The sequence below is a fragment of the Hyperolius riggenbachi genome, chromosome 8, assembly GCF_040937935.1.
Source record: "Hyperolius riggenbachi isolate aHypRig1 chromosome 8, aHypRig1.pri, whole genome shotgun sequence".
NCBI classification, from domain to species: domain Eukaryota; kingdom Metazoa; phylum Chordata; class Amphibia; order Anura; family Hyperoliidae; genus Hyperolius; species Hyperolius riggenbachi.
Window position 1 is genome coordinate 104408495 of NC_090653.1, and position 107723 is coordinate 104516217.

General features: G+C 45.3%; 1 protein-coding gene across 1 annotated transcript; it reads left to right on the forward strand.

The window, feature by feature from the left end:
- Positions 1–20644: 20644 nt before the first annotated feature.
- HPRT1 (hypoxanthine phosphoribosyltransferase 1) lies at positions 20645–80931 on the forward strand. Its single transcript, XM_068250952.1, has 9 exons — positions 20645–20784; positions 49106–49212; positions 68205–68388; positions 70320–70385; positions 73336–73353; positions 75865–75947; positions 77302–77348; positions 78708–78784; positions 80085–80931. The coding sequence occupies exons 1-9, from the start codon at positions 20764–20766 to the stop codon at positions 80130–80132; spliced, it is 651 nt and encodes a 216-aa protein (XP_068107053.1). The 5' UTR covers positions 20645–20763; the 3' UTR covers positions 80133–80931.
- The last annotated feature ends 26792 nt before the right edge of the window (positions 80932–107723 follow it).

A 107723-nucleotide genomic window follows, 5' to 3' on the forward strand; every position in this document is an offset into this window, starting at 1 on the left:
GACCAGGTCGGTCAGCTGATCTCAAAACAAGTGGCTATTGGTTGATTGGTGATGGGTGGCGCCGGGGAGCGCCGCTCTATGTATAGTTACTGCTGGTCAGTCTCAAGTTGTCTGCCGTTGCGAACACTTACGTGAAAGCACTCAGACCATAGTCAGATCCCACAGTGTGTTAGAACCAGGAGGACCTGGGAATTCACACTGAGCCAGATTACTTCTGTATTATCATTGTGTTGTACTTCAGATTAGTTCCAGGGTGTTGAGACCACGGACCTCACACCCAAGACTAGTGATACTGTGTTATCATTGTGTTATACCTCAGACTAGTTCCAGGGTGTTGAGACCACGGACCTCACACCCAAGACTAGGGATACTGTGTTATCATTGTGTTATACTTCAGACTAGTTCCAGGGTGTTGAGTACACGGACATCACACCCAAGACTAGGCATTGTTTGATATCTGTTATGACCTATTGCATTCCTGACTATCCCTCTGCTTTCTGATTCGGTACCTTCGCATATCTGATTACCTGTTGCCAACCCTGCCTGCCCCTGGTTACCGAATCAGCCTTCTGTCTCTGTACCTTATCTGCCCGTGTGTTGCCGACCTGGCCTGCCCGATCTTGAGAGCTATCTCTCTCCATTGAGAGATTGGTTTCCAGACCTACTTGTGACGCCCACCTTCTAGGTGTCACTCAGCCACAGGGCCTTCCTGCTATTCAGCCTGGGGCTTCACCCCTTTGGATGTCTCAGGCTGCTGAAAGGTCTTTGCACTTCCCAGAGGGAGGTATTTCCTATACTGCCAAGGACCACCTGCTCCTCGGGTGGTCCCACTCAAAGTCATTACTGTTGCACCAAACACTCACACTTTATAGGTGTCCAGAGGTTAGTTATACTTGTATTATTGGTGATTCTGCAGATCATCAATAATCAGGTATATATCTGTATTCTTGGTGATACTGCAGATCACCAATAATCAGATTATCTCTGTGTGCTGACACCGATCGTTACAGAACGGCAGACCAAAACCAAATCGACGCACTTAACAGCCGTCTTGATGCACTCACCATCTCGGTGGAAAATTACATCCGAGTGCTGGACAGTCATCAGACCCAGATCAACGCTTTGTCTGGGTCTGCACAAGTCCTTCAGACGGCTGTGGATACAGTGCAATCTCCTCCAGATACAGACTTACGTATGCCTGTGCCCGAAAGGTTTTCTGGTCACAGATCTGACTTTCAGAATTTTAGCAATCGAGTGTTGTCATACTTTGGGTTGAGGCCTAATTCATCAGGAACCGTGGCACAGAGAATTACGTTTATTAAGACTCTGTTGTCAGGGGATTCTCAGACCTGGGCATATAGACTCCAGACAGGGCATGAGGCCCTAACCTCAGTTGAGGAATTTTTTTAAGCAATGGCTATAATGTATGATGATCCGGACATTGCTTCTACCGGTGAGCCGAAGCTCAAGACTTTGTGGCAAGGCAAGGATCCGGTTGAAATTTACACAGCTGAGTTCAGGAAATGGGCAGTATCAGCTAAATGGGGGTCATTTGCACTTCTGGACTGTTTTCTGTCAGGGTTGTCAGACGCGGTCTCTGATCTAATGTTGGGACATCCTGAGCCGAAGTCTGTTGATGAGGCCATTTCATTAGCAGTCAGGGTTGATCGCCGCCTACAGTACCGGAAACAGACTAGGAGTAGGAACAATGTGAGATATGTTTCCTACGCCTCTCCTCCACCCGCTTCACCTCCGCCGGAGCTAATGCAGATTGGTCAGTCAAAATTGTCCCGGGTGGAGCAGAATCGCAGAAAAACAGAACAGCTCTGTGTATACTGTGCAGAGGAGGGTCACAGAGTGCAGAATTGTCCCAAGAAGTCGGGAAACGCTGCCGCCTAGGTGTAGTCGGAGGTAATACCCTAGGCGCGCAGTCTTTACCTCTAAACGATAAACGTTTGCTCCTCCCTTGTTCTATATCATGGGAGGATCAAACAGTTGCTACTGAGGCCTTCCTAGACTCTGGCTCAGCAGCCAACTTTATGGATTACGAATTTGCGAAGAAATTGGGGATTCCTATTTTCCCTTTGAATCAACAGATTCTGGTCACTGCAGTGGACGACTCTCCTCTGCAGAGTAAATACCCTCTGTCTCAGACTCCAGAGTTAAGGGTCACGGTGGGGGTGTTACATAGAGAGAGTCTAGAATTTCTGGTTTTGCGGATGACAACTTCCACGATCATTCTTGGCATGCCATGGTTACAACTTCACTCCCCGAAGATCAATTGGGCTTCAGGTCAGCTAACGAGCTGGTCTACCCATTGCCATCATCATTGTTTAGCGAAGGTAACCTTGGGTAACACCAAGATTCAGGTGGAAGGTTTGCCAAGCCAGTATTCAGAATTTGCTGACGTGTTTTGTCCCAAATCAGCGGATAAACTTCCTCCCCACCGTCCCTTTGATTGTCCCATCGATCTCAGGTCTGGTTGTATGCCCCCTAGACGTCATCTCTATAATTTGTCTGGGCCAGAGAAATTGGCTATGCAAGAATACATCAGAGAAAATTTGGCTAAAGGTTTTAGTCGTCCCTCTCAGTCACCAGCAGGGGCAGGATTCTTTTTCGTGAAAAAGAAGGATGGAGGCCTCTGTCCCTGCATTGATGGCTTAAATAAGATTACGGTAAAAAATTGTTATCCTTTGCCTTGAATTGATGATTTGTTTACCCAGGTCACCAATGCAAAAATTTTCTCGAAGCTGGATTTGAGGGGTGCATACAACCTTGTGCGTATCAGGGACGGTGAGGAATAAAAGACGGCCTTTAACACACCCGACGGGTATTACGAGTACCTGGTGATGCCCTTCGGGTTGTGTAACACCCCGCCGTCTTCCAGGAGCTGATTAACGAGGTGTTCAGGGAGGTGTTGGGCAGGTTCGTCTTGGTGTATCTGGACGATATACTGATTTTTTCGTCCAACCTCGCAGAACATAGGAAACATGTTAGGTTTGTGTTACGGAAGTTGAGACAGAATCTGCTGTATGCTAAATTGGAAAAATGCATTTTCGAAGTGACCTCTGTCGCCTTTCTGGGGTACATAATCTTGACCTCTGGCCTCTCTATGGACCCTGGAAAAGTTTCTGCTGTCTTGGAGTGGCCTCAGTCTGTGGGTCTGAAGGCACTCCAGAGGTTTCTGGGGTTCGCCAACTACTACAGGAGGTTCATAAAGGGGTACTCTACGGTGATCTCGCCTCTCACCAGTCTCACTAAGAAAGGGGCAGATACTCACCACTGGTCCGCAGAAGCCCATGCTGCTTTTTCCACTCTAAAGAAACTGTTCTGTTCTGCACCCATATTGAGACATGTAGATGTCACCTTTCCCTTTATCGTGGAGGTTGATGCCTCAGAGGTAGGGGTGGGGGCTGTATTGTCTCAGCGTTCTGGTTTGCAGGGGAAACTCCACCCATGTGCCTATTTTTCCTGTAGGTTTTCACCCGCAGATAAAAACTACGATATCGGCAACCGGGAACTTCTAGCCATCAAGTTGGCCTTTGAGGAATGGCGACATTGGCTAGAGGGGGCAGAACACACCATTACAGTTTACACGGACCACAAAAATTTAGAGTACATTGAGGGCGCTAAGATACTTAGCCCCCCACAGGCCCGGTGGTCGTTATTCTTTTCGAGATTCAGATTTGTAATTACGTATACCCCTGGTAGTAAGAACATCAAGGCCGATGCCTTATCCAGGTGTTTTGAGCCTGAGACAGCACAGCCCTCAGCCCCTGAGACCATTCTACCTTAGAAGGTGGTTCTGGCAGCCACTGAGACCTGGAAAGACTGGACTGTCACTCTGAGTCCATTCCAACAGGATGTTCCAGAGGGAAAGCCTGAGGGGGTCCTGTTTGTACCATTGCCTTTTCGCCTACAACTGTTGCAGCTGTTTCATTCCCACAAGAATGCTGGGCATCCTGGGGCCACCAGAACTCAGGATCTGCTTGCTAGATGTGCTTGTTGGCCGTCATTGGCAACAGACTGTAAGGAGTTTGTAAGAGAGTGTGCAGTGTGTGCTAGGAGCAAACCCTCCCGTCAGGCACCTGTTGGAACATTGCAGCCGTTACCAGTTCCGAGTGAACCTTGGACCCATTTGTCCATGGATTTTGTGGGTGAACTCCCCAGGTCTGAGGGCATGACGGTCATTTGGGTGGTAGTCGATCGATTCAGTCAGATGGCTCATTTTGTCCCCCTGAAAGGACTCCCCTCGGCCCAGGAATTGGCTGATCTCTTTATCCAGCACATTTTCCGGCTGCATGGCATTCCGGAAAATGTAGTGTCAGATCGGGGAGTCCAATTCGTATCTAAGTTTTGGAGGGCATTCTGCCATCAGTTAGACATGGATCTTTCCTTTTCATCAGGCTACCACCCACAGGCCAATGGCCAGACCGAAAGAGTCAACCAGTCCCTAGAACAGTTTCTGAGATGTTATGTTGCAGATGCACAAATAGACTGGGTAAAGTTTTTGCCATTTGCAGAATTTGCACACAACAATCTGAGAAGTTAATCTTCAGGATTTTCCCCATTTCAGGTGGTGTTGGGAAGGTCACCTAAGTTTGCCCCATTGCCAGTGGCTTCTACTCCGTTTCCAGCCCTGGAGGATTGGCAGAGGGCCTTGAAGCAAATTTGGGGAGTGGTGAAAAGAAATTTGGGGAAGGCTTTTCAGAACCAGAAGAAACAGGCTGACAAGAGACATTCCATAGAATGGGAATTCTCTCCAGGGGATTTGGTCTGGGTGTCCACACGACATTTGGCTCTGAAACAACTGTCACCCAAACTGGGCCCTAGATTCATAGGTCCCTTTCCAGTGACCAGAAAAATTAATAATGTCACTTATGCTATTGATCTCCCTACCAGCATGCGAGGTGTAAGATCATTCCATGTGTCCTTGCTCAAGCCGGCGGTGCACGTGGATTCCGCTCCCCCCCCCCCCCCCATCAGATTCTCTCTGTGTGCTGACACCGATCGTTACACTGCCATATTTATTTCCTTTAGGCTACTTTCACACCAAGACTTTGCGTTTTAGGGGACGTTAAGGTCGCATATTGTGCCCCTAACGCAACGCATGGTGGTGTTGAAGTTGGACGTCAGATTGAGCTGCGTTATGGCTCTCAAAGCAGCCGCTCCAGGATAGTGATGGGAAGTCCGGATCTTTTTAAGGATTCCGATCATTCAAATTGGATCATTGAAAAGATCCGGATCTTTGAACCGAATCATTTGAATCATTTTGCTAGGGAAGCAGACTGGGTGAAATGACTAGCAGGACAGGACTTTCCCTGCACTGTACATTCTGTATGTTCCTGTTTCTTCCAGACAGACATCCACTGTGAACCGAATCTTTCATTGTGATGCCCTGGATGAATCGACTCCCAAAAAAGATCCGGATCAAATGAACAATTCGTTCATGATCCGGACGATACTACGAGTCCCACTACAATTAATTAGCCATGTGGCTAGTCACTGAGCATGTGCAAACAATCTAACGCAGCTCTATAGGGGTATAACGTACAGCATGCTGCACTTTCATTTAACGTGCAGCGTTATACCCTAATGCAACGTGTGCACTGTGGACAGCACATTGATTTTACAGTGCTGTGAGTTAGGCTGCGTTATTGGCTGCTGTAACGTGGGACTTTAATGTCCCACTGTGAAACCAGCCTAAAGGATCAGGCTTTTCATACCTAAACTAAGAATTACTTTTTTTTTTCTGGGCGCCTCCAGCAATTGGATCTAGAGAAGGTTGTTTTTCTCTTTAGCAAAGGTGGAATTTAATTTTCAAGTATGTGGACACACCTTTATGCTGGACATACACGGTTCGTTTCTGACGCTCAATTCTCCCATTCGATGGCTTCGCCGCTCGATTCCACAGTCAATTCTCTTATCTTCCGCTCGTTTTTCTTATCTTTTTTCATTCACTTCTATCAGTAATTGAGTGGCGAAACAATCAGAGAACGGACATGTCGGAAATTATCTATCAAGCCACCTATCTGGCTCAAAAACGAACCACATAGTCCCAGCATAAGGCTTCTGTATTGTGATCATCTTGACAACTTAATTTAATGACACGTTCTTTTGATGTCACATAAAGAGATGTTTCACATAATGTTTCATTTACTTTTTCATTTTACTATGTGAAGTACGTGAAGCATGTGCAGTAATAAATGTGGCACATGCGATAGGTGGTAAGGCATGGGCTTGCAATACATGGAAGCACTAGTAGGATCATATTTGAGATTTTATTATTTTATCAATGGGAAACTGAATATGAGTTTTCAGTGTAATAGTGCATGCATTAGCAGGGGCGCCGCCAGCACAGGCAGGCCACGCTTGGGGTCTCACACAAAGGGGGGGCCTCCACCTGCTGCTGGCGGCGGAGCAGCAGGAGGGTATGCACAGCGCGGGGGGGGGGGGGGGGGGGGGGTTGGGGAGAGGAGGGGGGGTTGTGGCGGGCAGAGCAAAGTTTCAACTCACCTGCCTCGATCCTGCACCCCATCTTCATCCTGTCCCGGCGTCTGTCGCTATGGGGTAACAGCGCCCCGGTGATGTCGTAACCGCATGTCATCACAGGGCAAGCTCTTACCGATGTGACAGACGCCGGGACAGGAAGAAGATAGAGGCTGCGTGCAGGATCAAGGCAGGTGAGTTGAAACTTCGCTCTGCCCGCTCTCCCCGTCCCTATTGCTGGAGACACCTACCTATCTAGCCTAAACTGCATGCACCTACCTATCTAACCTATACTGGGGGCACCTACCTATCTAGCCTATACTGCGGGCACCTACCTATCTCACCTACACTGGGGGCACCTACCTATCTAGCCTATACTGGGGGCAACTTCACGGGCTACTTATACTGGGGCACCTATACCTGTCTCCACGTGGAGGGGCGCATTTTACGCCCTCGCCCTGGGTGCAATTTAGCCTACAAACTGCTAGTATTTGGCTCCTCCCACATCATGTTTTGGCTATGCCCAATCTTCGCCGCGTTTTGTGGTGGGGCTTCCCATTTTTTCACCTTTCATGGATGGGGCCTCAAGTTATGGACTGCTTGGGGCCACCAAAACCTTAGCTGCGCCCCTGTGCATAACATTTTGAAAAATTAGACCATCCTTCCCCTGAAATCCACCAAACAGTCCAGCAAACATATTTGATGAAAGCAAAATCCTAATACAGTACATATCTTTCCTGGTTTCTGATGTTTGCAGTCATGTGACTAGGTACTGCTTCAGCCTGCACTGCTAGACAAACTAATGCACCTTTTGTCAGCCTGGCATAATAGGCTACATTCACTCGCATAGCTGAAGGGAAGTGACCTGGCAGTTTTGGCCACGCCTCCACCCATAAGGGAATTTGGGGCACAATGTCATGGACGTGGGATTCAGTATCTTTTCTTTTATAAGAACGGGATACAAGGCGCAGCTGACCCACAGGTGCCCAATTAAATCACCAGTTTAAAGATACTAAGGAGAAAGCAACAAACTGGGAAGCACACTAGGAGTAAAGAGGCGCAGAGGTGTGTATAAAACTAAGTTAAAAACAACAATAAAATTTAATGAAGGGGTTTGGTGGCTTACCTCAAAAGCGACAGTCTCATAAGACAAAGTTATTTATTATACCAGAGGCAAAACGTTTCACGGGTCCAAGCCCGCTTCCTCAGGCCAATAACAGTACCAGAATATCCATTAACCAGATGAACATCGAGTGCCTCTCTGGAACACTGGGAAGCAATCAGTTTGAGAGAGAAAAAAATCTACATTTTTATTTTACAAGTCCTCAAAAAATAATTGAAACCAGATGTGCATCAATATGCACCACTGAATAGCATGCAAATATTTATCCATAACAATTCCATATGAACAAGCAAATAGAAATCACACATCTATCCTATTCATTCACGGAGTTCCTAAAAACAGAGAGCTGTATCTCCAAGAAATAAGGGCGGCGTGTGTCACACACAATTGGATTTCACAGTCCATTCAATTAGCCTTCTGCAAACAAAATACAATGTGTGTCATGAACGTTCACAATCTCTGCAACAAGGAAAATATAATTGCAAATTCCAATTGCTGATACAAATAACTTATGGGTATATAGTATTTGGCAGCAAGCAGATGATGAAAAGGACTTAGGACCACTAGAGACGTCACGTTATGCCTAGTACACACCATACAATTTTCTGTAAGATTTTCTGTTAAGGTGGCCATACACTGGTCGATTTGCCATCAGATCGACCAACAGATAGATCCCTCTCTGATCGAATCTGATCAGAGAGGGATCGTATGGCTGCCTTTACTGCAAAAAGATTGTGAATCGATTTCAGCATGAAATCGATTCACCATCTGTGAAGCTGCCACTGCCGCCGCCCCCCTGCATACATTACCTAATCCGGCCAGCGCGAGTCCCCCGGTGTCCGCTGTCTTCTTCTCTGCTCTGGGCTCCAGGGCTACAGCTTCACTGTACTTCCTGTCCGGGGAAGTTTAAACAGTAGAGGGCGCTCTACTGTTTAAACTTCCTGTCGGGACAGGAAGACGTGGAGCCTGCCAGAGCCCAGCAGAGAAGGAGCAGCGGTGACAGTGGGGATACGCACCGGCCGGATCAGGTAATGTATTGCCGCTAGCGTCGGTCATCAGACATTCGAACACCGCTATCGACGCACTCCCGACCCGCCGGCGATCGAGCAAAATCTTCCGCACGGACGGATCAACGGGAACTATCGATTTCGGTCGGAAATCGATTGTTCGGTCAGCATTTGCGCAACGATTTCACAGCAGATTCGATCAAGGTGATCAAATCTGCTGTTTATCGGGGGGAAAACTAGGCCCATTTAGATTTACCTGCCAGATAGATAATTTCCAACAGAAAGTATCTATGTAACCGTCTATCCGCTTAGCAATTAAGCATTGTACTACTCAGCAGGAGATAACCAGAAGACAATGCACCAAAGATAATGACCAGTTTCTACAGGCTCGTACACACGTCATACTGAAGCCAACGACGGGTCCGTCGGCACCTTCCGCTGGGCAGATTTTCAGCAGACAGTACAGCGTGTGTACAGTCTGTTGGCGGACTGATAAGGCTGTACACACGCTGTACTGTCTGCTGAAAACCCGTCCAGCGGGAGGTGCCGATGGACCCGTCGTTGGCTTCAGTATGACGTGTGTACGAGCCTTACCAGTACTTTACAGAAAATAATCTAATTACAGAAAATCTAACAGAAAATTGTATGGTGTGTACTAGGCATTATGCTAGGAATACACAACGCGATCCGGCAGCTCGATTAGCCACCGGATCGACTCCTGCCGCGTCCCCGCTCGTCCCCGCGGGCGCCCGGATCGATTCCCGCTCGTCCCCGCGGGCACTCTTCATTTCTCACCCCCGCGGTCTCTTCATTTCTCTTTCATTGTCCGCCTGCGGGGATCAAGCGTGGAATCGATCCGCCGCGCGATCGGACACGTGGGAAATTATCAATCGAGCCATCAGCGGCTCGATTGATAAGAAAAAAAATGCCGTGTATGCCCATCATTAGACTAATGCTGGATACACACGGTGCGTTCCCGCACTCGATTTCCCGCTCGATTCCTGGCCGCTCAATTATTTCCGAGCATTTCCGATCACGTTTCGATGATTGATAGGTCGATTCTCATGTAAAGTATGCTGAATCGACCTAACAATCCATCGAAATGTGAATCGGACATGTCGGAAATAATCGAGCGGCCGGGAATCGAGGGGGAAATCGAGTGCGGGAACGCACCGTGTGTATCCAGCATTATGCCTGATACACACGATGAGATTTTCTGGCAGATTTACTGCCATATCGATTATTTGCAACATCTCTGATCTGATTTTTCCATCGATTTTCTGATTGATTTTCCATAGAAGTGATTGAATAATCAATCTGAGAATCGATTGGAAATCAGATCGGACATGTTGGAAATACTGTAATCGATCCAGCAATAAATATGCCAGAAAATCTCATTATGTGTACCAGGCATTAGATCAGCTGAATACAAGAGTCTATCACCTGGTTTGTACAGAGGAGAACTTCTTATGAATAGCATTATGGAGCCCCCAGCTGGCAGCTAAGACACCCTCAATACTCCGTCTCTGGGGTAAGTGCATTAATGGATCAAAGCATGTCCTGAAGAAGATGGCGGCAGCCATAGAAATGCACTGATGGTAGATGCCACTATTGAGAGACAGGTGGACTTTTGATATACAGCGTGGCAATAAAAATCACACTATGCAACCATGCTCATACGGGTGAGCTGAAGTCAAGAAAGATGACCCCCCCAATGCAGACACAAAACTAAAAACTGGGAGCCTAGAATGATATGTTTGTTTACTGTATTTTGTTTTAAATAGATACCATTCCTTGATTGAAAGGGATGGAGCCAGATTATCCACAAGGCAGCCTAGATTGTTTGCTAGAGCGTAATGTCTATCCAGGGGCCTGGCTGCCACCTCTCTGATTCTCAATTCACACTCCTTTCCTCACCAAACCAAAGTCTGGTAGCAAGCAGAGTGCAACAAACACAATTGCTAACTTCCAGCTAGAACAATATCCTGCCTCTATCTGGCCAGCAGACGCCAGTCAGCCAATCAGATGTACTGTCATACACCCTTTGTCTGCTGTACCAAATGTAGCAGGAATTACCGTACATAAATTAGCATTCAGGTGGGAGGCTTTGGTTGGATGCAATCGTGAATTGCATCGTTTACAGGGACGCCCCGTGTAGGCACATCTCCCACGCGGTCCCCTCCCTAACCACTCACCTGTCAACCGCATCCTGGAAGCTGAAAAAAATAAATTTAAAATCACAAACACTGGTCCGCATGACAGCCGGGGGGCCCCAGGTCTCTCTCACTAGCTGGGGCCCCCAAACCACCCTGCGATACCCAAAGGGAAGTGTGAGCAAGCCCTGGACCTAGCAAGCAGAGTGTGATGAAGCTGGTGCTTTGACCGAGGCAATATTTCTGGTTTGGGAAGGTAGACAATCCAATTTTTTGTAAAAGGTGTGAAACAAAAAAAAGCTATATTAAAGCACAATTCTTAGAAAATTGTAAAAAACCAACCCAGAGGTAGTGAAGATGATCCTCCACTTATTCCACAGCACCAACCCTCCAGTATTCGATTGTAAGATCCTTTGGCCGCTCATGGTGGTGGAACACCGAGACCCACGTTGAGGCGCAAGCCTCTGGGTCTCGGCAGGCATCTGATGTCACTGAAGCGCATGGCTCCCATTGGATAAGTGGCGGACGCGTTCTCAGTACGCAATCCGCCACTGTAAACAATGACCATGTGTGCACATTGTGTGTCAGCCTTTCTGCTGGATTGGTTACTTTGGATTCCTTTGTTTTCTAATTGGTTAGTCCTTGTATAAAGCTAAGGTGAGCGCCCTCAGTTATCGCCCGTGATAGTTTATGCTGTGGCTTGTTGCTGAGATTACGCTCACACTCTGATTGATCTTGTTGCCGACTTTGCCTGTATCCTGACTAAGCTGAACTCTAGATTGATTCCTGCTGCCGACCACTGCTTGTTCCTGACCACGCCTTCCGATTGGATTACCTGTTGCCGACTCTGCTTGTACCTGGATTTGCCTGATTGCCGCCTGGATCGACCCATGCTTGTTAAAGGACTTCCATGAACTCTGCCTGGACCGACATTGGCTTGAACTGACCACGTTACCTGTAAAGTGTTTGAACTGCCTAAACCTATCTTCTCCATCCTGCAGTTACCTGGCTATTATTTGGACTGCCTTAGTCATCAGGCCTCAGGTGACTATATTACTTGTGAATACTGTACCTTGTGTTACTCATACTGCTTTGTTTAGTGAATACTATCTGTCAGTCTGTATGCTACATCTACCTGCAGGGTTATTGTGGTTCTATTTTAGGTAGGAGTTTGTGCAGTTGTTACGGGTTGGGGTATAGGTCAGTCATACAGTGACTTGCAAAAGTATTCGGCCCCCTTGAAGTTTTCCACATTTTGTCACATTACTGCCACAAACATGCATCAATTTTATTGGAATTCCACATGAAAGACCAATACAAAGTGCTGTACACGTGAGAAGTGGATCAAAAATCATACATCATTCCAAACATTTTTTACAAATAAATAACTGCAAAGTGGGGTGTGCGTAATTATTCAGCCCCGTGAGTCAATACTTTGTAGAACCACCTTTTGCTGCAATTACAGCTGCCAGTCTGTTAGGGTATGTCTCTACCAGCTTTGCACATCTAGAGACTGAAATCCTTGCCCATTCTTCTTTTGCAAAACAGCTCCAGCTCAGTCAGATTAGATGGACAGCGTTTGTGAACAGCAGTTTTCAGATCTTGCCACAGATTCTCGATTGGATTTAGATCTGGACTTTGACTGGGCCATTCTAACACATAGATATGTTTTGTTTTAAGCCATTCCATTGTTGCCCTGGCTTTATGTTTAGGGTCATTGTCCTGCTGGAAGGTGAACCTCCGCCCCAGTCTCAAGTCTTTTGCAGTCTCCAAGAGGTTTTCTTCCAAGTTTGCACTGTATTTGGCTCCATCCATCTTTCCATCAACTCTGACCAGCTTCCCTGTCCCTGCTGAAGAGATGCACCCTCCGAACATGATGCTGCCACCACCATATTTGACAGTGGGGATGGTGTGTTCAAAGTGATGTGCAGTGTTAGTTTTCCGCCACACATAGCATTTTGGCCAAAAAGTTCCATTTTGGTCTCATCTGACCAGAGCACCTTCTTCCACATGGTTGCTGTGTCCCCCACATGGCTTGTGGCAAACTGCAAACGGGACTTCTTATGCTTTCTGTTAACAATGCCTTTCTTCTTTCCACTCTTCCATAAAGTCCAACTTTGTACAGTGCATGACTAATAGTTGTCCTATGGACAGAGTCTCCCACCTGAGCTGTAGATCTCTGCAGCTCGTCCAGAGTCACCATGGGCCTCTTGACTGCATTTCTGATCAGCGCTCTCCTTGTTCGACCTGTGAGTTTAGGTGGATGGCCTTGTCTTGGTAGGTTTACAGTTGTGCCATACTCCTTCCATTTCTGAATGATCGCTTGAAGAGTGCTCCGTGGGATGTTCAAGGCTTTGGAAATCTTTTTGTAGCCTAAGCCTGCTTTAAATTCCTCAATAACTTGATCCCTGACCTGTCTTGTGTGTTCTTTGGACTTCACGGTGTTGTTGCTCCCAATATTCTCTTAAACAACCTCTGAGGCCCTCATAGAGCAACTGTATTTGTACTGACATTAGATTACACACAGGTGCACACTATTTAGTCATTAGCCCTTATCAGGCAATGTCTATAGGCAACTGACTGCACTCAGATCAAAGTGGGCCGAATAATTATGCACACACCGCTTTGCAGTTATTTATTTGTAACAAATGTTTGGAATCATGTATGATTTTCGTTCCACTTCTCATGTGTACGCCGCTTTGTGTTGGTCTTTCATGTGGAATTCCAATAAAATTGATTCATGTTTGCGGCAGTAATATGACAAAATGTGGAAAACTTTAAGGGGGCTGAATACTTTTGCAACCCACTGTATGGGCATACAGCCTGACCTATAGTCATTGACCAGACAAGCCGGACATCGATTTAATCGGGCATCTTTAAATAGCATTACAGCTATTTTATCCCCAGAAAGGAAACTGAAGGAAAGAAGAAAAATGGACATCGCTGGATAAGGACACTCACTCAGACATCACTAATGGACTGGGGGAAGATGGATCTGGAAGAGGAAGACTGAGGACCAGAGGCAGTCAATCTAGAAAACGTTTTTTTCCTCCACAAGTTAGTTATATTTATATATATCCAGAAATTCTGCTGTAAAGAAAAAGAAAAAAAATAAGACCTGTAGAAAAACATGCAAAGAAATCCACAGGTGTAAAAACTGGTATCACTGGGTTACACCACGTGCAACTGCTCATTTTCACTAGACAGGATTATATGTACATTTTCTGGTACAGAAGGGGCCAATTAGTGACTATGCCTGAACTTTAGACAGGTATATCAGTCAGAGCTTTTTTTCAACATTTCTGAATTTAAGGAAGCAGAATCGAGAAGGATGAAAATTCTTACTACTTGACAAACAAACAAAAAAAACAGAATCCAGTCATCTCCTCAAGTTAGGACATTTAAATAAATTATAGTTATAAGGGAGGTGCCAAAGGTGGTGTGGCCAACAAAACAGAGGTGTGGCCAGAGTTACGACACATTCTAATAATGGGGAGCCTCTATGCAGCGTATTTGACTACACAAGAGAATGTATTCTTTGGTCAAAAAGACCCGGTTCTGATCCAAATCTGAAACATGCCTGAAACTTAAAGTTTTGAAAGCTTGCAAAGAAATCTTGTACAGTTAGTCATTAAAGGTATCACTTACTGTAAACAACTTTTGTTGTTATGTGTTCGTTCGGATTCTCTCCATGACTAATACCACAACTGGCCCGACTTATAGTAAGCTGTAGGGAGAGCAGTTGTTCCTGGATGACTGATTGGCATGTAAGCATTTGCATGTGAATGTACAAAAGGTTAACTGATTTTGCTATTACCACTAGAGAGCAGGGCCATCCCGCCTATGACGCCAAGTGACCTGCTTCCTCAGGTGGTGTCCCGCCTAACCCCCCCTTGCTCCTGGCGCCCTCCTCGGCCGCCGCTTACCTTCTTGAAGTAAGCGGCGGCTGCCTCCTGCAGCAGGACAGGCTCACTGGGTCCCCCTCGCCTGTACTGCTTCTAGTAGACTTTAGATCATGGGACCCGCAGGGACTCCTAAAGCCGTGCGTATACCGGAAATAATTACTTCTGGCATACACGCGGCTATGGGAGAAACTGGTAGCTTGCACCGGATTGTGTATAACTCAGCTACTCAGCTAGGGAACAGCAGTCACTCCCCAGCACAGAGCTATCACCAGATCCTGCCTACCTCCTCCCTGTGCTGCTGACAGTTTAACACTTGGTGAACAGCACTGCAGCTATAACTGAGCAAAAATATCTTCCTGTGTTGACACACGCACGCACGCACGCACGCACGCACGCACGCACGCACACACACACACACACACACACACACACACACACACACACACACAATTTTCTCTACTAGCTACTATGCTACCCAAATAGTTTCAGGAGCCCCCTCCATTGGCCACGACTGGAGGAAGTAACGGGTAGAGATGTCGCGAACCTCCGATTTTAGTTTCGCGAACCCGTTTGCGAAGTTCCGCAGAAGGTTCGGTTCGCGCGAATGTTCGCAGACCGCAATAGACTTCAATAGGGAGGCGAACTTTGAAAAATAGAAACACTTATGCTGGCCAGAAAAGTGATGCAAAACATGTTTCAAGGGGTCTAACACCTGGAGGGGGGCATGGCGGAGTGGGATAGATAAAAATAAACAACAAGTGTCAGCGCCAAGGCAGAAGGCGACCGCAGCCGAGAAGGACAATGTCCAAAAGTCCACACAAGCAATGAATATATAAAGTCAGCGCAGGTCTATAGTAATACAGCTTTCATCATTTTTTGGTATACAGGATCTTCGAACAAAAGGGTAAAGAAGCAAGGCTTACCAGATTCCAACAACCCACATTATAAGGTTGTAAACGAGTTTGATAGGTGGTCCGCAGAACTTTTAAATGGTGTCGTTTCACCAGCGATGTTGCACACTACAGATTCCTCCGGAATATAGTAGATATCCTGAGATCGCAGAGACTCACCAAAGGGGAGTCCAATAGGATAGTGACATGAAAGAGATGTACGGCACATCTAAGTGTAAACCGTCTTTATTACATAACAAGTAAAACAATTAAAAACAAGGATAAAGGAAAACTCACATACGGGGCCCGTGCACTGGGAACCCCGAAAAAGTAGCGCGCATAAAATGGTCAATGGAAGACCTCAAATAAAATGGTGCCGCCTGTCGCCTTCCCGACCGGTTTTGCAATCTTGCGTCATCAGGGGAGATTTACTCCTCACGGTTTAGGGCCCCTAAAATGCCAGGGCAGTATAGGAACCCCACTAATGACCCCATTTTACAAAGAAGACACCCCAAGGTATTCCGTTAGGAGTATGGTGAGTTCATAGAAGATTTTATTTTTTGCCACAAGTTAGCGGAAATTGATTTGAATTGTTTTTCTTCACAAAGTGTCATATTCCGCTAACTTGTGACAAAAAATAAAATCTTCTATGAACTCACCATACTCCTAACGGAATACCTTTGGGTGTCTCCTTTCTAGAATGGGGTCATTTGTGGGGTTCCTATACTGCCCTGGCATTTTAGGGGCCCTAAACCGCGAGGAGTAGTCTTGAAACTAAATGTCGCAAAATGACCTGTGAAATCCTAAAGGTACTCATTGGACTTTGGGCCCCTTAGCGCACTTAGGGTGTAAAAAAGTGCCACACATGTGGTACCGCCGTACTCAGGAGAAGTAGTATAATGTGTTCTGTGGTGTATTTTTACACATACCCATGCTGGGTGGTAGAAATATCTCTGTACATGACAATTGTTTGATTTTTTTTTACACACAATTGTCCATTTACAGAGAGATTTCTCCCACCCAGCATGGGTATGTGTAAAAATACACCCCAAAACACATTATACTACTTCTCCTGAGTACGGCGATACCACATGTGTGACACTTTTTTTGCAGCCTAGGTGCGCTAAGGGGCCCAACGTCCTATTCACAGGTCATTTTGAGGCATTTGTTTTCTAGACTACTCCTCACGGTTTAGGGCCCCTAAAATGCCAGGGCAGTATAGGAACCCCACAAGTGACCCCATTTTAGAAAGAAGACACCCCAAGGTATTCCATTAGGTGTATGGCGAGGTCATCGAAGATTTTATTTTTAGTCACAAGTTAGTGAAAAATGACACTTTGTGAAAAAAACCCAATAAAAATCAATTTCCGCTAACTTTTGACAAAAAATAAAATCTTCTATGAACTCGTCATACACCTAACAGAATACCTTGGGGTGTCTTTTTTCTAAAATGGGGTCACTTGTGGGGTTCCTATACCGCCCTGGCATTTTACGGGCCCAAAACCGTGAGTAGTCTGGAAACCAAATGTCTCAAAATGACTGTTCAGGGGTATAAGCATCTGCAAATTTTGATGACAGGTGGTCTATGAGGGGCCGAATTTTGTGGAATCGGTCATAAGCAGGGTGGCCTTTTAGATGACAGGTTGTATTGGGCCTGATCTGATGGATAGGAGTGCTAGGGGGGTGACAGGAGGTGATTGATGGGTGTCTCAGGGGGTGATTAGAGGGGAAAATAGATGCACTCAATGCACTGGGGAGGTGATCAGAAGGGGGTCTGAGGGGGATCTGAGGGTTTGGCCGAGTGATCAGGAGCCCACACGGGGCAAATTAGGGCCTGATCTGATGGGTAGGTGTGCTAGGGGGTGACAGGTAGTGACAGGAGGTGATTGATGGGTGTCTCAAGGTGTGATTAGTGGGGGGAATAGATGCAAGTAATGCAATGGCGAGGTGATCAGGGCTGGGGTCTGAGGGTGTGGGCGGGTGATTGGGTGCCCTAGGGGCAGATGGGGGTCTAATCTGATGGGTAGCAGTGACAGGGGGTGATTGATGGGTAATTAGTGGGTGTTTAGAGGAGAGAACAGATGCAATGCACTTGGGAGGTGATCTGACTGCGGGTCTGCAGGCGATCGGATGGTGTGGGTGGGTGATCAGATTGCCCGCAAGGGGCAGGTTAGGGGCTGATTGATGGGTGGCAGTGACAGGGGGTGACAGGGGGTGATTGATGGGTGATAGGTGATTGGCAGGTGATTGACAGGTGATCAGTGGGTTATTACAGGGAAGAACAGATGTAATTAATGCACTGGCGAATTGATAAGGGGGGGGTCAGAGGGCAATCTGAGCGTGTTGGCGGGTGATTGGGTGCCCGCAAGGGGCAGATTAGGGTCTGATCTGATAGGTAAAAGTGACAGGTGGTGATAGGGGGTGATTGATGGGTAATTAGTGGGTGTTTAGAGGAGAGAATAGATGTAAACAATGGATTTGGGAGGTGATCTGATGTCGGATCTGCGGGCGATCTATTGGTGTGGGTGGGTGATCAAATTGCCCGCAAGGGGCAGGTTAGGGGCTGATTGATGGGTGGCAGTGACAGGGGGTGACAGGGGGTGATTGATGGGTGATAGGTGATTGGCAGGTGATTGACAGGTGATCAGTGGGTTATTACAGGGAAGAACAGATGTAATTAATGCACTGGCAAATTGATAAGGGGGGGTCAGAGGGCAATCTGAGCGTGTTGGCGGGTGATTGGGTGCCCGCAAGGGGCAGATTAGGGTCTGATCTGATAGGTAAAAGTGACAGGTGGTGATAGGGGGTGATTGATGGGTAATTAGTGGGTGTTTAGAGGAGAGAATAGATGTAAACAATAGATTTGGGAGGTGATCTGATGTCGGATCTGCGGGCGATCTATTGGTGTGGGTGGGTGATCAGATTGCCCGCAAGGGGCAGGTTAGGGGCTGATTGATGGGTGGCAGTGACAGGGGGTGACAGGGGGTGATTGATGGGTGATAAGTGATTGGCAGGTGATTGACAGGTGATCAGTGGGTTATTACAGGGAAGAACAGATGTAATTAATGCACTGGCGAATTGATAAGGGGGGGTCAGAGGGCAATCTGAGCGTGTTGGCGGGTGATTGGGTGCCCGCAAGGGGCAGATTAGGGTCTGATCTGATAGGTAAAAGTGACAGGTGGTGATAGGGGGTGATTGATGGGTGATTGATGGGTAATTAGTGGGTGTTTAGAGGAGAGAATAGATGTAAACAATGGATTTGGGAGGTGATCTGATGTCGGATCTGCGGGCGATCTATTGGTGTGGGTGGGTGATCAGATTGCCCGCAAGGGGCAGGTTAGGGGCTGATTGTTGGGTGGCAGTGACAGGGGGTGATTGATGGGTGATTGATGGGTGATTGATGGGTGATTGACAGGTGATTGACAGGTTATCAGGGGGGATAGATGCATACAGTACACAGGGGGGGGGGGGGTCTGGGGGGGTCCTGGGGAGAATCTGAGGGGTGGGGGGGGGGTGATCAGGAGGGGGCAGGGGGCAGGGGGGGAGATAAAAAAAAAATAGCGTTGATAGATAGTGACAGGGAGTGATTGATGGGTTATTAGGGGGGTGATTGGGTGCAAACAGGGGTCTGGGGGGTGTGCAGGGGGGGTCTGAGGGGTGCTGTGGGCGATCAGTGGGCGGGGGGGGGGGCCGATCAGTGTGTTTGGGTGCAGACTAGGGTGGCTGCAGCCTGCCCTGGTGGTCCCTCCGACATTGGGACCACCAGGGCAGGAGGCAGCCTGTATAATACACTTTGTATACATTACAAAGTGTATTATACACTTTGTAGCGGCGATCGCGGGGTTAACATCCCGCCGGCGCTTCCGTATGGCCGGCGGGATGTTACGGCGGGTGGGCGGAGCCAGTTGCCGGGGGAAGCGCGCGTCATCAATGACGCGATCGCTCCCCCGGCATAGGAAAAGGACGCAACGCCCTAAGGCGTATTGCGGTCCTTAAGGCATCCACTTTGCCGCCGCCCATGGGCGGTCGGCAAGTGGTTAAGAAGGTTTTACATTCTGATTTGATTATAAAATCCAACTTTTGGATTGATATTTTTTTCCTTTACTAATCAACCAAAGAATTGTTTCACATTGATTTGCGCCACACACGGTGAAATTTTCTATACAATTCGATCATAGAGGTTGCATTGAAAGATGGAATCTGAAGGAAAAATTGTACCGTTAATGGGCATCTTTATAATTGATTGGGTCAATTTCTAAGGCCTTGTTGCCATTGCGTTGCGTTGTTATTTTTGACGCAATTTTTATTTTCCTCTCCCAGCGCTTGGGTGGGCGATGCGGTTTTGTTAAAGCACTTTTCCCGAGCGTTTTTTTTTTCTTTTTAAATTTACTCCCTGACGCAAGTAAGGAAGTGAAATCTTTGACCCGTAAAATAATAAATACAATGTATTTATACTTAAAAAAGCAAACACTGCACAAAGCAATTTTGTGAGCGTTTGGGTTTTTCCTATACCTTCCATTGAGGCGGAATCACCTCAAATATGGTACAGGCATCGCTTTGCTGAGTGGATCAGAAACAAACCGCTCAGATGTGAATTTTGTCATAGAGAATCATTGCACAAGCGCTTTCAGGGCGAAATTGAAAATCGCCAGCACTTAAAAAAATCTCAAAATGCCCCTAGTGTGAACGAGCCCTAACAGAGTCTATTATTATTATTATTGTATTTATAAAGCGCCAACATATTACGCAGCTATCAAACTGTCTGGAATTTGATGAGAAAAATCAATGAGTATTGCCACCATCCCAGCAGCATGCTTTTTGCACGTATTCACAGTATTTGTATGTCACTGATCCTCTCTTCCTGTGGCCAGGTCACCACAGCTGGGTGAGAGGCAGTGCTGGATGGACATGCAGCCAGCCAGGCACCAGCACAGGATGTGTACGGTCCTGAGGCATGCTGACACGTGAGAGACTCATCACTATACATACAACATGGGGTGATGCTGCTGCTGTTGTGCTTCTCCTCCCTTTCAGAGGTGAGTGGGCGGGGCTCCGGCGAACGGGAGGGCGGGCCCGGGGAGGCCATGTGTGTGAGCTGAGCTTCGGCCTGCAGTAGTGCAGCCCTCAGAGAGGTGCCCCCGGCAAAGGACACGGATAGTCTCCTGCAGTGCTCCTGCCTCTGCCTGCACGTCAGACATGGCGAGTCCCTGTGTGGTGGTGAGTAACACACCGGCCCGGCGCTGCCAGACGCCCATCTCATGGAAAGGAAGGTGACACAGCCGCGCACACCGGAGACTTCCAGCCAGTGCATTGGGGTGTGATCAGGCGCCATGGCAACAACAAGCAGCGGCAGAGGTGTGCCTGTGCTGGGGATGGCGGGAGAGGGGCTGCAGGAAGTCACGAGGCGCCTGGCACGCACGCACTCTCGCCGCATGGAGGGGGTGTCAGGGGTTCTGAGGAAGAGGTGCATAGGGGGGCGTGGGAGGAGACGGGGAGATCAGGTGTCCTGTGGCAGAGCGTCAGGGGCTACACTTGTGCATAGATCCCAGTTCTGTGAGGAAAGCCCTGGGTGCTCTGAAGAAGCAGGTGTGTTCTTGTTCCTGTACAGTACAGGCGCCACATTGTGCAGCACAGCTGGGAAGGCACTTGTGGAGTGGCGATTGCTGTCCTCTCCTGTAGCTGAGCTGCTAGTGAAAGGGGTTCACATGGTACATTATAAAGATCATCTTAGGGCCGGTGTTCCAACATTTTAGCATACCCGACAAAATAGCATACAAATGCAACTGGGCATGTGCAAAGTCATGCAGGTCATACATTAACCCCATAATGCCCATCAGCAGCAACACCGGTTCACGTGGAAGGCAGGCGGCGTTGGGGGTGGCTGGGAAGCCGCCTCTTCCTGTGATGTCTTGTTTGGGGGCGGCGGTATGGCGATCGTTGGCCTCCTGCCACGATTGGCATTTCTCGTTGCCGCAAGGGGACATGAAGCTGTGGTGGCAAGCCAACCCTGGACGTCGCATGAGACTTCTAGGGCCGGTGTAGTTAAATTTTTTGCAACTTTATCAGATTTTGCAACTGGTTGCACTTATTTATAGTTATAACTATCAGAAAGTGCAACCTAACCATTGACTTCAACCTATCTGTATCAGGAAATGCATCCCAAGCAAACCCTGTTCTCACAGAGAACCCCCCCCCCATACCCCCCGGAGGGAACAATTCCTCCCCCTCCTCTTGCTCAACTAATAACCTTCCCTGCAGGGAACAATTCCCCCCCCCCTCCCCTCTTGCTCAACTAATAACCTTCCCTGGATGAAACAATTCCCCCCCTCTTGCTCAACTAATAACCCCCCCCCACTGGAGGGAACAATCCCCCCTCTTGCTCAATAACCCCCCTGGAGGGAACAATCCCCCCCCTCTTGTTCAACTAATAACCCCCCTGGAGGGAACAATCCCCCCTCTTGCTCAACTAATAACCCCCCCCCCTGGAGGGACCAATCTACCCTCTTGCTCAACTAATAACCCCCCCCCCCCCCCCCCCTGGAGGGAACAATCCCCCCTCTTGCTCAACTAGTGGTGGCTGGATAGAGTACTGGTTAAGGGCTCTGCCTTTGACATGGGAGACCAGGGTTCGAATCCTGGCTAGGTCAAGTACCTATTCAGTAAGGAGTTCAAGGCAAGACTCCCTAACACTGCAGGGTGGCCTCTTGAGCGTGTCCCAGTGGCTGCAGCTCTTGAGCGCTTTGAGTCCGACAGGAGAAAAGCGCTATACAAATGTTCGGATTATTATTATATTAACTAATAACCCTCCCTGGAGGGAACAATTCCCCCTCTTGCTCAACTGATAACCCCCCCTGGAGGGAACAATTCCCCCCCCCCCTTGCTCAATAACCCCCCCTGGAGGGAACAATCGCTCCTCTTGCTCAACTGATAACAATCCCCCCCTTTCTTGCTCAACTAACAATCCCCCCCCCCCTCTTGCTCAATTAATACCCCCCCCCCCCCCCCCCCCCGGAGGGAACAATCCCCCTTCTAGCTCAACTAATAATCCCCCGTCCCAGAGGGAACAATCCCCTTTCTAGCTCAATGGGATCCGTGGTTGCAAAAAATTACAGGTGTGTTAACTGAGAAGCCATGCCTATGCAGTTATACACTGTCCTCTATGGCAAGTTGCAAAATATAATGGGTTGCAAAATTTCTCATTACACCTTCCGAAACGACAAATTAAATCAGGATCGGAACGCTGCGTTTGCGTAATCGCTGGTACCCGCGTAATGCTAAACGCTCCCATTTACTTGAATGGGAGCATTTAGCCGATGAGTCCTGAACACTTGGAGGTAAACGCCGCCCTTACTGGGATACCCCATATTCTGACGAGCTCTGGACTGACTCTGCTGAAGGTAGAGAGAGGAAGCCAGAGAGTCCAGTGTTCAATTCCTGGCTACTGTTCTCCCTTTTGTTTGCTTGGCTCTTCTTTGGACACTGAGGTTACCTCCAACAACCTAAGAGCATGCTGTTTGGTCCTGAATTGACTAGACTGTGGTAGGGATTATTATTGATTTTTGTGTTTAAATAGTTTTTATTGGGGTTTTTAAAAAAAAAAAAAGATTTTTAAAGCGCCAACATATGCCGTGGTGCTGTACAAAGTAAGAAACAAACATGGGGTACATAATACAGACAATGGTGTACACCAATATACAAGATACATAATTAGAGACAAAATACAAAAATGATATAACATATAAAATACAGAAGTAGTAATGACAGTGATAAAAGTAACATTATGAATAGAAAGGGGGGATGTGAAATAATGAGTTCATTTCACCTTTACTCTCCAAGGCATCGTTCCCTCACTATAGGTTGAGTTGTGCAGTGAAACAGCATGTCAGGGCACACAACCGTTTTGCTGTTCAACTGTGTGGGCATGTTTATATCTGTGTCATAATGGATTGTGTTATCCTAGTACATTAACAAGGTCTGATAGGATAATGGGTATGAAAATGTGCGCACGCCATAGAAATTGACCAGGCTTTGAAATAAAGCCTGTGTACGCGTGGTGTTATGCAATGCACATAGTGTGAAGGAGGCTAATTAAGTTTACTGTGTAAAGTGCTTAAAAAAAGTAGAACTACATAACTGTAAATGCATAGTCCTACCTTAATCATTTCCCTAGGCATCTGTGTCCATGCCAGCTAATTGTGCATGAGTGGAGCTGTGGGTATGCGTGGTGGGTTGCTGCTGCGCTTGTGAGTTGCGCTAAAGATGGAAATGGAGTACTAGTTCTATATAAAAGTTTATTTTTTTTCTCTTTACATGAGCTTTTATCATAAGTAGGCTTTTATTAGGTATATATACTATCAAATGGCATACTGAAGTGAAACTAAAAACAAACTGTTGAATTTATAAAGCTTGTTTAACTACTTACATACCAGCAGTCTCTGGCCCCTAAAAGTGTACCAGAGCTGTGGATAAAAGATTTGATACTCACCCGCAGCCTCCTCCTGCATAAACATGTCTGTGATCCATGCCATCCTCCAGCGGTCTGATCAGCCCCAGTAACCGGATCAGTCTGGTCCAGTCTGGGGCTTCTGCGCATGGGCAGTAGACCCAGATTGACACCACTGAGCATGTTACCAGGGCTGAATGGCAGAAAGCGGGAGGACGGTGTGGGACACAGATGTATTTATGCAGCAGGAAGAAGCCGCAGGTGAGTATCAAATCTTTTATCCACAGCTCTGGTTTACTTTAAGGACCAGAGACTGCTGGTACTGCAAAACAGCATAAACCGGTGCTTACTCATTTGCTGCGCTGATTCGCCGGTTACGGCACTCTTCCATCGCCACAGGTCCCTCTCTCTGCCACCTATAATGGCAGAGCTCTGTGTGCCGGGCAGCGAACGCTTTCATTGGCTTCTGACCAGGGCTGTGGCGTCGTAATTGGAGTAGAAGTCAGAGGAATTTTGGGTATCTGGAGTCAGAGGTTTCATGAACTGAGGAGACAGTCAGATGATTTTTGTACCAAATCCATAGCCCTGGTAAGTATTAGACTAAGGCGTGGGATTCGAGGAGTCCAAACTAATTTAGGTACCTGCAGTTGTAGTGGTGGTTTCATAAACTGAGGAGTCGGATGATTTTTGTACAGACTCCACAGCCCTGCTACTGACCGTGTCCATTAGTGTAAGTCAATGGAACTGGCTTACAGTGATGACCAGTTCAGGAGCCAATGAAATCTGCTCCTGACTGGCTCAGAGTGCTGATGGCAGGGTGAGTGGGTTGCGACTGGGGCAGAGTGTTGCAATCGGCTGGACAGCGCAGTGACGATTGTTGAAATCTATGTCCTGTCAGAGCAGCACAGCCACAAACAGGACATGTATTTCAACCGCACTAGTCTGGAAGCGGTTATTCTAGCCCTATAAACAAGCCTAAGGTCATGATGGGAACAGTCCAAAATATTGCTTATTCATGAGCAGCTCCATGCTACTGCGCAGTTATGGCAGAGCTCACTCTGGTGCAGAGCTTGTGCAGGAGACGATTGTGGTCATAATGTTCCAGAGGGTCCTGGGCAGTGGTAGAGATCTGGAGGGCAGTGTGAGAAGTTTCTGGAAGATCCAGAGGCTTTCCTCTACTTAGGTAAGCATTTGGGCACTAGTCTATTTTAGGAGACCCAGCAGGAAATTTCCTCCATAAGGAAATTCTGCTAAAGTGATTGGGTGGATGGCACCCTCTCGAACTGCTAGGTTTTCAATAGGTTGTTGTGATGGGCAAAATAGTGTGAGCGTAGTTTACACCGCTTTGCAGGGCTGTTGAGTCGGTACAAAAATCCTCAGTCCAACTCCTCAGTTTCTGATTCCCCCAACTCCTCAAATTTGCATGTAACAATTTTGTTGATTGAAAGTATATAACATAAAAGACATTTCATCGCTGCCAAAGCTTAGGAATTTTAATGTTATATTAAAATGGAATCTGCTTTTGGGAACCAAAAGCTCTTAGCCAGGAAGCTGACACTCTACCCATTTCAGCCATCTCGGCCTGTCATTGCCAATGTGAATGCCCCAGCAAGTCATCTGTATAAGATTCACTGGAGCCCCATATCAGCCGGGTTTCAGCGTGTAGCCTTGCCACTTTGCAGAAAGAGGCCTCTGCCTTTTCTGTATCTGGTATAGAAAAGGCCAGGGCCATTTTCTGCAATGGGGCAGATTGATTCACCAGAACCCACCTGATACAGGGTTCCAGTTAATCTTACAATGTGTTAAGACAATGTATTTGGACATTCTAACTTTTAAGCATTAGTTTAAAGGTAGCCATACATCTAGCGATGATGGGCCGATTTGAGCAAGAGACAAATCTCTCTCTAATCAAATCTGAATAGAGAGATCTGTTGGATGCCCATACACCACAGGCCGATTTCCGTTCAATTTCATACTAAAACCTTGCATTGCCGCTGTCGCCCCCCCCCCCCCCCTGCAACGTGTGATGTGCCTCCCAGTGCACTATACATTACCTGTCCGCAGTTCTTCATTCATCCTTGCGCCCAGCATGCATGCGTCCTGTACCTGGGTAAGACAACATTTCTTGTTCACACTTGGGCCAATTGTGTTACTGCTCTCCAAAATGCAGCCAATCATGCAGTCCAATTCGGGCTAAGTTCCACCAGCGAAATGCTCTGATACCTCTGCGGGCGGGACTTAGCATGGGTTAGCCTGCATTCTGATTGGCTGCATTCTAGAGTGAGGCTGCATGATTGGCCCAAGTGTGAACAGTAAGTTCAGGACGCATGGTGAGATTCATTTTGCCTGGCTATGCAGCTCTAAGGTATTCTAGACCTTGTAGTCCATCCACCAAATGTGCATCCTTGCTAAAGAGTAACAGTGGCGCTATCCACTATTGTATGCTACAAGTAATGGAAAGGCGGCCCCCTTTGCCAGCCCAAAATGTCCAAGTGCGGCCGCTGGATGCTCCGGCCAGCTGCCACCCGTGTATCAATGTGTGTGATTTGACTGAGTCTGTGGTGCCAATTGCTGGTGGTGCATTTTTGCCGCTAAAAAAAAAGTTTGGAAAACAGTTTAAAGTGGACCTGAACTCTTGCACAGGACAGAAGGAAAACATAGACAAATGCACCCTGTATGTATTTAGAGAGTTTAGCCTGTTTAATTCCCCCTCATTTGTGTCTAATCACAAGTTGAAATCTGATCTCTCCCCTGTGTCACATGACCGAGATGGCAAATCAGCTCATTTGAAAGCAAATGCTGTAAACAATATGTCTGCTCCATGAATCAGGAAGTAGAAACAGTGCAGATTTTAGTATTTGGATCAGCTGTAATAAACTATTTTTGCTTAAAGGTTTTTTTATGCTGTTATGTATCTTTTAGAGCAGAGAGAACGCTCTGAGTTCAGGTCCGCTTTAAAGGAAACCTGAAGACTCAAAAAAAGACTGTGGTCGCATTCACAGTGGGACGTTGCGGTTTTTAATGCGTCATTAAAGTCGCAAAGCGTCTGTGCTAAGAGGTAACGCACTGCAAGCAGCGAGTTACAACGCAACATTTTCAACACGACTTTAAAGAGAGTCTGAAGCGAGAATAAATCTTGCTTCAGAGCTCATAGTTAGCAGGGGCATGTGTGCCACTGCTAAACCGCCGCTATCGCATCGCTAAACGGGGGTCCCTGACCCCCCCCCTAAATCCCCTCGGTGCAGCGGGGAAGCGCTTCCTGGTTGGAGCAGGGCTAACCGCAGCAGCCCTGCCCCACGCGCGTCTGTCAGCGCGTATCTCCGCCTCTCCCCCGCCCCTCTCAGTCTTCCTTCACTGAGAGGGGCAGGGGAGAGGCGGCGATGCGCCGCTGATAGACGCGACTGGAGGCAGGGCTGCAGCCGTTAGCTCTGCCTCCCAGGAACGACCAAGTCTTGCGGGGGTGGGTTTGGGGGTGAAGGGACCCCCGTTTAGCGGCGCAATAGCGGCGGTTTAGCAGGGGCACACATGCCCCTGCTAACTATGAGCTCTGAAGCGAGATTTTTTCTCGCTTCAGAGTCTCTTTTAACGTCGCACTGTGAATGGCACATAGGATTAGCATTGCAGTGCGGCCAGCTGCGTTTATAAGACTTCAGAACGCAGCTCCACAACGTGGCACTGTGAATGCGACCTCTCGCTTACCTGCAGCCACCCTGTGCGTCCTCTGCCGCGGCTTACTTTCACTTTCCAGTCTAGAGGCAGGTACATTTAGTGGAAGATCGGTGTACAGACAATGCAGTTCTGCTCTATGGGGAGTGGGAAGAACACCAAAGAGGCACCACATTGTGGCAACTCCCTTTGGAGTTCTTGCTGAGAACAAGTGACATTAGGTGAGGTTATTTGTCCTAGTGGAATGGAGGCACAGTGATATTGAGATTACTTTTAGGACCGAGACACGTGAAGTTTCTAGTCAAAATGATCAGTATCACCGCTGACTGAGGACTATGTGCTCTGTTGGAGCGAGAATTGCAGTGCAGCATGTTGAGCAGAAGTCAGAATTTAACATGTACATGGGGAAAGTTCAGATCATGTTTCATTTATGTAAATATAGGCATGGAAAACAGAGGTTGAGGCCCCTTCCTCTTTCGAAGTTTTACATTCTATACATATATGGTTATCAGTACTACAGATTTCTCTTGTATGCAACCTTGCAGAAAGTGTGTTTGTGACAAAGAGGAACTTTGCTGCGGTTCCCTCTTCACTGACTTGTTTGTACCTTCCTGCGTCTTTCAGTGTGTTCATATTCTTTGCCTGACAGAAGCTGGCAAATCAGAAGTACAGCTTTATCTTACCATATTGCCTGTGTATTCACCTGTGTGCAGTGAGGATAAAATGTGGTGCTAGAAGGTATTTTAGATGTTTTTATCGCAGTTTTTTTTTTTTTTTTTTTTTTTTTTTTTTTTTTTTTTGCCTCAAGTCAAATGAAGAGAAAGATGGGCACCGCTGCATAAAATACCCTTTATTGTGACCGGGTTGACACAATGATTACAGCAGTGGGGACACTGTCTCTGATGAAGCAAGGTTAATCCTTGTGAAACAGCTGTCAGACATCTTTCCTCCCCCCCACTGCTGTAATCAGTGTGTCAACCCGGTCACAATAAAGGGTATTTTATGCAGCGGTGCCCATCTTTCTCTTCATTTGACTTGGATCGTGTACTGCATTGGAGCACGCTGCAGGTAAGCCCAGTGTGACCTGGGATCCATCCTTGCCGCATTTAGTGCCAGTTTTCGCTCTTTCTTTAATTTTGAATTTTTTTTTTTTCCTCATACAATTTTATGACTATTGCTCGGCAGGGATCGTTACACGACCTTTCGGAGACGGTGTGTGGCTGTAGGGATGCGTTGCAAGCCGCTAGACTAGCAATGCATCTGGTGGTATGCAAGGGGGTTGGAGGGCTGATGGAGTGGCGCATAAGGAGCATCACAGTAGGTGGGGTGAGTAGGGAGAGCAAAGTTCTTGGCCTGAGTCGATCAGCCAGATCACCAACGTGCTAATGGTTTTTAGGTGCTGCCATATACACACTAGATCAGGCATGGGCAAGCTTGGCTCCCCAGCTGTTAAAGAGAACCCGAGGTCGGTTTGAAGAATGTGATCTGCATACAGAGGCTGGATCTGCCTATACAGCCCAGCCTCTGTTGGTCTCCCAAACCCCCCTAAGGTCCCCCTGCACTCTGCAATCACTCATAAATCACAGCCTCACACAGTGTCGCAGCTGGCTGTGTTTTTCTCTATAGTGTCAGTCTGCTGCTCTCCCCACCTCCTGCAGAACTCTGGTCCCTGCCTGCCTCCCTTCCCTCCCCGCTGATTAGAAAGAAGGGAGGGGGGCAGGGACCAGACCTCTGCAGGAGGCGGGGGAGCAGCCGAGACTGACACTACAGATGTAAACACAGCCAGCACAGCGCGGCTGTGATTTGTCTGATTGCAGAGTGCAGGGGGACCTTAGGGGGGTTTGGGAGACCAACAGAGGCTGGGCTGTATAGGCAGATCCAGCCTCAGTATGCAGATAACATTCTTCAAACCCACCTCGGGTTCTCTTTAAGGAACTACAAGTTCCACAATGCATTTGCCTTTGAGTCATGAATGTGGCTGTAAGACTCCTGCAATGCATTGTGGGACTTGTAGTTCCTTAACAGCTGGAGGGCCAAGTTTGCCCATGCCTCAACTAGATTCTCAGCAGAGGGTAGTTATTGCTCACCTTGGCCGAGTTTTTAAAGGGAACCAGAGAGGACGAAGAAAAGCTTGTATACATACCTGGGGCTTCCTCCAGCCCCATACGCCTGGATCGCTCCCACGCCGCCGTCCTCCACTTGTTGGAACCGCCGGTACCGGGTTCCGTCATTGCCGCAAGTCGGCCGGCGGACGCGGCCAATTCTCCGCATCACGGGGCTCCCTCCATACAGGTACGCGTGCGGCCGCCTACTGCGCAGCCGCATGCGTACGGGTATGGAGGGAGCCCCTGTGATGCGGACAATTGGCCGCGTCCGCCGGAAATGACGGGCCCGGTACCGGCGGATCCAGGAAGTGGAGGATGGCGGCGTGGGAGCGATTCAGGCTTATGGGGCTGGAGGAAGCCCCAGGTAAGTATACAAGCTTTTTTCTATTTAAACGTAGCATTCCTCTCTGGTTCCCTTTAATGCTATCTTGTGCGTGCTTTATGTGTATGCTTTACGTGCATGCACTTGCGCTCAGATGGTCACACCAGGCTAAAGGTTCATACACACTCGATTAAACGCTGCCAAAGAGTCTGCCAAAAATATGGGAGCCACCCGACTGTCCCCTTGCGTCAGCGAGAGATCCAGCCTGCTATATCATCTCAGCCAAACAATGCTGACACTGGGGTTCTCCTTCCCTACCTTTCCCCCTGTTGCACCCTGCTCATCCCTCCTATGCCTCTTCAGCCTACAGTCTGTACAGCATCAGGCCCTGAACTGCTGCTTGAGTGATCCACTCCCTTCACAAAGTGTTAGACCAAGCTCTTCCGTGGAGATACTGTAGAAGTGTGCTAAAGCTGATATGACCCTGATGCCCAAGGGTCACAACCCAAAAAACAAGAACAGCACCGCTCAGATTGTTTGTTTGATCCATTCCCTTTTGCAGATCTCTTCAGTGGAGGTGTTCACACAATAAAGATTATGTAAAACCATACAAACAACCTCTCAACAGAGGTAACTAAGGCTGGAAATGATGGGATGTGTCCAATAGGAAATAAAATATTTAAGGCTAGGTTCACAGTAGGATGTTGTAAAGTTGCAACAAAAAAGTGGTAACCTAGATTACCGCTGCGTTACTGTGGCATAAAGTAGGTACAGTAAAGCATGCAGTCAATGAAGTGTGGTTTCCTGTACCTGGTAACGTGCTTTTAGAGGTAATGCACTGCAGCAGTTCATTATTATACTACACGTTACAATGCAATGCTAATATCACACTGTGAACGTCGCATAGTTTTAATTGCAGTGCGGTAAGCTGTGTTACAAGACTTTATAACGCAGCACCGCAATGTCCTACTGGGAACCTAGCCTAAAGGCTGTTTAAAAAAGGAGTTAAGTGTTGGCTTGCCTACATAATAAAGATGATGATGGATTCAACAAGATGTATTGATGAAGCACAGATGACAGGCAACCTGTTCTTCAGATCAATAAGATGTGCTTGGAGCACCTCAAAAGATTTCAGAGTTTTTCAGTGTGTGTGAAGCATGGAGTGTTCTAGCAGTGATGCTGTAAACTGAACAATTAAAATTGTTAAACAAACCTGTTTTGAAAATAAACCATTGTAAGTAGCCCTACTCCTAAACTGGACCTTCCAGAAATCCCCGTCTTGATCTAGATATATGTGCCCATTCATTTATGGATTGCCACAGAGTGATCAGTTCCTTCTACATCGAACTGCTAGATGCAGCGCAATGCAATATTTCGGCGACTTAGCGCCACTCCAGTCCCTGTCCCACTGATATCTTATCGAGATTTTCTCTCTGGTCAGATCAATCCTGTTTTTTGTTTTTATTTTATTTATTTATTTATTAATTTTTTTTTTATTTTTTTTTTTGCAAGTCAATCAAATTATGAACTGTGTGCTTGCTGGTGCAATTTAAATGCAGCCACATTGCAGCAGTAATAACCAAGGGGTGACACGTGGTGGTGTTGCCTGGTGGCAGTGGACTGTGACATGTAGAGTCTTGAGCATGGTTGGGGTGCCTATCTAGCGCTGGTACCCAGTGTCCGTACGGTGCACGAGAAGAGGCCTTTTAAATAGCCACCCAATGTGGCAAGATGATCGATTCCTCTGATAGGAATTCTTACTATACACAGAACCTCAATGTTCTATAAATCTATAGTATTTCAGCATTTTATTGTTCAACACAGTGCAATGCTATGGCCTAAAGATCAGCTATTACACTCACACCCAGTCAACCTAGATATTCTGACCTGTCTGATCGATGCTTTTATTTTATTTTTTTTGGGGGGGGGGGGGTCCAAGATCGATTTGAAATGTGATCAGACTTTTTGTGTGAATCAATTATCAGCAGATTTTATTACATCTGCAGGCAATTCTATGGAAAAATTGGTGAGTGAATAGGCAAAATTTACACTAGTCATTAAAGCCATAGATTCTTAACTTTCTACAGTGAGAAAAAAGAAACACAGGCTAGTGCTATGTAGTCTTGTGGCTGTACATGCATGATTATCTCATCATGTCACATGTGCTTTCAAATGCCCTTTAACCTGCTCTTTTTAAATATAATAGTTCAATTATGTGCCACAGCACATACTCTGTCCAAGCGTTAAGTATTTGCTCTATAAAAATCTCTTCCCAAGGCCTATCCAGGGCTGCCTGTCAAATACCTCAAACAAGATAATCACTCCAGTTTGAAGGGCCCATTTCTACTCCATGCCAATTCGCATTGTTTATTTGCATCAGTACCTAAAGATATGCAATTTCAATTGAATTGTTTTTCAATGGAATAGTTTCTATTGAATGTCCTTTAATATCCCTGTGGAAACGGGCCTTAACCACTTTGTCCACTGCTACAGTATATCTACGGCATCTGTGGCACCCTCCAAGCCACCATGACGTGAATATACTGATTAGCTTGCAGCCCTACTGGCACTGACAACTGCAATGCTAATTGGTGAAAGGGAACAGGTTTCCTTGTAGCCAGAGAGCCCCCCCCCCCCCCCCCCCCCCCGCGGATAAACGATCACCGCTTATCAGTCCATCGACAGACTGTACACACGCTGTACTGTCTGCTGAAAACCCGCCCAGCAGGAGGCGACGACGGACCCGTCGTTGCCTTCCGTCAAACGTGTGTACTAGCATTTACTGTTACAAATTTTTGCCTTGATTTTGACTGCTCTCTGCCTGCACCAACGTCTGCCTGGATTTTAACAACTCTCTGCCAGCCGCCTGCACCGACGTCTGCCTGGATTTTGATTACTCTCAAGCTGGCCACTAACGGTCCAATTTCTAGCAAAAAATCGTTAGAGCGATCAGAAATTCTAATCGGAAGTGGAATATTGTAGTACATCGTTCACTACACCATCAACGAACCAATCTTTGCTTCCTATCTATCACCACCAACAAAAAATCCATTTTTTTTTCACTCGTTATTAATCGATTGTGTCCACCAATGGAGACTATTTACAACCAATCCGATCAGAATTTCTGATCGCTCGAACGATTTTTTTTTTTTTTTTTGCTAGAAATTGGACCATTAGTGGCCACCTTCAGCTGCCTTATTTGTACAGTTTCACAATATCTTAAGTTTATTCATAAACTTAATTCAACAAATGTGTGTTCTAGTCTTTTTATTTATATGAAGAATGTTTACCAGGTTTTTTACCTGATATATTTAGGAGGCCTAAAATTCTTGGGTGTGGGGAAAAAAAAAAGGTACCGCTTTGGACAGAAATGCACCACCAGGGATGTTAAAGGGGAACTGAAGAGCGGTATATGGAGGCTGCCATGTTTATTTCCTTTAAAGCAATACCAGTTGCCTGGCAGCCCTGCTGATCCTCTTCCTCTAACACTATTAGCCATAGCCCCCGAACAAACATGCAGCAGATCAGGTGTTTCAGACTTTAAAGTCAGATCTGACAAGACTAGCTGCATGCTTGTTTCTGGTGTTATTCAGATACTACTGCAGAGAACTAGACCAGCAGGGATGCCAGGAAACTGGTATTGATTAAAAGGAAATAAATATTGCAGCCTCTGTATACCTCTTCAATTCCCCTTTAATAGCAGGGCTGTGGAGTCGGTACAAAAATCTTCCAACTCCAGTTTATGAAACCGCGGCTCCGACTCCTTAGTCTAATACTTAACAGGGCTGTGGATTTTGTACAAAAATCATCCAACTCCCACTCCCAACTCCTCAGTTTATTAAATCAATGACTCCAACTCCGGGTGCCCAAAATTGCTCTGACTCCACAGCCCTGGTTAATAGGAAATAAATATGGCAGCCTCTATAGCCTTCTTGCAACAGGATTGGTAGTGACAGATGAAGTCACTACTGAAGGAGACCTGGAATGAGTGGTGGGATGGATAAGAGAATCAGACAAGGACAAGAATACTGAGATTGAAGAGACTAGAATAGAGGAGGATCAATAGCATCTAATGCAGAGAAAAGGTGAAGGCAGGAGGGGAAGATGCCTTGTGATTTCATATACGGGTCCCGTGTGCTTAGAAGTTTTTCCTCCAGTTCAGCAATAACACACATTAAACTGGAAAAGTCACATTAATAAGGAAAATTAACAGAAGCCTCTTGAACTGAATGCCATATACGCTAGCCACATGACAGCCTGACATCAAGCTTAATTAACATCACCATGCTTCAAAAAGCGAAACAGTTACATCATTCAATGCTTGCATTACTCAATGTACTCATCCTAGTTGCTCATCCGCTCCTGTAAAAAGTTCACTCTTACTATGAATAGTCTATTCTATTCTATGCATCTTCAAAACCACATTCAAAGCACCCCCATAATGGCCAGCCAGATGGCCCACCCTCCACCTAGGCAGCCCCCTCGGTGGCCAGATCGCTATAAAAAATGATCAGAAAGCAGCCTGACTCACCTTATCTCGTTCCAGCGATCAGCCTGCAGCCCGAGCATCCGATCCCCTGCTCTGCACGCAGCCCTGTGATGCTAAAAAGCCGGGTCCCGGCTTGACGTCATCAAGCCGGGACCCGGGTAACCGGCATTACACGGCTGAGTTCAGAGTGGGGATCGGAGGCTCGGGCTGCAGGCTGATCGCTGGAACGAGATAAGGTGAGTCAGGCTGCTTGTTAATCACCTTTTTTAGCCGATCTGGCCACCGAGGGGAGAGATGAAGGATCGCTCATAAACAGCCTTATCAGTCCACCGACAGACTGTACACACGCTGTACTGTCTGCTGAAAACCCGCCCAGCAGGAGGTGACGACGGACCCGTCGTTGCCTCCCGTCAGACGTGTGTACGAGCCTTATGGCAGAAGCATTAAGCTCAGAAGCAATTGGGAATCAAATGACTAACAGAGCAGTCTGCCGTAGGGAACAAAGTGCAGGTAATGGTGTGAGGTGCTGCGGTAGGCTCATATGCTGCACACCAATCGCACCACTCAATAGCCAATAGATAACATCCTGTATTTTTCAAAATGAGTTTATCCACCATGGCAGTCAGGCGACACAGGGGAGAGATCACATTACAACTGCTAAACTTTGTATACATCCAGGCTGCATTTCTGTTTACCTTCTGTCCTGTGCCGATTGGTGTGTGTGATATAATATATATTCTATATATAATTTTTTTTTTTTTTTGTGTCCATTCAGTCGTATCTGACTCTGTGGGTTAGCTCTCCATGCTGTCCAATCTTGGACCATTTCTGCCAGTTGCCTTAAACTCAAGGCAACCCACAGCGCCGGGGAGGGGGCCGCCCGCACCCACCTCCCAATATTAAAAACAGGCACTTACCTTTAAAGAACAAGCGACACCCATGCTAACCTAGAAATAAAAACACGTATTTAAGTTGATAAATACTACTACTACTACTTACATAACAGATGTGTTGTGCTATCCACGTAATGATTCCTGTTGATTTTATAAAGGAAAAGCAGAAAATCCTATTCTAGGCAGTGGCCATCTTGCCAAGCTAATGCTGACATCATGTCCTCCCTGACTCTGGTTTTCTCCCCTCCCCTCCCTTCTCTTGCTCATTGTGTATTCATTAGCTGCCCTCCTCCCAGAGTCTTCAGACACTCCCACTGAGGTGTATTACTAGGAACTGATCTGTCTTTTTTATTTACACATCCAATCACTGAGGCTCCTCAGCCTTGCTTGTAAACACAGGTGATCAGAGGGTGTTTCTGATAAACAGCTAGATAGGGAAATAAAAGGAAGAGGAGGAATATATCATAGATAAAATGAACTCACAGCATTCAACTCTTTGGCACTAGGGCCAGTGCTCCTAAAGTATGTGATAACTACAAACCATAAGAGCAGAAAGTTTTGAATGCAGGATTAGCATCTTTATCAGTTAATACACTCAGACCAGTTGCTGTTGAAATTTAGATTTTTATGGTGACAATACCGCTTTAACGTCCATTACGTTCTGCTACATGTGCATTAACTTGGGGGCACCACATGGGAAAGGAGTAAAGTATGGGTCACCCCAAGCTTCGGAGCTCAGGGCTGGCTTACACACAACACTCCGGGGGGGGGGGGGAGGGGGGGTTTAGGAGGAAAGGCTCACCCCAGGGCTCACACCACCTAGTGCAAGCCATCCACGACCTGCCTCCATGCTTCACTCCTTTCTCATGTGGTGCTCCCAAGTTATGTGCATGTAGCAGAACGCAATGGACATTAAGGTGAGTGCCTGTTTTTAAATTTTGGGAGGTGGGTGCGTACGGCTCTTCCCAGCGCTGGCCACGCTGGGGGGGGGGGGGGGTTTGCCTGCACCTCCATGCCTCTCCCTCTGGGGTGCTATTGAGCTCTCCAGGCAGTGGGAGAGCTTTGGGGCATTGCGGCCTCCTGGTTGTATGGGGGCACTGGGAAGCCTCCCGGTGGCTAATGCAGCATGAACTAATTCCCGCAGGGCAACTGCTTTGCGGTATTTGTTTTTGACCCTGAATTATTTGGCGTGCGAAAGCAAATGCATATTTGCATGAGCAATGCTTCATAAGCCAATTAGGCCAAATTTGCAAAGCCAGATTTGTTAGGGTTAAACTTGATGTTTGATGTGTGCATTAATTTCTTGTGGTAAGTAATTATATAAATACATGGTACACTTCTGTTTTTCGCCTGCCCTGTGAAATATCACTTTAAAAATTTGTCCTGCCTCCACCACATGACGTCAGTGAGGTCACACCTACAGCGCGCACTGATTGGCCGCCGGGTCCCTGGAAGAATAGCAGGGATATGGGGATCCTGGCGGCCGAGGACAAACAAGGCAGCCTGGGGGAGAAGCCTGGGTCCAGCTGTGCAGCGCTGATCGCACGTGGGACCCAGGAATACAGAGCGTGCGGCAGGAGAAGCCAGCCTGAACTGAGCTCTGGCTTACCGCTTCTAGCTCCCAAAGCTCAGCCTGAGCTCAGTTTGGGATTAACCCTCCTGGCGGTTAATAAATTCTGCCAAATAGGCAGAAATACTTTTTTTTGTTTTTTTTGTTACATGTAAAGCTACCAGAGTGGTAGCTGCATGAAACACTAGAGGGGGCATGTGTCCCTCTAGTGCGATCGTCGCTGGCATCAATAGCAAACGGGGGAAAGTGTATATAACGCATTCCCCTGTTTGGCTTTTCCTGCCGCCATGGTGACGCTTGGAATGACGTCATGGACGTCAGACGCCTCCGATCCAGCCCTTAGCGCTGCCCGAAAGTCATTGGTCCGGGCATCGCAGGGCTCTGGCGGGGGGGCCTCTTCTGCCACTGCGTGCGGGTGATCGCTGTGATCAAGCTGTACGCACGGCTAGCAAAGTCCTCGCTGCGCGTACAGCACTTTAAATGGGGCGAATCGCCCCACCAGGGGCTGAGATATCCTCCTGCGCGGCATAGCCCGAGCTCAGCTTGGGCTTACCGCCAGGATGGTTAACGTCGGGGGGGTTAAACCATACTAGTTGCCTGGCAGTCCTGCTGATCTCTTTGGCTGCAGTAGTGTGAGAATCACTCCAGAAACAAGCATGAAGCTAATCGTTTTGGATCTGACAATTTCAGAAACACCTGATCTGCTGCATGCTTGTTCTGGTTCTGTCTAAAAGTAATAGAGGCAGAGAAATCAGCAAGCCGGTGGTATTTCTTAAATGGAAATAAATATGGCAACCTTCATATCCCCCTCACCAGAGCTGTGGATTTGGTTCAAAAATAATCTGACTTCCGACTCCTCAGTTTATGAAACCACCAACTCTGAGTTACAGCAGTTTTGGGTACCTGTAGTCTTGAGTCCACAGCCCTCTCTCTCACTTTAGTTGTACTTAACATGCTCAATCCTTTTTTCCCTGTACTATTTCTTTTTATGCGTATTCCTGTAGCAAATGCCTTTCCACTTTCGACCTACAGAACCACTTGAATAAAGATGCTAACCAGATTTACCTGTCCTCTCCTGACTTGTCTCCCACTATTCTAAAAAATGTTTTCACTTTATTGTGTTATTCACTTTGCTGTGGGTAAAGCTGTACTGTCATTACTTTTGGTAGCCTGAGGCCTCTTTCATACTTATCACATCACAGTGCTCTCCCCCGCTGCAACTCACAGGGGCAATTAAAGTAGTTGGAACCTTTTTTTCACCTTGTGTGATGGGATAGGATGGAAGTGGTCTGGCCGGTGCAGAGGCTGTAGCGTGTTGTTGTGCAGTGCGCATGGCACCACAATGAATCAATCGGAGTCATTGGCAACACAATCTTTACAGATGTCCGCAGTAGCAGTGCGGTGCCCAGGCGCAGATTGGGGGAGTTCAGGTTACTTACCTCCTGTCTGGCAGTTTGCACATCACTGAGGGCAGGCTCACGCTGATTTCCTGGTCAGAGCAGTCTGCCGTAGGGAACAAAGTGCATGTAATGGTGTGAGGTGCTGCGGTAGGCTCATATGCTGTACACCAATCGCACCACACAATATGTGTGAGAAAGTAGCCTCGATTGTTTCAGCTGATGATTTGTCTGTACGGGAATCTCCCAGCCAATGCAGCTGTCGCAGTTTTGGAGAGCAGGAATTTACGTCTTCTCTGGGCTCTACTCTCCATCTACTTTTTGGGCAAAGTGTGCATGACAAATCAATGCCTTGTCCGTTTGGAACTTCTTTATGGTTCAAAAACTTGTAAGATGGAGGTTTGTATTACTGGCCTTTCCTCTAATGGTATCGATACACTATACAATACTTTTTGCCCAGGTAGACTTAGGATACAACAAAAATCTATAATTGGGCAGAAATTGTAGTTATCCATGGTATTGCAATTGACATCCTGTGATGTGGTTTTTTTTTTAATTTTTTACCAAGGGATCTTGGTCGAAATGTCGATTGTGGGACAATCAGCGACACGATCAAATAGTGTATTAGTAGCTAGTACTAATATTAGTAGCTTCGTTTATGTGCAGTCTTCTATTTTTTTTCTACTTTTCTCCCCCCCCACCATTGGTTTGGATAATTATTACAGTAGAATCACTTTATAGTAAACTCCAAAGGACCATTAAGGCTACTTTCACAGTGGGACGTTGCGTTTTGATGCAACGTTAAAGTCGCAACTCTAACAACGCAACGTCCCAAAAATGTCACAACGCAACTCTATGCCCTCTTATCGTCGCATACAGGCAATGCAAAGTATGCTTCCAGGTCATTCCTGAGCATGTGTAAACACTCAACGCAGATAATTACGTGTATAACGCACAGCATGCAGCACTTTCTACTAACGCTACACGTTACACACAAACAACGTGTGCACTGTGAATGGTGCACAGACTTAGTATTGCTGTGCGTTAGTCCACGTTAAAACATTTTCTAACGTGCGACTTTAACGTCACACTGAAAGAGGCCTAAAAGTAGTTTACTATATCAGGATTGGTCATACATTGTATACAAACGCATTTGCTGGGACTGAGTTTACAATCTCCAGAGGTATAATATATTCTACTGTTTTTGTAGGTGTGGTTTTATCCAAGTTTTGTAAAGCCATTGCAGGCTATTTCATCATGTGTGTTCCTAAAGGAATTGAAGCATCTTGACATCGCTTTAGTTATTTTGCTATTTAGTTATTTTGCCTTCCTTTTATGCTTCTGTTAGCTGGTGATGCTGCAAGGGCTTTAATGCATTACATATCTTCTGATTGCAGCCACTGTTTAATATTAAGGACAAGCCAATCAAAGCTGAAACCCACTAAGAGCGCTTTGCTGAGCACTCTGTGATTTGAAAAGCTCTTGCTAATGTAATGCTGTGGATGTGACCCCACTAGAGCGGTGTGATATTTTTTTTTTTTTTTTTTTATAAAAATCCCCCATAGCATTGGATTAGCAAGAGCTTTTTCAAATCACTAGCACTTAGAAATTGCTCCTAATGGGTTTCTGGCCTTACAGCGTGTTAATTATTGTAGTGCAGTAGTCTCTAATCACTTACCACTGAAGAGCGAGGACATACCTTGCGAAACACATCCGATTCTTTTAGTTTGAAAAGTTTTTATGAAACAAATATGGGTGTAAAATAAAAATTACTTGTATCAAGTTTGGTACAGTAATCGGTTTAAAGAGTCTGAAGCGAGTTTAAATTCCTGTTTTTATCTTTTATTTATGTTCAGCATTATAGTGAGTGCTAAAACGCTGCTTCCTCAGAGGCAGAGCTTTGGGCTGTAGCTCTGCCTCTATAGGTGTCAATCCCCGCTGATCGCTGCCTCTCCCCGCCCCTCTCAATCTTCTTTCACAGAGAGGGGAGGGGCGGAGATATGCGAGGATTGACGCAAATGGAAATAGAGCTGCAGCTCAAAGCTCTGGCCCCCCGGGCAGCAAAATCCACGACTTTGAAAGTCGTGGATTTTTGACCTGGTATTTGGGGGGTAAAAAAAACACGTTCTGCCGCGGGATGCAGCGTTTTATCGCTCACTATGATGCTGAACATAAAAGATAAAAACAGGAATTTAAACTCGCTTCAGAGTCTCTTTAACCACTTGAGGACCGCAGTGTTAAACCCCCTTAAAGACCAGGCCATTTTTCATGAAATAGGCCACTGCATTTAACCATTTCAGCCCGCGGGGATTTTTCACCTTATGCATCGGAGCAATTTTCACCTCCCATTCATTCGCTAATAGCTTTATCACTACTTATCACAATTTATTGATCTATATCTTGTTTTTTCCGCCACTAATTAGGCTTTCTGTGGGTGGTAAATTTTGCTAAGAGCCACTTTACCGTAAATGCATTTTAACAGGATTAATAAGAAAAAAATGGAAAAAATTCATTATTTCTCAGTTTTCGGCCTTTATAGCTTTAAAATAATCCACGCTACCATAATTAAAACCTATGTATTTTATTTGCCTGTATGTCTCGGTTATTATACCATTTAAATTTTGTCCCTATCACAATGTATGGCGACAATATTTTATTTGGAAATAAAGGTGCATTGTTTCCGTTTTACGTTCATCGCTATTTACAAGCTTATAATTTAAAAAATGTTTGTAGTATACCCCCTTCAAATGCATATTTAAAAAGTTCAGACCCTTTGGTAACTATTTATGTCTTTTTTTTTTTTTTTTTTTTTTTTTTTTTTATTGTAATGTTTTTGTTTTTTTTCCATTAAAATTTTTATTTGGGGAATATTTTGGTGTGGGCATAAACAGTTAATTTTTAATGTTGTTATCTGTGTAAATTGTGATGTAAAATATGTGTAGCTGTAGTTTTACTATTTGGCCACAAGATGGCCACCTTCATTTTTTTTCCCCATCCTTGTACTTCCTGCTAAGCGGAAGTACAAGGGCGATGCAGAACTCTCTCCGGGCAGAAGAACTGAAGCCTCACAGGTGAGCGCTTCGGTTTTTCTGCGGGGGAAAGGGATCGGTGATCGGGAACCATGTTCCCTTTCACTGATCCCAGGGCTACCGGGCGGCACAGCGGGGATGCGGGGGCGCGCCCGCGATCGCGGGCGGGAGCGCGCCCAAGCGCGGGAGCGCTGCAGAGCTGCCGCCCGGACGTGAGCTTCACGTCCGGGCGGCGGAAATGGTTAAGGCCTGCATGTTTCTGTTGGTGGGGTCAGATCACCCCCATAATGTTTGATTGTGTGTTTTTTTTTTTCCTATCTTTCTTTCTCCCTCCCGCCGTCAAACAATTACAGCGATCGGCTGTGATACGCTTCAGCCTATAACAGCGGATCGCTTCTGTGTGCCCCGGGGGGACAGTCGTGTCACATGGCTGTCCCCAGTACATCGCTGCCGTCGATTGCAGCGCTGTACTATATAAATAGACAGTTTCGCCGTCTAACAGTCTCTGAGCGGTGATTGCGGCTGGGAGACTGAAGGCGCTCCGCTCATATCGCCGCTCAGAGTGTTAGATGGCGAAACCTCCGTCTATTTAAATAGTACAGCGCTGCGAAAAGGCCTTCTATGGGGCTAGCAGAAGATCGCGCACGCATCCTTGCTTGGAAGGCGGAGGGATGCGTGTGATCTGCTAGCCCCATAGAAGGCTGTTCACCGGGTGGAGCAGTCCTGGGGCTGCTGCCGCGTTCACGCCAATTGGTGTGGAGCGGTCGGCAAAGGGTTAAAGAGAATCTGAAGCTAATATGCTATTTATAAAAAACAAAAAAAACATAGGTCAGTAGCTCTAATAATTGCAAATAAATTGTGCCCATTACCGCTGCTCTGCCGCTTCCTGTTCGTCCGCAAATCCACACTGAATATCCGCTACTTCCTGTGTAAAGATGGCCGCGACCTCAGAATAATTTCCGCGTCACGGCATCCAGTTCTGTGTGACTGCGCAGCCACGCGACACGACCTAGCATGCCACCCTGCTCTCTTTTGATGTGCACAGCAAGAGAGTGGTTGCGCTCATGCAGGCGCATGTGTAGACTAACATCTGTGCCTTGCATTGGATGGGTGGACCCACAATTGGAAGGGGCAGAGAAGTCTGCAATTGACATTTTAAGAGGCAGAGCCATGGAGAACAGCTCTGCCTCTTCCTGTTAGCTAATTCTCTGACCAAATCGGTCAGAGAGAGAAAAAAACTTTCTTAGCAAGGGGGTCTCGTTTTAGCCACAGGAATACCGGGAGACAGGAAATTAACAAGCATACTCAATGCAGAAAACAAGGAAAAAAGGTGCTTCAGATTCTCTTAAAGATTAGTGAACACCCCAGTGGGTCCCAGCTGCCCGTTTCGTCTGCCCAAGGAGATCTGGAGAGCAGTGATGGAGGTGCTGAGGATTGTGGCCACTTTATTCTACACAGTGCGTTGCACTGTAAAGCGTTTAATGCTGATGAGCACTGTATGACATTTTTTAGCCACCGCATGAGGTGGCTGACCAGGCAATCCAAAAGTTAAAGAGAACCCGAGGTGGGTTTGAAGAATATTATTTGCATACAGAGGATGGATCTGCCTATACAGCCCAGCCTCTGTTGCTATCCCAAACCCCCCTAAGATCCCCCTGCACTCTGCAATCAATCATAAATCACAGCCACGCTGCTGACAAACAGCTTGTCAGAGCTGGCTGTGTTTATCTCTATAGTGTCAGTCTGCTGCTCTCCCCGCCTCCTGCAGAACTCCAGTCCCCGCCTGCATCCCTTCCCTCCCTGCTGATTGGAGGGAAGGGACGGGGGCAGGGACTGGAGCTATGGAGGAGGCGGGGGAGCAGCTGAGACTGACACTACAGATGTAAACACAGCCTCACAGCACGTCTGTGATTTATGAGGGATTGCAGAGTGCAGGGGGACCTTAGTGGGGTTTGGAATAGCAACAGAGGCTGGGCTGTATAGGCAGATCCAGCCTCTGTATGCAGATAACATTCTTTAAACACACCTCACGTTCTCTTTAAGTCACTGTTGTTTTTTTTTTTTTTTCCTCTGTAAAACATTCCCCAGTTTCCCTGGCTCTTATTTGGTACCTCCAAATATCTGCCGTACAAAGGAAGTTGCAGGGAATGCTGGCTCCCCGCCCTCTGCCTTCCTCGTCATTTACCTTCCCCTCAGACCTAACTAATGCAGCCTGAATGGCTGAAGCCTCTTTCCCTCTTGTATCACACACACACACTCACACACTCTCTGTTCCTCTCTGATTGGTCAATATGTATCAATGCACTTTCAAGATCGACAGCTGACAGCTTCACTTTAAAGGACACCTGAATTAAGTTATATGGAGGCTGCCATATTAATTTCCTCTTAAAAATACCAGCTGCCTGGCATCCTGCTGATCTTTCATGCCTCAGTTAAGTCCAAATCGCCCACCTGAAACAAGCATACGGCACATCCAGTCAGAAATATTTGATCAGCATGTTTGTTCAGGGTCTATGGCTAATCGTAAAAGCGGAGATTAGGACAGTCAGACAGTATGCATGGTTTAAGAGGAAATATGATAACCTCCATATCAATTTCATTTCAGGTGTCCTTTAAAATAAACCTTTGAGGAAAATTGCTCCTGGGGGGTACTTACCTCGGGAGGGGGAAGCCTCAGGAACCATGAGAGATGTCAGTGACATGTTATTAATTCTGTGCTGATGCAAATGTATGCAGCTTGGCAATGGACCAGCTGCTGCAGTGTGACATTTGCCTCATCGGTCCGTACCTAAGGAGAAAAACTTGCCATAAAACACTGACTAAGCCACTTTCAGCTGGGAGCATGTCATAAAACATTGCTTTTAGGTAGTCGGCTGACAGTGTTCTGTGTTAATGTTTTTGTTTTCTTTCAGGTGTTGGCAGTCGTAAGCATAACAATACAGAGAACCCCTCATTAGGTAACCTCAGTAACTGTAAAAGGATTCCTTTCCCGGGCTTGAGAAGTGGCCATGTGTTTGGCTGCTGTACACTAGAGCTTGTCATCCACTAAGCCCTCGTATTTGTAAATGTCCTCAGGGGTGTTTAGTTTTCTGTGCTTGTAATCTCTGAGATACGGGCTGGGTGTAGGTGTTTTACTGTAGGTAGGGAAACATTTGAAGGTTACATATTTCACATAGTTTATCACCATGCCCTTTCCAGTCCTAGGTTTAAAAAAAAGAATTCCTGCAAAAAAATAAAATAAAAAAATATTGCAGACTAGAGAGGAGGTTCTAACAGACAGGTAAAAGTAGTTTATTAATAGTTCTGTGTATATAATGGAGCAATCTCTTGCACTGACAGCAATTGCAGTAAAATCCCTTTATAGTGAGCTTCAAGGGACCCGGAAAAAAGTTTACTATATCATAAGTCATCATACATCATTTATACAGGTGAAGGGCTGGGGACAGAGTCTACTATATAACAAGGTTTTACTGTACTTCATATCTGTGTAGTCTGATTGCTGTGGAGCAGTAGGCAGTCCAATGCATTTATACATATTATAAAAAGGTACCGTACGTATTATTATAAAAAGGTACCATCTTTCTTGGTCACCTTGCCATAATGGCCCTTATTCAGTTCACTTTTAATTCACTTTTTCTCCATGGTTTTCTACTTGGAGATGATTTTTCATCTTCTATTTATTTAAAAATAGCTTTTCAGCACTCTGCAACTGAAATAGTACCAACAAGTATGTGAAAAAGTTTTGTCAAAATTCGGAGTATTTTGCTTCATTGCTGGCGGCTTAAAATACATTTATTGATAGTGTGTGAAGGTTCGCCTAGGAGAAAACATAGGAGACAAAGTTAATTGCATAGGTGCCCATGTGTTTATTTTTATACCAGAAGCCTGTAGGCAATACCAGATTCTGGGAGTGCAGCCATAATTTCTGCCCTCATGTTACCCAGCTGAGTATGCAGCAGGAATCTGTGAGATAGTCTTTGTGGATGCTATGTCTATGCAAAGTATGACTCTGAAAATAGCTGCTATTTGCATATTACCTTGAAAGAGCTACAGTGAAATAGTGCAGACCCAGCAAGTTATCATAAACGTGTCATAACAACGTCCGTGTTCGCCCCAGAATTTTTTTTCCAGCTGGGTGGCATGAAAAAGTAGGCGGGTGGGGCATGATGCTGAAAAAGCAGGACTGGCAGTTCTCTGCTCAGCTCTGCTTACAGCATTGGAGGAGGTGAGCGATGACAACTGGGAGCTCACCAAAACTAGCCAAGTGGAGCACCCAGCTAAAAGACCCTGTGGAGAACACTGAACGTATGGTTGTACTTGTGATTTTGCCCAATTCCTTGATTGCCTTACTTAAAAGGATGGGCTTGTGCAAATAGTTGTATCATACTTGTGGCTTTGATATCAAAAAAGCTCTCCTGAGCTCAACAGGTTAATGTCAGTTGCTGTTCTTCACAAATATGTCTTACCATTCTGGCATATAGAATTGAAGTATAGTGGTCACCTCCTCTGTCGGTAATGTTCAAAAGGTACTTTCCTCCAATGTGTGTCTTCCAAACAAAGCACAAAGGTCCGTTCGCGTGGGGTCCCAGACTGGGTTCCTGCCAGCTGGCCTCCTCTCCGTGCAAAAGAGCTCCCGACGTCACTCCTGACTACTTCCACCGCCCTTACGCCTTTGATGCAATTCCAAGTGGTTCTGCGACAATGTCAGTCACAGCAGCTTGATGAGCACTTGGCACCTGGGCAGAAGGTCCAGCAGCATGCATCACCCTCAGGAATCTGGCCAGAGCTAGAGGTTGTTTTACCTTGGCCTCAGCTCTGGGATCATGACTAAACAAAGTCCTCAGGGAGAGAGCGGGGACACTCAAGTACTCAATCCTAGGGACCAATAATCCCCTCTATACACAGCAGGGAGAGACACAAGACACCACCTCTTACTCTGAGGGGCCTGGCCACAGCCCAGGGGGACCATCCGCATTGCTGCAAGGTTATGCATGTCCCGGGAGTGACCTCTCAAAATGTGAGGGGGGGGGGGGGGGGGTGCAAGGGAAGGTGCAGACAGGTGCTGCCATCGCTGCAGATACCATCCACACCTCTTGCCCCCCCATGAAGGAAGAATTGCAATGTGCAAACTGAAGAGAAGGAAAGGTGTGTGTGCTTTGTCCAGGTTCACCTGACTATATACTGGCTGCCTGATAATCTTTTGACTAATTAAGATGGCATAGTATTTGCTTGCCAGAATATGCAGACTGCTGGTACGGAAAGAGTGAACAATGAAAATAGATCGGAAAAGCGCTTTGCAGTTCAGTGTAGCTTAACACACTCACTTACTCTTTTGCATTAGTTTTCAGAGCAGTGTGTGTTGTAAAGTCAGGTGAGATGATCTCAGCAGCAGACAGGATATGTCTACATGGAAGTATTCTGAGGTTGAGTCACCTTTTGAAAACTGCTGGGAATAAATCTAGTTTTCTGACTCAGAAGAATGGGCTGTGTTACTGTGCTCAGTCACAATAGTTGTGGCAGTGGAATGGGCTGTGTTACTGTGCTCAGATTCACAATAGTTGTGGCAGTGGAATGGGCTGTGTTACTGTGCTCAGATTCACAATAGTTGTGGCAGTGGAATGGGCTGTTACTGTGCTCAGTCACAATAGTTGTGGCAGTGGAATGGGCTGTTACTGTGCTCAGTCACAATAGTTGTGGCAGTGGAATGGGCTGTTACTGTGCTCAGATTCACAATAGTTGTGGCAGTGGAATGGGCTGTGTTACTGTACTCAGTCACAATAGTTGTGGCAGTGGAATGGGCTGTGTTACTGTGCTCAGTCACAATAGTTGTGGCAGTGGAATGGGCTGTGTTACTGTACTCAGTCACAATAGTTGTGGCAGTGGAATGGGCTGTGTTACTGTGCTCAGATTCACAATAGTTGTGGCAGTGGAATGGGCTGTGTTGCTGTGCTCAGTCACAATAGTTGTGGCAGTGGAATGAGGGCTGTGTTGCTGTGCTCAGTCACAATAGTTGTGGCAGTGGAATGGGCTGTGTTGCTGTGCTCAGTCACAATAGTTGTGGCAGTGGAATGGGCTGTGTTGCTGTGCTCAGTCACAATAGTTGTGGCAGTGGAATGAGGGCTGTGTTGCTGTGCTCAGTCACAATAGTTGTGGCAGTCTGCACTAGCTTTACTTCTGGTACCCTTGAAAGGACTTGGTCCCCATTCACTCTACAGACAAATACGCAGTATTTTCCAGAGCGCAGGAAACTGCAAAATCTGGCAGTGAGCATATCCTGTGATGTAAATGGGATGTGTTAACAGTGTAAATTGGAAGGCAAACGCGCACTGACTGGACCACACTTTTTTTTAAACGCAATCCTGCAAATCAGTCACAATGCATCCGCTGCGTTTGCGTCGCAGTGTAGACAAGCCTATCTGAGTTTCAAAATGCTCTCATTCTATGTTTGTTCTTTTCAGCTCTAGAAGAAATCTAGAACATGGGTTCCCAGTGTGCATGCAATAAAGGTTAAATTGACATGAGCGGCAGTGGAGTCTCCACCTGTCAACTGCTCATGTGTACAGTGCTTAAAGGGAACCTAAAGCGAGAGGTATATGGAGGCTGCCATATTTTTTCCTTTTTAAGCAATACCAGTCGCCTGGCAGTCCTGTTGAACAATCATGGAGCAGATCAGGTGTTTCTGACATTCTTGTCAAATCTGACGAGATTAGCTGCATGCTTGTTTCTGGTGTTATTCAGACACTACTGCAGCCGCATAGGTCAGCGCGATAGCCTGGCAACTGTTATTGTTTAAAAAAAATTAATATGGCAGCCTCCATATACTTCTCGCTTCAGGTTCCTTTTAAGCAGCACTGTTCCAATATCAGCATTATCTTAGCAGAAGTGACAGTTTCGAACTGCACAGTTGACCTGTTAACGACTACCCCTAAATGCTCACATGGATTGTAACCTTTGATTACATAAACCTCAAACAAATGTCAGTTGATCTCAAGCTGCTGGGAACTGCACAGTTCATCCACTTCTTTGCCTAAAGTGCCTGGATTTTTAGAAGCCATTTTCAGTTGACAAGAGTGGCTCTTGTCTTTTAGGGCTGATGGGATTACTATTCCTTTTACTTCCACTACCGCAATCTGTCAGGAGTACGGCGCAATTTTGGTGCGTTTATGATATCCGGGAAAACACGAATTGCACTAGTGGAAAAATAGCACTGCGATTTACATGTTAATCATGGTGCTGTTGTGATCACCGCTAGTAGAAAATGGTCTTAAGTTGTGGTTTGTTTTTTTTGTTTTGTTGTTGTTCAGTTGGCTTGCTGGTTTCTGAAGCCTTGTAATAGTTTGTCATTGTCCATAATGATATAGCAAGAAAAATTAGATCATGTAATGAGTTAACCCCATCATGCCGAAATTTGTTTCAATCTCTTGTGGTCAATTAAAGCTATGATAAGCGACCACACCAGTTTTAGTTTACTCAATCTATGCTGCAAGTAACATGCTTTGCATGTATTGCAGATGCTAATTCATTGTACTGTATTTGAATGTTCCAAAACACCAACTATCTATTCTTATATCTAAGAATTTGCTTATGCAAACTTTGTTTTTTTGTTTTTGTTTTTCTGTTCCAGCTTGCTGATGATGAACAAGGATATGACCTTGACCTGTTCTGTATTCCAAAGCACTATGCAGCTGACCTAGAAAAGGTATACATTCCTCATGGACTGATCATGGACAGGTAGGTTACCACGCTGAGGACCAGACCCCCTCTTACTTAAAGCTGATTTAAAGTTGTGAAACTAAAGTACAAACTACAAGACCTCTATTTGAGGGTACCAGGTTTGTGTGTCTGTCCACAGTGAGCTTTTCTGTGGCTATATAAGGATTGAAAAATAACGTTTTGCAGTTTCTGGCACAGATGAATTAATAGAAATCTGTATTGGAACCTGTGTGAGAAAGGGGAGACCTTGCCCCACCCTCCCATACCAAAGCAGATGAAAAGTGTGCAAGTCACGCCAGGGGGATGCCTGCTATGTGATTTGCGGATATGTACAGCGGGCGACCCTGGCACCTGCTATGATGGCCGGTGCAGATTGTCAGTGGTTACGGTTGGGAGTAAGGGGTTAAAGTGTACCAGAGACATCACTACCTAAAGATTTGATACTTACCCAGGTCTTCCTCCAGCCCCATAAGCACGTCCAAGTCCCTCGCCGTCCTCCCGCCGTCTGCCGTTCAGCCGTGATCAGCCCTGGTAACTGGCTCAGTCGCGTCCAGTCTGGGTCTTGTGTGCGGGAGGTAGCCCCGGTAAGTATCAAATCTTTAGGTTGCGATGTCTCTGGTTTCCTTTAAAGGATACCCGGGGTGACCTATGGCATGATATAGACGTGTATGTACAGTGCCTAGCACACAAATAATTAAGCTGTCCTTTTTTTTTTTTTTTTCTCTGCCTGAAAGAGTTAAATATCAGGTATGTAAGGGTCAATAGTTCATAGATTTCAACTCTGGCGTTCTTCAATGAATGCCATTGAGCAAAGAGACTAATAACTTAAAAAGTAGATTTAAGTATAAAATAAAACTGAAATATCTTAAAAATGAATTTTAAGGAAAATTATATACAGTTTTTCATTTGTTTATTTTCGCCTCGAGTGTCCTTTAAGGATAGTTGGCCACGAGTTGGGTGGTCTAAGGTAAGGTGGGGGCATTTAAGGGTTAGGCACCACAAGGGAAAGGGGGGGGGGGGGGGGTTTAAAGTGGACCTGAACTCTTGCGCAGGTCAGAAGGAAAACATAGAGAAATGCACCCTGTATGTATTTGGAGAGTTTAGCCTGTTTAATTCCCCCTCATTTGTGTTTAATCACAAGTAATTTGATCTCTCCCTGTGTCACATGACTGCCTTGTCTCAGATGGCAGATAAGCTCATTTGAAAGCACAGGAAGTTTATATGTCTGCTTCCGTGAATCAGTTTATTTTCAGTTATATGGCTTTATTTTTATAACATTGCATCATTTTCTATTTGCAGTTTAAAAACTACACTCTGTATTTTAAGCAATGAAACAGAGCAGTGCTACTGACCCTTTGAACTTTCCTGAAGTAAGACCTTAAGGCTGGTTTCACAGTAGGACGTTAAAGTCCCACGTTGACTGTAGTGTTGTCCGGATCATGAAAGAATCGTTCATTCGATCCGGATCTTTTTTGTGAGTCGAATCTTCCGGATCATCACAATGAAAGATTCGGTTCACAGTGGATGTCTGGAAGAAACAGGAACATATAGAATGTACAGTGCAGGGAAAGTCCTGCCCTGCTAATCATTTCACGCAGTCTGCTTCCCTAGTAAAATGATTCAAATGATTCGGTTCAAAGATCCGGATCTTTTCAATGATCCGATTCAAATGATCCAAATCCTTAAAAAGATCCGGACTTCCTATCACTAACCTGGAGCGGCTGCTTTGGGAGCTGTATATCGCAGCTCAATCTGACGTCCAACTTTAACACCACCATGTGTTGCGTTAGGGGCACGTTATGCGACCATAACGTCCCCTAAAACGCAACGTCTTGGTGGGAAAGTAGCCTAAAGGGAACCTAAACTGAGAGGGAAATGGATGTTTCCTTTTAAACTATACCAGTTGCCTGGTTTTCCTGCTGATCTCTTTGGCTGCTATTGTGGTTAAATCACACACCTGAAACAAGCATGCAGCTAATCCAGTCTGACTTCAGTCAGAGCACCTGATCTGCATGCTTGTTGAGGGGCTGTGGCTGAAAGTATTAGAGACACAGGATCAGCAGGAGAGTCCAGCAACTGGTATTTTAAAAGGAAAAATCCATATCCTTCTCAGTTTAGGTTCCCTTTAACCAAGAAACCGTGAGAGACAGGTTGAGATGAGTGCTTCAGAAAACCGCACTGTAGCCAACCAAATGGGGTCTGAGCGCTCAGAGAAGCTCTTTTGCATAGATAACTGAAGTTTCTGTACTCTACCTGTACTGGAACTAATGTTAAATTTCTTAGCTGGACTACACATACAAATCATTATCTCATAAGTTTATTTTCACTTGAAGTGTTCAGTTTAAAAATAATGAACATGAGTGTGCAATATGTGCATGTTGTCACCTGTTTGGCATTGTATTGCTTTATTTTTCTTACAGTTAAATTGGATTTTGATCAGTAGAATTCGACTTAGTACACCAAGGCAGGGATGATTGCCCGGCACTCAGTAGCGGGGGAAGAAAAGGTCTGCTGCACCTATAGTGATAAACAATCCCGTCCCTTTAAGATTCCCTGCTGCAACCTGGATCCTTTATATGCGGAAGCGTGCAAACAGGCTTAGAGATCAACACATTAAGAACAGTACATAAAGAGCAGTCCGTGCACCGCTTCCTAAAACACATTTATTCCTCCAGTGTTGGAAAATCAGCAAATGGATAGACGCATGTACATCACCGCTTTATGCTCTTTAGACATAGTCGTGGATACATCAAACCTGTGCCATGGACGGGTGCGGGAGGGTGACCAGGGGAAGATAGGACTGCGCGACAGCCGTTTCGCGCCGATGCGGCGCTTGCTCACGTGCAGTAGTCCTTGGGCAAATGGCGGCGTGTACGGGCTTCCGTGATGTTGCTCGGAAGCCCCGCCCACCACGCACGCCATTGGTCCCTAGGTGCTGGAAGGTGATTGTGCAGAGGAGTGAGTGGGAGGAGTCCGGCCTATGACGTCTCCTGTATCTATGGTTGCCATGCCAGTCGGGCACGCGTGAATAAGTGCGTCAGGTCGCCACAGCTTGGCGAATGCACGTCACTTGTATTCGCCAAGCTGTGGCGACCTGACACACTTATTCACGCGTGCCCGACTGGCATGGCAACCATAGATACAGGAGACGTCATAGGCCGGACTCCTCCCACTCACTCCTCTGCACAATCACCTTCCAGCACCTAGGGACCAATGGCGTGCGTGGTGGGCGGGGCTTCCGAGCAACATCACGGAAGCCCGTACACGCCGCCATTTGCCCAAGGACTACTGCACGTGAGCAAGCGCCGCATCGGCGTGAAACGGCTGTCGCGCAGTCCTATCTTCCCCTGGTCACCCTCCCGCACCCGTCCATGGCACAGGTTTGATGTATCCACGACTATGTCTAAAGAGCATAAAGCGGTGATGTACATGTGTCTATCCATTTGCTGATTTTCCAACACTGGAGGAATAAATGTGTTTTAGGAAGCGGTGCACGGACTGCTCTTTATGTACTGTTCAGAATTCGACTTAGTCCTGGAACCCACTACAAAACGCTAATCGCAATCGCTAGCCTTTTGTATGAACGGTTTGCAAGCTATTTCATGAGCATTTTCAGGAGCCATTTTAAAAAGTGTATTTGGTTTGCCAGCGGTTGTGTAGCGATTAGCGTTTTAATTCTGATTGTAACAAAATTAAAAATAATTGAAAGGACCAGTGTGCAGTAACTTCAAAACGCTAGCAAAATCGCTCTGTGTAGGTTTTGATGAGCGATTATGCCAGCGTTTATATACTTTACATTGCAGTAACGCTAAATGCCAAAAATGCTGCATGTCCTGCATTTGCGAATTGGTAATCACAATCGCTCCAGTGGAATTTGGCCCATCCATTAACATTAGCTGAGCGTTTAGGGAAATCGCTAGCGGTTTGAATCGCTCCCTAAACGCTCATAAAATCCCTCTAGTGGGTTCCAGGCCTTAGGAATGGTTTACACAGTTCCATGCTGGCTTCAGTAATCTAAAAAAAAACCCTGCCTTTTCATAGTTTGTGGAACCAGACTCAGCCAGCAGTTGTCTCTCAGAGCCATTGAGGTTTGTTTTAGAAGTCTGTTTTATAGACGTTATGATAAACAAAAAGCAATGTAAAATTATATTGTCAGTGGTCCGGTTCACATTGTAAATTAGGCCTGGGAACCACTGTGCTTTGAAATCGTGCTAGCACTTTGTGCAGCGATTGCCACTGTGATTCCGATGCGAGTGAAGTAATCTAGTTACCAATGTCTGGCTTCTGGCCCTTGCCCCGCCCCCTAGCAGAAGTCATGGGTGCTTCTCTAGCTCCAATTAGAGAAGATCCTTTGACATCTTGTGCTAAGGAGCGGGTCTACGGGTGGAAGCCAGACATCGGAACACTCGGTGAGTATATTAAACTTAAAGGAAAAAAAAATTTTAAAGCGATTTTGCAGCACTATCTTTTTGTATTGCAAAGCAAACACTCCAAAAATACTGCTGGACCCATGATTGCAATTTGAAATTGATAGCAATAGCTCCAGTGGGCTGCACTCCACTTGCTTTAATTGGCAAAGCACCTTTTGGAATTGCCGGCGAGCTCAAAAGAGCTATAGTGGGTCTCGGGCTTAAAGAGACTCCGTAACAAAAATTGCATCCTGTTTTTTATCATCCTACAAGTTCAAAAAGCTATTCAAATGTGTTCTAGCTTACTGCAGTACTTTATACTATCACTGTCTCTGTAATAAATCAATGTATCTTTCCCCTGTCTGACTTGTCAGCCTGTGTCTGGAAGGCTGCCAAGTTCTTCAGTGTTGTGGTTCTGCTATGAACTCCCCCTTCCAGGCCCCTCTATGCACACTGCCTGTGTGTTATTTAGGATTAGAGCAGCTTCTCTCTGCTCTCGTATCTTTTACAAGCTGGATAAATCGTCCTCTGAGCTGGCTGGGCTTTCACATACTGAAGAATTACAGACAAGGGCAAAGCTGTTTGCAGGAATGAGAAGAGCAGCCTGAAACTTCAGTGCTTGAGAACAGGGGGAAAGAAATACACAAATGATCTCTTGAGATTCAAAAGGAAGGCTGTATACAGCCTGCTTGTGTATGGATGTATTTTCTATGTGTGGACATACTGTACATCAACCTACTTCCTGTTTTGGTGGCCATTTTGTTTGTTTATAAACTTTTTAAAACTGTTTTTAACCACTTTTAATGCGACGAGGAGCGGCGAAATTGTGTCAGAGGGTAATAGGAGTGTCCCCTAACACACTGGTATGTTTACTTTTGTGCGATTTTAACAATACAGATTCTCTTTAAAGCCCCCTCCCCTTCTCCTAAGGAGTAAACTTTGGCCCACAGCAGTGATGTGATCAGCTCAGTTACTAGAGGCCTGGTTGTGGCAGTGACACAGGCACTTTGTTATAGTTGCTTTTAGGGCTCGTTTCCACTAGTGCGGCGTGCGTCTCGTAGACGCACGCCGGCACTGAGCGGGTGGGCGGGATCGCAGGCGATTCCCATCAGCCGTGCCATGCACGGCTATGGGAATCGCAGCCCCTGCCGCGAATTCTGTGGGGGTTTCCGGCCGAATCGCTACTGCAAGCGATTCGGCCGGCGGCGCCGTTGTCCCCTATGGCAGAGTTTCCCCGCGCGATTTGCCTGCGGGGAAACTCTGCGGATTCGCGGCCGTTTCCGCGAGAGTGGAAACGGGCCCTGATAGTTAAGAAAAAAGAAAAAGTGAAGTAGAGCTTCACTATATTTACTTAAAGCAGGAGGATTAGCCATACTATGCCAGGGGAAAAAAAACACATATATAAGTAGATAAATACTTGATCTACTTACGTAACACATGTATTGTACTGTCCACATTTTAATTTCAGTCAATTTTATATAGTAAATGAAGAGAATGCTGTTCCTGGTGGGGGTCATGTCTTTTGCCTACAGTTTAGCTAAATCCTGATGTCATTTCTGCCCTTTACTTTTTTTTCTTTTCTCCTCCAATTGATTGAAAAACATAAGTGAGCAGGGAAATAAAGGGAAGAGGAGGAATATATTATAGATAAAAAGAACCCCCAGCATGCAACTGTTTGGCACTGACTACTAAAGGGCCAGTGCTTTTTAAGTATGTAAAAAAACTCCAAATCGTAACTGCAGAAAAAGTTTTGAAAGTTTTTTTTTTTTTTTTTTTTTTTTTTTTTTTTTTTTTTGAATGCAGGATTAGCATCTGTATCATTTAATACACTCCAGACCAGTTGCTGTTGAAATTAAATTTGTATGGTGACAATCCCGCTTTTAAAGGTATACTCACTGTAGTTTCTGTGAAATAGTATCACAGCCATGGACTGTATTCTGCTGAGGCACTGAGGATTTATTTCCGTGTTCCATGATATTTTTAGTATCCAGTACTTGGAATTCTCACAACTGACAAAAACAGATGTGAATATCTATCATGTGCTGTATCTGTTTATACCTGTATAGAGTTTTTTGTTTGGAGCGTTTCTTCTCCTGTGAAGTAAAGGGAGCTGTAGGTGGAAACTGAACAAGCTTGTTCTGATCTATCACCACTTAATCCTGCAGGATTTAGAAGTTGTGTATTATTACTGATGACAATACTAACCAAAAGCTAGCTTCAGGCATCCTACTATAGTTAGATGTAGGGGTGTGGTCTGACTGCTAAACAAATTGCTTTCCAGATAAATCCTGGAAACTCCTTCATAAGATTACTGGATCCTTTGATACAGGTGTGGGGGAGGGGGGGGGATAGCTTTTGTTGGAGAGAAGTGTGAAGGCTTTCTGGTATTGGGTGACATGTGAACTGTTATTATCTTCAAAAGGTGGTGCTTTGGAGTGTGTAGTTTTGGCACATGTATGAACATTTGCCAGTTTGTGCGTGGTAAAGAGTTGCTAGCCATGGATTGTGTACACTGCTGTTTTATTATGCTTTTTATACATGTGCATGCAGCTGGCTGTCCTAATGCAAGATTCTGCACTTTCCCTCAGAATGGTTATGGTTGCCTCAAACAGTGGTGTAGAGATCACCATAGTGGCTGCAATGAGGCCTGGTGCTTTTGGCTGCTGTTATGGGGGACCGTCCCCACCACCTCTGTGACATGGCTTTTATCCCAAGCACACACCACAAGCATAGTAATATGTACTGCATGGGGAATCAAGGGACAGTGGCATGATAACTCCCCACCCCCTCGACTTGGTCTAATTTTTTTAATTTTGACCTTCTGTCTATTTGTTTGGGCTTAGGATTTATCTCAGCTCTGCTCCGCATCCTTTGCGCAGACAAATAGGCACATGCTTAAGCTCGATTTTGAAGAAAATCGTGAATCGAATCGAAATCGCAATTTCTGACAGAAATCGTGCGATTCAATCTTTTCTCAAAATCGTTCAGGCCTAGTAGCTAGAACAACAACTGACGATAGCGTCTGTTTATTAAAAGCAATATAAATAATTAATATATACAGACAGTTATTAAAATCAACAATTAAAACAGTAATAGCCAGTATGAAAAATAAAAGGGAGAAAATACTTAGGGTTTGTGGAAATGTGTCCTTTTGTGGGAAAATCATCAAGTCCAAGCAAAACGGTTTCAAGTTCGCAAAGTTCTTTGTTCCAGAGATGAACTCAAAGTTCAGCAAGATTTAAAATCCAAACAAAATGGAGGATGTCCTTTGTTTCAATTCAGACAAGATGGCCGCTAGCCATGTGCCCTTTGTTTCAGCTCCGGCAAGATGGCCACCACTTGTTCCTCACAGTGGCCGTGTGTTCATGAAGATGTAAAATGGAGGAATGAATAGCCCGGGCAGCTCATGTACTTTTAATGGAGCTGCTTTCAGAGGCGGGCTTCCAGAGTCGGCCCCCGGGCCGGACTATGGTAATCACATCTGGGCAGGGGCTTCCACAAGCCACATAATCCTGACCTTTCTCTAGACCGACCTACGCGGCCGGCACACAAATAATATTACATATTCTCGATCCCCAGAACCTCCCGATTAATATGATACCTTGGATGCGGGTGTTAGGGCGTATGGTTACCGAGGGGTCCATAACTCCTTAACCAACCGGACCATCACAATGAATTTCATATCAGCACGATGGCCAGATTTTACCGAACAAGACTATATGAATTTTATAGCTGTGCGATATACGGTCTCCATTTAATAGGTAAGAAACCCTATCCCCCAGGTTTTCCTATCTGCCTGGTCGGTGCCGTTCAGGCTGCTTTGTCATGGCCCCCTGGAGAGCCAGTTTCCTTTCTCTTTTCATGGGGCCATATGGCTGTGGGGGAAAGGAGCTGGTCCCTGCAGGGAATCCAGCCACGTGCGACATTCCTGAGGGGAATTGGCAGCACGGTGGCGTAGTGGTTAGCTCTCTCGCCTTGCAGCGCTGGGTCCCTGGTTCGAATCCCAGCCAGGGCACTATCTGCAAAGAGTTTGTATGTTCTCTCTGTGTCTGCGTGGGTTTCCTCCGGGCACTCCGGTTTCCTCCCACATTCCAAAAAACATACAGATAAGTTGATTGGCTGCCCCTAAAAAAATTGGCCCTAGACTACAGTACTTACACTAGATAATATAGACATATGGCAATGGTAGGGATGAGATTGTGAGCTCCTTTGAGGGACAGTTAGTGACAAGACAAAATATATATATATATATATATATATATATATATATATACTGTACAGCGCTGCGTAATATGTCGGCGCTATGTAAATACTAAATAATAATAAACAATAATAATGCTTTGCTCACAGGGGAACAGGTCTCTGGATTAAAACACAAAAGTGTTGTTTTCTGATCGCTTGCACGACTGCACAGATCCAACAGGGAGCGAACAGGAAAGCGACTGAATTCCCTAGATTCACCTGCGTTTCTCATGGCTATTCCGTGACAGGCCCCATGATTTTTTATTTTTTTTTTAACTACATTCCTGGCCTCGGGAGTAGTTTTATACACAAAAGAAACAATGCGGTAAGTTGCAGTAAGCAGAATAACATGCATAACGCTTTACTGCAGGATGAGTAGAGCAGAATGCAATACATTACATGCAATGCAATATTCTCGGTTCACCATGCAGCAAAACTTTATGCACATAATTCTACACATACCCCTATGCCACTTGAGAGTAGATATGATTGACGATATGCTAAAGCATGTGGGCCGGGGCTACACAGACCTTTTGCTAGCCTGTATGCTAGTGAAGTCTTCTGTTGCTACTTGGGGGAGGGCAGCCTGTCCAGACAATGCATAGAATAGTGGCTGCGGAGAAGAAGAGGGTGCTGGTGACCAGAAGTGGGTTCAAGAAGCATCTTATGTATTTTTTTTTTCCCCAACAGGTTTGCTTTAAGAGTGGACAAGACATAACCTTTTATATTGCGCTTTTCTCCTGGAGTACTCCAAGCGCCAGAGCTGCAGCCACTAGGCAGTGCTATATGGGCAGTAGCAGTGTAAGGAAGGCTTGCCCAAGGTCTCCTACTGAATAGGTGCTGGCTTAGAGCAAACCCTGGTTTCCTGTGTCAGTGAACTGGTTAAGGGCTCGGTCTCTATCCAGCCACTAAAATTTAAAGGGAAGGTCCAAGCACAATAAAAATAAAAAATCCACTTACCTCGGTCTTCCTCCAGCCCCTTGCAGCCATCCTGTGCCATCGCTGCAGCTCCGGTGGCTCCTGGTACCCTCCAGTGCCGATGCTGATCTCGCCAGTTCGGCTTCCGGGTCGGCTTCTCCTGTGCTCCAGCATGCGGCTCACTGAGTCTCACTGACGTCATCTGGACTTTACTGCGCAGGTGCAGAACTACTGCGCCTGCACACTACAATCTGGATGACGTAAGCGAGCCTCTGAGAGCTGCTGGCGCAGTAGGTATCTTGCGCCGGAGGGGACCCCGGGCCACCGGCGGGGAGCAGAGCTGCGGCGAGGGCACATGATGGCTGGCAGGGGCTGGAAGAAGCCCTAGGTAAGTGTTTTTCTTTTTTTTATTTTTAAGGTGCTCGGAAGTGTCCTTTAAAACACTTTGCAAAATGCTTGAGGGTAATAATCAGCAAGTGTAATCCCGCCTTCAAGGTGCACATCAATGATACATTTTTCATTGTACAATGTTACTAAATATATGCAGTAGAAGGGTACACTGAGTAAAAATACTGTGAATAGATACTTTAGGTAGAGCCTCATTTTACATAGAAATGCTAATATTGTACGATAAAGACTATCTTTAATGAGCACCTTCAGCTGGATTTGGTTCTGCAGTAGGGATGTGTATGACTGAGTGATTTTTCAGCTGAAGAAAATATAACTGCTTGAGTATGCAGCAGTAGTTTGAGCTCTTGTTGATCATTAAGCTAATTGTGCACTCCAGGGACTAGTACTACCTTGCTTGAATTGTATGCTTGGTCAGTTATACAGTTCTACACATGCATTTGTTTTTGAAGGAAAACTCCATTCAGTTTAATAGTTTAGGCTTTGAATAGGCATAACATTTTGCAATTTATGCTTTTTTTTTTTCTTCTCCCCATTCCCTTTTAAGTAAGTCATTAAAGTGAAACTGTTGTGATAAATTATTGTATCTATCCTCCTACTCCTAAGAATGATGTTAGATATTCCACAGGTTTATGTTGTTTTTTAAAAATGTAAAGTAGATTTGTTTTGTTGAACTCAGTCTGATCCATATCTGAGTGCTCAAATACGTGAACTATTGACTTTTTTTATGTATCCTTTGCACTCAGAAGCCCAGTTCTCTTGTCAGGAAAGCTGTAATTCCTTATCAGTGAGGGATGCTATAGTCCTGTAGTACTGGAGAAAAACTGTCAGTTGCATAGGTTAAAATTAACTCTTCAGGCAGAGAAAGAAGAAAAGCATTACAGCATGTTTTTGCTTGGTATTGTACATATATGTGTCTCTCATCCTGTCACTTAAGCTCCCCTTTAACTGTTAGGCTTCTTGCACACAGGGACGTTACAGGTGCACGTTAGTGCAGCCTGTAACGCTCCCCCAACGCACAGCAATGTAACACAAGTGGGCTGTTCACACTGCCCATGTTGCGTTACATTGTAACGCAGCAAAGTGCTGCATGCTGTGCGTTCTAAGCGGCTAAGCCACGTTGGACTATTTGCACATGCTCAGTCATGTTGGGTAGGAGGGGAGAGCGGCCGGGCACATGGCTAATTAATATTCACTGCACTCAGTGACGTGCAGTGTTTACTTCCTGGAGTGGCCGCTCTGTGCGGCGATTGGCCAGGCGGGACCACGTGATGCCGCATGCGTCCAAGAGTACGCATCGCGGACGCCAGAGTGAGCAGCACAACGCGTTATGTGCCCTATAACGTCCCCTAAACGCAACGTCCTGGTGTGTAACTAGCCTTAAAGCAGACCTGAACTCATAACTGCCTCTCTGCTCTAAAAGATGCACAGCAGAAAAAACATTTGTTACAGCTGATATAAATCTGCAAGGTGTCTACTTCTTGCTTTCATGGAGGCAGACATGTTAACATCCTGTGTTTACCAATTAGCTCTCTGCCATGGCTGCCAGCTGACACAGCTGAGAGATCAAATGTATCACTTGTGCTTAGTCAGAGATGAGGGGATATTAGATGGGCTAAGCTTTCTGAATACATACAGGGTGCATTTCTATGTTTTCCTTCTGCCCTGTGCAAGCGTTCAAGTCCACTTTAAACGTATCTCTCACACTTTGTCCAGGTTTACAAATGTCACCCCCAGTTAGTACCTCACATCTGCTATACATGGCATACACAAGTCAATGTTCACAACCAATTGATGAACAATCTGATCAAGCACAAAGCCTGTGGCAGGAAGGAGGAAATTGGATCAAATCTCTGCATTGATCTGAGTGCTATATGCTGTGGCAGGAAAGTGATTGATAGTGGGTAGATCTTAAAGGGAACCTGAAGCGAGTAAAATTATTTAAAATAAACACATGATGTAGCTGGAAATAAATATTACATACTAACCTCACCGTCCGTTCCTCTCCGAACTCACCGTTTTCTTCTAACAGTGATCCCTTCCAATTCTAACAATGTTTTGGCAGAACTGAAATATGCCAGTTGACAGTTACAACTGAATGTACAAGGTAATGTCTATGTTTCCCTATGGCTCAAGTGGGTGATATTACAGTTTAACAGTGTGCTGACCAGGAAGCTGTTGTGGGGTAATGGCCATTTTTAAAATGGAGGACGGAGAATGTAATTGATCACAGTGGACAAATGGGGCGCAGGAGAGGCAAAAGAGCTTGAGGAGTAGACTACACAGGAGGTAAATATGACCTGTATATGGTTATTTAGACTTTTTTTATTTTCAGCTCAGGTTCTCTTTAATCATTTACCACATAAAAAAATATGAATACTGGCCATTAACGTTAACCTGAAACTTAAAAAAACAAACAAAAAACGGTACTTATCCGTTAGCCGGGCTCATCCGGCAGGTGGCGCTGTTGTTGTTAATTCCAATCATAGTTACAGTCACGTAACAGAACTGTGAATGTAAACGCCGCAGGTGGCGCTAATTGCATACCTTGTTAAGGTGACAATATGTATATTAAAGAAGAGAGTTAATTAAATGACAAATAAGCAGGCGGCAATGTAACAGATCAAACTGCCGGCTTCGTGTCTCGCTCTCCTCCCCCCCCCACCCCCCCCCCCCCCACCCCCTTATCCTCTCTCGTATAGTGCCCTGGGGAGGGGACTAGTGCCCCCCTCCCCCCAGAGTCGTTCGTCGTGGCAGGGAATCCTGCTTGTTTTATTGGGACGAACGACTTTGGGGGGACATGAGTCCCCTCCCCAGGGCACTATACGAGAGAGGACAAGGGGGGAGGAGAGCGAGACACGAAGCAAGCCGGCGGCTTGATCTGTTACATTGCCGCCGGCAAATTTGTCATTTAACTCTCTTCTTTAATATACATATTGTCAGAAATAGAAGGCCCTCTGTTAAGTAAATATATAAGGGTATGGGAATATGATTTAAATACCTCTTTCTCTGAAACAGAGATAGAAAAAGCTCTTCGAGACATCAAAAAATACTCCAAATGTGCCAACCATGTAGAACTAATCAAGAAAATATTATCTAAATGGTACTTTACCCCTCTCAAACTCTCCAGATTCTCTCCCAACACTTCAAAAGAATGTTGGAGAAAATGCTCACAAACTGGCACCCTACTTCATCTTTTATGGGAATGTGACACAATAAAACCCTTTTGGGTGGAGGTTAAACAGCTAATAATGAAAATAATAGGACATAGATTTGAGCTTTCTCCCAAATTAGCTCTCTTCTCCATTGGCCTAGATCAATTCCCAACTCAATATAGATTAATAATAACACACATAGGCTGTATTGCCCGATCATTAATTATTTCTAACTGGCAACAGGAGGAGAGACCGTATATCTCACAACTAATTCATATATTACAAACTAATCTACAAATGGAGAGACTCCTTAGGAGTCGTAATAATCAGAATATCCATTTATACGAATGGCAATACGACTGGAATGCTTTGACCCCAAAGTTCACATAAATTATAACAGATGCTAAAACAGAATTAGCCAATAAGATATCAAAATTTTCCACACCAAAGATCAGATCCTGTGTAAGCTTTCTCACTCTCATTCTCCCCCTCCCTGTACTCCCCTCTGATAGTTGTGCCACTTCTTAGGACCAGAGCTCTAGGGTTAAAAAAAAAAGTGTTCCTAGACTCCCTCTGGTCAACTTCTCATGAGGTTACTCACTCATTTGAATTGACTTGCTCAATTTGTGTTCTAAACTTTATGTTCTATGTTTAAGTTGTATGGCTCAGTTATGAGTCAGTTATCTGCAAAAATTCAAAAGATACATAGAAGTGTCTAATTGTTTTATATGGTTTACGTATGGTTGCAGTAACAATTTGTAGTCGCGGAGTCAATTAGATGCATGTCCAGTAGAATGGCCACACACAAGATGTACTGCAAGATTTAACGAAATACGTGCTTTATCAATATTTGTCTCCATTAAGTGTTAACATTTCAAACGTTATTGCAACATAAGTTGATTATTGTATTTGCATTTTAAAACTTCAATAAAAATTTATTGAGAAAAAAAAAATATACATATTGTCACCTTAACAAGGAATGCAATTAGCGCCACCTGCGGCATTTACATTGACATTCAGAGTTAGCCGGGCGCATTACATACATCCGTTAGCCGGGCGCATTACATACATCCGTTAGCCGGGCGCATTACATACATCCGTTAGCCGGGCGCATTACATACATCCGTTAGCCGGGCGCATTACATACATCCGTTAGCCGGGCGCATTACATACATCCGTTAGCCGGGCGCATTACATACATCCGTTAGCCGGGCGCATTACATACATCCGTTAGCCGGGCGCATTACATACATCCGTTAGCCGGGCGCATTACATACATCCGTTAGCCGGGCGCATTACATACATCCGTTAGCCGGGCGCATTACATACATCCGTTAGCCGGGCGCATTACATACATCCGTTAGCCGGGCGCATTACATACATCCGTTAGCCGGGCGCATTACATACATCCGTTAGCCGGGCGCATTACATACATCCGTTAGCCGGGCGCATTACATACATCCGTTAGCCGGGCGCATTACATACATCCGTTAGCCGGGCGCATTACATACATCCGTTAGCCGGGCGCATTACATACATCCGTTAGCCGGGCGCATTACATACATCCGTTAGCCGGGCGCATTACATACATCCGTTAGCCGGGCGCATTACATACATCCGTTAGCCGGGCGCATTACATACATCCGTTAGCCGGGCGCATTACATACATCCGATAGCCGGGCGCATTACATACATCCGTTAGCCGGGCGCATTACATACATCCGATAGCCGGGCGCATTACATACATCCGTTAGCCGGGCGCATTACATACATCCGATAGCCGGGCGCATTACATACATCCGTTAGCCGGGCGCATTACATACATCCGTTAGCCGGGCGCATTACATACATCCGTTAGCCGGGCGCATTACATACATCCGTTAGCCGGGCGCATTACATACATCCGTTAGCCGGGCGCATTACATACATCCGTTAGCCGGGCGCATTACATACATCCGATAGCCGGGCGCATTACATACATCCGTTAGCCGGGCGCATTACATACATCCGATAGCCGGGCGCATTACATACATCCGATAGCCGGGCGCATTACATACATCCGATAGCCGGGCGCATTACATACTGTAAGAAACACCTATTCTGCTGCATGCTTGTTCAGGGTCTATGGCTGAAAGTATTAAAGGGGTTTGCTTCTAATTTTTTTTTTTTTTAAAGCTAAAACTGACACTTACCTGGGGCTTCTATCGGCCCTCTTCTACTGTAATGTCTCATGCGCGTCCTCCTACGATGCTCTGTTCCCCGCTGCTGGTAACTTTCCAATTATTTATCTAACTAGACAAATATAACTGTGGCTGCTTGTGTCATCTGGAGCTTACTGCGCAGGCGCAGTACAAGAAAATGTCATACTGCGCAGTAAGCTCCTGATGAGGCGTGAGCGAGCACCCACAAGGCCACGGCCGCACAGCCGCAGTTCTATTCATCTAGTTAGATGAATAATTAGGTTACTGGCGGTGGGGAAAGGAACATTTTTTAACTGTAGAGAATCAGCAGGATAGCCAGGCAACTGGTATTGCTTAAAAGGAAATAAATATGGCAGCCTCCATATGCTTCAGGTTCCCTTTAACTATTTCTGGGAACAGGCTTATCATTCCACCATTCCCTCTCTCTTTCAGGAGTGCGTATTTAGGAGCTGACTGGTTGAAGAATCAGGCACTTCTATTTTTATACAACATCTTCCAGCTCATTCTAATTGTTCTTCACAGAGCAGTTTAAATCTTGGAGCTCTGCTTACATCAGTTTGAAAAGCAAGCAATTGAGTTGTTTAGCTAAATTTGGATTGCTGTGCACAATGCATGTTAGTAGATGCCTGGCTCTTCCTGCGGTGTTCTGATGGAATGGATTTATGCAAGTTTGTCACAATAAAGTATTCCCAATCTCATAGCTACAAGCTTTGTATACCAACAGACTGGAAATAAGCACACACCCTTGTTGTTGTTCATAGCAGTCAAATTCAAGTCTGCACTGGAATATAAAAACTGGATGTGGAGAGTTTGAATATGGTTTCCTGTTGCTTCTTATTCCAGACACTTTGAAAACAAGCACATTCGCTGTAAATTCCTCCTGGAATGCAGCAGGATGCCGGGCTTGTGTAGTGCAGAGGTCAGTCAGCCTGATCTACAAGACACTACATAATTTACTTACTGCGAATGTCATTTCACCTTCTAGGACTAGTAGAGTCCTGGTTTTCAGGCACACATTAGTATGAGAAGATTGGAGGTATGACCTTGTTACACTTTTCTATAACGTGAACGCATATTGTTTCATGGCCTAAATTCCCATTTAGATCTTTACTAGTAATCTGTAGACTATACAAAGCTCACATATACCAAATGCGAATAGATGAGGGCCCATTTCCACTATCGCGAATTCGCATGCAAATTCGCATAGCAATACAAGTGAATGGGACTGTTTCCACTTGTCAGGATTCCTGTGCGTTTTTCTGTGCAGAAAAAATTCGGATGGCAGAGCCATCAGAATTCGCATACCGCTATGCGAATCGCATACAATGTATTTAATAGGAAATTCGCATGCGGTTTGGGTATGCGAATTTTTATGCGAATTCGCATAGAAACAATGGAAAAATCACACCAGCACTGGCATGGTTAAATTCGCATACATCGTCATCCATGCGTATTTGCATGCAAATTCGCGTGAAAATTCGCATAGAACCGCATGCGAATTTTTACCGCGGCGATTCGCACCGCACAAGTGGAAATGCAGCCTTAAAGTTTTAGAGCCCTGGGCGACCCCATTGGTATTTTACAGTGATTTTTACTGTCTTGGAAGAGCTGTGTGCGAGACCTTACTCTGGGTTATTTGTTCCTAACTAGAAAACATTGTCTTAGCAAGTAAAGAGAGCGTATCTAGATACTTTTTGCAAGTGTGACTATCTTGTAAAGCAGTTCAGTCACCCGGCTGCTGGTCTCAAGCGCCATGTGGCTGCAATCGCATGGAGCTTTCGGTATAACACCATTGGTCTCATGTCGTGTCTGAGCACAGTAACCGTCATGCTTAGATGCAGTTGCGTGGAGGGGGGGCATGGATGCCCGCCCATCCACTGGTTATGCTGAGTGCTAGCATGTACTCTGCTGGTGGACAGGAGCAGCTGACAAGGCGTGAATTCATTGCCTTCAGCTGCTCATGGAAAAGAGGCCGAAAGATGATAGTCGGTACATCTCTAATTGTTTCTTTTGAAGTGTACTAAACTTTTAGTTTGTTTAACCACTTAATGGCAACTAAACACATTACAATGTCCTGTGTGACCCTCTTTATGGCAACAGAATATTTTGTGTTGCTGCCGCCTCAGTGCATGAGGGCCCGCCATGCGCATCCAACGGGACTGACTTATTTATGATTGGTGAATGGTAACACGTGTTCCCTGGGCCAATCAAAAAAAAATGCAACCGTTATCGGCCTACCATGTAATTGCTATACACACTATTCCCCTTCAAATATGGTGGAGTAAAAAGAACCAGACCAACCTGAATTTCTTTGTGCTGAACCTAGAGGACCCTAAACGCTCTACTGGAAAGTTTAGCGTTGCCTCATTTAAAACTAGGGATTTAACAGATTATCGCAATCATTTGCTTAAAGCCACCATCTATAATCCATCACTTTAGGAGTGAAGCAGCTTTCTTTGCCATGATCCTTTTTTTTTTGAATGGCATTTAAATACCAACATCTAGTGGCTGCACAGGGACTACACAGTTAGTAGTAATACTGTAGTCAATACCACACTGCTGATTGAAGGGCCAGTGGAGGGACTAGATTTAGCCAGGTGAGAATAGCTTTAAACACTGGCTTTTCAGAAAGGAGGGCTTACCCCAACCCCCACCCAACTCTTCGTTTGTAGTGTTCCGTGAGGATTGCCTGCAGAGCATAGAGAATGGGGGTCATATGGGATACACTTGTGATTTATATTCTTGTTTTGCAGCCTCCAAGCCCTGTGTTAGAATGTCGGCCAAAAATATCTCTTCCCCCTCCCCCAATGGGCCGCTCTATCAATATTATGGTAATTTAGGAAGACATGGGGAGTGCAATATAGTGAATTATAGAATCTGTACAAGAAATTTTCAGATCTGTTAATTTATCAGGGGTTATTCTCCATACATATCTCGGCTCTGTCTGTTCAGTAAGCCAGCACCTATTCAGTTGGCAGTTAGGCAAGTCTTCTTAAAGCGGTATCGTCACCATAAAAATCAAATTTCAACAGCAACTGGTCTGAGTGTATTAAGTGATAAAGATGCTAAGCCTGCATTCAAAACTTTCAAAACTTTTTCTGCTGTTATGATTTGGAGTTATCACATACTTAAGGAAACACTGGCCCTTTAGTAGTCGTGCCAAAGAATTGCATGCTGGGGGTTCTTTTTATCTATAATCTATTCCTCCTCTTCCCTTTATTTCCCTGCCAGCTTCTTATCTGAAACCTAATCCCCCTACTCACTTGTGTTTACAAGCAAGGCTGAGGCGACTCAGCAATTGGAGGAGACAAGAAAAAAAAGTAAAGGGCAGAAATGACATCACGAGTTAGCCTTAACTGTGGGAAAAAGACATGGCCCCACCAGGAACAGAATTCTCGTCCTTTACTATATAACATTCACTGAAATCAAAACGTGGACCGTATAATACATGTGTTATGTAAGTAGATCAAGTATTTATCTACTTATGTGTTTTTTTTCCCTCGCCTAGTATGGCTGATCCTACTGCTTTAACACTGCTACTGCCTATAGAGCGCGCCCTAGTGGCTGCAGCTCTGGTGCTTTGAGTCCGCCAGGAGAAAAGCGCGATATAAATGTTATTTGTCTTGTCGTACATGATGGGGATATGCTTTTTAATGACTTTCTCGTTTCTGCTGCAGGACGGAGCGGTTAGCGCGAGATATCATGAAAGACATGGGTGGTCATCATATAGTTGCACTCTGCGTACTGAAAGGTGGATACAAGTTTTTTGCTGACCTGCTGGACTACATTAAGGCATTGAATCGAAACAGTGACCGATCCATCCCTATGACTGTAGATTTCATTAGGCTGAAAAGTTACTGTGTAAGTAAAGTCTTAGAGAATTTTGCAGCCATCTGGTGGCTTATAACAGAATTGCAGCTAAAGTCTAACTGCCTTGGTGACACCTTGGGCTCATTTCACAAAACTTCTTGTACATGACTTATTTATCACTAGGGATGATCAATGAGATGCAAATTCCCAAATTATGCAAATATATTCAATTTGAAAATGAACCAATCAATTTAATCCCAGGTTTAAATTGGTCAATTTTCAAGCTGCTTATATTTGCATACAAATTTGCATCAACTTTGATCCCTTTTTATCACCCAATTAATAAAATAACCTTTCAGCACATTTACAAGCAAAATAATCGCTCAAAGTTATTCCTGATTTACTTCATTGCAATACTACTTTTCTTACCTTAATTATATTATATTTTTGCTCTTTGGTGCTTAAAAATGTAACATAGGTAAGGTAAAAACAGGTGAAAAAGCTATGTGAATCATGCCCATTGTGCCAAAACACAGCAATGCAGTGAAATGGATTGTTTTTTGATTCTGAAACAGGATATGAAATGTCAGCACCTTCTGTTATTTACATGCAGCCTACTGCACCTTTTTCTGTACAACAGTCACCTGCCTGTGCTGCCCTGCTTCACTTCTCTCCTGTTACACAACACAAAAATCACTTTGTGTAATTACTCACTCATTAGAAATACATTTTCTTATTACAGTTTGCTGCTCCTGTTATTTCTCCCTTATCCTGCCTGGAACTAGCTTATATGCTACCTGCTGAGGAAAGAGGAGTGTCCGGAAGGCTGAGATAATTGTTCTCCTCCTTGCCCATCTTGCTCCATTATGCAGCGTGCTATTGTCCCCTCTTCCTACTCCACAGCACAAGATGCATGGCTAGCTTGTAGGTTGACTTGTTTGTGCAGTTCTTGACCCCCAAGTTGTTGCCTGAGGAAATAAAAAGGACAACTGAAGTGAGAGGGATGTGCAGGCTGACATTTCCTTTTAAACCATACCAGTTGCCTGGCAGCCCTGCATGATCTATTTGGCTGCAGTACTGTCTGAAAAACATCAGACATGAGCATGCAGCTAATCTTGTCAGATCTGACAATATCAAACTTTGGATCTGCTCATGCTTATTCAGGGTCTCTGTGGCTAAAATTATTAGAGGTAGAGGATCAGCAAGGCTGCCAGGCAGCTGGTATTGCTTAAAAGGAAATGAATATGGCATCCTCCTTACCCATCTCGCTTCAGTTGTCTTTTAACGTGTACCTGAGAGGGGATTATACATACCTGGGGCTTCCTCCAGGCTTATCGCTCCCTCTTTGTCATCCTCCAATTCATGGATCTTCTAGAACTGACCCCAAAAAGTCTTCCAATCGCCGCACTCTGGGACGCGCATGCGCAATATGTCCTGGACCGAAGGACTTTCCAGGGCATATTGTGGAAGATCCAGGCGCGGAGGAGGATGGCAAGGGAGTGATGAGCCTGGAGGGGGCTGAAGGAAGCCCCAGGTAGGTATAAGTTTTCTCACCCTTGCCGTCTCAAGTGCTTCTATACATCTTAGGAGAGATTGGAAACACTTTTTTGTTTCCCATGGTGCATAGTGCCAGCACTTTTTTGATGTGTATCAGAGAGGAGCCTTGGGTAGGAAAAAAAAATGCTTGCCTAAGAAGAGGGAGGCCTCTGTTATATAGAGGCTTTCCACGCCATCCTCCAGTCCCCTATAGCAGAGCGCGCGCTGGAGGCCTCCCACTTCTTAAGAGGGTACAATAATCCCTATTTTTTTTATTTTATTTACGTCCAGGTTCTCCCTAAACATAAGTGAGTGTGGAGAGTAGTTTGCTGGCTCTTCTTCTTGTGCCATTTTTATAAATGTATTATTTAAATCACATGTTAAGTATATTATTTATTTTAAGTTTTTTGTTTAATGTCTGACCCTGCCTTTCTGTTTTCCTGCAGAATGATCAGTCTACGGGTGACATAAAAGTTATAGGAGGGGATGATCTTTCCACTTTGACAGGAAAGGTTTGTATTCAACATCCTAGCCTAGCCTTTAAAGTGGACCAGAACTCTTACACAGGACAGAAGGAAAACAGAGAGAAATGCACCCTGTATGTATTTAGAGAGTTTAGCCTGTCTAATTCCCCTCATCTGTGTCTAATCACAAGATGTAATTTGTTCTCTTCCCTTTTTTCACCTGACTGCCATGACAGAGATGGCAGATAAGCTCATTTGAAAGAACAGTATGTTATGTCTGCTTTCATGAATCAGGAAGTAGAAACCGTGCAGATTTATTTTAGGATTTGGATCAGCTGTAACAAAAGTTTTTTTATTTAAAGGATATTATGCTGTTGCATATCTTTTTTTTTAGAGCAGAGAGAACGTTCGAGTTCGGTCTGCTTTAAAGAGACACTGAAGCGAAAAAAAAATGATGATATTATGATTTGTATGTGTAGTACAGCTAAGAAATAAAACCTTAAAGAGACTCTGTAACATTAAAAAGATCCCCTGGGGGGTACTCACCTCGGGTGGGGGAAGCCTCCGGATCCTAATGAGGCTTCCCACGCCGTCCTCTGTCCCACGGGGGTCTCGCCGCAGCCCTCCGAACAGCCGGCGACTGTGCCGACTGTCAGTTCAATATTTACCTTTGCTGGCTCCAGCGGGGGCGCTGTGGCGGCTTTCCGTTCCGAACTACACGGAAATACCCGATCTCATTCGGGTCCGCTCTACTGCGCAGGCGCAGGAAACTTGCGCCTGCGCAGTAGAGCAGACCCGACGGCGATCGGGTATTTCCGTGTAGTTCGGAGCCGACAGCCGTCAGAGCGCCTGCGCAGGAGCCAGGAAGGTAAATATTGACGTCACCACTGCCCGGACTCCACGGAGGGCTGCAGCGAGACCCCTGACGGATGGAGGACGGCGTGGGAAGCCTCATTAGGATCCGGAGGCTTCCCCCACCCGAGGTGAGTACCCCCCAGGGGATCTTTTCATGTTACAGTTCCTCTTTAAGATCAGATACATCAGTCTAATTGTTTCCAGTACAGGAAGAGTTGAGAAACTCCAGTTGCTATCTCTATGCAAACAAGCTATTAAGCTCTCCGACTAAGTTAAGGTGCCCATACACTCGTCAGATTGGCAGCAGATATGTAAGAAATGCATCTGATGATCTATCTGATGCGTTTTTAGAACATTTTTTACCAGGATAGAATTCCAATAGATTTCAGTTTGAAATCTATTGAAATTCGATCTGATGGCATTTTTTTGCCATCAGATTTCCATTAAGGCTAATGCAAACTGATAAGCCATCTCATCAGATCGACCTAAATTTTCCACCCTGCCAGTTCGATGGAAATCCATCGAAATCCATCGAAATCGGCCATCGATCGGTTGATTGGCCAACCGATTTGCAAACGATCGATCGGTCGGCCAGAAAATCGGCTGAGTGTATGGGCCCCTTAAGTCGTGGAGAGGGCTGTTATCTGACTTTTATTATCTCAACTGTAAGTGAACTGTTTACTTTTTCTCTGCTAGAGGAGAGATCATTACTTCACAGACTGCTCTGAAAGAATCATTTTGAATGCTGATTGTTGTGTAATCTGCACATATTATAGAATAATGCAATGTTAGAAAAAACACTATATACCTGAAAAGTGTGAGAATATTTTCTTTGCTGCTAATCTTCTAGTAATTATTCATAGTACACAACCAATTCATTATATCATATATTTTTTTTTCGCTTCAGTGTCTCTTTAAGTGTCATAGGGGACTGCCCGATCGAGTAGTATAGGCCCCGTACACACACTACATGAAACTCAGCTACCCGCGTGACATCACTTGTGCCTTTTAAAGCGGATCCGAGATAAAAAAAACTAACTATAACAAGTAACTTGTTTAGATAGTTTAAACAGCATATCTAGCTGCAAACAGCTTCAAAAGTTTGATTATTTATTCCTGTGATACAATAAGGGCAGCCATGTTCTGTTTGTCACATTGTCACAGGTTGAGGGCTGGAGATGCTATCAGCTTGCCTGTGTGTAAATTCAGACCCCTCTCCTCCTCCCTCCTCCCCTCTGCCTCTGAAATCAATGGCTAGTAACCTCCTCCTGCCCAGACTGAACTCCCATAAGCCCTTGGTATAGTGCCAAGGCACAAAAGGAGCTGTGGGCGAGACTTGTTTAGTTTATAGGGAATTAGAGTATTAAAACAAAACAAAGTATTTGGGTTGGGGAATGCCCTATAAACTATATGAAAGGAACACAATTATGCAATGAGTAAAAGTTTTATCTCGGATCCACTTTAATCCCACAAGATGTACGTGGTATAGCAAAAGCCAAATAGTAGACGTCGAATTAACTTGGATAAGTGGCTGGATAGTGTACTGGTTAAGGGCTCTGCCTTTGACATGGGAGACCAGGGTTCTAATCCTGGATAGGGTCAGTACCTATTCAGTAAGGAGTTCCAAGGCTAGACTCCCTAACACTGCAGGGTGGCCTCTTGAGCGCATCCCAGTGGCTGCAGCTCTTGAGCGCTTTGAGTCCAACAGGAGAAAAGCGCTATATAAATGTTCGGATTATTATTATTATTATAAGGCACATTAGAAGTGCACTTACTCTTTAGAGATTGCCCTATTTATTTATATATTTATTTACCACAAATCAGCAGCTAACATTGCATATGAGCCCAGCTATGTTCTCCACTGCTGCTCTGCTATAGAACCAGCTCTGCTTCTACTATTGTAGTTTGTAAACCTGATAGTTTAGGTTATTCGTTGGCCAGACTTTTCTACCCTTACTGAGGCTTGTTCTATGTCCTGATGAAGTACAGCACATCCAGGAACTCGGTTGAGGAAGAAATTTGAGGGCACATTGCTGTGTTTGTAGAACTGCTACAGGCTATATTTATATATTTTACATCAAGATAATATTATCCAGTAAATGCAGGTCTTATTCAAATATTTTTCTTTTATATTTCTTTGCAGAATGTTCTAATTGTTGAGGTGAGTAGTTATTTATCATCTTTCTTTCATTGGCTTCAGTTCATCAAAGGCTGTTAGATAACAGCAGAGTGGTGCAGAGCAGCTTGGAATGTCCCTGTGTTGTTACAAGCTGATAACAATAGAAGGCATCCAGACATCCCTTTACATGTAAACGTGTTATATTTACTGTTGCTTATACTGCCTCTGCTGCTCTGAATCTGTCCATCAGTGTTTCTTAACATTTTACTTATTTGCCACAATGTAGATAAACTTCCTGGAGACATTACAAATGCCATGCTTGGTGATTTCACCACTTGCATCTTTGCATATTCAAACAGGGACTCAAAGGGTTACACCACCGTTCTCTCTGCTCACTGCCTGGGGGGTCTGAAAGCTTGTGTGGAGAAGCCTGTGTGACCTATCAGCTGCACTTGCAGGAGAACAGGGGCTGTTTCTATTGGCTGCCTGCTCCTGTTAATCATGAAAACATTCACACAGAAGGCTTTGGAAGCCTGTAACGACAGGGGAGAGCTGGAGATAAACACCGAATGTGCTAGCGAATGTGGTAACCTTGATGAATTAACATTTACTGACATTTGCTGACATGTGTTGAGCACAAGTCGGTAATTTATCTCATTGCTCTGTCATTTCAGCTTCTCATTCGGTAACAGCTTTGATGAATTAACATTTTCTTAAGTGCTCCGTTAACTCAGCTGTTTTCAGCATTACCCAATGCGGTAATGCTTGATGAATTGAAGCCATTGTCTGTATTTTAAGTAATGTTTGGTTAGAGAATTTGCTGCTCAGAATGGAATAATATGGTGGCAGAAAAAGACAGTATGGCATAAGATGTCCTATCATTTTTGTATTACTGTAGATGCAAAGCAAAACTTTTAATGTTTGACAAATTTCTTCTATGGAATTTGATGGACAGGCACATTTAGATACAGGAAGCAGACGTAAAGGAGTTTACACACAGTATTTATAGCCAGTCAGTTTTGGTTAGTGGTATACTGTTGTCCTGAAATGTAGCAGAAGTATAAGAAAGGCGTTTGAACACTACAGACCCGGATCAGTTAATTTCGGCGCGCGACTCTGAGAGCTGAGCGGCGAAGCTGGGCGCCCCATAACAGCAATGTTATGCTGCGCGGGGCGCGTAGTAGTATTTCTGTGCTCCGGCGGCTGCCAGACCCCGAATTACATCTCCCTCCGAGTTGCGACAACTCGGAGGGGAAATAGTATTTAACGCCGCCTCAGAGTTTTGCGGCATGGTGAGAGCTGTCATTCGGCTCTCCCCACGCCGAACTGAGCGGCGCCGAGTTAATGTTTACTCTGCTGACCAGAGCTAAAATGTCTCGGTGCTTCAGCTCTGTACTGTTTGGTGGCCCTCAGTGGTTAGTATAGGAGTAATCGTGTCCTTTAAAAGGAGATTGTAGTAGAGTCATGCAGAGACGTCGGAGGGTGTTTCTTCAGAAAAGGGTGCTGATATTGCCTCTCAGCACCAACCGCTGGGCGTACTTAGAGTATAAATCACACGGCTGTGGAAAAGGAGTTTCACATCGCCTCCAACTTACTTCTTCTCCCATACATTCTAGTGCAAAGTAATTTCACATCTCCAACATTCAAAACGACACACATTTAGCTTGTCCTAGCTCTCACAAAGGCACACATATTACATCCCCCCCCCCCCCCCCCCTAACACTCAGCAAGACTTTTGTCATTCTACACAGAAAGGACTTTGCATCTCCTACATACCTTCAAAATAGCCCTGAATTTCACATAGCCAAAGACCTAAGGGGGGGGGGGGGGGGGGGGACCAGTACCTACGGACATGCCAGAGCTGAGGAGTTGGAGCAATTTTGTGTACCTGGAGTAGGATTCATAAAACTGAGGAGTTGGATGATTTTTGTACCACAACCCGATGTACATTAATGGGATTTAATACAGCTAAGTGGGACTTTAATAGTAGGCTATTAATGTACCATTTTGAAGACCAAGGGGTTACGTTTAGAATGCTGAAGAAAGATCATCCAATGGTAGTTAAAATCATAACTCTGCGCAGCTCTACGGCCTCCCCCTCTGATCCACGCTACAGTGCGTGGTTCGGGGGTTGGCCCTAGAGCTGCGCAGCCGCACTTGCGGCAATGCGGACTGCGCAGCCGCGGCCAGCTCCGGCGGCCATATTAGGAGTGGCAGAAGAGCCCGACCCGGCCTGTGGGGTCGCGAGCGGTACGTTGGGCGATTTCACGAAGGGGACCCGGCAGAACTGCACTGGGGGAAGGGGGGGGGGGAGCGCGGATGGCGTCCTCCGTGCATTTAAACATCATGCAGGTACTTTACTTTTTTTAGTGCTTTTGACCTCGTAAGTCCTTTAAGGAGGTTGTTTACTTTCCACTCATTAGCTATGTCTGATAAAACCACAATTGTGTAAATTTTATCTTGTGAAGAGAGCTTTGTATATTAGGCAAATGGTCAATAGGAGGAGGGGTGTTCATGGCAAACTAAAGAGATATTCGTATTCTTTTTCCACAGGACATTATTGATACTGGAAAAACGATGAAAACCTTGCTTGCAATGTTGCAGAAGTATAATCCCAAGATGGTTAAAGTAGCAAGGTAAAAAGCAGTGCAACTGTAGATTATACAAAACTTTATTGTAATACAGGCATAAAATAAGATAAAGCTCAATTAAATGTTTGCTCCGAAATATTAAACCGTAAAAAAAAAGTGATTTCTGAGCAAACAAAGAAGAAAAAGTTCCCTACTTGGCCCCTGGGTACAACAAAAATGTTTTCTACATTTGTACACAGCTTGGGTCCCGTTCTCACTCGAACCGCAAAGCTTGATTGGGCATTGAGATTGTCAGTGATTTTGTCACAATTGCGTTTTACACTTATCATTCCAGTGAATAAGAATCACAATGCAATCGCTGGGAAAATACTGCATGTAGTGCAATTGCAATCGATTGCAGTGTGAGTAATATCATAGAATTACTCGTTCTGCAATGCGTTCCTGATCGCCAGCAAGGCGCTAAACACCGGCTGAAAACACCCCAGAGAGAATGGGCCATAGGCTGCATTTCCACTGGGGTGCCCAGGCAATTTTCAAAATGGATGCGGCAACTCGTGCTTATGCGAATTCACATCCGTATCGCTATACTTGTGGGAATTAAATGCGTGCTGGGAAAATCTACAGCATGCATCATTCCCCCCTCCCAACCCCCTTTTGGATGAGTGGAAAACAGATACATTGATGTAAATTAATGGGAACACAAGGGTCCATTTGCAGTTAACTTTTTCTCCTGAGATCATTTCCATATTCCCTTTTTAAAATGGCTCCTGAGCATTGTAGAATTGAAAAAGTGCCCGAAAATTGGTGAAAAGGAAATATCAAAATTATTTTGATTTTTCCTGCTTCCTGGTGGTTTAAAAGACTTTTTGACAACGTGTTAAAAATCACCTTGGAAAAATTCAGGAGAAAAGGTGGGTAGAAAAAACAGGAGGAAAAGTGAATTGCATATGGGCCAAAGTGAGGGATATGCAGGCTGTCCTACTTATTTTCTTGTAAACCATGCCAGTTGCCATTTGATCTTCTGGCATATGTAGTGTCTGAGTCAAAACCCTGGAACAAGCATATGACTAATCGAGTAAAACCTAGGTCAGCTGAGTCAGAGTACCTGATCTGCTGCATGCTTGTTCAGGGTCTATTGTTAAAAGTATTAGAGACACAGGATCAGGAGCACTGCCAGACAGCTGGTATTGTTTAAAAGGAAATCAATATGGCAGCCTCCATATCCCTCTCACTTTGGCTTCCTTTTAACATCATGGAATGTTTTCCTTCTTTAGACCACACATGCTCAGCGTGTAAATTCAATTCTAGGCTAAGTCCTAACAATCCTATTGATAGAGGGTTGGGATTTTTCACCTCCTTCTGTTTCTATTAAATATTTTTTTTTTTTTTGTCACTGCAGCTTACTTGTCAAGAGAACTCCCAGGAGTGTTGGATATAGGCCTGACTGTAAGTAATTTTATATATTCTGATCAGGGAGGAGGGTTGTCCACTATATGCATGGGCTATTGAGCTTTTCCTTGTGTAGTTTTTTTCTTCATTATTATTGCTGCTACTGGACGGGCCAGCAACAGTCCTCACCTTTTTGGTAGTTTTCGTGTATACATCTCGTGTACAATAGCTTTCCAGAGATCGTGGCCTTGCCCCCTAGCGCTGCTTTGCTATATGTTGGACAGAGTAGCCTATTAAAAGTGTATATTTTTTGTTTGTTTAACCAGTTCAAAACCACAGGTTTACACACACACACCCCCCCCCCCCCCCCCCCCCAGTGACCAAGCTATTTTTTTTACAATTTAGTGCTCTGCAGCTTTAACAGCTTGCTGCAGAGCCACACAACTAAGAAGCATGCAAGTGAACTCCACTCCTCCTTTTCTGCCCACCAACAGAGCTTTCTGTTGGTGGACTCTGATCGCTGCTGCTGTTGTGTGTTTTTTTTTTTTTTATAAAATTCTTTTTTATATTTTTATCCCCCCCCCCCCCTCCTCCCCTGACAGCCAATCACGGCGATCCTCTTTCATAGGCATCAGCCTATGAGAGGGGATCACGATCAGAGCCTCTCCAGGGGACAACCAAGTGACACGGCTGTTCCCAGTATAGCGCTGCAATAGATCACATCGCTGTACAATGTAAATAGCAGAGCTCTGTCACTCAAGCAGGGATGCGCTAATCTCTGCTCATAGCTCTTGATGCCTTTTGGCGGTCCTGGGGCTGCCACCGTCCCGACGCCCATCGGCGTTAGGGGGTCGGGAAGGGGTTAAAAAGAACCTCTCCTTAAGGGAATGGTATGTTCTTCAGATTCAGAACCAGATTCTTCAGAACATTCTTCAGATCAGGTGTGTTTGTGGCTACACTTGTTATGGGTTTCTTGCTTTATGACCCTTGTTAGATGGGCCCCCAGGCTGTGAGAGTCACTAAGGGTAGGCAAGGGAAAGGGTGTGAATATTGGGGGGAGGGGGCATCAATGTTTTGCTGGGGGCCCCATGATTTATAGTTATGCCCCTGCCAGTGGGGTAAATGTCCTGGTGACGACTAAAGTGGATTACTGCTTTCTCTGGAAAGATTTCCTCCAATCTTTTTGTTCTTACGTTATCACCAAAAGGATTGGTTTATTTTATACTATAGTGGTTCTGTATTCATATTGTACAGATCGTCTGTGTCAGTCTACTACAGGGCACACTGCACACTGTGCATCTAAGGAATGCCAATGGAATCCACTGCCTGGAATATTAGTAACTGGCAGAATTTTCTGCGACAGAGATATCTGTATATTGAATTCTTCAATGTGTGATTTTAATATTTTTTTTCCAGTTGTAGGTTTCGAAGTGCCGGATAAGTTTGTAGTGGGCTATGCACTAGACTACAATGAATACTTTAGAGATTTGAATGTAAGTAGAAGATATTCATTCCATTGATGTTGCTTGTGATACCAGTGGGAAGTCAGTGGCTTTGATTCTCCTCCGCCCCACCGCTGCTTTCTGGGGCACTCTTATTTGTGCCTGCGCTCCTGTCCTTGTACAAGTGCAGCCGCATAGCTTGTGCCTGTACAGTGATGCCGCGCTCATAAATGGACAGAAGCGCGAGTGTGAGAACATGTTCAGCAAGGCTTGTCCAATATGTTCAGAGGGTAACAGCTGGAACTCTGAGGAAGGGGGAAGCTCTGCTCTGGGGGCTTCCCACTACTGAAGTATTCAATTTGATTAATTTTGTCTTCTCTTTAGGCCACCTTTTAATCAATTCCTGCAAAATTGACGTTTATAAATGTCCTATTTGTGCATCTTTAGTGCAAATAAGGTTCATAAAAGTCCAACTATTGTGCTGAAGTGCACCGCGTGAACGTTCCTGCAATTTTTCACCCTTCTACCTATATTAGGAAGTGGTTAAAGCGAATGCAGGTAGCAGGTCATGTGATAAAACTACTGTTAAAAAGTGAAAAAAAATACCCAGATACTTGCCTATAGAGAGGGAAAGCTATAGAACCTACCTACTCCAGTGCCGTCACCCATGTTAGCAGTATTTGACTGATGAGTCGAATGCTGGGCTGTGCCACCACGGGAGGGGCGGCACAGACGGGCGTCTCTGTACTGCACATGTGCGGGAACGTACGTATGCCTGCACAGTACGTAGTCACCCATCTTTGGGAACTCTTGGGCTCCTGAAGCCTCTCGTGTCTGCAGATTCAGACGGCGGCTTTGAGCAGAGATGCTGTGTGGGACATGTCGGCTGCAAGGGGCTGGAGGAAGCCCCAGGTAAATACATCAGAGGGCAGCGTTTTCTGCTTCTTACTCCTTTTAAGATGTTACACTGACTTTAACATAATGCATTCAAGCCTATGCCAATAGATGGGAAGAGGCGCTGACCTCTCATAATGACCACTCTTAATCCCTACCCATGGCAAAACTGCAGTCTAATTTGCAGCCTTCTGTGAAGGTTTTGGAGACAGAATTTACCTTGTAAGGTTGCCGTACATTACGGTTTCCGAATAGATTCTCGGCAGGTTTGATCACTGGAATGACTTGTGGAATTTCAGTGTGCCGAGTACTGTAAATGGTGGGCCAGGTTCTCACAAGCACTTGCTGGTGTCACATTTCCTGTTTACTCTTTACACTGATTAACACATATGTCTTGCGTCTTGGCAAAGTGCTGTGATTTACTTTTTTTTTTTAATACTTGTATCTTGCGTTTCAGCACATCTGTGTGATCAGTGAAGACGGAAAGGAGAAGTACAAAGCATAAGACTCAACGGTTGCTTAGTCATCGACTCCTGTGCTGCTAACACTGCAATGGATTTATCAACCATTGTGCTCCCTGAACTCATTTACTTCACATGTTAGACGCCTTCCTGCATGAAAACATTCACACCCTGGCATAACGGACTGTCTGATATTTATAGATCACAAGAGACTTTATTTCTCTGATATCCGCATGTCTTCTGAGCTCCCTCTGAACTATTATCTATGTACACTGATAGCACGTAGGGGACTTGCAATGGATTGCATGGAGTGCTAGAGGGTTGCAGTGGATTGTGTTGAAGGTTCATCTGTTGGTGGCACCCAGACACACCTCTCCTGTTAAGATCATGCTTTAAATGGGCAAAATAGAACCACTCTATTTATAGAATCTTCATCACTGGCTTTCTTTGCACCTTCTAAATTAAATAACAGGGCAGTTGGATGTGATAGCATATGGCCAACCATTAAACAGGTGTACATAATCTATAAATCAGGGGTTGGTACATTTATATGGAATTCAGTAGCCAAGTTGTCAAATTGAGGAGCCTGCTCCATTCCCAACGGTTAAGAAATATTATTAGGTGGTAGCTTCAATTTGTAAGGATCCTGATTTGTCCCATTACAGCTAGAGGCAGTCTGTAGCTCTAATTTGTGCTTACAATTTGTTATTCATTGGGCACGAGGTACAAAGGTAACTTTAGTATGCAAGGTGCCAGGCAGGCTTATAGCTGGATTATTTAACAGGATGAGATGTTGCTACCCATGTAGTGCTACCCAGCAGGTGACATCGCAGAGATTGGGGGGGGGGGGGGGGGTAACTATGTCAAAGGTGAGTGAGCGCTATTACAGTAAAGATGTTCTAGGATGGAGGATATTTTTTCAAGAATTGGGGCTGCTTCTACAGGAAGGGTAAGTGGCAGGGGCATCTCTAAAATAAACCATAGATGGAGGCTGCTGATTTACATAAATCTTTCAAATATTCATGATGTCATTTATCAGACACAGGTGACTGCATTTCCACTTTAATAAAACCTGTCACATTGGTAAAATTAATTTTGGAACCTCTGTAGGAAGCTACCATTGTTCCACTAAAAGGTTGTAACCTAGTTCTCAGACATTAAAGGGACTCCGTTCTACACCAAACAGTTTGCGTTCGATTTCAGTTTAAAATTCACGACTGCCACCTTGGCTATGTTATAACTTCCGGGTCACCCCTGTCTTCTCTGTTAGAGAAGTGCATCACTGAATGAAGCAGGAAGAGAAAGTGACACGCATGGCCATTGCAAGAGGCTCCTCCAGAGGGGTCATAGCACGACTTTGTTTGAAGTCGTCTGGCTTAAAGGCATACCCATGAGAGGTGCTTGGAGTCCCTTTAACCTCAGCTCAAATAATCCATTATGTTATACACTGTCTGCAGCGTTTGAGCAGGAAAAGTCAGTATTTTTCAGATGCTTTTGATTCTGATGTTTAGATTAGTTCTCATCTATAAGCTGGCCGTATACTATCATATCCACTGACCCAGTCACTTCATCTAGTTAATTTGGACCTAAATCTTATAGTGGCTCAGTCTCTTAATTTAGGATGACTGTGGCAATGGTAGGGATTCATTTGAGAATTCTAATGAAAGACTTTTAGTGACATTACTATGTATATTGTAATGCACTGCAAAAGATGTCCGTGTTATATTAGTACATAATAATAATGTGCCATCCATGCAATTTACTGCCAGTTGGATATTGACCAGGTCTACAAAAAAAGTATACAGTAAAGTGTGAGTATTCTAGATCTAAAAGATCGATTATAGCAGGTAAATGGTAGCTTCTGCCTAATTAGAGATGTAGTCACCATACAGGCGCAAAGATAAAATAAATGGTTGAACGTTCTAATCCTAGGAAGACCATTGGATAGGTGATGAAACATTTACTGATACATGGCTTAAGTTTCTTTCAGATTATATTTTCTTGTCATCTTCCCAAATATGAAGAAGCTCTTTAATTTGTTGGGTGAATTATGGCCTTAATGTTTACTGAAAGATAAGGGGTACCATACTGGCCTTAGTCTTTCTGTGGAAAAAGGCCATTGTCAGTTAATGCTAGTTATGGATTCCAGAGTCTGTTCTGCCACATTTTACTGTTGCAGGAATGGGATTTAGAGGGCTCCTCATTTTGTCATTTATGTATTGATCTTTAGATCATTGTTAATCTTCATATGCAGCTTGTCTAAATCAATGATGAAGAAAATGGCTTAATTAGTTTAATGACCCTTGAGGTTCAAGTATGACTATTTATAATGTGGATGAAAGCATAAAATTGCTGGTAAATATTTTTTTATTGATGTTTGACTTTATGAAGTCTAAAATTTTAAGTTGCAAATCTGTTCATATTAATGTACTGTTTTTGTTTATTAGACTTTGTCCTATAGATCCCGCAGGGTACATGATGTCAGCCTACAGGTCTCTTTAGGATTATTAGAGGAAATCAAAGTTGTGCATAGTTTAGGAAGATTGAATACTTGTCCCACTCTGCCTGAAACTTTCCTGTAGGCAGGGAACACTCTTGACTTTCAGTTTTCTACGCGCGCGTTTTCCTGCATACTTTTTCTGCACATCAAGTGTCTTTCTAGGCAGTTAGAACTGCATGTGCTTTTTCACCAGGTTAGCAGTGATCCGACATTATAAATCCAAATGAAGTACACTAGTAATCATGATTAGCTGGATTGACCACACTGTAGCAGGTGGTATTAAGCATTTATAGCACCAAAATCTTCCATGGTGCTGTACAAAGTAAGATTCAAACATGGGGTTATAAAACATACATTTCACAGTGCACATACAGTGGGGGGGGTTGTTCTTTTGAGCTTACAATTCAAAATAAAACTCCACACTATGGTATGCTGAGCTTCAGTGGGGTACATAGGGAATGAAGGCATTGGTGTGAGACCAAAAATATATGGTTGGCCAGTAATAGTTTCCCCTGTTTAAAGTAGTTAAACTTTCTTCGTGTTTTCCTCTTTTGCACCTTATTTATGTAGTGAATGTCTGGCACCATCATACAAAAAAGCTTTTCAAAGAAAGTTGTCCTAAATGGACTAGTTTTTTTTTTTTTTTTATTTACTTTGGTTGCTAGACGCTCTAACCTTATGTGGTGGAAAAATCATGAAACCTGTTTATAGTGTGGTCAGTCTGACTAGCGATATCGGTGTATTTCATTTAGAGTTTGCATACAGAGACATCCTCACTGCATCGCAGCTGTTGTAAACTCTACAGACAAGAAAGTGATAGCAATGCGTTTGAATCCTGGGTTTGAATCTGTTTCACCCTTAAAATGAAAACTTTAATTTTGGAGAGAGGCTTTCCTTTTCTTTTAGGTTTTAGGCCTAGTACACACTATAAAATCTTAACTTCAGATCCTATTTGCGCTAAAGTTCAGATCGATATTTAGATCTCACATAGAAGAAAAGTAGCACACACAAGGATTAATCGCTGGTAATTGATAGGCTGTATATATGTCATCAGATCACTTAAAGTACAACTGCAATGAGGTATATGGAGGCTGCCATATTTACTTCCTTCTAAGCAATACCAGTTGCCTGGCTATCCTGCTGACCCTCAGCTTCTAATACTTTTAGCCATAGACCCTGAACAAGCAAGCAGCAGATCTGGTGTTTCTGACATTGTTAGATCTGATAAGATTAGCTGCATGTTTGTGTCTGGTGTTATTCAGACATTTCTGCAGCCAAATACGTCATCAAGGCTGCCAGGCAACTGGTATTGTTTTAAAAGGAAATAAATATGGCAGTCTCCATATTCTTCTCACTGCAGTCATCTTTTAAAGTGGGATTTGAAGTAAAAATTGTAGGGTGTGTACCAGGCCTTATAAAAACACAAACAAAAATAGAAGGTGAAGTAGATTTTTGTTTGCATTTATTAGTAAACAGGATCAACAAGATGCAAATATTCCAGGTTTGCCTGCTGATTGCTGAATAAATGCAGTGACTGCAGCCTTTCTTTGGCTGAGTTCCAAGCATCATGCAAACCCAGGATACAAATGAAGAATGGATGGAGGTTCTCTTTGTGCACACCTCTAGCCTGAACTGTGCCCGACATTAAAGGACTCCTGAAGTGATGGGGATAAGGAGGCTGACATAAATTTCCTTTTAAACAATACACATTACCTGGCTGCCCTGATGAGCTTCTGCCTCTCAATACTCTTAGCCTAATGCTACGTACACACATGCGACAACGATCGTTCGTTATGAACGACGAACTAACTTTTAATTGAAGAAAGAACGACCTAAGTAAAGTTAGTTGTAAAAGGTGTGTCACGATCTGATCATTAAAACGAACGTTACAACAAATAAAGCAACGATTGCGCTTGCGCATAAAAAATGAAGTTTCATGGAGAAATAGTGAAATGCGCATGTCAAGCCTATTACGAACGATTGTTTCCAACGATGTACTACTTTTGCAAACAATCGTCGTTGGGAAAAATCCGCCAAGCTAGATCATTCGTTTTGAATGATCTAGCTCGTCCGTCGTTAGACTTCATGGTCGTTGGCTGCTTTTTTTTCCAAACGATCGTCGTTTGAAATGATCGGGGAACGATCGTTTCAAACGACTATAGTCGCATGTGTGTACGCACCTTTAGACCCTGAACAAGCATGCAGATCAAATACTCTGACTGAAGTATGACAAGATTAGCCACATTCCTCTTTCAGGTATGTAATTCAGATACTACTATTGCCAAAGCAGGACTGCCAGGCAGGCATGGGCTCACGAGTTGAGAGTCCCTAAGGAAGAATTTGTGATTTAAATGAGGCTTAATTGCCTCAGGTGTGCGGCTAGATGAGAAGGGGTTAGTTACCCATAAGTCCGTCGTCCTCCCTGTGCTCCAAACAGCTTGCACGCGTCCTATTGCAAGACTCACCACTGCGCACTTCTGGCTTGGAGGAAGTGCACGTATTGAGGCTTGCAATGTGTCCAATCGGACGCGTGCAAGCTGTTTGGAGTGCAGGGAGGACAACGGACTTAAGGGTAACAAACCCCTTCTCGTCCAGCAGCACACCTGAGGCAATTAAGCCTCATTTAAATCACAAACTTGAGTCCTTACTTGTGAGCCCATGCCTGGCAACTGGTATTGTTTAAAAGAAAAATAAAATATGGCAGCCTCCATATTCCTCACATCAGGTGTTAAAGAACTAGGGCTTTAAGCCCAATCTACACGATACAATTCTTTGTGCGATTCTATTACAATCCGATTAAATCCGGCGTCTCCGATTGGGATTCGATTTGATTCAATTCGATTTGCCATTGTTTTGTAATAGCGAATCGAATCCCGATCGGACATGTCGGATTCAATCGGATTGTAAATAGAATCGTAATTGAATCGCACAAAGAATCGTATCGTGTAGATTGGGCTTTAAACGCATTTGTGGTTCTTTCAGTTTTTGATCAGATTTCCTTCATTTGCTTCCGGACCCTGCTGATTGAAATCTGCATCCTGTTTATGTGCTGCTATCCCTACCAAAGCATAGATTTCAATCAGCCACGCCGCACTGTCTAATCGCTCCCGCTGTTCCGTCACTGCACCCGCTCGCTCTTTTAGTGTATTTCCCCCGTGATGACTGTGATCACAGTAATCGCACTGCAAAATAGGAAAAGGACAGCTGTGGTCCTTAAGGGGCCAGAACCGGCTGGTACAGAAAAGGTTAATGAAACTGAATGGGGTCCACAATACAGTTCATATGTTTATACATCTGATCATAAACTTTTTTTTTTTTTAATGCCATCGTGTTTAGTTATCTGGTGCAGAATGCACAGTAGGTTTGTTAGTATTAAACATGCAAAGCTGACCAGTGGTTTGTATAGGCTATGCTTTGAGTGTTCATTTCACATTTGGACAGTTTAAAAAAAAAAAAAAAAAAAAAAAAAAAAAAAAGGCTTCTTGCAAGTTTAAGATTTTGCAAATAAAATGTATTTTTTTAAATCTGCTTTTTATAATTAATATATTGCCAAAGTGTGTTTGGAGTTAGGCAGAACTGCCCTTCGCTGAATGCAGCCCCTTACTGAGCTCCTCCTCCATCCTTCAGCTCTCTCCACCATTTTGCTGTCTTTTGTCCTTTGCAAGCTTTATACGTTTCTTCTTGGTATGGAGGTTAAGGGAGCGTGTTGGATTTATGATGCAGGTCTGAAGTAGAGAATTGATGACTTTCTTAGCAACGTGTATACTGTGTGTTCGGCTGATCGAGCACCTCTACACAGGTCTTTCTTTTAAAGTGTGTAATTTATTTTTTTATATAGATAATTTTATTTGTTATTCTGTTGTGGGAACCTACGGAATGTCAGGCCGTTAGTTACTTCTGTATGGTAAGGGTTACGTAGTACCACCTGGCCTAGCAGCTTAATGTTATCATCAGAATGTTCACAAATGAATAAAGTCATTATTTATAACATGTTTTTGGGTCATCACTTAATGTAAAATAAAGTGGTTTTGAAGGAAGTTCTTAGTCCACTGCTGACACCCAGCGCGAACAGCTAGTTTTTCCTCCTAACATTTGATTAGGTACAAAAAATGTGGTGTTTTTGGTTATTTAATGGCAATGTATCGTATTAAAACGTCATGCTTTTGCCTGTTAATGGCAACATGACGTTTTAATACGTCGCGCGTTCCCGCCGCCGCTCCGCTCGTGTGCGCGCCACTACCGCCGCCATTACCGTCGGGATCCCGTGCTGAGTGATTGGGGAAGAGGACCGAGCGGTCCTCTACCCAATCGCACTGCCTGGAGTGAATGGACGCGACCGCAAACAGCGGCCGCGTCCATTCATAAAAACAGGAAATGTTACAGTTTAATAAAGAGTAAAAAAAAAAAAAAAAAAAAAAGTGATCACTTCCTATATGGGAGAGTGTTCACTAGCGCCATCTTGTGGCCAAAAAGTATTACACACACACATATATATATATATATATATATATATATATATATATATATATATATATATATATATATATATATATATATATATATATATATATATATATATATATATATATATATATATATATATATATATATATATATATATGTGTGTGTACAGACACACTATTAATAAAATAACACTTCCAACCCTCCCCCCCCCCCCCCCCCCCCCCAAAAAAAAAAAAACACTTGTAACTAAAAAATCAGCTTAAAATAAATAAATAAATAGTTGCCTTAGGGACTCAGCTTTTTTTAATCTATATTTTATGGGGGAAAATTAATTTTAACTTATTATATAGGGGCTGGTAATTATGGCCAGAACAAAAAAACAAAACAGAAAAATAACACCTATATTTCAAAATAATATATTGTCGCCATACATTGTGATAGGGACATAATTTAAACTGTTTAATAATCGGGACAACTGGGCAAATAAACGGTGTTTGTTTTAACCACACGAGAATGTTTAATTTTAAAACTATAATGGCTGAAAATGGAGAAATAATTATTTTTTTTCATTTTTTTTTTGTTTTTTCCCCATTAAAACGCATTTAGGATAAAAAAAATTCTTAGCAAAATGTACTACCCACAGAAAGCCTAATTGGTGGCGAAAAAAACGAGGTATAGATAAATTTTCTTGTGATTAGTAATAAAGTTATTAGGGAATAAAAGGGAGGAGCACTGACAAGTGAAAATTGCTCTGGTCCGTTAGGGTAAAAACCCTTGGGAGGTAATCTGGTTAAGGCATGGGTTATAACTGAAATGTAAATCATTATAAACTTCCTGTCATTTGCAATACACTGGATTTAAAATCTTAAAGTGGACCAGAACTCTTGCACAGGACAGAATGAAAACAGAGAGAAATGCACCCTGTATGTATTAAGTTTATCTTGTTCCCCCTCCCCGATCTGTGACTAATCGGAATCCGCTCAGAAATATCATCTGCCATGGCAGAGGAGCTAATTGATAAACTCAGGATGTTAACTGTCTGCTTCCATGAAAGCAGGAAGTAGACACACTACCGATTTATTGCAGGATTTCTCAGCTTCTCTAAAGGGTATTATGCTTTTTTCTTATCTTTTACAGCAGAGAGAAAGTTCTGAGTTCAGGTTCGCTTTAACCTTCTGCCGCCCGCGTCACGCCAGTAGGCAAGGCCGCGGCGGCAGCCCCAGGACCGCCTAACGCCAATTGGCGTAAAGTCCTGGGGCTCTGTTTAGCATGAGATCGCGCGCATGGTGCGCGCGCATCTCATGCTCGGAGGGCGGAGCTCCGCCCCGCCTTCAGTCTCCGAGCGGCTATTGCCGCTCGGGAGACTTTTAGACGCCGATCACGCCGTCTATTTACTAGGTGCAGCGCTGCGATGAGCAGCAGCGCTGCACTGGGGACAGCCGTGTGACACAGCTGTCCCCATGGGGGACAAGAGAGCGATCGGCTCTCATAGGCAGAAGCCCATGACAGCCGATCGCCATAATTGGCTGGCTGTGGGGAGGGAGGGAATAAACTTAAAGAAACAGGGGTTTTTAACAAAAAAAAACAAAACAATAATATTTATTTAAAAAAAATAAACATGGGGGGAGCGATCAGACCCCAACAGAGAGCTCTGTTGGTGGGGAGAAAAGGGGGGGGGGGATCACTTGTGTGCTGAGTTGTGCGGCCCTGCAGCTTGGCCTTAAAGCTGCAGTGGCCAATTTAGCTAAAAATTGCCTGGTCACTAGGGGGTTTAGCCCTGCAGTCCTCAAGTGGTTAAGGAGGAAGTAGAGCTGAAAATATGGATCTTGAGCAATTTAAGAAAACCTGTATGGAGAAATGTGCCCAATTTGGGTACTTGGGTAGAGGGAAGCCACTGGATAATTCAGAGGCCTCCCGTCCCGCTCCTCCTCACTGTTCCTCGGCTGCCCCCTCCATGAAATGGTTCATGCATATGCAACAGTACGGATCTTCTCAGGCGTGCGCGTGTGTGTGTGTGTCTTTTTCCACCAAAGTCTAAACTGATCTGTGCTACTGTGCAGGGAGGCAAGCTTCAGGAGTACCGTGTGTAAATAGAATATGAGTGGTAGGCACAGTGGATGTCTGCTTCAGGGAGGGTTTCACTCACTGGTACTGGAGTATAGGGTACCACCTTTAGCGTGCTCAGATTGGAATAATAGATGCAGTATATATCATGTAAAAGGAAGAAAAAAAATCTTGCACCGCTCCAAGGTCCTTTATTCTATCAGTTCAATCTTCATACATATACATTCATGTCCATCTTGTAAATATAGAAATGTATTCAAACATACCCTGATGGAGTCCTGGCTGTGGGGCGGCAGCGGCCTGCCTGACAACCGTTTCGCTTAACGAGCTTCCTCTGAGGCTCCGTGCGCCCCACCGGCCACTTTTTTTCCATTCGGACCACTGCAGCTTTGACGGTTTATTGCTCGCTCATACAACCTACCACCTAAATGAATTTTGGCTCCTTTTCTTGTCACTAATAAAGCTTTCTTTTGCTGCTATTTGATTGCTGCTGCGATTTTTACTTTTTATTATATTCTTAAAAAAAGACATGAATTTTGGCAAAAAAGATTTTTTAACTTTCTGTGCTGACATTTTTTAAATAAAGTAAAATTTCTGTATACATGCAGCGCGAAAAATGTGGACAAACATGTTTTTGATTAAAAAAAAAAAACCCATTCAGTGTATATTTATTGGTTTGGGTAAAAGTTATAGCGTTTACAAACTATGGTGCAAAAAGTGAATTTTCCCATTTTCAAGCATCTCTGACTTTTCTGACCACCTGACATGTTTCATGAGGGGCTAGAATTCCAGGATAGTATAAATACCCCCCAAATGACCCCATTTTGGAAAGAAGACATCCCAAAGTATTCACTGAGAGGCCATAGTGAGTTCATAGAAGATATTATTTTTTGTCACAAGTAAGCGGAAAATGACACTTTGTGACAAAAAAAAAAAGTTTTCATTTCTTCTAACTTGCGACAAAAAAAAATGAAATCTGCCACGGACTTACCATGCCCCTCTCTGAATACCTTGAAGTGTCTACTTTCCAAAATGGGGTCATTTGTGGGGTGTGTTTACTGTCCTCGCATTTTGGGGGGTGCTAATTTGTAAGCACCCATGTAAAGCCTAAAGGTGCTCATTGGACTTTGGGCCCCTTAGCGCAGTTAGGCTGCAAAAAAGTGCCACACATGTGGTATTGCCGTACTCAGGAGAAGTAGTATAATGTGTTTTGGGGTGTATTTTTACACATACCCATGCTGGGTGGGAGAAATATCTCTGTAAATGACAATTTGTTAATTTTTATAACACACAATTGTCCATTTACAGAGATCTTTCTCCCACTCAGCATGGGTATGTGTAAAAATACACCCCAAAACACCTTATACTACTTCTCCTGAGTACGGCAATACCACATGTGTGGCACTTTTTTGCACCCTAACTGCGCTAAGGGGCCCAAAGTCCAATGAGTACCTTTAGGATTTCACAGGTCATTTTGAGAAATTTCGTTTCAAGACTACTCCTCACGGTTTAGGGCCCCTAAAATGCCAGGACAGTATAGGAACCCCACAAATGACCCCATTTTAGAAAGAAGACACCCCAAGGTATTCCGTTAGTAGTACGGTGAGTTCATAGAAGATTTTATTTTTTGTCACAAGTTAGCGGAAAATGACACTTTGTGAAAAAAAAAACAATAAAAATCAATTTCCGCTAACTTGTGACAAAAAATAAAATCTATGAACTCACCGTACTACTAACAGAATACCTTGGGGTGTCTTCTTTCTAAAATGGGGTCATTTGTGGGGTTCCTATACTGTCCTGGCATTTTAGGGGCCCTAAACCGTGAGGAGTAGTCTTGAAACGAAATTTCTCAAAATTACCTGTGAAATCCTAAAGGTACTCATTGGACTTTGGGCCCCTTAGCGCAGTTAGGGTGCAAAAAAGTGCCACACATGTGGTATCGCCGTACTCGGGAGAAGTAGTACAATGTGTTTTGGGGTGTATTTTTACACATACCCATGCTGGGTGGGAGAAATAACTCTGTAAATGGACAATTGTGTGTAAAGAAATCAAGATTGTCATTTACAGAGGTATTTCTCCCACCCAGCATGGGTATGTGTAAAAATACACCCCAAAAAACATTATACTACTTCTCCCGAGTACGGCGATACCACATGATTGGCACTTTTTTGCAGCCTAACTGCGCTAAGGGGCCCAAAGTCCAATGAGTACCTTTAGGATTTCACAGGTCATTTTTGTTTCAAGACTACTCCTCACGGTTTAGGGCCCCTAAAATGCCAGGGCAGTATAGGAACCCCACTAATGACGCCATTTAGAAAGAAGACACCCCAAGGTATTCCATTAGGAGTATGGTGAGTTCATAGAAGTTTTTATTTTTTTGTCACAAGTTAGCGGAAATTGATTAATTGTTTTTTTTCACAAAGTGTCATTTTCCGCTAACTTGTGACAAAAATAAAATCTATGAACTCACCATACTCCGTACGGAATACCTTTGGGTGTCTTCTTTCTAGAATGGGGTCATTTGTGGGGTTCCTATACTGCCCTGGCATTTTAGGGGCCCTAAACCGTGAGGAGTAGTCTTGAAACAAAAATGACCTGTGAAATCCTAAAGGCACTCATTGGACTTTGGGCCCCTTAGCGCAGTTAGGCCTGCAAAAAAGTGCCAATCATGTGGTATCGCCGTACTCGGGAGAAGTAGTATAATGTGTTTTGGGGTGTATTTTTACACATACCCATGCTGGGTGGGAGAAATACCTCTGTAAATGACAATTGTTTGATTTTTTTTTACACACAATTGTCCATTTACAGAGAGATTTCTCCCACCCAACATGGGTATGTGTAAAAATACACCCCAAAACACATTATACTACTTCTCCTGAGTACGGCGATACCACATGTGTGACACTTTTTTGCAGCCTAGGTGCGCTAAGGGGCCCAACGTCCTAATCACAGGTCATTTTGAGGCATTTGTTTTCTAGACTACTTCTCACGGTTTAGGGCCCCTAAATGCCAGGGCAGTATAGGAACCCCTCAAGTGACCCCATTTTAGAAAGAAGACACCCCAAGGTATTCCGTTAGGTGTATGGCGAGTTCATAGAGATTTTATTTTTTACTAGTTAGTGAAAAATGACATTTTGTGAAAAATAAACAAAAATATTCTGCTAACTTTTGACAAAAAATAAAATCTTCTATGAACTCGTCATACACCCAACAGAATACATTGGGGTGTCTTTTTTTCTAAAATGGGGTCAGTTTTGGGGGATCCTATACCGCCCTGGCATTTTACGGGCCCAAAACCGTGAGTAGTCTGGAAACCAAATGTCTCAAAATAACTGTTCAGGGGTATAAGCATCTGCAAATTTTGATGACAGGTGGTCTATGAGGGGGCGAATTTTGTGGAACCGGTCATATGCAGGGTGGCCTTTTAGATGACGGGTTGTATTGGGCCTGATCTGATGGATAGGAGTGCTAGGGGGGTGACAGGAGGTGATTGATGGGTGTCTCAGGGGGTGGTTAGAGGGGAAAATAGATGCAATCAATGCACTGGGGAGGTGATCGGAAGGGGGTCTGAGGGGGATCTGAGGGTTTGGCCGAGTGATCAGGAGCCCACACGGGGCAAATTAGGGCCTGATCTGATGGGTAGGTGTGCTAGGGGGTGACAGGAGGTGATTGATGGGGTGTCTCAAGGTGTGATTAGAGGGGGGAATAGATGCAAGCAATGCACTGGCGAGGTGATCAGGGCTGGGGCCTGAGGGCATTCTGAGGGTGTGGGCGGGTGATTGAGTGCCCTAGGGGCAGATAGGGGTCTAATCTGATAGGTAGCAGTGACAGGGGGTGATTGATGGGTAATTAGTGGGTGTTTAGGGTAGAGAACATATAAACACTGCCCTTGGGAGGTGATCTGACGTCGGATCTGCGGGCGAACTATTGGTGTGGGTGGGTGATCAGATTGCCCGCAAGGGCAGGTTAGGGTCTGATTGATGGGTGGCAGTGACGGGGTGATTGATGGGTGATTGACAGGTAATCAGTGGGTTATTACAGGGGAGAACAGATGTAAATATTGCACTGGAGAATTGATAAGGGGGGGTCTGAGGGCAATCTGAGCGTGTAGGCGGGTGATTGGGTGCCCGCAAGGGGCAGATTAGGGTCTGATCTGATGGGTAACAGTGACAGGTGGTGATAGGGGGTGATTGATGGGTAATTAGTGGGTGTTTAGAGGAGAGAATAGATGTAAACACTGCGTTTGGGTGGTGATCTGATGTCGGATCTGCGGGCGATCTATTGGTGTGGATTGCCCGCAAGGGGCAGGTTAGGGGCTGATTGATGGGTGGCAGTGACAGGGGGTGATTGACGGGTGATTGACAGGTGATCAGGGGGGATAGATGCATACAGTACACGGGGGGGGGGGGGTCTGGGGAGAATCTGAGGGGTGGGGGGGTGATCAGGAGGGGGCAGGGGGGGGAGATAAAAAAAAAATAGCGTTGACAGATAGTGACAGGGAGTGATTGATGGGTGATTAGGGGGGTGATTGGGTGCAAACAGGGGTCTGGGGGGTGGGCAGGGGGGGGGGGGGGGGTCTGAGGAGTGCTGTGGGCGATCTGGGGCAGGGGGGGGGAAATCAGTGTGCTTGGTGCAGACTAGGGTGGCTGCAGCCTGCCCTGGTGGTCCCTCGGACACTGGGACCACCAGGGCAGGAGGCAGCCTGTATAATACACTTTGTAAACATTACAAAGTGTATTATACACTTTGTATGCGGCGATCGCGGGGTTAACATCCCGCCGCCGCTTCCGTATAGCCGGCGGGATGTTGTGGCGGGCGAGCGGTGACAGGCGCCGGCGGAGGATCGCGTCACGGATGACGCGATCGCTCCGCCCATGCCCTTAGAAGGACCGCCGCCTCTGTGGGTGAGCCGGTCCTTAAGGCCTCCACTTCCCGGCCGCCCCTGTGCGTTAGGCGGTCGGGAAGTGGTTAACAGTTTATTGTGCATGTGCCTAGATGAATGTAAAGGATAAGGGGGATTCCTGACATATATAGATCAGAAAAATCTAAAGTTCAATCTTAACATTTGCAACGTTAAAGAGGAACCATAACCAAGGATTAAAGTTCATCCCAATCAGTAGCTGATATCCCCTTTCCCTTGAGAAATCTTTACCTTTTCTCAAACGGATCATCAGGGTGATCTGTATGGTTGATATTGTGGTGAAAACCCTCCCACAGTGTGATGTCAGGACCATGGTGCTGACATCACACTGAAAGCCTTGTTGCATTGTGGGAAATAACAGCTGTTTCCAACTGCCAAACAGCCAGTATTTCATTCCACATCACCTGCCAGCAGTGATAAATTTCAGAATGTAAATCCGGGAGAGGAAAAATTTTACAATGGGCAAAATGGACTAAATGATTTATAAATAATGTACAAATTAAGCACTTTTTTTAGTTCTATTATTTTCACTGCCGGTTCTCTTTAAAGGGAACCAGAGGCCCCAGGAAAAAGATTCTATACATACCTGGGGCTTCCTCCAGCCCCATACGTACGGATCGCTCCCACGCCGCCGTCCTTTGCTGCCTGGATCCCGCCGGTACCGGGTCCCGTCATGGCCGCCAGTTGGCCGGCAGACGCGGCCAATTGTCCGCATCACACGGGCCCCCCTCCATATACGTACGCGTGTGGCTGCTTACTACGCAGCCGCATGTGTACGGGTATGGAGGGAGCCCCTGTGATGCGGACAATTGGCCGCGTCCGCCGGAAGTGACAGGACCCGGTACTGCCAATCCAGGAAGCGGAGGATGGCGGCATGGGAGCGATCCAGGCTTATGGGGCTGGAAGAAGCCCCAGGTATGTATAAAAGCTTTTTCCTTTTTTTACGTTCCTCTCTGGTTCCCTGTAAAGAAGTAGTTCTTAGTTATGCACATCTGGTGTGATTTTGTTTTTGTACCAGTAGCTTCATTAGTCCTTTTTGCACCATATGTACCCCCTCCATTAAAGGGAACCTCAACTCTAAAAGAAGAAAAAAAAGGTTTTACTTACCTGGGGCATCTACCAGCCCCCTGAAGCCATCCTGTGCCCTCGTAGTCACTCATGGCTCCTCTGGTCCCCCACTGCCAGCTAGTTTCGTTTTTGCCGACTGGGAGTCAGCCGGCCTCCACACATGCGTTTTTACGCATTCCTGCTAGTGCAGGAAGCTATTGCAGACATCAACAAGTACATTTTTACTCGTTACGGTTGTAATGTGTAAAATTTTAGCTTTTAGGGGGGCTTTGCTATTAACTGCTAAAGTCGGCGGGCGTTTAATTTTCCCTTGGTCAGAAAGAGAATTTCCTTTGAAACTTTAAAATCGATTTTCTCAAAAAATGTTCCTCTTGTAGTAACTATCCCCCTCTACATACCCTGCAAATTTGGTGTTTCTGCTATGTAAGGGGACTTTGCTATTAACCGCTAAAGTCGGTGGGTGTTTAATTTTCCCACGATCAGAATTTTAAAATCAATTTTCTCAAACTATAAGGTCTTTTTGAAAAAAAAAATTTCCTCTTCTAGTCACTGAAAAAACTCAGGTGTTAGACCCCTTGAAACATCTTTCCCATCACTTTTGTCAGCATAAATGTTTGTGGTCTTCAAAGTTCGCCTCCCCATTGAAGTCTACTGCGGTTTGAATAGTTTGCGCGAACCAAACTTTTTGTGGAGGTTCGCGAACCGAAAATCAGAGGTTCGAGCCATCTCTACCAGCTACCTATCTTGCTTATCCTCCCACCTATCTGCCCACCCTGCCATCTATTTGCTTACCCACCCACCCAGCTACCTCTGTGCCTACCCTGCCACCCAGCTATGTAACTGCCCACTCGGCTATCTAACTGATGCTACCTATCTGCCCACCCAGCTATCAATCTCAGAGCAGTGCTTTTCAGCGCAGGTAGATTTGGGCGCAGCTGCTGCCACCATAGACTGTAATAGGAATTACAGCTATAGCGCGCTCAGTGAGTAATGTCGGTGCCATCAGAAGACGGTGCCTAAGTTGCTTTTAACCAGTTCGGCCTATCTGGACGAGCTTCCTCGTCCAGATAGGCGCTGCTGCCGCCGGCTGGTGCGCCCGATCAGGCGCGCCCCCGCTGCCTGCCGCTAGCCCCCCGATCAGTGAATGGGAATATAATTCCCATTCACCGATCTAACTTCCCCGCAGAAATACCGACGCTTTCTCTCCAGAGAGCGCGGTATTTCTGCCCCAGGAAACTTCTCCCCAGCATTTTAGTTCCTGGATGCGAGATCGTTTGCATCCAGGACTTTTCTCACCAAATAGTAAACTGCACCCACATACATTTTTAATAAAAAAAAAATATTGTTTTACATTTAAAATTAGCAGTTTCCCTCCCACATACACTTTTTTTTTTTTTATAAAAAAAAAAAATACAATAAAAAAAAACAAAAACAAAGTTACCCAAGGGTCTAAACTTTTTAAATATGCATGTCAAGAGAATATGTTGTTATATTATTTAAAATTATAAGCTTATAAATAGTGATGGACGCAAATTGAAAAAATGCACCTTTATTTCTAAATGAAATACCGGCACCATAAATTGTGATAGGGATATCGTTTAAACGGTGTAATAACCGGGACAGATGGGCACATAAAATACATGAGTTTTAATTGCGGTAGCATATATTAATTTCAAACTATAATGAAAAAAAAATCACAATTTCTCAGTTTTTGGCCATTTCTTTCTTAATCTTCCTGTTAAAATAGATTTAGAAAAAAATAATTCTTAGCAAAATGTACTACCCACAGAAAGCCTAATTAGTGGCGGAAAAAACAAGATATAGATCAATTCATTGTGATAAGTAGCAATAAAGTTATAGGCGAATGAATGGGAGGTGAACGTTGCTCGGATGCATGAGATTTTCGGACTGCGGTGCTGAACCGGTTATAACACAATAATTTGGCCTCCAGCAATAGTTAGAAGCCAAATTATATCATTCCCCACTATCCATGGCGGCCTGGAGGGAGAATAGTAATTAACGCGGCCCGGACTTGTGCAGAAGCAGGATCAGCCATATACCGGCTGTATCCTGCGCCCAAGTCTACCGGCACTGATTTCAAATGTATCTATCTGCCCACCCTCCTAACCCCACCCAGCTATCTATCTGATCTGCCCCTCCCCCAGGCTATCTGATCTGCCTACCCTTGCATTCGGCTATCTTTGCCCACCCCCACCAGGTAATCAGCCAGCCACCCACCCATCTTCCTTATCTGGCAATTGTTTAACCCACCCACCTTAAGTCGACCATGGTCAGTTGGTATCAGTAAGCATTGACCGCTTCTACAGCACTTTGGAGTACAGGGCATGAGAAAGGACAGGGATTCTCTGAAAGCTTGCTTGTATCATTGCTGATTTTGGCTCTAATAAACAGCTTGTGTGCTGCAGTCCAATTTTTTTTTTTTTTTTTTTGCTATGGTTACTAGTGAACTAGATCCTCCGAGAGACAGTTAATGACGACTATATATACACTTTGTATAGCGCTGCGGAAGATATTGGCACTATATAAATACTAAATAATAGTGGAGGCGAACTTCGCTGTCTGCCAGAACCTACATGCAATACTATGCTGCTGCTGCTGACTCTTGGAACTATACTTTAGAGTACCTAGTCATGTCACTGACTGTCCTCAGAGGAGCTCACAATCGAATCCTACCATAGTCCTAGTTTAACCACTTGCCGACCGCACACTCATAACGTGCGTCGGCAAAGTGGCAGCTGCAGGACCAGCGACGCAGTACTGCGTCGCCAGCTGCAGCCTAATTAATCAGGAAGCAGCCGCTCGTACGAGCGGCTGCTTCCTGTCAAATCACGGCGGGGGGCTCCGTGAATAGCCTGCGGGCCGCCGATGGCGGCTCGCAGGCTAGATGTAAACACAAGCGGAAATAATCCGCTTTGTTTACATTTGTACGGCGCTGCTGCGCAGCAGCGCCGTAAGGCAGATCGGCGATCCCCGGCCAATCAGCGGCCGGGGATCGCCGCCATGTGACGGGACGTCCTGTCACTGGCTGCACAGGACGGATAGCCGTCCTGTGCAGCCCCGATCACCGGGGGAGGCAGCAGGTAGGAGAGGGAGGGGGAATTTCGCCGCGGAGGGGGGCTTTGAGGTGCCCCCCCCGCCACCCACAGCAGGCAGGAGAGATCAGACCCCCCCAGCACATCATCCCCATAGGGGGGAAAAAAGGGGGGCAATCTGATCTCCCTGCCTGCACCCTGATCTGTGCTGGGGGCTGCAGAGCCCACCCAGCACAGATCAATCAAACCAGCGCTGGTCCTTAAGGGGGGGTAAAGGGTGGGTCCTCAAGTGGTTAATGTACTACCATATTATTATTCTGTATTTATATAGCACTGACATCTTCTGCAGCACTTTAGAGTACATAGTCATGTCACTGACTGTCCCACGAGTAGCGTACAATCTAATCTCTGCTATATGTATAGTAAGTAGGATTTTTTTTTTATTAGGAGAGGGGGCTTCATTCAAAGTTTCCTGTTGACTAGAGGTGGGCCGAACGGTTCCAGGCGAACATCGGGTGGTTCGCCTTCACCGGCGAACTTTCCCGGAAGTTCGATTTGCCCCATAATGCTCTATGAGGGTCAACTTTGACCCTCTGCATCACAGTCAACAGGCGCATTGTAGCCAATCGGGCTACGCTAAGCCCTGGAGCCCCACCCCCCTTTATATAAGGCAGGCTCCGGCGGCCATTAGCCTCACTCGTGTGCCTGCTAGAGATAGAATAGGGACAGCTGCTGCAGACTTGTTCTCCTAGGGACAGATTAGTCAGGCTCTTGCCTTCTTAGCTTGCTTAGCTGAATCTTATTGCTAGAATAGCGCCCCAGAAAAGCTCTTTTCAGAGCTCATCCTGCTGTGATCAATTTTTTTTTCTGTGTTTGAAACTGACACTTGTGGTGTTTAGACAGCATTGCTAATTCATACTGTGTGTGTCCCACTGCCAGCAGCAGCAGCAGCACATTCAGTGACTACTACCTGTGTGTGTGATACACTTGTATTGCTTAGACAGCATTGCTAATTCATACTGTGTCCCACTGCCAGCAGCAGCACATTCAGTGACTACTACCTGTGTGTGTGATACTTGTGTTGCTTAGACAGCATTGCTAATTCATACTGTGTGTCCCACTAGCAGCAGCAGCACATTCAGTGACTACTACCTGTGTGTGTGATACACTTGTGTTGCTTAGACAGCATTGCTAATGCATACTGTGTCCCACTGCCAGCAGCAGCAGCAGCAGCACATTCAGTGACTACTACCTGTGTGTGTGATTTACTTGTGTTGCTTAGCTACTTCCCGACCGCCGTATAGACAAATGGCGGCCGGGAAGCAGACGGTGCAAGGACCGCCGTATTGACAAATGGCGGCGGTCCTTGTTTGGGCATGGGCGGAGCGATCGCGTCATCCGTGACGCGATCCTCCGCCTCCGCCTGTCGCCGCTCACTCGCCGCAACATCCCGCCGGCCATACGGAAGCGCCGGCAGGATGTTAACCCGACGATCGCCGCATACAAAGTGTATAATACACTTTGTAATGTTTACAAAGTGTATTATACAGGCTGCCTCCTGCCCTGGTGGTCCCAGTGTCCGAGGGACCACCAGGGCAGGCTGCAGCCACCCTAGTCTGCACCAAGCACACTGATTTTCTCCCCTCCCCCCGCCCCAGATCGCCCACAGCACCCATCAGACCCCCCCCTGCCCACCCCCCAGACCCCTGTTTGCACCCAATCACCCCCCTAATCACCCATCAATCACTCCCTGTCACTATCTGTCAACGCTATTTTTTTTTTATACCCCCCCCTGCCCCCTGCTCCCTCCTGATCACCCCCCACCCCCCAGATTCTCCCCAGACCCCCCCCCCCCCATGCACTGTATGCATCTATCCCCCCTGATCACCTGTCAATCACCTGTCAATCACCCGTCAATCACCCGTCAATCACCCCCTGTCACTGCCACCCATCAATCAGCCCCTAACCTGCCCCTTGCGGGCAATCTGATCACCCCCCCACACCAATAGATCGCCTGCAGATCCGACATCAGATCACCTCCCAAATCCATTGTTTACATCTATTCTCTCCTCTAAACACACACTAATTACCCATCAATCACCCATCAATCACCCCCTATCACCACCTGTCACTTTTACCTATCAGATCAGACCCTAATCTGCCCCTTGCGGGCACCCAATCACCCGCCCACACGCTCAGATTGCCCTCAGACCCCCCCTTATCAATTCACCAGTGCATTCATTACATCTGTTCTTCCCTGTAATAACCCACTGATCACCTGTCAATCACCTATCACCCATCAATCACCCCCTGTCACTGCCACCCATCAATCAGCCCCTAACCTGCCCCTTGCGGGCAATCTGATCACCCACCCACACCATTAGATCGCCCGCAAACCCGCCGTCAGATTACCTCCCAAATGTATTGTTTACATCTGTTATCTTCTCTAAACACCCACTAATTACCCATCAATCACCCATCAATCACCCCCTATCACTGTTACCTATCAGATCAGACCCTAATCTGCCCCTTGCGGGCACCCAATCACCCGCCTACACGCTCAGATTACCCTCAGACCCCCCCCTTATCAATTCGCCAGGGCATTATTTACATCTATCCTTCCCTGTAATAACCCACTGATCACCTGTCAATCACCTGCCAATCACCTATCACCCATCAATCACCCCCTGTCACCCCCTGTCACTGCCACCCAACAATCAGCCCCTAACCTGCCCCTTGCGGGCAATCTGATTACCCACCCACACCAATAGATCGCCCGCAGATCCGACATCAGATCACCACCCAAGCGCAGCGTTTACTCTCCTCTAAACACCCACTAATTACCCATCAATCACCCATCAATCACCCCCTATCACCACCTGTCACTGTTACCCATCAGATCAGACCCTAATCTGCCCCTTGCGGGCACCCAATCACCCACCTACACGCTCAGATTACCCTCAGACCCCCCCTTATCAATTCGCCAGTGCAATATTTACATCTGTTCTCCCCTGTAATAACCCACTGATTACCTGTCAATCACCTGTCAATCACCTATCAATCACCCATCAATCACCCCCTGTCACTGCCACCCATCAATCACCCCCTGTCACTGCCACCCATCAATCACCCGCTGTCACTGCCACCCATCAATCACCCGCTGTCACTGCCACCCATCAATCAGCCCCTAACCTGCCCCTTGCGGGCAATCTGATCACCCACCCACACCAATAAATCGCTCGCAGATCCGACGTCCGATCACCTCCCAAGTGCAGTGTTTACATCTGTTCTCTACCCTAAACACCCACTAATTACCCATCAATCACCCCCTGTCACTGCTACCTATCAGATTAGACCCCTATCTGCCCCTAGGGCACTCAATCACCCGCCCACACCCTCAGAATGCCCTCAGACCCCAGCCCTGATCACCTTGCCAGTGCATTGCTTGCATCTATTCCCCCCTCTAATCACACCTTGAGACACCCCATCAATCACCTCCTGTCACCCCCTAGCACACCTACCCATCAGATCAGGCCCTAATTTGCCCCGTGTGGGCTCCTGATCACTCGGCCAAACCCTCAGATCCCCCTCAGACCCCCTTCCGATCACCTCCCCAGTGCATTGATTGCATCTATTTTCCCCTCTAACCACCCCCTGAGACACCCATCAATCACCTCCTGTCACCCCCCTAGCACTCCTATCCATCAGATCAGGCCCAATAGAACCTGTCATCTAAAAGGCCACCCTGCTTATGACCGGTTCCACAAAATTCGCCCCCTCATAGACCACCTGTCATCAAAATTTGCAGATACTTATACCCCTGAACAGTCATTTTGAGACATTTGGTTTCCAGACTACTCACGGTTTTGGGCCCGTAAAATGCCAGGGCGGTATAGGAACCCCACAAGTGTCCCCATTTTAGAAAAAAAAGACACCCCAAGGTATTCTGTTAGGTGTATGACGAGTTCATAGAAGATTTTATTTTTTGTCAAAAGTTAGCGGAAATTGATTTTTATTGGTTTTTTTCCACAAAGTGTCACTTTCCGCTAACTTTTGACAAAAAAATAAAATCTTCTATGAACTCGTCATACACCTAACAGAATACCTTGGGGTGTCTTCTTTCTAAAATGGGGTCACTTGTGGGGTTCCTATATTGCCCTGGCATTTTAGGGGCCCTAAACCGCGAGGAGTAGTCTAGAAAACAAATGCCTCAAAATGACCTGTGAATAGGACGTTGGGCCCCTTAGCGCACCTAGGCTGCAAAAAAGTGTCACACATGTGGTACCGCCGTACTCAGGAAAAGTAGTATAATGTGTTTTGGGGTGTATTTTTACACATACCCATGCTGGGTGGGAGAAATTTCTATGTAAATGGACAATTGTGTGTAAAAAAAATCAAACAATTGTCATTTACAGAGATATTTCTCCCACTTAGCATGGGTATGTGTAAAAATACACCCCAAAACGCATTATACTACTTCTCCTGAGTACGGCGGTACCACATGTGTGGCACTTTTTTACACCCTAAGTACGCTAAGGGGCCCAAAGTCCAATGAGTACCTTTAGGATTTCACAGGTCATTTTGCGACATTTGGTTTCAAGACTACTCCTCACGGTTTAGGGCCCCTAAAATGCCAGGGCAGTATAGGAACCCCACAAATGACCCCATTCTAGAAAGAAGACACCCAAAGGTATTCCGTACGGAGTATGGTGAGTTCATAGAAGATTTTATTTTTTGTCACAAGTTAGCGGAAAATGACACTTTGTGAAAAAAAACTATTAAAATCAATTTCCGCTAACTTGTGACAAAAAAATAAAAACTTCTATGAACTCACCATACTCCTAACGGAATACCTTGGGGCGTCTTCCTTCTAAAATGGGGTCATTAGTGGGGTTCCTATACTGCCCTGGCATTTTAGGGGCCCTAAACCGCAAGGAGTAGTCTTGAAACAAAAATGACCTGTGAAATCCTAAAGGTACTCATTGGACTTTGGGCCCCTTAGTGCAGTTAGGGTGCAAAAAAGTGCCACACATGTGGTATCGCCATACTCGGGAGAAGTAGTATAATGTGTTTTGGGGTGTATTTTTACACATACCCATGCTGGGTGGGAAAAATACCTCTGTAAATGACAATCTTTTGATTTTTTTACACACAATTGTCCATTTACAGAGGTATTTCTCCCACCCAGCATGGGTATGTGTAAAAATACACCCCAAAACACATTGTACTACTTCTCCCGAGTATGGCGATACCACATGTGTGGCACTTTTTTGCACCCTAACTGCGCTAAAGGGCCCAAAGTCCAATGAGTACCTTTAGGATTTCACAGGTCATTTTTGAGAAATTTCGTTTCAAGACTACTCCTCACGGTTTAGGGCCCCTAAAATGCCAGGGCAGTATAGGAACCCCACTAATGACCCCATTTTAGAAAGAAGACACCCCAAGGTATTCCGTTAGTAGTATGGCGAGTTCATAGAAGATTTTATTTTTTGTCACAAGTTAGCGGAAATTGATTTTAATTGTGTTTTTTCACAAAGTGTCATTTTCCGCTAACTTTTGACAAAAAATAAAATCTTCTATGAACTCACCATACTCCTAATGGAATACCTTGGGGTGTCTTCTTTCTAAAATAGGGTCATTTGTGGGGTTCCTATACTGCCCTGGCATTTTAGGGGCCCTAAACCGTGAGGAGTAGTCTTGAAACGAAATTTCTCAAAATGACCTGTGAAATCCTAAAGGTACTCATTGGACTTTGGACCCTTTAGCGCAGTTAGGGTGCAAAAAAGTGCCACACATGTGGTATCGCCGTACTCAGGAGAAGTAGTATGTGTTTTGTGGTGTATTTTTACACATACCCATGCTGAGTGGGAGAAAGATCTCTGTAAATGGACAATTGTGTGTAAAAAAAATTAACAAATTGTCATTTACAGAGATATTTCTCCCACCCAGCATGGGTATGTGTAAAAATACACCCCAAAACACATTATACTACTTCTCCTGAGTACGGCAATACCACATGTGTGGCACTTTTTTGCAGCCTAACTGCGCTAAGGGGTCCAAAGTCCAATGAGCACCTTTAGGCTTTACAGGGGTGCTTACAATTTAGCACCCCCCAAAATGTCAGGACAGTAAACACACCCCACAAATGACCCCATTTTGGAAAGTAGACCCTTCAAGGTATTCAGAGAGGGGCATGGTGAGTCCGTGGCAGATTTCATTTTTTTATGTCGCAAGTTAGAAGAAATGGAAACTTTTTTTTTTTTTTTTTTTCTCACAAAGTGTCATTTTCCGCTTACTTGTGACAAAAAATAATATCTTCTATGAACTCACTATGCCTCTCAGTGAATACTTTGGGATGTCTTCTTTCCAAAATGGGGTCATTTGGGGGGTATTTATACTATCCTGGAATTCTAGCCCCTCATGAAACATGACAGGGGGTCAGAAAAGTCAGAGATGCTTGAAAATGGGAAAATTCACTTTTTGCACCATAGTTTGTAAACGCTATAACTTTTACCCAAACCAATAAATATACACTGAATGGGTTTTTTTTTATCAAAAACATGTTTGTCCACATTTTTCGCGCTGCATGTATACAGAAATTTTACTTTATTTGAAAAATGTCAGCACAGAGTTAAAAAAATCATTTTTTTGCCAAAATTCATGTCTTTTTTGATGAATATAATAAAAAGTAAAAATCGCAGGAGCAATCAAATAGCAGCAAAAGAAAGCTTTATTAGTGACAAGAAAAGGAGCCAAAATTCATTTACGTGGTAGGTTGTATGAGCGAGCAATAAACCGTGAAAGCTGCGGTGGTCTGAATGGAAAAAAAGTGGCCGGTCCTTAAGGGGTAGAAAGCCCTAGGTCCTCAAGTGGTTAGACAGCATTGCTAATTCATAATGTGTGTGTACCACTGCCAGCAGCCCACCAGCATTCAGCAGCACATTCAGTGACACCTGTGTGTGTGACAGGGAGCTGCACATTGTACTACCTACCCAGTACTGCATTTACCTACTACTAGTACCTGTTGTGTTTAGTTAACCCACCTCATCACTGCATACACCTACGTTTGTGTTGAGTGAACCCACCTCGCTGCAAATAACTACCTTTTGTGTTGAGTGAACTTGCGTCACTGCATATATCTACCTTTTCTGTAGAGTGAACTCACCTCACTGCATATATAACTACCTTTGGGTTGAGTGAACTCAGCTGACTGCATATAGCTACCTTTTGTGTTCAGTGAATTCACCTCACTGCATATATAACTACCTTTGGGTTGAGTGAACTCACCTCACTGCATATAGCTACCTTCTGTGTTCAGTGAACTCACCTCACTGCATATACCTAGCTTCCCCCCGAGATGGACAAAATGGACAAACCAGGTATTGACACTGGCAGGTCTGTGCGAGGTGGTGTTGCTGTGATTTCGTGCGGACCTGGACCAAAGTACAGTGCTCAGAAGAAGGCACGTGCCATCACTTCCCAAAATTGTGAGGACGTGCTTGAGTATTTAACACAGAAAACCTCATCTCCCGCAGCCACCAGCGCTACAACAAGCGCCACATCCGCTGCATTTGACACTTCGCAGGAGTTATTTGGTGGTAGTGGGGGTGGTGAAATCATTGATTCACAGCTACTACTGCAACAACAAGAAGAAGGCGCAGGTACACCACCTCATACGTCTGAGTTAGGTGGCGATAGTATGGACGTAATGTGTGAGGAGGGGCATGATGATCCACTTGAAGTTGGTGCAGTTGAGGAGGTGTCTGAGGAAAGCGAAGCTGGGCAGGAGGATTATGATGACGATTATACGGATGTCACGTATGTACCCAATAGAGGAGATGACCAGGGGGACAGTTCAGAGGGGGAGCCAGAGAGTAGTAGGAGGAGACGACTCCATGGTCGAAGCAGAGGGAGCTCATCCTCAGAAACAGCTGGGGGCAGTATCCGGCGCCATGTATCGCCAGCTATGGCCAGCCAGCCAACATACCCTTCAAGGTCAGCTGTTGATGCCACCGCAGTGCCATCACCCCAGGGGGGCTCTGCGGTTTGGAAATATTTTACGGTGTGTGCCTCAGATAGGAGCAAAGCCATCTGTTCTCTCTGCCTCCAAAAATTGAGCCGTGGAAAGGCCAACACTCACGTAGGGACAAGTGCCTTACGAAGGCACCTGGAGAAAAGGCACAAACAGCTATGGGAAGAACACCTGAGGAAAAGCAGCACCCCTCAAAAGACAAGCCACCCTCCTTCTCCTCTTCCTCCTTCAGGTGCATCGTCTTCATCCGCTTTCTCCCTTGAACCTTCACAGCCACCCTCCTTCACACCGCCTCTGCCCTTGAGCGGTTCCTGCTCCTCTGCCCACAGCAGTAGCCAGGTGTCCGTGAAGGAAGTCTTTGAGCGGAAGAAGCCAATTTCGGCCAGTCACCCTCTTGCCCGGCGTCTGACAGCTGGTGTGGCGGAACTATTAGCTCGCCAGCTATTACCGTACTAGCTGGTGAAGTCAGAGGCTTTCCGTAAATTTGTGGCCATTGGGACACCGCAGTGGAAGATACCAGGCCGCACTTATTTTTCACGAAAGGCCATACCCAAACTGTACTGTGCAGTTCAGAGGCAAGTGGTGTCATCTATTGCAAAGAGCGTTGGGTCAAGAGTCCACCTGAACACGGATGCCTGGTCTGCCAAGCACGGGCAGGGCTGCTACATTACGTACACAGCCCATTGGGTCAACCTGGTGACCGATGGCAGCAAGCAGGGAGTACGTGGCTGCGCAGCGGACGGACTTGTCACACCTCCACGGCTTGCAGGCAGGCCTCCTGCCACCTCCTCTCCTTCAGCTACATTCTCTTCGCTGTCAACCTCCTCCTCCTCCTTGGCTGAGTGTCAGTTGAACTCTAGCGGTGCTGCCATCTCCTTTTCCTCTCCAGCTACACAGCCCCATCTCCCCAGAGCCTACGCTGCATGCCAGGTACGACGGTGTCACACAATTTTAGACATGTCTTGCCTCAAAGCGGAGAGTCACACTGGAGCAGCTCTCCTGGCTGCTCTTAACAAACAGGTGGAGCAATGGCTGACCCCGCACCAGCTGGAGATCGGCAACGCGGTGTGTGACAACGACAGCAATCTCCTTTCCGCTTTGAATTTGGGAAAGCTGACACGTACCCTGCATGGCACATGTGCTGAATCTGGTCGTGCAAAGATTTGTCTCAAAGTACCCAGGCTTAGAGGATGTCCTGAAGCAGACCAGGAAGTTGTGTGGGCATTTCATGCAGTCTTATACGGCCATGGCACGGCTTGCGGACATTCAGCGGAAAAACATCTTGCCGGTGAGACGCTTGATATGCGATAGCCCGACTCGCTGGAATTCCACCCTGCTCATGTTCTCTCGCCTGCTAGACCAGGAGAAAGCCGTCACCCAGTACCTGTACAACTACAGTAGAAGGACACAATCTGGGAAGATGGGGATGTTGTGGCCCAACAGCTGGACACTGATGCGAAATGCATGCAGGACCATGCGGTCGTTTGAGGAGGTGACCAACCTGGTGAGTCGCGCTGAAGGCACCATCAGCGA

Excerpts from the sequence above, each read along its gene's own strand:
- HPRT1 (XM_068250952.1), top strand. The coding sequence starts at position 20,764 with ATGGCGAGTCCCTGTGTGGTG. Across the intron at positions 75,948-77,301 it reads AAGATGGTTAAAGTAGCAAG|CTTACTTGTCAAGAGAACTC; the intron begins GTAAAAAGCAGT and ends TTGTCACTGCAG. Across the intron at positions 78,785-80,084 it reads AATACTTTAGAGATTTGAAT|CACATCTGTGTGATCAGTGA; the intron begins GTAAGTAGAAGA and ends CTTGCGTTTCAG.